The sequence below is a fragment of the Peromyscus maniculatus genome, chromosome 3 (genome assembly GCF_049852395.1).
Source record: "Peromyscus maniculatus bairdii isolate BWxNUB_F1_BW_parent chromosome 3, HU_Pman_BW_mat_3.1, whole genome shotgun sequence".
Taxonomy (NCBI): Eukaryota; Metazoa; Chordata; class Mammalia; order Rodentia; family Cricetidae; genus Peromyscus; species Peromyscus maniculatus.
In genome coordinates, this window is record NC_134854.1 from 136,660,899 (window position 1) to 136,763,989 (window position 103,091).

Genomic DNA, 103,091 nt, shown 5'->3' on the forward strand with positions numbered 1-103,091 from the left:
TCAGGACCCACCAAGACCAAGTTCTTAGCACAAAGGAGATTTATTTGCCCCAGAGGGACAGAGGCAAGGATAAGAGACAAAAACAGGAGATAGAGGATGAGGGAGAAGGGGAAGGGAACAAGGCAGAGGGGAAGGGGTATTTGTCCTGGGGTTAGGGGTGGGGGAGGGAGACAAAGGACTGCCTCTGGATAGAGAGGAGACAGATTGGGCTCATAGGCACATGGCAGTTTATAACGTTTATAAAGGTATAAGGGAAAATCCTGTGTTAGGATGAGGTGTCTAATTTTAATTGGTTAAATATGTTAATAGCTGAGCCAAATCAGGCTTTTGATTGCTGGACTTCAATACTTTGATAGCTGGACCTTGGTAGTCAGCCTCTGGGGAGGAAGTGCCCAAATAAGGGAGCAGACCTTGGTGGCTAGCTTTAGGAATGTAATATAAAGGTTTTTAGCAAGGCAGAGGGAATGGGAGAGAAGGGCAAGGCCTGCCAGCGCCATGTTCACCATGCCCAGGCCAGCCAGAGTCCCAGTCATAGGAATCTGACAATGACTACAAAAGCCTCAAGCCAGGGCCTCTGCAGGGGGAGACTGCGATCCTCCAAACCCAGCAGCCTACACTTGTGAACTGGGGATTGCAAATCCTTCTAAGAGGTTAGCTGAGAAGCTACATGGGAAGCTCTGGCTAAGTGCCCACGATGAAGTTGAGGATGCCTGATACCCGGGATGCTCATTGAATCATCGCAGTACACAGTGACTCACAGCAGCCATGGTGATATCTGACCTCTCATAGTTTGGGGAGTTGGTATTTCAGAAGCAGCCGTGCTGGGTGCTTCTAGAAGTGCCTCATGCTTTTGCCTTCTGGCCTTTGAAGGGTTAAGTTGACTGGAGAGACCTGGTGCAATGGCTCACTCACCGGCCCTCAGGTTGGTGCTAAATGTTGGCCAAAGGCCTTGGTTCATTTCGTTTCAATGAAGCTACTAAGAGTCTTCGGTTATGATTTAGAATGCAGACATCACATGCTGTCACTCTGAAGTGTTCTTTTACCACACAGGTCATCCCCATTCACCATGGGCTCCACAAACACTTAAGAAGTGGGAGGGAGGCAGAGGACACTGCACCGTCTTAGAGATGAGCTGTCTCAGGCAAGGCTGGTTTCTTTCATTGCCTGAGACCTGGTGGAGAGGCACTGACCACTGGCATGGCAGGATTTGAAGTCAGGTTGCTTGGCCCAGACCCTGAACTCAAAACCATTACCTATGTGGTACCCACCATCTTCATGGAAGCCATTGCACATTCATTGGCTGAGCACCAACGGGAGGGAGCTGGCAGCTACAAGGCATATGGTGGCAGAGCCCCAGCCAGCTCCCAGCTCCTCTGGCTGCCAGTGCTTTGCTCTTTCTACCCTGCAGAGAAAAACTACCGTCAAAGAGCCTGGCAAATCCTTCCACAGAAAAATGTGGGAAGAACTATAGAAAACTAATGGGCTTTAGAACTAGGACCGAACTTCTAGCATTGACTTCAGGATGCCCTTGGTAAGTCCCTTCCCTTTTCCAGGTCTAACTTCCCAGGTGTCTCTAAAGAGCTTGTATGTGCAAACTGTTCCTTCCATTGCCATTTGCTAGGCACCTGCTGTGGATAAAGACAGAGCGCCTGCCTAAGAGTCACCACACTCAGATGGAGTAAAATACTCAGCTGTACTCTAGCCAGCCAGGAGACCCTGGAAGGCACAAAGACAGACACAGAGGACTCTATAAACCCACCAAGTGCCAGGCAAGGGAGGATTAATGTTGACAAGGTGTTTGTGGGCATGGCTGAGGTCTGAGATTCCCAGAATAGACGAGGTTGAGACAAGGGCAGAGTGGGCACACGAGCAGATAACATGGGACCCCATGGTCCTTGGGAGTGTGTGGACTTACCTCTGGGGTTTGCAGCAGTGCTGTTGGCTGCAAGGTCCTTGTTCTGCTGTGTGGGGAGTGGGTTACAGAGGGCAAGGTCATGGTGCTGATAGCTTATTTTTGGTCCAGACTGCCAGATGTCCCAGTGTGGGGAGGCTGTATGACTTAGGAAAGGGGAGGAAGAGACATCATGAAGCTGCATCCTGGAACCATCTGCCAGTCTCTGAGCTCACATCCATCCAGCTCTGTAGGAACCTCAGATGACTCTGCCACCGAAAGGCACATCGCTAGCACTCTGCTCTCCCTTCTACACTCCTCTCCCATTCCTCCTGCCTGGTAAGGTCAGCCTGGCCCCTCAACATTCCTGCAGTGGCCCCCTTCCTTTCCTGCCTACAAGGCTTCCCTCCACCTGAAATCCAGCTTTTCCATGCCCAACCAGGTTTTTTGGTCTGGTGTCTTTCAAAAGTCATCTCAGAATAATGTCTCTACAAAGCCATTTCATGGGCCCTTGAGCTTGTTTCTCTTACGTTCATCATAAAAGCTTTTAAAGAATGTATTTCGAATTGTGGGAAAGTAAGAACTCAGCATTTTAACCATTTAAGCATATGCTTTACAGCATAAACAAAACCCCGGTGTGGCACAGCCATCACCTGCTGCCCACTTCCAGAACGTTCATATTCTCTCATGCAAAGGCTCGGTGACCACATAAAAGCTTTTTAATGGGGTCTGTATTCATTAGCACACTCTCAGTTAAGAGAGAACCCCCGGTCTAAACAGGACTGCTCTAAGATGATAATGTGTCAGTTCCTGAAAAGTCTTTGTTGGTTCTAGGCACCAAACAGGAATACCCACATGTGCTCATCCATCCTTTGATTTCTGCTTGTTCAAGTGCTGGCCCGCCCTGCCTTGATGCCCATTGGCAGCTCAGGTTTTCCCCCTGCTGTTCAGCAAACCCTCAGAGAAGACAAAGACTTCACTGCCGAGAGCACTGGCGCTTCCCAGGACTGATTCCCTTTGGCTCAGTATTGGTTGCATGCTAGTCCCCCCACCCCCGAACCTGGCCTTGGGACCAGAGAGCTGGAACACACTGATGGGGCCAGAACAGAGTCCTGTGTCCTACAGCCCAATGGCTACATGGCCTGGGCAAAGGACAGAGTGGATCTCTGTAGCACACGGGGTTCTTCCCCAAGGATAAGGGGAGCAGCAGTGAGAATTGGCGGATACAACAGACTGCTCACCACTCAGACACTTGCAAACATCCCTCCCCCTAGTCTTTTCTTAGTAAATGGCTTCATGTTGGCAGGAATCTCTTCAACTGTCCCCTCCCCTGCTGCTGAACAGAGCCAGCTCCCAAAGCCTTTCTGACTCTCCTCATACCAGTCCCCAACTGTTCCTTGCCTGGCTCCACAGGACCCACCCCCATCTCCTGGGCTATTAAAGGCCCCCGTGACCATCTCCTTACCACCTCCATGGTCATCTTTTCCAAGTTCCAAACCAATCAGCACTCTTGAGAGCCTCCCCAGGCGTGGGAGGCTTCCATCTGCAGCCTCCCTTGCTGTCCGGGCCCTCACGCATGACCTGAGTTTGGAGAGAGACTCCAGCATCTTAGACAAGTCTCAAGAAATCAGAATGTAGAGAACAGGACCCCTCTCCTCAGGCAGAGTAGCATGTGGCTACACAGAGGAGCCTCCTGTTTCTAAGAGTCCTCTGTGCTCCAGCTTCCCCGGGGGACCTTGAGATGTGTCCTGGAGAAAGAACAAGGGACAACTTAGCAGTGACCTGTGTGGATGGGAACAAAGATGTCTCCATAGATACCAATGTGGTTACATACAGCCCTGGGTACTTTTCCCTTAGAATTAGCTGCCTGAGATCAGTCTCTCAGCGAGTGATGGGGTCTCTGCAAGCCTGGGACTGCTCCCCCTAAACTAAGCTGCAAGTTTTGCTCACCCAAGGCTTTGGACTGTGGGTCAGATGTAAGTAGAGTCGTCTCCCTGGAGTCAGCAGCTTCTGCCCCAGGGCCCAACAGAGGAGGGATTGGGGAAACTTTATTCGATACCAACTGTAAGGGCCTTGAAGGAAGCAGAGAAAGGCAAGAGAGACATGGGAGCACCCACATGTGTGAAGTCCTGCTGCATGGTGCACAATGACCACCCTAGGACAATGAACATGCGAATGTGTCCCGCCATCTAGGCAAGCGCACAACAGCCTGGGTTCACGGAGCCCTCACCTTGTGCAAAGCCATTCTGTCCTGTGGAAGTGACTTCACATAACCATTTCTACTTGCAGTGAGCCCGGGGCCATCGTCTTCATCTGGGGATGGAGAGGCTTATGTGCAGAGTGGCCCTGTGCTTTCCCAGGGTCCTGCTGGGATTTGGATTTGGGTGCAGGTAGCTCAACACCACTATCTATGTTTTTCCCCCAGCCCTGGGCCCTGCTCCTGGTGACCTCCGCGGCATGAAACCCTCTCCCTTACCTGCCGTCACAGAGTTCACACCAAAACTGTGCACTTAGGACAGAAGAGAGGGGAGAGACCTAGTCATCCCAATGTGGTACCTGCCATTCATGTCCAAGGACCTGGGTTTATCCCAGCACCCTCAGATCTCTCTCTCTCTCTCTCTCTCTCTCTCTCTCTCTCTCTCTCTCTCTCTCTCCCCCTATATATGAGAGAGACAGACAGACAGACAGACTTACTTCATACTGTGTATCTAGCTAACTTTGAAGTAGAAGAATCAGACTTTCAGCATTAGTTAGCTTTCCATCACTGTGACTGAACACCTGAGAAAATCAGCCTTTGTGATGAGAAGAAGGTTGTTCTAACTCACAGCTTCTGAGGTTTGCTCCATTATTTGGGGCCTAATTTGGGGCAGGAGCTCACGGCAACAGAAGTTCATGGGGGAGGCAGAGGCTACTTCTAGCATGGTGACTAGAAAGCCAAGCGAGAGGGAGAGATAAAGAAGGAACAGAGGCTAAAATACAACTATCTGATCATGTTCCCAGTGGCCTGCTTCCTCCCACTAGCCACCCCCTGACTCCTCCCCCAAGAATGTCACCAGCTGGGGACCAAGGCTTGAACACATCAGCCCTTGAGGACTGTCCAGATCCAAACTATGACACCATCCGAGACCAGGAACTTGGATCTGGCTGAGAGCCGACTGAAGGGCTGACTTTGGTGACTAAAGGGCAGCCTGGCCCCCTCCACTCTGGTCCCAGGGCATGCATTTCCTCTCTCAGCCCAAGCAGGGAAGAACTCAGCCAAGAGCCATCTTGTCTTTGGTGGCTTTGGGGGGCAGTTTCATAAAAACAACCTTGGGGATCTCTCAGCACCCAGAGTGCGCTGTCCTTGAGGAACTGGCTGACTTCAGCTGCAATGGGTGGGGAGCTGAATGGGCATTCTGCCCAGACCTACGCATTGTCTATGGCTTGTAGCATGACTTGACAGCCCAGCGTAAGTGGCACTCACTTCCTTTGGGTTGGGGAGGCTTCGTGCGTGAGTTTCCAGTCTCGTCTACGCAGCAGGCAGACATCTCCCTCCTCATCAGTAGATACCAGCTGATTCCAGCTGACTCCACTGGGATTTGTTGCCCAGTCAGACATGGTTTGGTGGCTGACAAACTGTAGCACCTTGGACAAGTCCCTTCTCGGCAGTGGGTCTTCCTCAGTTTCCCTATGTGAACAGGAAGAAGTTGGCTTGGCTTTGGTGAGCCCACAGTTCCTGCTTTCCAGAAGAGGAAGGAAGGGAGGAGACTCAGTTACTGAGCACCCACCAGAGCCAAGTGCTGCTCTGGCCTACACACACACACACACACACACACACACACACACACACACATTGACCCGATCCCAGCAATGGTTTTGGAGGGAGGGGACACCCGCAACTTCCAGATTCCTCTCCTCACACCTGAGTCTGGGGACTCAGCCCTTGCCCTCTTCTCAAGCCTAGTGGCTGAAGAGTGACTGATCCCACACTAGACCAGCCATCAGCATGTGACTCGGGCTTGGCCAATCAGAACAACTGTTGTGATTTCAGCGCTGGGTATGTGGCTCAGGACTAACTCCCGCTGGGGAGTTAGTCCTGGGATTTTTGCTGGAGCAGTGAGATGATTTCCTTGTCAGATGGTCATCCCTGCCTCCCTATGGGAAGACTCAGCTTGTTAATAAAGCGGACACAGAACAGTACAGACTGGGGGCAGGCTCATGGTGACTGACATCTTTGCGCATCTGGAATGGGCTGTGCCAAATCCAGACTCTTCCGGTAAGCTTTGAGGTTCAAGCACCCTTTCTGGCCAAACCTGGCTATCATTAATGGTTACTGTTGCCTGCAGCAAAAAGAATTGTCACCCAAATTCTGTCTGCGACCTGGGCATTGTTCTCATTTTACCTACAGGTAGGGAAACTGAGGCCCTAGGATACAAAGTAATTGCAGAGGTGGCCAGTGGCACAGCAGGGATGCTTAGTGGACTCTCCCTTCCCTCCCTTCAACTGCTACTCTGGGACTCAGTTTCCCTTCTCTCACTTTCTTCCACAAAGTACAGAAGCCAGAGCCACCTAGGTTCCAGATCTGGCTTAGGACTTCCTCTCTGATCTTGGAAGGACTTAATAGCCAACTGCACTTTTAAAAACCAAGATCTCAAGCCGGGCGGTGGTGGCGCACGCCTTTAATCCCAGCACTCGGGAGGCAGAGGCAGGCGGATCTCTGTGAGTTCGAGGCCAGCCTGGGCTACCAAGTGAGCGCCAGGAAAGGCGCAAAGCTACACAGAGAAACCCTGTCTCGAAAAACCAAAAAAAAAAAAAAAAAAAAACCAAGATCTCACGGGGCAGTGATGGCGCACTCCTTTAATCCCAGCTCTCGAGAGGCAGAGACAGGGATCTCTGTGAGTTTGAGCCCAGCCTGGTCTAAGAGCCAGTACAAAGAAACCATGTCTTGAAAAACCAACCAACCAACGAAACAAAAAAACCAACCAACCAACCAACCAACCAATGAAACAAAAAACCAAGCTCCACTGTGTGGTCTAGGTTGCCTTAAACGCAAACCCCTGCCCCCTCTACCTCCCCAGTGTGTGACTGCAGGTGTGTGCATCATCCTGAGCCCCTCTCATCTCAGATGAAGACAGAGCTGCCTCCTAGAACTGCTGTGAGACATAGGCCTATTAACCAAGTAAAGCTCTTGGGCCAAAGTCTCCACAGGACAGAGGACAGGAGGGCTAGCCTTAGTTGTTCACCTGCTACCTGCCTCTTGCTAGGTGGTTGACCCCAGATAGACACAGCCCAGGTTACAATATGATCTGTCAGTCACAAATGCCACAGCAAAGATTAAAAAAAAAATCACCAGAGGCTTCAAATAATGTCTTAACACATTGTTTCTAAAATGCTGATTTTCCTAAAATTTCCCCTGTGTAGAGCAGGCCTAAGTCGGCCTTAGGAAGTGAAACCTCCTTGAGAGAATTCCAAGTTATCAGGTCTTTGCTGACTTTCAGGAAGCAGCGAGACGACAGGAACCTCACCATTTCCGAGGCTCCCCCGACTTCTGCGCTCCCTACAGCTGTGGGGAGGAAATACTTGCCTTACAGTTTATAACAGGTGCGACCGTAGGCGCTCACTCGGTTCCAAAGGGTGCGTTAGTCCCACAAATCGTAAATACCCAGTTCCCGAGAGCAGCAACCGGAAGTGGGAGGAACTTGCCGTGGATTCCTGCGCTCCTGGGTCTCCCGAGGTACAGGTCAGGGAGGGGAACCCTTTTCTCTGAATCACACCAGTCAGGCAGCGTTGGTACCCAGGCGCGACGGCTGTCCTGAATTCAGTCACATGTCTCTGGCATTCCTAATGGCATTTCTAACGAATCTGGAGCCCCCACCTTGCAGACAGGCACAGACAGGCTCCGGGGCTAGGGCTACAGTGAGGCTTGTACCAAGTAAGCCTTGCGTGTAGATGACATCACCGACCTTGCCAGTAGCCCCACTGGGATGAAGATTGGCTTGGCTTTGGCCCTTGGGCTCAGGCTGGGTGGGATAGAAGTGCAGTTCTCTCTGGGACCCCGTAGAAGCTACAGAACCACTCCAGGCCTCCGTTTCCTCCTCTGTAAATAGGGAGGATGACTGTTCCTTCCCTCTCATGTGATGTGAGGTTTAAACAGGGGCACACCTGTAGTTCTGGGAACAGAGATGGGCCCACCGAAGAGAGGCGGGACCAAGACTAGCGTGCAGGTCTGTGAAAATGAGCCCCCTGGGGAACGCTGAGCCTGCATTCCCACGAGCACTCACTACCACAGGAGGATGAGCCCCTTCTAGGAGGCAGGCTGTCATTGCCAGGAGGAGTCTCTCCCCTCCCTCGGCTGCCCTCCGGTCGCTGAGCGTTCCCATCTGAAGTCATTACCGTACATTAAACAGGCTTTCCTGACACGGACGAAGAAAGGAAAAATGCCCTCTCCCAGCTCAGACAATGAAAACAGTTCAAGTTCCACACTGGAGACCTGTGGAGACACACACACACACACACACACACACACACACACACACACACACACACACACGTCCATCCCCTCTTCCTAAGTGAAATGGTACAGTGAAAGTTGAACTCTCTTGAATAGCTCAGAGCAAGGCTCTGGATTCCAGCTCTGCACTTGCAGGTTGAGGAGAGAGGGGGAGGAGAAGGAGGGGAGCGGAGAGACCTCATTCTTCAGGACCTAGAGAGAAACAGAAGGGTGTGCGGTTTTAAACCTCGGGAGTCTCTTTGTCACACTTGTTTTTTTCGTGACAGGGTTTATCGGTGCAGCCTTGGCTGTACTTGAACTCACAGAGATCTGCCTGCCTCTGCCTCCTGAGTGCTGGGATTAAAGGCGTGCGCCACCACCTCCCGGCTACACTTTTTTTAAAAAACTGATCCCTCTAGTGTCTTCCTTCCTCCACTTGTGGTTGAATTTGTGGAGCATCCTGTCTGCTCCTCCGCATCTGAGTCTGGTCTGTGGCTCTGTGTGCCCCGGGGTGCGCGTGCCAGTAGCAGTGGCGGAGGGCCATCGCCAGGCTCGTCCCTGGTCTCTTGCCTGGCGCAGCGCTCCGCCATGGACCCGGGGCGCGGCGGTGGAAGCCGGGCGAGGGAGGGGTGCCCTGGGGCTGGTGGTGGGCGGGCCCCTCGGCGGCTCCTCCCCCGCGCCCGCCTCCGCGTGCTCCCGCCACCCCCGAGGCCTCCGCCACCGCACCGAGCAGCCTGGCAGCCGCGGCCAAACTTTCCCCGGAGCCGGCGCGGGTGAGTCGGAGCGCGGCGCGGGCAGGGGCGGGAACCCGGCGGCGGGCGAGGATGCGCTCAGACCGGGCTCTGAGCTCCTCGCCCCCGCAGGGCGGCGGGGACACCCTGCAGGTGGCCGCACGAGGTGGGCGCGCCGGGTGCCTTGGCGACGCGGGCGGCCTGGGTAGGATGGCGGAGCTGTGGCTACTGCGCCCGGACGCACAAACACCTGTGGCTTCCTCCGGTTTGGGCCAGGCGCGCCGATCCTCGTGAGCCTCTCCACTCCTGGGCCAGAGGGCCGCCTGTGGGGCTCCCCGAGCTTCCTCGGGGTCTGACTTTGATGCAAACGGTGAACCCAGCCCCTGGGTGGAGGTGCGATCTCCGTGCCAAGCTCCGGGCATCCACTATCTTTCAAATCCTCCTGAATTCCCAGGACCCAGGTACTAATATACCCACTTTACGGAGGAGGAAACTGAGGCTTGGGGAGGGAAAGTTGTGCCTCCGAGAAGCGCCTTCAGCCTAAATTGGATGAATCCAGGCTACTTAGGTAGGTGGAACCCAAACCAGGTGTCTGGGTATGAAGGGCATCTGAACCAGCGCTCGCTTCTTTCCCAGCTGGCTGTACCATCTTCTTCTGGCTGCTGTACTAGAGGGGATCCTTTGCGGGGGAAGGGTGGATGCTGTGACCGGGATAAGGATTCTGGTGGCAGAGGTCCGTGGGGGCTGCCTTTTGGGGACGAGCATTGGGAGATAATAAATTCTGGAATTTAGGCTGGGTTGCTCTGGAAGCAGAGCACAGAGGCTCTCTACAGAAGCCACCTTGGAGGCGCAGGGATGCTCTAGGCAGGGTTGCTGTCCTCCGGCAGGGGGCTCCCACCTCAGACCAACTGGAGCTGTATCCTGGTAGTATCCCGCTAGAAGATCCCCAGGCTGGGGCGCTTGGCGAGTACATTCCGATGTTGGGGGGCGGGGAGAGAGAGGGCAGGAACCTGAGCGCAAGTGAAGTGTGTCACTGGAACATGAAGGAGAGGGGAGGTGGGGATCTGACAGGGAGGGCTTGAATGCCCCACCCTTGGCTTTATTCCTGGGGGTCACCAGCAACCCTTGGAGACAGCGAGAGCCCACGGGAGATGATTGTGGATTAACATAGTTTATACAGCAGCCGCGCAAGGCACCATTATTGAGCAATAGGTGGAGACTCGGAGAGGTTAACTAGATTGCCTAGAGTTGGCCAGGTGGTCCGTGGTGGAGTGGGGATGGAGTACCAATCTTGCCTGTATCTTGGACTACCAGTGAAGCTCAGGTGGCAGATGGAACCTCAGGTCCTTCTGCGCTGTGGCTGGCAGCCGTGGAGATAAACAATAGAAGGATGCTAGGCAACAGGGGTCACAGCACCCCTGATTCTGCCTCCAACAGGCTTCTTTGGGTGGGTCGCTGCCACTGAGTAACTTCTTACAGGAATCCCTGCTCACCCCATGTTGATATCCTGCTGTGACTTGGGACTTGCTGGACCTTCAGTCCATGGCCACCTAGCTGCCCCCAGAACATTGCCCCTGGTGGAGTACAGGGTTTGCCTGATGCTGTTTTCAAATATGGCAAAGACCCGAAGAGCCAGCAGGTAGCTGGGTACCACCCATCTATAACTTCAGAGCCGTGCAGAGGCCAGAGCTGCCTGCCAGGGTCCCTAGCACCCTCCACCCCCAGAACAGTCCTGGGCAGTCCTGGCTTGGAAGGGGTCCCCAGCCCTGATTTGAGTGTGGTGAGGAGGTATTTTGTATGTGAATTTCTTGCCTGCACACTTTCTACAGTCCAGGAGTGCCTGGCAGAAACACAGTGGTTTTCCCTCAGTACCAAGGCATGGCAGAGAGGTCATAGGTGCATTACTGGGTCCGGTCACCATGCTGTCTCTCATGCGCTGTCGCAAGCTGCTACACCTCTTTCCATTTCCCATGTTTTGAATGGAGGTGTTCATGGTTCCTTCCTCCCTGGGCTGGTGAGAGAATTAACTGTGTTCACGGTGACAAGGCACTGTGACAGTGCCTTGTAATTTGCCAGAGTGCCGTGTAAGTGCGGCTGTTGTCATTGTGACACTCTGGCAGCCTCAGCGCAGCAAGCCTGTGAGCTCCTGGCCACTGGGACGCTTTGATTTTATTAGCATTAACAAGAGCCTGGTTCATGCTAGGCAAACACTCGACCACTGAGCTACATCTCTAGATGCCCCCCGACCCCCGCTTTCTCACCTGCAAAACGGGGCCGATCTAGTTAGAGGCTGCCTACCTCAAAAGTCCTCCTCAACCTCTAATTTTAACAGGCAGAAGACTCCTCGCCCAGCCAGCCCTGCGCCAGGTCCTGGGGAAGCCCCAGGTATTGCCGCCCTTGTGACTACAACCTCGGGTCTGTCCCTTTCACCTTGCAGCTTGAACTTTATGCTCTTGCGTGGTTTGGATCCAGGGCAGTTTTCAAGCAGATGTTTTCTAAAAGGAAGTGGCCAGGCTAGGAGGGACTTGGGGAGTCTCCAGTTGGAGGGCCGAAGAAGGTGTTTCCTGTCTCTCAGCCTGGATTTGAACCCTGTGGTCATTGCTTGGGTTCCCCATGGAGAGGCAAGAGTCTCTTGACAATTACAGGGTTAAAGGGCATGTATGAGGTCTGTTTCACAGGATCTGCCCACAGCTGTTCCAACAGAGGACACCAGCCATTGCCTCTGAGGGTGTGCAGCTGGCTGTGGTGATGCTGCTGCATGCCTTCTGATCAAGGAGAGTGCCTTCAGAGGTCCGCAGGCCCTCTCCCAGGCAAGGACACACATAGTCGAAACCTATTTCTGTTCCTTAGAACCACATGACCATGGACTCCAGTATCCTCATCTGTGAAATGGCCATGAAATCTTCCTTACTACCAGTAATCCCGTTTCTCAGGATTAACTCAGAGGTAGACAAGAAAAGAAAAAGAAAAACCAGCTGAGTGTATAAATGGCAAAGAATTACATGCAATTGTAAATAATTCTCATTAGCATTCAGACTGGGCATTAGCTGTAATTGCTCCTGATCCAAGATGCTTTGTCTGAAAGCCGTACCTGGCAGAGGATCCTTCAAGACCCAGTCACCCGCTGCCCTCTCTTTCACAGTGACTCGGAGCACTGCTGAATCTCAGGAGGTAATTATAACAAAGCTGTGTCTTATAAGTGACTCACTTCTGCCATTAACGGTGGCAGAAGACTCAATGGCGCGCTCTCAGGAAACAATGCTGCTGATACTGTCCAGGGTGGGGGCGGGAGGATGCCTCACCTCTTTTATGCACTCATCAACCCCGTGGTAATTCTCTGATGATCCTGCAGGAGGGTCACACGGACTGAAGCAGACAGCTCTCGCTTGGTCCCGGTGGCTTGCTTGCATGGTGAAGGGCTCTTGCACCTTGCTGCTGCTAGAAGAATGTGTGTTAGCAACCACTGTACCGTTAACGAGGAGGAGTGGAAGCGGGTGTAGCCGCTGGTGTCCAGTGGAGCTGAGTTTGGATGTGGGCTCTTCTTCCAGTTTGTTAGTGGGGTTTGGATGGGTTCCCAACTAGAGGATGACTCTTGTAGAGCAGGGACTGTGTCCGTCTTGGTAAGTACCCCCATTCCACAAAAGGCACCTACGGATGCCTGGTGGAGAATTGAACCTTGACTTTCCCATCTGTAGAACAGAGCCAGATAGAACAACACCTCCCCTAGGGATTGCTATGAGAATTGATTGAAGAAATGTTATGACCAGAGTAAGGACTCTGTGATGCCTTTGATGACAGATAGATGGACAGAAGGGAGGACACTATTGTCCAGGCTAGGAAACAGAACATTCGTCTCTGACCCCCAGACTACAAAGAAGCAATAGTACTAGCCAGAAGAAGGTCCTGTATTGAGCCAGCACTACAAGAGTGTTTTCACGTCTGTTTCCTTCTGACGCTGAGGAAGGAATCCCTGTCCTTGCTTTACAGGTGAGGAAACCGAGGTTGATGCAACAGTGTAAATGCTCTTAGTGATTTCTACAAACACGATTAATACACACCAAAGCCAGAGTCTAAAAGCAATGTGAGATGGAACCTCGGGTCCTTCTGCGCTGTGGCTGGCAGCAGTGGCGATAAACGGGAGAGGGATGCTAGGCAACAGGCCACAGCACCCCTGCTTCTGCCTCCAATAGGTCTCCTTGGGTGGGTCGCTGCCACTGAGTAACTTCTTACAGGAATCCCATGTTGATATCCTGCTGTGACTCAGGGCTGGCTGGACCTTCCATCCAAAGCTCCCCAGCTCCCCCCAGAGCATTGCCCCTGGTGGAAGAGGTTACTCCAATTTCCAAGTCCCAATTGTTACTGCCAAGCTCTCTGTTGCCCTCTAGAGGGCAGAAGGTGTAGTGTTTAGTCTTCCATGAACATTGTACCTCTTTTCAATGGAGGATTTCGGTAACCATTTTTAACAGCTCATAGTGTGAGTTCTTAATTTTCTCCTGATGACTCAATACATCTTTTGTTAGCTATATTCCCAGGTACTTGATAGTTTGAGGCTGTTGTAATTGTTGGACATTTATATATTTTAAATTAAAGTTCTGCTAGTTTCTTGTTAGGGAACTACATTTGCATTTTGCAAATTAATTTTGCGTCCAGAAATATTTGCCAAACCTCTTACTAATTAAAAACTGCCCTAGTAGATTCTTTAGAAAGCATGGCATATACAATGGTAGAAGATACAATGAGCAATTTCATCTCTTTCTTTCTAATTTTCTTGTTCCTCCTAAGACTTCAGTGTGGTGAATTGAAGTGTCTATGGGCATTGTGCCTCTTGCTGGGGCAGTGCAGGAGCTGTTCTAATTTGAAGGTTAAATATAGTTTGACTCTAGGTTTGTGGTAAATCACTCTGTCAAGTTGAAGAAGTCCCTCTCATTCCCAGTGTCTAGTTTTCTGTTCTTCTTAGTAAATGGAAGTAGACATTTTAAGGATACTTTTCCTACATCAGCCTGGATGATCATATAATTGTTTCCCCACGCTTTTGGCCTGATAAACCTTGATTTTTGCTTCTTTGGCATAAACGCACCTTGTGTCATCCTGCAGCATCTCTGCAGACGATCTTTTAGCATAGGATTGTAATGTGAGTGCACAAGTGAAATTCCTGGTGATTGACATATTGAAGTGTGTTTATCAGACTTCGGCTGGTTTAACTTTCTTCTGTGCTGTAAGCAGTTGCTGAAGCAAGGTGTTGTTCTTCCTGGGGTGTTTGCTAGAGGTCACCAGTGAGGTCACAGTTGGAGGGTGGGAAAGAAAGCCAAGCTGGAGGTCATCAGTGAGACACAAGTGGAGGGTGGGGAAGCCAGCCACTCAGCCAAGTTCGAGAGGAACTTTCCAGCACTGAGAGGCTCCAACTGCCTAGGGCAGACATGCCCAGAGGCTGCCTGAGTGGCATGGGGAGAGCCCGGCCGTGCACATTGAATGAGGGGGTCTGCCAACCCAGGGCCCCAGAGGGAGGAGACTCAGCCCCAGGTGAAACCCGATGCTTGTGGGCTGCGGTTGAGTCTCCTCCTGAGCCTGCTGCTGCTGCTGCGGCAGGCTGTGTGCTGGTGATTCATCATTCTCCCGTGGCCAGAGACTGAGGAACTTGACTTCCTCCCGCATCCATCCTCTTCCAGCTGGTGGCAGGGACTCTCTTCCTGGCGTGTTAGTGTTTGCAGGACCCACCGCACCTAATGACCCACTACTGTGTCTGCTCCTGACTTCACTTCCACACCCCCTCCCACTCCTCTGGGTAGCTAGATGGGGCCAAGTTTCCCAGCTGGAATCTTCTCTTGGTCTTCTTAGCTAGACGTGCCAGGCCCTGTACTAATTGGGATCATCTTTCTTAGTCACTGTGACAACACTGTGGGGGGGGGGGGTTACTACCTCCTTCTCCCAGATGAGGAAAAGCAAGGGTTCTAGTTGATTATCTTCAGTGGTTTCGTGTTTCACAGTGAGATGATTTGCTTCTTACCTATTTAAAGCAGGTTTCCTTTAGGCTCCCCGTTCTGTTTACGGAATCTTCCTTCCTCTCTTTCTTGCTTCCTTTTCTTCCCTCTCTTGCTTCATGTGTCAGAACCGGATCACTCTGGGGAGGCAGAGCTACAGACGGATTGCTACGCCGCTCCAGAGAATACCGCCGGCATGAGCCACACCGGACACTGGCTGCAGGCTTCTGTCTGGGCTGGGGTGTTGTATGTTGTCCCACTGGCTTGGAAAGTCAGCAGAGGCGGGAAACGGGGTGGCTGCAAAGAGCCTGACCAAAGGGAGCTTGACCAAGGGACTGTGGCCTCAATGCATCAGGGAGAGGCGAGCAGGGTTTTTGTTCGTTTGTTTTTGTCCTACCCTTAAGCATGGGCGAGAGAAGGGTGTTGTTTTTCGAGGAACAAGCACAGAACCTGAACATGCAGCCATCCTCAGCCACCTGCAGCCACCCTCAGCCACCCTTAGGGGCAAGGTGGGGAAGGAGTTAGGCAAGGAACACCCATTATATTTTCTCCTGCAAGTGGCCACTGCTGGCTGGGAACAGGCAGACTGGTGGATGAGCAGACGGCAGGTTAGCCTTCCGAGGTCCGTGCAGGCACAGAGGAGGTACGGAGGAGCGGGGACTGAGCCGCACATTTGAGGGCTATTTGTATAGTGTGTATTTTATAGCTACCAAATGTATTTTATAGCTACCAAATGCCTACCCAGATGTATTTTATAGCTACCGAATGTATTTTTAAGCTAGCAGCTGCCCGCCTTTCTAGGCAATTTCCATGTGGTTTCTTCATTCAGCTGGGCGTCTTTCATTTGCTCACTGGCGTTTCTCTGTTCTTGAAGAGGCTCGCTGATCCTCATTAAGTAAATGCACACTGCTGTCCCTTGACCTGGGCTCATGTGAAGCACAGAGCCATGGCTGGGCCACACTCATGGCCCTAAGGCTTTGAATGGGACCTCTCCCCAGGGGTCTCACTCTGGGTAACTTGGCTCCAGCCTCCCTGGAGGGCTGCAGGCGGCCCTGCTCTTTCTAGTGTTTCCCAAGGCTCCCTGTATGAATCTGGGGGAAGGATGATCCTGCATTTAAATCAGGCCATTCCCATCTCTCCCTGAGAACAAGAACATTTGAGGCAGAAAAGGCCAGAGAGACTGTTGCATACACAGATTCAGCTGTACAGTGCCATTTGCCAATCCAACCAAGGGTCAGGGCTGGGGACATAGAGCTCTGTGTTGGTCCCATGACCCTCCAGACGGTGTCCTGGTCAAATGCCTCTGCTTGTCTGTATCTTGATTCCCTCCCTGTATAATGGGCTGTGTGACAGTAGTCTCGTGCCATATGATATTTTGGGCAAAGATGAACTGAAGACAAAGATGGTCGGCCGGCATCTCATAGATGACAGTGAGGCAGAGTAGACATTGTCATCACAGGAGGTGACAGCTGTAGGTGTGTCCCTGCCGTCAGACTTTCCAGTGGGACAGACAGATATGATGAGAAAATGCAAGGCCTCAGCTAACCAATGTGTTTATGCCTTAAGTTCTAGCAAAGTGTTTAAAAAGTAAAATAATAACAACAACAATAATAATGATAATCAAGAGGCCCATGCCTGTGGCACCAGCACTAGCAGCTGGAGGTAGGAGAATCAGGAATTCATGGTCATCACTGGCTAGTGATGTAATAAGTATGAAGCTAGCCTGGGAGACACGAGACCCTGCCTCAAAAGTGAACAAACAAAAAAACCCAACAACCTCCACCACCAATTAAACACACACACACACACACACACACACACACACACACACACAGCTAGAGAAATGGCTCAGTGGTTAAGAGTATTGGCTGCTCTTGCAGAAGACCTGGCTTCAGTCCCCAGCACTCACGTGGTGGCTCCCCACAACCTGTAACTCCAGTTCCAGAGGGATCTGATGCCCTCTTCTGGCCTCCATGGTCACTAGGCAAGTACATGGTGCACATCCATACACATAAAATAAATACCTTTTAAACATGATAACCGGTTTTACAGAGGCTGCATGTACAATATTCCTGATGTCTGTGGAAGTGAATAGATCTTTCCGTAGGCTTTATAGTCGATGACACAGAGTAGCCTCTGCCCTGTAGGATCCATCCACTGTAAGAGCAGGAGCAGGTGACCCATGTTTTTATCCTGTTTCTCATATTTTGCCTGCACCTTTTTGTATCTGGAGTTTTCCAATTATTTATTTATGATTAATTTTTTTCTTAAAAAAAGTGTTTATGTGTTTTGAAATTTTACCTGTATGTATGTTCATGTGTGCAGTACCAGAGGAGGCCAGAAGAGGGCATCAGATCCCCTGGGACTGGAGTTGCTGAAGGTTGTGAGCTGCCATGTGGGTGTTGGGAACTGAACCCAGGCTCCCTGCAAGAGCAGCCAGTGCTCTTGACTGCTGATCCAGCTTTCCAGCTCCTATTTATGATCTTTTTTATAAAAGGCAGAGTCTCACTCTGTAGCCCAGGATGGTCTGGAACTTGCAGTGTTGCCCCGCCTCAGCGTCCCAAGTGCTAGGATTCCGGGTGTGCAACCACCAACCACGTTAGCTTAGACACGTCCAGATGCCTGAATACTTACAGCTGTATCACGGTCACCTGTGGTATTTGGAACACTCCAGGCTGTGCTGACTTGTAGCCAGGGGCAACGGTTCATTCTCTCATGTGTGTGCTGCTGCCTCCGACACTCTGGTGTGTTCATGCAGCAGTGGAACAGCCTTACAACGTGTGTCTGATAATGAATGCTGCCACATCCCTGTCACTCAGTGACACCCAGCGATTTACTGCCAGGATCGTTTATGAGTATTAAATGAGTCATGCAGCTTGAGAGAGTATGTGAAAAGCATCTACAACAGGGGCGTACGTATATTAAATAAGCTGATTAATGAACAGCTGCATGGAACACCCCCACCCCCGCCCCCGCCCCCGCCAGGAAGTCAGCCATCATTTTGTTGGGTTTTTCATTTGGAGTGGTATGGCCCTGTTCCCGAATGTCAGGGAAATGGCATCAGAGACCGTGAGCTGCTGGGAATCTCAGTAACACTGGCTGTGTTACTGAGATTCCCTAGGGGAAGGCTCTAGTAAGGCATGCTAGAACCTAGGGCTGGGTGGGTTTGGTGCTCATCACTGAGGTTTCCGAGTCTTATCCTGGACATACTTTGACTACATACATGTATGTGTGTGCTGGTGCTCACAGAGACCAGACGGAGAGCATCAAATCCCCTGGAAGTGGATGGTTGCGAGCTTACATATAGGTGCTGGGAATCCTTTGGTTGAGTGCTCTTAACCACTGAGCCATCTCTCCAGCTCCTGGACTCCAGTCTTTAGCTTGCAAGGAAGCACTTTAATCTCCCTGGCCCCAGTTCCCTCGTCTGGAAAAGGGATATAACAGTGATACTCATCTGACAGCATTATTGAGAGCCCCGTGTCCCAGATCCTATAAAGGCTTGCACCTTTCCATCTCTAAGTCCCCAGCTGTCTTCTCCTCAGGGAGGCCTGCTCTGCTTCACCTCCCGCCCCCATGATCTGATCATTCTCTCTTTGATTGTCTGCACAACTCATAGACTGGGAACATATCTGCTGGCATCCCTTCCATCTGCAGTGACTTTATTAGCAGCTGGCACCTAGTAGGTGCACAATAAAAACCTACCCAGTGCAAGCTAAAAGAAAAGGTGACAGGTGGCTGCACAGCCCACCACAGTGTCTCTGTTTAATGCAGGGCTGGCCCTGAGCCACTCGGACTGAGGAGCTGAATGGCCGGGAGTAGGAAACCCTGGACAGAGACAAGCTGTTTTCACTATTGCTTCGGGAGCTCAATAAATATTTGTTGGTAATTTATCGATTGATTCTCACAGCACCTGGCACCGGGCTTGACTGAGGCCCTCCATTAGCAAGTTAGGAACACGAGACAGAGATAGATGGTGTTTCCTCCCGTGGTCCCTCCTACAGGGGGGCTGGGTGAATAGTCGGCTCTGCCCAGCCCCGGCTCTGTCCAGCTGAATGAAGATAAAAGGCAAGGCAGCTGGAGAACAAAATGTCACTGTGATTGTCAGTCAGCCTGGCTCGAGAGCGAGTGTGGCTGGGAGGCAGAGCTGGCCGGGTTCCTGCCCAGGTGCGGTGCTGGACGCTGGCCAGCGGCCCCTCCTTTCTTGGGGAGAGTCTGGCAGCTTGTAGGCTGTCTACCTAGCTAGCTCTGATTGGGTCTGTTTGCACAATTCCTTTTAGATCTGTGTGAACGTGTGTGTGTGCACATGTGTGTGTGTGTGTGTGTGTGTGTGTGTGTGTGTGTGTCCAGTTGTGTGGAAAGAGCTAGAAAAGATAGTCAGGTAAGCTAGGGCAGGGAGGCGTGGCAGTCCAGGGTGTCGGGTACTGGCTTATTACCTGTGTAAGCAGAGGATGGAAGAAGCAGGTCACTGGCTTTTTTGGGGCTTCCATCCTACTGACAGACAAGGAGCTGAGCTCTGGGCAACGCACAGTAGGGCCTCTCCTTCTTGAGGTCGTCCTGTTGCTCAGCCACCCAGGGAGGTGAGCATTGAGGCTGAAGGTTCTGGCTGACACACCACAGAGACTGAGGGACTTTGGAAAGCTGTTGTGGAGGTCCGAGCAAGAGGAGACTGCTGTGGAGAGAAGGAAGCGGGGTGGCTCTTAGGAGCCCGTGAATGGGCACTGGGCAGGTGGCATGGGCCTGCAGCCATGGTTGGAGGTAGGGTTGAAGCTGTGTTCTCGGATAGCTCGCTGTGCTGATCTTGGTCTTCGTTGTGGGGACTCCGTTGTGGGGTTTTGATTCTGCACCTAGGGTAGAATAGATGTTCTCCTCATGGGTGGAGCCTCTGCAGGGAATTCAGAGTTCTGCAGGCACAGTGCCATTTGCCCACTTGGGGGAGCTAGGATTAGCACTCTCTCCCTCTGCTGGAGCATATGCTGGAGTGTGCTTAGGGAGCGGAGTCTGGAGGGCTGCCGTGGGCTGGGCAAACGGGCTTGGGCCCCTAAGAGGTGTGGGAGACATCCCGAGACATCCTTTCTGCACTTCAGTCCCCGTAGGTGACAGGTGGCAGCATCCCACTGATTGCCAAGCCCATTCCCGACACACTTCCTGTTCCCACTTTAGCATAGACCTCATCTTCCCTTTACGGGACCCCTGATACCTGTCCCACCACCTCCCAAAGCCCATTGTTATCACCCGAGGTCATTCTCTGGTAGAATCTGACCATGTCACCTCCTGTTCCAAACCCAGGGATGACATCTAGGGCTATTATAAGGAATGAGCACTAGGCTGAACCAAGAAAGACGTCTCTGATCAATGCTCTGGCAGGAGAGCAAATGTCAGGATCACACAGATTCACGCACAGTGTCCCTGTTAGTTCGGTCAGTTTGACACAGGCCAGGGTCATCCGGGAAGAGGGACTGTCAATTGAGAAAATGCCTACATCAGTTTTCCTGTGAACAAGTCTGTGGGGGCATTTTCTTAATTGATTGATATGGGAGAGCCCAGCCCAACGTGGGTGGTGCCACCCTGGCCAGGTGGTCCTGCGTGTTTGAGAAAGCAGGCTGAGCAAGCCATGGGAAGCAAGCCAGTAAACAGTGATCCTTCACAGCTTCTGTTTCAGTTCCTACCTCTAGGTTCCCACCTTGAGCTCTTGCCCTGGTTCCCTCAGTGATGGATTACAAGCTATAAGCTGAAATAGTCTTTCCTCCCTGGGAACAGTGTTATGGTAACAGTGCTTTATCACGGCAATAGAAACTTACCTAGGACCGAAATCATAGACAGCAGAGTGCCCTGGGCACAGCACAGCTTGGGCCCACCTCTGACCAGGCCGCTTGATAACTGTGCACAGGAGAAAGTACTTAACCCGTCTCTACTCAGCACCCTCACCTGTGGAGCAAGAAGGAGTCTACACCTCTTGGAGCTGGATGAGTGACAGACGTTCTGTGGTCTACACTGCCAGCTCATGCTGGGGACACCCAGCACCCATGTTTAGCTCTTATCCAGCCACACAACACATACATACACACTTTCTCCCACTTTCCAGCTCTAGGACTCAGGGTACATGTGTCTTCTTCCAGGAAGCCCACCCTGATCACGCACAGCCTGGGTTAGGGTCTTCTCTGGCCTCACGGCACTCCTGAACCTACGTCTACCACACACGTTATTTCTTATTGTCACCGTCTGTCTCCCTAGGGTCTGAGCTGTCTGAGGATACAGGGCTGTGACTGTCCCCTTGTTCTATGTCTGTCACCCACCACAGTGCAGGAGACAGAGTAAAAGTTAGGAGGCTGTTTAATGAATGGATGAGTGAACGAGTGACGAGTGAAGGTGAGCAGGGCTTTGGAACATACGACGTCCGTGGGTAGAGCTGAGGAGATGGGGCATTCTAGGCAGAGAGGGCAATTGGAAGGGTGTACTCCAGCAAGGGTGTATGACCAGGTGCCCCTCAGAGGGTGACCCGGGAACTTAGCAGGAAGTAACGCAAAGGGAACAAGATGGGACAGGCTGGGATGCTTTGTGTAGTGAAAGAAGTGTGGCTGTGATGGGGTGGGCTTAATGGGGGGTGGGAGGGGCTGAGGAGGGGTCCTGCACTTCTGCCTGACCCCGGGGGTCTCGCTGAAGGCCTCTGTCACACCATGAATTGTTTCTGAGGTGAGGGAGCAGGCGTCTTGACTCCTTCCCGGGCCAGACTGTAGTGTTCCAGAGGTGGAAACTGGAGGTACTGTTGAGTGGCTGTTTTTCTCCCGAAGTCTTCGCATGCACCGAAATGTGCTGCTCACTGCTCTTCCCCTTGCACTTCCTCACCACAGAGGGCTGCAGGCAGGCACAGGGTGTGCTGTGCATGTTGATGAGGAGGCCCTGCAGCTGGCACTCGGTCCCTGCAGGAGTAAAAATTATATGGCTTCCCCTCAGATGGACTCTTTCCCCCAACTTGCTTCCTCTGTGGAGACCTCAGATGAAGTAGCTAGATACCAACACAGGCCTTTTGATGGGCGCGTGCACAGGAGACTTCCCTGTGAAGTTCTTGGGACCAAACAGAATCCTGATTGTCTAAAAGCAGCAGGAAAGACAGTGCCTGGGCCAGCAGCCGAGGCTCACGGAGGTTGAATAGGAGTTGGAGGTTGTTGATGGGTCTCATGAAATTCTGTGCACTGAGAACACTGTGCAGCCGTGGCCTGCTATCCTGACAGGTACAAGGTGGACAAGTTACAAGGACATAGGGAGGGGACAGTGTAAAGGGAGACTCAGAGAGATTGAGTGACTCATTCTGCAGCATACAGCTAATGTGGAGCCAGGCTGGAGTTTGAGCTGGGGTCTTCTGGCCCCCTTCCACTGTGCCACAGAGCCACTTGGAGTGTGATGCCACACGCCTGGGACAGTGTGGGAATGGCCACTTTTAGCCAATCCTTACAGGTCTTCATGTGGGAGGTCAGACTGCTTTCATCCACCTAACTTTCTCCCAACAATGAAGAGTGGATGTTTGCAGGAGTTATGTGTGTGTCCCCTGTCTCCTGAGCTCCAGGCTGGATACATGATTCTGGGGGAGCCTGATGTTGATCATTCCCTGAGACTTTTGTTAGAAGCAGGTCGGGGGGAAAAGCACAGACCAAGTAAAACCAAATACTGAGCACTGGGTGGAAGTGCCACCTTGGGGTGAGTGACAGACACAGACGACAGGCTCTGGACTGACACTTGGCTGGCTTGTTCTATTGATGTCAAGAGCTAAGGGTGACCTCAGTGGCCAGTCCCATGCTTCTCTGTGATTGGTTTGGGGAGAAAGCCCCGCAGAAGTGAGCGTTTCTGCTGAATGTGCCCTGTCGTTTTTTATCTCAGATGCAGAGCTGTGTGTCGGGCTCTGAATGCCATTCTGAGAACACTTGTTTTCAAGTTGAGCATCTCCACATCCGTGCTTCCTGGGGAAATTGCCCTCATCAGTCTCGCCAGCATCACCTGACCCAAGGCGGGTTGGTAATGGTGTGTGCTGAGCATCTGCTGGGAGTCGGGCATGATGCTGAGCATTTGAGTGTCGCCTTGGTCCATCCTCTGAGCACCTCTGTGAGGCTGGGGTTGCTGTTATCTGCATCTTTGAGATGAGCTGGGAGCTGAAAGAGTTGCATCATCAGTACGTGCCACCTCAAAGGTTTGTGTGTTAAGACTTGGCCCCAGCCTGTGGTGCTGTTGGGAGCCATGGAACCTTTGGGAGTTGGTGCCTGGTAAGAGGAAGTTAGGCTGTCAGGGGACATGCTCTTGAAGAGGAGTAGGACCCCAAGCCTCTTCCTCTCCCTCTCCACCTCTGCTTCCTGGCTGCTATGAGGTGAGAATAGACAGTGACTCTGAAGTGACGGTATGTATGTCGTGATGTACAGTGTCATGATGTACTGTGTCAACACAGGTCTAAAGCTCAGGGCCAAATGACCACGGACTAACACCTCTGTGAGCCAAAATATCCCTTGTTCACTCTAAGCTGGTTGTCTCTGCTCTTTTATCACAGCGATGGGAAGCTAACTACCACAGAGAGTAAGTTCTCCGGGGCGTGTCATGTCATCTCTTGGTGGCGGTGCTAACTCTGGGGCCCCCGTCTCCTGACCTCCAAGGCCACTCTTGTGCTCTTTCTCCCAGGTGTGCCGAGTACAGTTTGGAGTTCCGAACACAGGCTCTGTGAAGGCTGGCCCGGGTACCATTGCTTGCTTGCCTGGACAGCCAGCTCTCCCCTGCTATGCCTGGATTCCATCCTTAGCTCCGTGTCCCTGTTGCCAGCGTGGCTTCCCACCTTCTCTGCCCACTCACATCTCATGTTCCCGTATCACTGCATACTTCAGTGATTTTAAACGTATTTTTATTGTGGTGAAATTTATATAAAGTGGGCGAATGTTGTCAAATGGTCCACAGCTGCCCTTGCAATGCCCTGGAGGCTGAGACAGGAGGATCATGAGTTTGAGGCTAGCCTATGGTAGAGTAATAAGATAACCATCCCCTGCTAAAAAATGGTAAATGTTGTGGGGATATGATTTATATCTCATCAAAACTACTTAAAAGCCCAGGTGAAGACTCTGGCCAGGTATCCCCTGCCATGGCCCTGCAAGGCAGGCGGATTCTACTTGCCGGGATTGGGAATAGCCACAAGCATGCCTTAGGCTTGGGTAAGTGCTGGTTGTCCAGATGGGGGGACATGCGTAAGACCGAACACAGTGTTATCATACATGGCAGACCCTGTGGGGAACTAAGGGTGTATTTGCAGCCAGGCAGCCCCCCAAGACCTGTTGTCCTGACGCCCCTCTGCAGTGAGGCATAGCTTCCCTCTCCAGTGCCAGGGGAGGGACAACTATAAGAGCATTGGCTGCCCAGCCCTCTGCTCCTGTCATACCTTTCCATCACTCCACACCCATGTGCTGAGTTCCCGCCCTGCCTGACCGCTCCTGTCCTGGCTCCTGGGCTCCCTGCAAGAGACGGAAAGGCTCTCCCCAAAGCAGATTCTAACCGGCTGTCATTGCTGCTCTGTGGCTTTTCTTGTCCCATGGTTCCTGTTGTCCCCTGGCTTCTACAGGCCTGCAGCATCTTTAGTCCTTTCCCTTCTTCGCCCTTGATATCTTTGTCCTCTCTCCTACTGGCCCAGGAGATGTTTCCTCGTGGACATCTGCTGGCTGTGATGTCTCTCAGTCATGGTCCATGGCCCTGTGGCTCTGCAGCCCCATAGCTCTGTATCTCTGCTCTAGTTTTCCCTCCTGCTTGGTTTTGTTAGCCAGGGATCACTTGGACACACAGTTTACCCCAGCCACACCATGTAGAACCAGTGGATGACTGTGACTAGTACTGTCCCCAATAAGGAGGGTGACAGAGTCGTGTGCTCCGCTGTCCTCCAGAGGAGCCTTGTGACCAAGAGGCCTCATTTATTCATTCAACAGATTTCAGCAGTGGAGACTATTTCAACCCCCTTGGTGTTGGAGACCATTCTGGGTGATGAGATACAAGAGCGGATTAGACAAGTGGTCCTGCCTGCCTAGGGCTTTGTTCCTGAATGCGTGCGTGCGTGCGTGCGTGCGTGCGTGCATGCGTGCGTGCGTGCATGCGTGCGTGCATGAATGTGCATGCAGGGCTGGGGGGTGAGAAGGAGGCCCTCAGGTAGCATTCAGTATAACACTCAGGGGTGTGGGCAGCAGGCGTGAGGACCGGAGGGTCCCTGCACCAGAATAGATGAGTGGACTGTACTGTGAAGCACAGAACACCAAGGTCTTGGGTCCCTGTCCTTAGAAAGGAGCATCTCACAGAGTACTCAAGGAGCCTCTTCCAGCTCCTGCATTGGTCTCCCAACAGCATTTCTCTGGAGACCATTGCATAAGACACAGGGATGAGTGTCCTCTAGGGAGTCATTAGGAAAGATAAGTTCCTATGTCCACTTAATCTTGCAAGAGGTGAGCAAGTGTCACCAAGGACCCTGGGAGATAATGAAGGGTCAGAGGTCTTCTAAACACAGTCAGAGCAGGCTTGGGAAGTCCCCTCTTCATCCTCCAAGTCCAGCACCATCTGCTTATCCAGGGTCCTGTGCTGCTTGAAGAGCAGAGAGTCATTTCCAATGGGGCCAGAAATATGAAGCTTGTTGTCAAAAGGCAGATGTGAGGACAGGAGGGTCCCTTTACCCAGAGAGTGAGAAATGGGCATTTGGATAGAATGAAGCCTGGAGGTACACTCCCGAAGAAGAATATTCTGGAAAGAGGAATAGAAAGACCTTGGGATGGCAGTAGTTTGGAACGTTCTAGAGAGAGTAAGAAGATCCGAGTGAATGAGCATAGTGAGTATCGGCGACTGGAGAGAGCAGGCCTGGTGTGGAGGACATTCCTGGCCATCGTGATGCCTTCACTTTTGTTCAGATGACCCTGAGAGCCACTGGCGGACTCTGGGCTACCAGCAACGGGACCAAAGGTGGTGTGACAAGCGTCACTCTGGCTCCATTCGCCTGGAACAATGAAGAAGGGAAGCAAAGAGTGGCCGAGTGACTCTGTGGGACACTTGTGCTGCTCCCCCCAGCCAGGCCGTCAGGGCAAAGACCAGCGTGGGACCAGAGGCAGTGAGAAGGGATGGGCTTCTGACATGTTCTGTAGGCAGAACGGAGGGTGTGGATGCCTCTCCGAGACACCTGTCCTCTTCTGGCTGGAGAAGGAGTTGGGATGGTGACTGTAAAGTCTCAGGGGGCACCCGCACAGTGGGTGTCCAGCAGGTTAGACTGCCCTCCACTCCTGTGAGCCATCCCTGCCAGCGTTCTGAAGTGGATATCTCGTTGCCAGATGCTGTCATGGAAACGAAGAGATGGGGAAACAGGAGAGGCCCGGAGGAGGGATGGGGGTGGGAGTGGCGTCATTCCCTTGCTCACCCCGTGGCCCGCTCTCACTAGCTCATTATACCAGGTGACAGCTCTGAGGAACCAAGTTGGGGCAGGCAGATGGAGTGATGGAGAAGACAAAGGATGCTGAATGAACTGGGGCGTATAGGGGCCCAGGCAACCCCCCATCAGGTCAGGCAGAGCTTTGTCGTAGGCTTCCCGGGACTCAGGCAGACTGGTGCCAGGATGTGACTCATCTGGTGACCCTTGACCATCTGCCTATGCGGTCACTTCCCTAGGACACCTTCAACATGTCATTGAGTCAAAGTTTCGAATCCTCCAGTCCCTTGCCCACGGTGTGCAGACAAGAGCTGTTCTGTGCTGTCGCCTGGTCCCCTCAGCCAAGCATCCTTCCGTACCTCGTTTTCTGGTACCTCATTCTAGCAAAAAGTGTTTCCCCTTCTCTACACCAACCCATCACATGGCTTTGCTGCATCCTCCCTGTGTGTGCCCATTGTGTGTTTAAGAAGCCAGATTCAAGCTTTGTAGCCCCTGGGACCCAGCAGTAGGACACCTGGGCTTTGAGTCCCCCAAGGCCATGTCGGAACCTTGAGCTGTGGGACAGAATGGCTTCTCTGAGCTTCAGTTTTCTGACCTGTTCAAGGGATTGTGGGTTCTTGGACCGTCCTGGTAGGATTCAGTGGGTTCACTCAGATGCAGCCCCGTGTTACTGTTACTCGCTCTATGTTGTTATTCTCCCATTAATGAGACAAAAGTTCCTGACAAAAGTCATTTAAGGAAGGCAGGTTTATTTTGGCTGCCATCATGGTGGGAAGGCGTGGCAGCAGGCCACATCCTGTTCTCAGCCAGTGTGGCGGTAATTTCAGCTGTCTGCCTCACAGGATCTGGGACATATGAGAGGAAGTCTTAGGAAGGGGTGGTCTAGGTTAAGTTGGCCTATGGGTATGTTTGAGGGATTTCCTTTTTTAAGACTTTAAAAAACATATCTCTGTGTTTATTAGTGTGCGTATGTTTGTGTGTCTGTCTGTCTTAGTTAGCTTTGTCAACCTCACACATCCTAGAGTCATCTGAGAGGAAAACCTCGATTAAGGAGTTGCCTAGATCAGATTGGGCTGTGGCTGGGTCTGTGGGGGAATGTCTTGGTTATGCAGGAGGACGGCCCACTTGGGTGGAAACACCCCTAGGCAGGTAGTCCTGTGTATGGAAAGCTAACTCCGCATGAGCCTGGGTGAGCCAGCAAGCATTCTCTTCCATGGCTTCTGCTTCCAGCTCCTGCCTTGGGCTTCTGCCCTGACTTCCTTCCCTGATCAGCTGTGACCTGGAAGTGCAAGCCAAGTAAACCCTTTCCTGCTCTAAAGTGCTTGGGTCAGAGTCTAATCACATCAACAGAAAGGCGACTACCTGTCTGTCCATGTCGTCAACACCCCACCCCCACCCCCCACCCCTGTGCCCTGTACTGGTTAATTGACTCACCTGAGAGGTGAGTGGCTCACTTACGAGTCCAGGGCTAGGTCCTGGACCGAATGAAGAGGTGAGAGGGGCCTGAGCACCAGCATTTGGTGCTCTCTGCTTCTGGCCGTGATCTGATGTGGTCCTGCTGTGCTGCCTGACTCCCCGGCATGGTGGTCTGCACCAGGGACTGGGCACTGAAATAAACCCTCTTCTTCCTGAAGTTGCTTTTGTCAGAGTGTTTTATCACAGCAACAGGGGGGGAAAAAAGTCCAAGACAATCAGGAAGCAGAGAGACAAGGGCGAGTCACCCCTAGAGAAGTTTCACTGCTCCTCCCCCTTTCCCTTTTTATTCAGACCTGATCTTAGTTCCTGGGACGGTGCCACGCACATTACACCTCAGCCAGACCTCTCTGGACACATCCATAGACACTCGCAGGGGAATGTCTCCTAGGCAACTCTAAATTCATCCAGTTTGACACTCAAGATCACCATCTCACTCACCTTTCAAAACCCCACAACAGGGATGGAGGCGGGGGACGGGGCTCCTCCACAGGCTTTGTTTGTGAATCAATCATTTCTCAGTGAGGTGGAATGAATCTTCCAAATCGAATCTCCCCTTCCTTTGGGGAGACGGTGCCAGCCTTACACCAGGTTCTTTTTCGGCACTGGGGGGACAAAGGGAACACGTGCGACTCATGCTTTGGGGTTTGCTGCTTGATGGGACAGGCAAATCTGATGTGCACCATCTCCATGGTCTCCTCAGGACGAGCTTTGTGATATGGCCCAGAGGAAGGCCAGGCTGCAGGTGCAGAGTCTGGGGCTTGTAGCTCAGCTGAGGGAACCTGAGCACACTTCTTGGAGGACGTGGGGTGTCCCAGGAGGTAAGAGAGGCACAGTGGCTGGCAGTAGTGAGGTGTGTCCAAGACAGCAGAAGAAATGAGGTTGTGCTGGGGTCAAGGATGAGGGCAGAGGGTGCAGGAGGGCAAGCCTAGAGGGACGACCCGGGACCTGCTGCTGCCGGACTCGGAGTCAAGGCTGCGCCGTCCCCTCCCCTCGTCTAACCTACAATCTCTCCATTGCCGCGAGTTTGGGAGCTACCCAGTGCTCATGTGCTGGGTAAGGATCCCTCCTAAGGCCTGTGTCTTGAAGGCTTGTCTGTAAACTATAATGCCGTTGGGAAAACTGTGATGCCCTTGGGGAAACTATGATGTCCTTTAAGAGGTGGAGCCCGGTGGGAGATCTGTAGGCCGTTCGGAAGCTGTGCCTGGAAGGGGATCGAGGGACCACGGCAACTTTCCCTTCTTTCTGTTTTGCTTCCTGGGCAAGGGTGAATGTGTTTATGCTGCAACTTTCTCCAGCCTTCAGCACCACCTCAGACCCCAAACGACAGCACCACCTGGTTCTGACTGGACTTTCAGAGCTGTGAGCCCAAATCCACCTTCCTCTGTGTTGGTGGGTGATTGATTACAGGCACAGGTAGGGGAGAGGAAAGAAAAGCAGGGTCCTGAGGTGCCTTCTGTGGCTTTTAGAGAGCCTTCTAGAAGTGACCTGGAGCAGGGTTTCCCACAGATGCACTGGGGAGCATGAGCGGGAAGGGGTTCCCTGCTGAATAAATAGCCTGGAAATACTTCTCGCAGGGTCCCCTCACCTGTGAGTGGGACCTGGTTGGACAGAACTTGGTTTTGAATCTCAACTCTACCATGTATCATTGGATTGACACATGGTAGTGAAACTTTCCTTGGGCTGACTCGCTCTTCTTGTCTGTAAAATGGGAACAATGACAGTACTATTGACATGAAATTATGAGAATTTATGAGACCATACACAACAGGAAATGCTCAGGGACAGCTGTCAAGTCACTATATGTTAAATACTTGCTATGACACTTTATTTAAAAATGCACTTAGAATATATAAATTACGTTTTATTTCATCTAAAGGCTCTGCAAAGTGCTGTCATAAAACTGCTTTGATTTACTTGACCACGCATTTCTGAAATCTACTTTGATTTGGGATTGTTTTCTGTTGTATAACCTCCAGGGGGGGCTGGGAAATTCACACTCTGTGATGCTCATTTGGGGAGACGATAAAGCTTTGGAAACAGTCCGGGGAAGCCATTTTGTCTTTGGGTCCAGAGTCAGTCCAAGTGGGAGTCATGTTTCATCCTCGATCCTTCCTCTTTCCTCTTTTCTAGAGACTGCCACTCAGGATGAAAGGCATGGGGTCACTGTTACCGGAATTATTAGCTGAGGGGTTGAAGGGGAGAACCCAGGTTCTAGCCCAGTCAATACCTAACCCCAGCATTAACTCTTACTTACCGTTGCACATCTTGCCTAGGCAGAATTGGTTGGCCTCTGGGTCAAGGCCTCTGGCACAGTCTCAACACACACTACACTGAACCAGTCACGTGACATTACCCTGGCTGGACCGTGAACTCCTCAGGGCAGAAGCATGGTGTTATCCTAAGGATCTCAGCCAGCTCTTGATGGAAAACAGATTTTGTCACCATTCAGGGACTGCTCATGTCTTAGCTGGAGGTCAGAGGATAAGGGGGAAGTTCAGGGTACCCTGAGCCTTGAGTAGCCATCCTCTGCTCCTGTGGCCCCAAGGAAAGGAGCATGACCTTGGAGTATGTCACCCATGGCAGGAGGTAAATCCCACTGGGTCTGCTTTCAGCCTGGGCTTGTTTAGGAAGGAGAACAGCTGTGTGACAATGGGCAGAGACCCCAGATGTGAAGACAAGCCATTCCCGTCTGCTCCGAAGTCCATGTGCCATGAGCTCCAAGTCTGGAGGTTTGTCTGAGCCAGATGGAGGTCCATGGAGGTTCAGTCCCAGGGATGGCGTGGCCTCCTGTGTTGAGGGTCAGACTGGGTCTTGTGGGCAGGAACCTGGCCATCCAAAGGGCTCCCAGATCAGTGCAGAATCCTGAGAGGCAACCCCACAAGCTGCAGCCCAAGGATTAGCCCTGGGCTTTCTAAGGCCTGATAGTTGTGGGTGACTCAGGAAATGATATGGAGTCTGGGGAGCTCCTGGGTGGTAGATGCCCTCTGCCTACACCCTCCATCCCAGCATGCAGCCAGGAGCTGTGCCTGGTTCTGCTGGAGCCAAGAAGCCCCCAGTACAGATGTTTCAGTTCCCTGGCCCATCTGGGCCAACCTCTTCCCCCTTAGACACCCAGTGAGCAAGAACCAAGGGGATACTATGGCCTGGTCAGGTCATGGTAGGATTACTGGAAAAACAAAGACATTGAAACTTAATCTTAGTTCCTATAGCAACATGGAGTCAACTCATCTACAAGCCTCCAAGGGCCCATGATAGCCCATACTGTACATGAGACAACTCAGGGTCATCGTGGTCAGCCAAAGTCCCCAGAGTGTTTAGCTAGTAAGCCCCAGGCTGGGTCTTCCCAGCTTGCAGTCATGGCTCCTGACCTTGAGGCTGTAGGCAGAGGTATCTGTCCTGCCAGCAACTCCCAAATACCCAGCAGCCACTTACCAAATAATTGGCTCGGAAGCTTAATATTAATTACAAAGTCTGTAGCTCAGGCTTATTACTAACTAGCACTTAGACTTAAATTAGCCCACAATTCTTATCTATGTTTAGCCACATGGCTTGGTACCTTTTCTCAGTGTAGCATTCTCATCTTGCTTCCTCTGTGTCTGGCTGGCGACTCCTGACTCCGCCCTTCCTCTTCCCAGCAATCTCAGTTTGGCTTTCCTGCCTAACTTCCTGCCCAGCTACCGGCCAATCATTGCTTTATTAAACCAATTCGAATGACAAATCTTTACAGCATACAAGAGCATCATCCCACAGCATGAGGCTCCGTGTTTGTCACCACGGGAAGGAGGTAGACTCCCAACACAGACAGTACTAGCTCTTCTGCTTCAGACCATGCCCCTTGCCATGATATGATTGGTACCATCCTCCCAAGATGCAGCCAGTGTCTCTCCCAGCTACCTGCAGACCACACCCTGCAGAAGTGGCAGTGATATGGTGCCCACTGGTTAAGAAGGGCAGAAGGAAACCATTCACCATGAAGTAACCTGTTTCACTGTATGAATGGTGGCGTGCCCATACCTCATACTCTACAGCCATTTGAGGCCTATAGCCTCACAGAGCCAGGGATCCCTACTTACAGGTGTGGCATGAGAAGCCAGTAACAGCCCAACCCACACTCAGGCTTTCCACCAATCAACAAGAGCTATCTCACATGTTCTCTGTAGCATGTCTGTGGCTACATATAAATAGAATTGGGGTTCTGAACTCAGAAAACTACAGGTTTGTAGTTCTACCTATATATGGCCCGGTAACACTGGTGGACATACAGTTCTTTGTTATGTGGAAATTCACTAGGGGCCATCTGTAACCCCCAATCATTTGTGGCAATTCAAAATAGCAGCTCTGGCCATTTACAGACCCACAGAGAAGGCATGGAGCCCCACACCCTTGAGACCCATTCTGTGAGGCTGTCAGGGAAGAGCAAGCAGTGTTGGCCAGCCTGTGACTGCTTTCTTCCCTGAGCTGAAGGCACTGGCATCTCAGGTCCTCTTGGGACTGGGAAAGATGAAGAGGCCTGAGTATTTGCCCTCCCCTGGACCCAAAGTTATATGGCCTCAAATGATGCCTCAATTCCTACCGGGCTAGCTGGCTTGAAAGGGACTTAGCTGGATTTGGTGGGTCATGTTCAAGACCCTAATACTTTAAGAGACTCAAGTAGAAGGATTGCTATGAGTTAGAGGCCAGCCAATGAGATGGAAGCGTGGAGATAGTGTTGCCCATTGCCCTGAGCATGACCTGGAATGACACTTTTCTTACTCGTTTGCTAGTGAACTCCTCTGCATCCCTCAGCACCCAACTTAAATGTCATATCACTTATGAATGGTCCCCAGCTTCTCTAGGCTCCTGCCATGTGTCCTCTCTCAGGGGGTCACTTGGTCAGGCATCAGCCTGGGGAATTGTGAGTCTCAACTTCATTGTAAATGTACCCACTGTCCTTAGATAAGTCTCTACTCCGTAGAGCTCTTTCTACTCAGCAGTTGTTTTAAGGTGTAGATCACATACCCAACTGCTCTTCTATTTAAAGTGTGTGATGTGGTTTTCAGTTTGTTCGCGGTGATATGTGACCTCAAACACAGTCTAATTTAGAACATTTCATCACCCCCAAAAGCGCTCCCATCCACTACAGCTACCCTTAACTCCTGTACCACCCCACCCTGCCTGTGGCGGCTGCTGATCTATGCCAGTCATTGAAACAGATCTGCCTGCTCTGAATGGTTCACATGAGGAGAGTCACACAGCACGAGGTGCTTCGTGGCCCAGGGCTTCAGTCACTTGGCTCAGCATTCTGTTTTATTACTTACTTTTAACTTGTGTCCATTTATTTGATCATTTCCCCCATTACCCTCATTTACTCCCCCCTCTTGCCAAAACTCTTCTTCCACCTGAGACCCCCTTACTCCACGTCTGTTTTTTGTTTCCAATGCATTTAGTTAGAGTTGTCTGCCTAAGCTTTGACGGGGGGGGGGGGGGGGGATCATTAACTTAAGCAAGGGCAACCTACCTGTGGCTATACCACCAGGAATATAACCCCCTCCCAAAGCAACCATTAGCTACTGGTCAGTTCTGAGGCATTATGAGGCCTTATGAACCCAAACCCAACCATGATGAACTGTTGATGGATTTAGTTTTATACAGGTCTTAGCACCATTTTCTTGAGGCCCATCCATTATAGCATTCACCAGAACTACATTCCTTTATGTGATGGAATAATAGTCCATCACATGGCTAGTCCCCTTTGGACCATTCATCCATCCACTGATGGACATTTGGATCATCCCCACTTGGTCATCATGGACACTGCTACTATGAACGAGTTTTAGTACAAGCCTGTGCTTTTCTCTGGAATTTCTGGGCCACTTATGCTTAGTGTAGTTCCTGTTTTTGTGGACTGGCAAGTGTTCCAAAGTGGCGGTGCCGTTTTGCAGTTCTATTTGCACTCTCTAAAGGTTCCATATCTCCACATGCTCCCCACTTGCTGATGTTGGTCAGTCTATGTGTGCTGTGCTGATTTGCAATGGTGGCTAGTGATACAGGGTATCGTTTCATGGGATTAGGGCCATGTACCCATCTTTGCTGGAGACATCTCCATTTGAATCTTCTGCTCAGTTCTTATCTGAGGGTCTTTTTTTTTTTTTTTTTTTTTCTGGAGCTGAGGACCGAACCCAGGGCCTTGTGCTTGCTAGGCAAGCGCTCTACCACTGAGCTAAATCCCCAACCCCAATAGTGTGCCTTTTAATGGGTGACATGTAAGTGTGCCTTCCAGTTTCTATGTTGTGACACCTCGGTTCCCTTGCCTATACCTTTCTGTCACTTAGAGTGGAGACAGAGTATGTGAGGGTCCTGACTCAGTAGGCAGCTGTCATCACGGATAGAACGTTCTTTAATTCTCAGAACTCCCAGGTTGGATCAGCTGTCACATGTCACCCAGTTTGGCCCTCTGCTACCTTCCCATTTCATAAATGAAGCGGTTTAGGCTAGGGAGGGAAAGTTAGTGATTCCCGGTGTTCAGAAATGGTTTGAAGAGAGCTGGAATAAACTGGCTGTTTAGAAGGCTCGCTCTTTGTACCTCATCTGTATGATGTCACATTGGGAGTTCATCACATGACTAACTGATGGGATCACTCTGCAGCAGGTTAGGTGGAAGTTCCACTTTCCACATCCTGTTCAGCCCTCCCCACCCTCAGCTAGGTGCTCCTGCCTGCCCTTTGCTCAGGTATGGACACTGGCATGCAAGCTGAAGTTCCTTCCCAAGCCCGTGTCTTAGATTCCAGCCCCACTGCCTGCCATCTGTCTCCTCGGCTGCCACACCCTGTGTCTCGGGACACTCCCTGTGTCCCAGGTCACACCCGATCTCCGGGACATCCCAGCAAAGTCCTTTCCCCTCTCACTGCCTTCCAGTGTTCATCATGGCTCTTCAGTTCGGAATTCTAGTAACTGCAGAGGAACCCCGGGGAAGATGGAAGGTCTGTCCCCACCCTGGGTCCCTGATGTTCCCATCCTGAGACACTGTGTCTACCCATCAGAAAACTCTGGTGCCATCACACTCAGCTCAGCCCACCTTTGCAAAGTGACAGGGGCAGGGAGGCTGAGTGAGCTGAGCCTTGGGTCTGAGGGTCCCTTGGGTCTGTGGTAGAAGTTATGGAGGTCAGTGTGTCTGCACTCTCATGATGGGGCTGAGGAGGGCTGGCCTGATCCAAAGCAATCTTCAGGCAGAAGGAGGATATTGGGTAGTGTCTGGAGGTAGTGTGATCGGGGGCTGCCCCAGCTTGCAGGAGAGGGTGATACTGACCCTTAGTGAACTCAGGCTGACAGCTTCTGATTAAAATCCAATAGTCCTGGCCATAGTCAGCCTCCCACCAGAATCCACTGTAGCTCACATGCTAATATAACAGCAGCAGTACCACTGAGCATGCTTTCTGACCAGCACTGCTGAAAGTACTATATTGCATGTGTGAATCCCATAATTTTCATACAACCTACAAGACAGATACTGTTATTGTCCCCATTGTACAGATGAAGAAATTGAGGCACCAATACAATGAATAACTTTTCCAAGTCATGCAGCTCAGAAGTAGCACAGAGTTCACCCTGAAGACAAGCTGATTTATTCTGCCGAATGTCACCCCCTTTTCTTAAACAGGCAGGTGAAGTGCTTCTTGCCTTGCCTGTATCTGAGGCCAGCTTTCTGTGGATGGGCATACATGGATCCTAGAACAACAACCCTTCTCCATGAAGTCATTCATGAGCAGTAAGAGGGGGGATCTTTCCCAGTGAGCTCAAGTCAGTTTCCAGCTGGACTCAATGGGACAAACCAACCAGCACGGGACTTCTCCTGGGTCTTCGGGCATTGCTTTTCTGTTGCACTGAGTTTTTACCCAAGAAAACAGTGCTCACTAACGAATCAAACAAGACAACACTTGCTCCAGCTGGCCATTGGCCGCTAAGCCCTGAATATCCACCTCTGATAGATATCCTGGAGGTCACGAAAACAGTCTAGTGCCTGGGCTCACAGCTGTCCTGGACGTCCCATAGTCTCAGCAGAGAAGTGCAGGAGCCTGGACACAGGGCTGGGATGTGGTGTGCACTTGGGAGTCTCTATGCATCATTAGCCCTGACAGTACCATTCAGGTTCATTCTTCAAAGGAGCTAATGGCTTCTTCGACTACCACCACACTGGGCACTGCAGACAGTTTGTGTATTGGGACCTTTGGAACAATAACTGTCTCATCTGCTTCTCTGTCCCTAGCACCTGCCATGAGCCTGCTGGATGTGAAGCTGTACCCTAGGAGTGTAGCTAGAGTTTTCCTGCCTGGCCCACAGTCAGGACAAATCTCTGTCACCCACCAGTCCCACAGCCGCTCAGACCCAACCAAGTAAACACAGAGACTTATATTGCTTACAAACTGTATGGCCATGGCAGGCTTCTTGCTAACTGTTCTTATAGCTTAAATTAATCTATTTCCATAAATCTATACCTTGCCACGTGGCTTGTGGCTTACTGGCATCTTCACATGCTGCTTGTCATAGTGGCGGCTGGCAGTGACTCCTTCCACCTTCCTGTTCCCTTAATTCTCCTCTCTGTTTGTCCCGCCTATACTTCCTGCCTGGCCACTGGACAATCAGTGTTTTATTTATTGACCAATCAGAGCAACAGATTTGACATACAGACCATCCCACAGCACAGGAGTGTTCACTGAACACTAGGACAAACAGATGGGCACTTAGCTCTCTGCACCCCCCACCCCACGAAGTGTGCCTGCTCGTCTAGGGTCTGATGTGTTCAGTACCTTGTAGCAGGTTGGACCTCTGCCCACATCCTGCCACCCTTGGGGGTTTCCTTCTCTACCCAGCTTCCCTGCAGCTTCCAGGATCACAGAGCCTGGGTTCCAGCCCCTCCCAAGCAAGACCTAGCCCTATTTTAAGGCCTTTTCTACCCTAGGGATCTGAGGTCTAGCAGGGGTTGGGAGAGTCCCACCCTTTCCTTCTCCTGCCACAGGAGATATATGTGCTTGGGGTGTAGCCACTAGAACTTTAGATTGATTAGGGCTGTCAAGGAGCTGAGTGGTTTATTTCCTGCCAAGTGTAGCTGAAGGGATAGACATTATGTGCCTCAGCATGAGGGAGGCTGGCGGGGCCACTGTCACTTCTCATTATTCCTGCCCAGCATCTGGTGACTAAATGTTTAGATGTGGCAATACTGCTACAATTACTATTTCGTTGTTGGAGAAACTGAGGCACAGAGAGGCGAGCTGAGTTAGCTAAGCGCAAAACTTTTCAGTCCGGAGAAGGCTGGGTCCAGTTCAGAGTGGGCTGGACCATTCCCTGACTCAGAGAAGGAAGGACCTGGGTTTTACTGCTTGCAAGTGGTGGTTCTTCTTGGTCTGAGGGAGCAGGAAGACGCTGCTCCATCTCTTGCCCAGAATTAGGAGCCCATGGCTACATTTACAATGGAAGTGTTCTGGTCTCTCCTGTGTCACAGGCTTGTCGCAGGTTAATATGGTCATCGTGAAGGTGCCTGGCTCTAGCTAGAGAGGCAGGCAGGTAGACAGGTGGATCACAGATAGTCATGTAGGAGAGATGCTCAGCAAGTGGACGGACGGGAGCTACTTCTGGTGAACAGAGAAAATAAATAGGAGAAATCTAGGCCCTGGAGAAGAACAGGAAGAACAAGAGAAGTAGGAGAGAGAAAGAGAGAGACATGCCCGGGGCCAGAAGCCAGCCAGACATAGAGACAACAGCAAAGTAAGATATGCAGAAAGAAAGAAGGTAAAAAGTAACCGGGCCATGGTGGCACACGCTTTTAATCCCAGCACTTGGGGGCAGAGACAGGTGGATCTCTGTGAGTTTGAGGCCAGCCTGGGCTACAGAGTGAGTTCCAGGACACACCGCAAAGCTACAGAAAAACCCTGTCTTGAAAAAAACAAAGCAAACCAAAACAAAACAAAGCTCTGAGACAAAATGTAGATAAAGAGAGACAGATTAAGTTAAAAGCTAGCCAGGCCAGGCCAAGCATTCATAACTAATAATAAGTTCCTGTGTCATGATTTGGGAGCTGATTGGTCACCCAAAAGAAAAGCCTGGCTCATCTAGGCACGTTGCTTGGAGAGGGGTGTGTAAGCACAGTACCTGGAGGGATAAGCTTCCAAATGCGCTATTGCAAGGGAAGAGCAGGTGCCGAATCTGGAGCTAAACCATCTCCTGTGCTTGCGTGCCTCAAGTATGACATACAATCCAAAACCCAAACATTTTTATAAGCTTCAAAACTTAACATGTGTCTTCATCACATACTATCAGCAAAGTCAAAAGACAGATGAGTCACTTGGAGAAAATAATCATAAATGCAGATGAGACATGAGTTAAATTTCTTAATGTGTAAGAAGAGTCCCTGCCAATCAACAAAGAAGGATCCTCCCCATTCCCATAGAGAAAATGACCAAAGAACTGGGACAGGAAAGAAAGTGAAGGATGTCTCTCATGGATGCCCCACCTCTTTTGTGATAAGGAGCAGAACCTAGAGGACAGTGAGAGCCGATTCTAATCTCCAGGGATTGCGAAAGATTGAAAAGTTAAATGAGACATTCTGATTCTGAGGTTGCGCAGCAGTAAACACTGTTGCAAATGCCAGCGCTACAAAAATAGTACAGCCTTGGTCACAGAGGGCACCGGGACTGGCACAGCCTTAAAAATACAGCATCTGTGACCCAGAAGCTCCCTGCTCCTGAAGGTCTGTCCTGCAGATAGCCCTGTGAGTGTGTGAAGCGGTGTCTGTCGGTGTGCGGGAGACACTAAGTATGCACTGCAGGTTCTTCTTAAGCAAAGGCTCATTTATCCTGTGCAGCTGTGGAAGAGAATGAAGCCAATGAGTATGAACAGATGCATAAGGAAAGTGCCTTCCTTAGAAGGAGAAAGAGAGAAGGGGGAAGGGGACAAAATCACAGAACAGTAGTAAAGAAAGAGGAAACAAGGTGGAGGGAAGGGGTTAGAACCCATGTGTTCATGTACATGGGTGTGGGTAGTAATTTAGAAGCAAGAGCTTATGAGTGTTCACGTGCTTGGGTGTGGATAGTAATGCCCTGAGGAGACACTGGTCTGTGGTCACAGTGCATCCAGGAATCAGACCCCTCACCCCCACCTCAGCTGGGCAATCTTTTTCTCCAACCCTGTGCCTCGATTGAGTGGATAAAAGAACAAGGCAGACGCATAGGATGTGCTTATTGTATCTACTCCCCCCCCCCCTTTGCTAGCTTTAGTTTCTCCTTTTGCATGCTGAATCTTGAGCCTGCTTCCCTTTCCAGGTCACAGTGAGGATCAAAGGCAATCGTCGTGTGCCAACAGGGTCTGATATCTCCTGGTGGCAAGGATCTCTCACCCCCAATGTTGAGAGAAGTGTTTCAGATTTTAGAATTCTCTAGCCTCGGCAATATTTGCTTATCCAGTCTGAGACAGCTCCATAATGCCAGAAGAACCAGCTTCTTACCCTAATGACAAGATTTCTCCCTGTCTGGGCCTCAGTTTGCTACCTGTAAAGTAAGACGTCTGGATCTAGTGTTGGGTGGTTCCTGACTGCTTGTTCTCTCAGGGGCTTCCCAACCCTCCCCAGTCTTCTGGGAGCCCCTCAAGACTACAATTTTGTCAGGTTGGTCCAGCTCCAGGCCTGCTTGCTTCTCAAAATTTGGGATTAGGCAGAGGGCATCCCAAGGCCCGAAATAATCCAATCTTGGGTCTCCACTCCCCACTTACAACCTAGACATTTTTTCCTCTGCTGGACAGAATTGCTTGAAAAAAAAAAAAAAAAAACAGTCTTTCATTTTCCTGGATGTTTTTGTAAAGGACGAGGGGGCTCCTGAGAAACTGGGATGGCTCACTTGGAAAATCAATGGAAAAGCATGCCCTTTGAGTATCTTTTAGCAACAAAGGCTGTAGAATAGAATTGGAAAACATTGCAGGGGTGGAGGGGGAAAGGGGGAAACAGAAAAGGCATCTCCCATATTTACAGCCTTCACCCACCGCTGCTGCTTTTGATGGCAGAAACATAGGGGGCATTCAGTTTCCTGGCTGCTGTTTCCCCAGCACCTGTCCTGAGTGTGTTCCCAGCACTGGGGAGGCTGAAGTGGGAAGCCCTTGAGTTCCAGGCTAATGTGGGCTACAAGGAGACCCTGTTTTGATGATGATGATGATGATGGATGCCTTTAAATGCTCAATAGTGAGGTGATGTTTATATAAATTATGGTAAACCTACACGATGACATTTTGATATAACTATGAAAATAGATTTTGTAGAAAAAGCCCTGTGGTGGGGAGAAGCTCACAGTGCCTTTGAATGGAAAGCAGAGGATATAAAACCGAGACCTCGAAAGCCCTGCTGACAGGTGTGGTTTAGATAGCTACACACAGATACCGCTATTTCTATAGGGAACATAGAGGAAATACACCGAAGTGTATTCATTCAAACGTTTGCCTCTGAAAATAGAGTTACAGGAATTCAAAGCTATTTTAATTTTCTGATTTATGCCATTTTCCCCCTCTTTTCTATAGCCATACTTATATTTGAGTAAAACAATACACGTTTTTAAAAGCCTGGTCACATTTTTTTTCAAACCAGATTTTCAGACCAAATATATTATTGTATAATTTTATCATCTGGTGATGCCTTAACCATGAACTCTCACCAGGACCTGCAGATGGGCACTCCATGGCCTAAAGGAATTGGATAGATGAACTTGGCTTGGCTGCTCCAGTTTCACGGGAGATTTTGTTTCTCATGCTCTTGAAGACGCACACACACAGCAGTGATGGCCAGCGGCGGGTGTGCATCCCTTTGGCACACTTGGCAGTGCTGGGCTCAGCTGTCCCACCCGTTGCCATGGTCTTGCAGTTGACCGTTCCTACTGTCCCCATTGTCTGCATGCAGCCAGCTGGCCTGAGAGTGCAGAGCAAGAATTTGAAGATGCCAGGCCCCCAAGTCCAGAACATCATGATCCTCATGATGCCACCGGTGCAGAGCTCCATGCCTGACCTCGTATCACGGGTCCCAGTCCCATCGCATATGCACCAGGGATGAGGCACAGATGGATTACCTTTGGCCTGCGTGTAAACACTGCCTAGGAATCATAACTGAGCTTTGTGTTTAGACTTGGGTTCCATTCACGAGGATGCTTCTCGATATACAAAATTCCCTAATCTAGAGAACTTGGAAACTGAAACACCTCTGCGGATTTCAAATCCCTCAAGCTGGGTCTGTGATCCCTGCCCTACCCTATGCCTCAAAACCAAGCTCAGGGCTGTTCCCCTGCACAGTTTAGCCCAACACTAGATGCTTGTTGAGCAACTGAAGGGTGAGTGAAGTCCACAGGAGGTGGTGAAATGTGACACAGTGGCAAAAGCCAGGGCAGAACACATCTGTAAGCTCTTGGGAGCGCGTGGCCACGGGCGATGCCTCTTCCTGAATCCTTGCTTTCTGCACCCAGGGCTGGAAGGATCATCGAGAGTTCTCTGGGGCGGATGCACCGGATATGTGATGCCACCCAGGGAATTTTCTTTAAATGGGCGAAGAGGAAAGAGTGTGGGTGGAATGCCAGGATCTGGGCAGGAGGAAGTGTACAAAGAGTGCTGATCTGCTCTTGACTGGTTTGGGGTCCTCAAGCTTCCACACTGATCTCCTCCATTCATATCCACAGCCGCGGGCCACCCACCTACCCCCAAGAACCATGGCTCATGGGGGAGGAGTGGAAACAAAGTGTCCAAAGATGCAAACTTCTTGTCATCTTGTGCTCACAGACCCTTCTGTTGCTCTATGTCCCTTTCCCAAGTGTGGCCTAGACATGGCCTGGGATGACCCGGGGCGTGGCCTGGGCATACATGCTTCATTGACACAAAGATGGACTTGTGAAGTTTTGAAACACTTACCGTGGTTATAAATTTCAGGATGAGACAGCCAACAGCAATTGGCTGGAACATCTGAACATCACCAGAGGAGCCTTCTTCATGTCTTCATCTCTCTAACACACATGAGATGGTACTATAGAGAATGCATGTGGGCTCCACAGCAGCTAAAATGTGGGCCAGCGTTACACGAAGAGCAGTGTTCTCGAACAGTCTCCATGCTCCACCCCAGGCCTAGTAGCTAATGAGGACAGTGGAGTTCAAACTCCATAGAACTTCAGAAAGTTGGTGAATGTGGTATATGCATGTCTATGTGCTCATGTGTGCACGTGTATGGGAAAGGGGGCACATACACATGTGTATGTGCATATATACCAAAAATCAATGTTAGGTATTGTCATAGTTTGTTTTCTATGGCTGAGATAAAAACACCATGGCCAAGGCCACTTGGAGCGGAAAATGGTTTATTTGGCTTACCCTTGCACATCACTGTCCACCGCTGAGGGAAGTCAGCACAGAAACTCAGGGCAGGAACCTGGAGGCAGAACTGAAGCAGAGACCCTGGAGGAGCTCGGCTTGCTGGCTTGCGCCCATGACTCACTCAGCCTGCTTTCTTGGACAACCCAGGGCCACCTGCCCAGGGGTAGCACCACCCACAGTGGGTTGGGCCCTCCCTCACACATCAATCCTTAATCAAGAAAGTGGCCCACAGACTCTCCTACAGGCCAATCTGATGGAGGCACTTCCTTAGTTGGGGTTCCTTTTTCCCAGATGACTCCAGCTGTGACAATGAACTAGACCAGCGGTTCTTAACCTGTTGGTCGAGACCCCCTTGGGAGGGGTCAAATGACCCTTACACAGGGGTTGTCTAAGGTCATTGGAAAACAGATATTTAAGACTGATAGGAGTAGCAAAATTACAGTTATAAAGTAGCAACGAAATATTTTTATCAGGGGGGAGGGGGTCACCACAACATGAGGAACTGGTTTTGTTTTGGTTTGGTTTTTCGAGACAGGGTTTCTCTGTGTAGCTTTGCGCCTTTCCTGGATCTTACTCTGTAGACCAGGCTGGCCTCGAACTCACAAAGATCCGCCTGGCTCTGCCTCCCGAGTGCTGGGATTAAAGGCGTGCGCCACCACTGCTCGGCAGAGAAACTGTATTAAAGGGTTGTGCAGCATTAGGGAGGTTGAGAACACTGAGCTAGATGAATATAAGTGTCTTCTTTTACTCTTACCTTATTTTTATTTTTTTTGAGACAAAGTTTCTTCTTGCTTTCTTCTCGCCCCAGGATCCACCCATCTCTGCTCCCCAACATGATACTCACCGATTGGGCTAGAGTAGAGGGATCCTCATGTATCCACCCAACTCTGCCCTGACCTAAGGGCACACATTACCGTTCCTAGCTTTTAAGAGTGTGGGCGGGTCCTAACTCAGTTTCTCCAGCTTGAGTGGCAGGCACTTTAGCCCCTGAGCTGTCTCGTGCTTCTGATGCCTTGTGTGGCTTAGAGGATGTGTAGGGAATAGAAATGTGGGCAGGTTTGGATTACACTCCCTAAAGTTATTCTCTTTAATTCAGTGCGAAGGACCTATGGTCCAAGTCCATGGAAGACCAGGGAGCAGGGGAAGCTGGGAGCAGGTCCCTTGGTCATCACATGCCAAAGAGGAGCCATATGAGTCTCTAACACAGTATGGCCTCTGACAGCTCCCCGTTTCTGCCCCTTCCCAAACTACTCACTACGAAACAGATCATGGCTGTGGGTTGGAGCGCAAGTCTGGAAAGGGACTGGTGTGGGAAACTCGCCTCAGAGGAGCCCCAGAGGCCTGGGTATTGGTGGTGTCACCACTGGCTACGACAGCAGTGCTAGGCCAGAGCCACAAATGATCCCCAAGTGCCCCCCACAGGGTGGGCAGTGAGTGCTGTTAACCTCTTCCTGCAGAGGAAAGAGGCCAGCTTGTCAATCAGGGAACAAAGATGGAGTGTTTGGACCTTCCTGTTCCCTCAAATGCCATCTCAACTATCACCACCCAAAATTCTCTGTTGGATGTAGTGAGGCCCCAGTGCATGGGGCCTCTAATCATAACTGTGACACCCTTTAATGACCCATGACACACATAAAGGCATCCATTTGCAGTCAAGGGCGCACTGCTAGATGAATTTTAACCAGTTATGCAGTGTGTAGCTAGTGAGCATCCAGAAGGAGGAGGCGAACACTGACCCCCTCTGTCGGGGGTTGGGGGGATGGCCTCTCCAGGGCGGCCATGGCCACTGTATAACCTCGTGGATTTGTCCAGCTTGTTGTTGTAGGGTTGCCTCTTCCAGCCCCCTCTGTCCTTGTGCCGTTCGCCTGTGGAACTGTTGGTGCTGTCTCTAATGGCGTGTACTGAACTGTGCGTCTCCGGTTCTAAGGTGGGAAGTGTAGCCACCGGAACACTCTGGGTCTTTGGGTGAAGGTACATACACTTCTCTGTTGGGTGGTAGACACTTGGTTTTGTGTAGTTTTTGGAGAGAAATCACAGTGGTCCAGCCAGGTCTCCAAACTGAGCAGTGAGATGGTCTCTCAGGAGATGACCTGCTCTGCAGGGAGCACACCCTTCTGGTCCTCTGTGCCCCTCCTGCATCCCATCCGGGCCTTGCTGGCTGTGTTCTTCTCTCCAAGGGCTGTCAGAGGTAGGAGCTAGTTTTCATTGGCTTGGTTCGCTCCTAAACCCGCCAGAGAAGCCATGGCCCTGTTACTATTGACTGCAGCGTTGGCAAGGGTGTTTCATAAGTCCACCATAAAGAGGAAGTAGAGCAAGCCTGTTTTCCCTAACTTAGATATTAAAGGCTGAGAAGATCAACATATAAATATTAATGTTTGCCGGGTGGTGGTGGCACACGCCTTTAATCCCAGCACTCGGGAGGCAGAGCCAGGCGGATCTTTGTGAGTTCGAGGCCAGCCTGGTCTACAGAGCGAGATCCAGGAAAGGTGCAAAGCTACACAGAGAAACCCTGTCTTGAAAAACCAAAAAAAAAAAAATTAATGTTTGTATGACCCACAACCTACTCTTCCTGAGGGCAAGCTAATCATAGTAAAATCATTTTAGACACATCCTGTATATTAGCTGATGAGTTCTTTTCCTCTTTCTTAAGTGAAAATGGTTGCAAAGTATTTTGTTCTATTCCTTCATTTATTTATTAGACAGGGTTTTCCTATGGATCCCTGGCTGACCTGGAGCTTGCTATATAGACCAGGCTTCCCTGAACTAACAGAGATCTGTCCGCTTCCGACTCCAGAGTGCTGGGGTCAAAGGCGTGTGCCACTATGCCTAGCATGTAAAGAGAATTTTAAACTCTCTAATTTGCAGGCTACTGATATTCTACTCCAAGATTCCTGTGTTATGTACTTTTTAAGTAGGTTTCTTAACCTGTTCAAGCTGCTATAACAGAACACTGTAAGCTCGAAGGCTTTTAAAAGTGAGAGATTTCTTTGCCACACTTCTAGAGGCCGAGGAGTCTGAGTTCAAGGTGATGGCATGTTTGGTGTCCACAGAGGACTCTTTCTCCCTGTGTCCCCACATGACAGAAAGGGTAAGATGGCTTCCCTTGGACCTCTTCACAAGGTACTTTATTAGTTACTCTTCTATTGCTTGCTGAAGCACCAAGGCCAAGATGACTTACTGAAGGAAGCGTTTACTTGAGCTTATGGTTTCAGAAGGGTAAGAGTCCGTCACCCTGTGAGGGGAAGTGTGGCAGCAAGCTAAAGCGGCAAGCTCTGAGCTCACATTGAACCCTAAGTGTGGAGTAGAAGGGGGGGGGAGAGGGAGGGAGAGGAAGGAATACAAGAGAGTACCACAGTGTGCTCACACACAGGGAATGGCCCTGTGAAACCTCAAAGCCCACCCTCAGTGACATACTTCCTCCAACAAAGTGAGCCCTCCCCAAATAGTACCACCAACTGGGGACCAAAGTTCAAAGAGTCTGTGGAGGACGTTCTCATCCAAACCACTGCAGCCACTAATCCTATTCTGAGGGTTTCATCCTTTTTCTCCAAAGGTCCCACCTCCAAATGTTATTGCAGGGGGGTTTCAACCAGGAATGTAGGAGATGCAAATATTCAGGCCATAGCAGCAGGGTGGGAGCAAGGAGGAGAGGCTCAGGGAAGTCTCTTCAGGTATCACCTCGGATGGCTACAGTGGCGAGTTTTCTGCTTAGCAGAGACATGGTCTCTTCTCAGGACTTTGTGAGGAAGTGCGAACCCTTCTGGTCTGGAGCTTTCTCAGTTTCGGTGATTGGCTGTCCCTGGACCATGCAAACACATGTGCACTCACACAGTACACATACAGGGATAAAATGGCCGTGCCCAAACTGGGGAAAGAGGAGGTGTCCTTGTGAGGTGTCCAGGTGAAGGACATTTTTTCTAGGAGAGGAGGGATGGTGTAGTGCAGCATGGTGCAGTTGGAGACTGGGAAGGCCAAAGGGAACTGGGTTCAAATTCTAATTTAACCCTGCTGATTCCGTGCACTTGGGCAAGTTGTTTCCCCTCCCCCTCATCTCCCCTCTCCACCCCCACGTGCATTTAGTATGTGCGTCTGTGTAGACACGTGTGTACGGCTGTGTGTCTTCCTCCGTCAGTCTCAGCCTCACTGCTTTGAGGCAGGGTCTCTCACTGACACTCGCTGTTTTGACTAGGCTGGCTCACTGGCTGGCTCGCCCCAGGATCCACCCATCTCCGTTCCCCAACATTCTGGTTACAGGCACACACTGCCATGCCTGGCTCATGTGGGCACTGAGGATTCTAACACAGGGCATCGTGCTTACCCAGAAGTCCTCTTACCCAGAGCCATCTCCCCAGCTCCATGCCTGTTTTTTTGTTTGTTTTGTTTTAACTTTAATACAGCAAAGGTATCTCCTTCCCAGCTTATTGGAATACTTAAAGATAATGAGGCATGTATGAAATGATGGCTACCGCATTGGGCTCCGACTGTCCCATGCTGTGCCAGACGCCTACCATATGAGTCAGCTTCCCATCATGTACTGAACACCTGTGCTAACCACCTCACAAGAGGAAAAGGATTATTTGGGCTCTCAGCTTAGGAGTTTTCTGTTCATGGCCCATCAGTTTGTTGCTTTATAGCTGTGGTGCGGCAGAGCACCATGGTGGGAGCGTCCGAGAGCAAAGCTGCTCACCTTGTGGCAATGAGGCAGTGAATGGGGAAAAAGACCAGGGTCCCATACCCCCTTCAATGCTCATGGCCTGAAGGCCTCCCATGAGGCCTGCAGACCTCCTCACAACCTGCAGACCTCCTCACGGCCTGCAGACCTCCTCACAACCTGCAGACCTCCTCACGGCCTGCAGACCTCCTCACAGCCTGCAGACCTCCTCACAGCCTGCAGACCTCCTCATGGCCTGCAGACCTCACAGCCTGCAGACCTCCTCATGGCCTGCAGACCTCCTCACAGCCTGCAGACCTCCTCATGGCCTGCAGACCTCCTCATGGCCTGAAGACCTCCTCACAGCCTGCAGACCTCCTCACGGCCTGCAGACCTCCTCACGGCCTGCAGACCTCCTCACGGCCTGCAGACCTACTCATGGCCTGAAGACCTCCTCACGGCCTGCAGACCTCCTCACGGCCTGCAGACCTCCTCACAGCCTGCAGACCTCCTCACAGCCTGAAGACCTCCTCACAGCCTGAAGACCTCCTCACGGCCTGAAGACCTCCTCACAGCCTGCAGACCTCCTCACGGCCTGAAGGCCTCCCATGAGGCTCCACCTCCTAAAGATTCCGCTGTACTCCCCACCCCCTGACAGTGCCAAGCAGGGGACTCAGAACCTAGCACAGGAGGCGTTACAGGACACCCCAGGTCCAAACTGTAGGACTTAATCACAAGTTTCGCAGTGTTTTGTTTAACTCTCGCCACACCGTGACTTATTTAACAGCCTTCTGAGCCAGCTCTCCTCTATTTAGGTGTCTCGTGCTGAGCACTCAGAGCTGCTGAATTACTAGTTAGACACGGGTTCACAGTGATATGTATTCTCTCTCTCTAATAACTCTTGAGTTACTGTATTACTCCTAAAATAACCACTTCTGAGTTAGAGAAACTGCTGTGATTTGTGGTGTCACCTCCACACTCGCCCCTGTGCAGGGGGGGGCCCTGCCCTCCCCACCACCAAAGCATCGGCAGTGGGTTTTCCTGCCAACACTGCGCATCTAGCTGGAACCTCAGTGAGGTCGCTCTGACATTCTCCAAGACAATTTCCTTTGAAGAGAAGTCTTTTGTTTCCTGAATCCTCATCGTCAGGCCTATAGCCAAAAAAAATGAGGGAAACATCTTCACAAGTGCTTCCCCGGAACAAGAGGCTTCTGAGGGGGGCTGCTTTCTGCTTCTTTTTGAAATGATGTTTTATGTGTTTAGTGCGTGTTTGAATGTGTGCCAGAGCATGGGTGTGGAGGTCAGAGGCCAGCTTTTGGCAGCCAATTCTCTCCTTCCCCCGTACGGTTGGGCTTGAAGGCATGTGACTTCCCCTCCGGTGCCATCTTTCTGGTCTGGGTTTTCTTTCTGGAAAGAGTCTCATTTGCCTGAGCTGCCCATAGATCAAATCCAAGCCCCGCCCTCGCATGAGACTTGTGTGTTGACAGCCGTGTGAAGGGAGGGTTAGATAACCAAAGCGGACTATGGATGGGCCTGCCCAGCATGTGCTCTCCCCACCACCCACGCCCCCTCCTCTACCCTGCTTCGGCCAGCATTTCTACCCCATCCCACCTAAGGTGAGAACAGCCACCTCACAGGCTCCTGTGGAGGCTGAGCGGAGCCAAGTGACCACTGTGGGGATGGAGCCCATCTCGGGGCGTCTGGAGCTTCTGACCCCTGTTCTTGCAACCTGTCTTTCTAGAACGTTCACATTGTGATTTCGGCAGTTCGGGGTACGGCGGAGTTCCCCAGGGCTCTCTGAGCTGTAAGACACTGCCTCATCCAAAGAGCTCTTCATGGATGGAGATGCATCACGAGGAAATCAATGTAGCAGTGAAAAGCCTCACACGGAGCTGAAACCAGAGGCAGCTCTCGGATGCCAATCAACCCGGGACCTGGTGTGTGCGCTAGGCAAGCCCTCTGGGCTATAACTAGCTGCAGTCCCAGCCCCCCCCCCCCCGGGGGGATTTACTGAGTGTCTTATTTCCTCTCTGCTCTCAGACCTTATGCCCCGGTCTCCAGTGACTTGGTGTCACAAAGCGGTCAATGGCTTTCAAGTCTTCCGCCCCCAGGAGACTAAAATGCTCTTTAGCAAGCTCACACCCCCAAGTCTGGGAGAGGAGCCGCACACCCTAGTCTTCCCTCTCCTTCTTGGCCTTGCAGCCTGGCCATCTCTGCGCGGTACAAAGTTATGGGGGGGGGGGGCGGCGTCCTCCCCCGCGCTCTGCAGTGCGCAGGCTCTCTCTGAATGAACGCAGGTCTCCCCACGCCCTACCTGACCTGCATGCTGCCTGGCTTTGCAGCCTGAGTTGCCAGTGGCCTTGCCTAGGACCAGTGTGGCCTCCTTCCTCGGCCACACTTGGGCCCGCCATGGCCTCTTCCCGGAGTCTTCCTTTCCTCACACGCTGCCATTCACAGTCACACACAGCAATTCGTCACAGATGTGCTTTGCCAGTGTCCCGAGGAGTCTGTGGATTTTACTCTCCACTCCCTTCAGCTGTTCCCTCCACAGGGACTGTGGCATGTCTGCTTAGTGACCTGGCACATAGTAGGTACTCCTCAGTTGGTGGTAGAGCTAATGCTGGGCTGTCTGGGACCTCCTGGGTCATCTCTGCTATAAAATGGCAGGCCACTGCCCTTGTTAAAACCACATTGTCCTCTCCACCCCCCACCAACCCCCTCCCCCTGTGAACTGGACCCTAAGCAATAAGATACTGTTTAGCCATGTGTGGTGGCATTTGCCTTTAATCCCAGCACTCAGGAAGCAGGAGCAGATGACCTCTGTGACTTCGAGGCCAGCCTGGTCTACATAGAGAGTTCTGTAGTTCACCCCGACCTGATCTGCCAGTCCCTGGCTCACTGCGCGCTATGGCTGCCTCCCAGCTAAGTGGCTCACACCTGCATCCTTGCTCAAGACTGACTTTGGCAGAGCCCAGGCCAGGTCCTTGTATCCCCCTAAGCTGCACCACCTCTTTCCAGGAACAAAGAGCTGATCTTTCGGGGCACTGTCTTCTCCATCTCACCTGTGTTTCTAGATCTTTCTGCCACCGTTTCTAGTTCAAATTGCCATCATCTCTTAGCCGCGCAGTGAACCCAGTATCTATGTCCCTGCTTTGGTCACGCAGCGACTTTCTCCTCAGCCCATGTCTGCCAGTGTTCATCACCTCCTGACAGCTCTCCACAGGGTGACCTTTAGCTTGGCCTCCTCCTGGCGACCTGTGCCAGCGATGGGTCCCCCTTAGCCACATACCTCTGACACAGGGATAGTTCAAGTATTCTCCGTAGCCACCACCCTACCCTTTGTCTTGGGAACTTCTCCCACATCCACCCTGTGATGGCTATATTCTTGGTTGTCAGCTTGACTATATCTGGAATGAACTACAATTCGGAAATGGAGGACACACTTGTGAGACATTCTCTGCGTTGTTTGAAGTGGGTGAATCCACTTCTAGTCCAGACCTTTGAGGCAGGAAGACACACCTTTGATCTGGATCATGAGGTGGGAAGACGTGCCTTTAATCTGGGCCACACCTTCCGCTGGAAGCCTCCATAAGGACATGGAAGAAGGAAGATTCTGTTCTCTGCCTGCTTGCCCTGGCCTTGCTGGCACATCCATCCCTTCACTGGCATTGGAGCCTACTTCTTCAGGATGCCAGCATATACAGAAGAGACTCTTGGACCTTCCCTTTCACGGCTAGCCATTGTTGGACCGCAGCCTGAAGTCATTCCAATCAGTTCCCTTTTTATAAGTGTATAGAGAGATTCATTCCGTAAGTTCTGTGACTCTAGAGAACCCTGACTAATACACGTCCTGACTTCCTGTTCTCATTTCTCTGCTTTAGTTATGGCCTTAGTGTACCCATGGGAACCCTAGGATTTCTTCCCACCGCATCTGCCTCACCTGTCTCTGGTCTCAGGCCACCGATGCTTTATGTTTTGTTGAAGGGATTTGCCCAGGACGCCAGTCCGATCATCCAGCCCGCTCCCTAGACCCTTCACCAGCTGCTGTATTCACAGCTTCAGACCCCAAACCCACAACTCAAGCCACACTCCGTTTGTGCTCTGTCTTGCCTTGGACCCCCTGTGGTGGTAATCTAATTGTATTGAAATATTATTTTGATCTGTACTGAAATATTAATTTGATTGTATGTTAATAAATAAAGTTGTCTGGGGGTCAGAGCTATTAGAGCCATAGCAAGAGTGTGGCGGTGGTGGCACACGCCTTTAATCCCATAGATATCTGTGTGTTCAGGGTCAGAGCTATTAGAGCCATAGCAAGAGTGTGGCGGTGGTGGCACACGCCTTTAATCCCATAAGATCTCTGTGTGTTCAGGGATACAGCCAGCATTGGAGACATATGCCTTTAAGACCTAGGGGGCTGTACATTCAGACAGTGACGAGGCAGTCATGTGTTTGGGTTTACAACCAATGAGAAGGCAGAACAACATACTTTAAAAATACGAACCGAGAGGAAGTAGGTCTTTTTTCGCGAAGCTGGGACAGCAGGAGGAAGGGTGAGATTTTAGCTCTGAGCTCTGACCTCTCGGCTTTCTCTTTTACATTGTTTCTGTGTTTCTTATTTAATAAGACGGTTGGTTACATCTACAACCCCCAGATGTTAGAGTGGGTTCAGGGCTGGGGCGTCTCCTGCATAAACCTGCTCACTCTTTACTTTTATACAGTGCTAGAGATGGAACCCAGGGCCTCATGCATGCTAGGCAGGTACTCCTTCACTGAACCACAGCTCCTGTCCCTAGGTCGGCAATTTGTGCCTTAAAGCCCTCAGTGTCCTATTCTGCCTCAGAGAACAGCCCCGCCACCCATATCCAAGTCCAATCCAAGCCCCAAACAGTGGCTCATAAATAGCAGTCATTATTTGAACAATGAGAGATGGGTCTCTTGGCCATTCCTATGCCCCTTTCCTTTTGTTCCTTCAGTAAAGAAAATCCTGGCAGCGGGGCCTTGGGGAGGTGGCAGTTGGAGAGAGAAAGGGAAAAAAAAATGTGTGGAGCATGGGTCAGCGGGCTGGGACTGGAAGCTGGTGGGGCTGTGGGTGGGGGAGGGAAAACACACGAGAGCAGTGGGCAAGCCTGTGGGCCTGAGTGGATGGTGTGGAGTATGGAGGCTGAGAGTGGGTTGGCTGTAGATGTCTGTCACTGTCTTGAGGCTCTGCAGAAGCCCTGGCTGAGGATTCTAGGTCTCTATACTACAAGGGTTAAAAAGGGGAGGGGTGTTGGGAATGGCTGAAGGTACAGGGGCCAGGCAGGGCCACAGGTCACTGGACACCTCAGTTAGGTGGTGGGATAAGTGATATCCGGGGGCCAGCAGAGTCAGAGGGCTGAGTCCTCATTGCCAGGTGAGAAATGAGCTGAGAGGCACAGGGCAAATGGTGAACTGGTACAAGACTCAGGCTGTCCCACAGCCTCCACTGTGGGAGGTTGTCCCAACCGTTCCTGCCTTTGCCCAAAGGTTTGGCCCAATACCATGAATGAACGAGGGACTTCTCAGTCACAGAGCTGCGCCCCCCCCCCATGGCTTCCCAGCAAGCTCTGAGGTGACTGCTGTGGTGACAGGAAGGCATACAGGCAGGGGAGCCTGTGATGAGCTGCCTCCCTTCTTTGTAAGTGGATTCTGTGGTGTGTTTCGTAACCCCCAGTCCAAGCATGTACAATAATGCTCTCGCAGGTGGTCTTCAGACCATGTTTGCAGTGACCTCCAGCCAAGAGCTGTTAAGTCACATTTCCAGACATGCTCCTAAATTGGACCGCATCTGTTTACTTATTTTTATTGTGCCAGTTATACGACCACAGTAGATATCCAGATCAGCACTGAGGCCATTACCAAATGTCTGTGTTTATTTCTTCTGGAGCTCAGGATTGAGCCAAGGCCTCACACATGCTGGACAAACACTCTGCTAAATGTCCCTGACCCCAGCTTTTAACATTTAATTCAACTAATTAATGGATGTGTTCATGGTAGCTTAGCTCATGCCCATTTGAAACTTGGGTTTCTGTGGGTGCAGAGTCCCGGGCATGGCTTCCAGGGAAGACGCTGTTCCTTAGCTATTCAAAGAGCTGGCTGGAGTCAAGGTGGTGTCTAGGGCCAGGTTCCTCTGAGCAAGGAAGGGCTTGCTTCTAAGGGCACGGCTGGTAAGGTTGTCAGCAGGATGTTGTTTCTGGTGGATTATGAAACGAGCCCTCGGTTCTTCTGTGGAGATTAGCAGGGATGGCCCTGAGGTCCTTCCTGGCCATGTGGTGCTCTCTGCCACATCCACTATCGTCAAAGCCAGCGAGGGAGGAGATGCGCATGTGATAGAAGAGTACACGTGACACCCTGCCACCTTGTCATGTCTTGATTGTCAGAAGACTGCCATGTGTCTGGCTCACACTAACAGAAGGGAGTTCCATGGGGCGGGTGGGGCTTCCAGGAGGCAGGGACCATGCAGGCCGTGTGACAGTGCCACACAGAAATCAGCCTCCAATCTACTGGTCTCGGCTTCACCCTCTTACATCACCCATGATCTCCCACCCTCCCTGAGGACTTCTAAAAAGGCCTCTAGAGGATCCCCCCACCCCCATGTCTTCAGCCTTTTTCCAACTTCCGGCAAGCTGCAGAACTAGGCTCTTTCATGCTGTCCATGTGGCCAATGTCACTTTCAGTAATGTAACTTGCTGTTTTGTGGGCTTTATGTATTATTGAAGACAGGGTTGACCCTTTCCCTGGGGATAATTTTAGAGAAACATAAATCTTTGCCTTTATATGACAGGTGTTGGAGTTTGGGGGTTGGGGAACACATCCTAGCCCTCAGCCTTCTGGAAGCTTGCAGCCTTGAAGAAAGGAGAGGCACCCCACACTAAAGAGACAGGCGCAAATGGAAGGAAGCAGAGGGGGTGGTATAGAAGCTTCCGGAAGGTGGTCCTTGTCTGCAGCTTGGCAAAGGCTGATGTCTACACACCTCTTGGGCAGAGTCCAGAAGAGGTGGATGGTGGTCAGATCTTAGGTCCTCCATTCCTAACAAGCCAAGGTGATGCTGGTCTGTGTATCATGCTCAGACCGTGTGTGTGTGTGTGTGTGTGTGTGTGTGTGTGTGTGTGTGTGTGTGTGTGTGTACACTAGCCATTGTTTCCAGGAAGCTGGATGCAGAGTATATATGGAGCCAGTGTACATCACCACTAAGGACAGCAGTCCTGATATCTTACATGATTTGGAAAGGCTCTGAGAGGCCACTCCACCTGAGGCTCGAGCTGGCTCCTCCACCACTGAAGGACACCTACACTGTATCAGATGTTTTAACAGCTGTGTCGCTATCCCCATGGAGGGGGCGACTGAAGGGAGTGGATAGTAAAACCCAAAGACTTCTGCTCCTGCCAGGGCACCACAGAGCTCTGGGAAAGAGGGACCCTCTGTACCTTTGCACTGCGTAGAAATGACCAGGCTGCAGGGCAAAGAAGGGCAAGGATTTCAGCCTCTTCCCTGGGCTTATGGGTGTGCGTTTACTAGAGAGCATTTGAGTCTCTTGTAGAACTGAGGGCTTGAAAACTGTTGACCGCTTTGACTCAAGGTCACTGGAAACTAGGGCATACGGTCTGAGAGCAGAGGGAATTATACACTCAGGAAGTTACTGGGTCCCCAGGGGGGGCTGATGTCATTGGCTGAGTAGCTGAGCCATGGTATGCTGCTGACCACTGAGGAAAGCATGGGCTGTGCCTGAAAAGTGACCCGCCAAAGCTGAGTGAATGTTCTTTTTCAGGCGTTAATTTCCCTAAGCTCTAGGCCGATGGCCCACGCAGGTCTCCAGATAGACGAGGGCCTGTAATGTGCTATCATCTCCCTACAGGCCAGGGTGGCTGCTTCAGGCCAGTGGCCGTCACTATAGGGAGAGTGGCATCTTGGATTGGTGGAGGCCCAGGCGCTGAGACCTCCATCTCAGATGTCCTAAGTGGATGGATGATGGCTGCTTCTCTGTGAAAGAGCACTTAGCTCTGTGCTCTGCAGGGGAGGGGGGGGCATGTCTTCATGTTCATTTCTCTTCACCTGGTCTCATGACCTATTCTCCCACTGAGCTGGCTGCTGGGCCATTTCTGCAAGACCGTGGTCACATCCACAGCCCATCATCAAACGTGTCCGCACTCTCTCTTCCCTCACTTCTGTTAATGGTGCTACTTGATTTGAGTGCCGTGGAGTGGGGCTCACTGAGCAGAGAGAAGCCTGGGGCTAGCAGCAAGAGGGTCCATCTGAGGACAAGCTGCTGACCGGAAGCAAGGCAGTCAAGGGTCAGGCAGCCCCAGGCCTGAATGGGGAGGGGGATGGGCTGAAGCCTGGCAGGTACTCAGTTCCTCGGGGTAGCCTCTGCATTGCTGTGCCTTATGGTGATCAAATACCTGACCCAGAACAACCGGAGAGGGAAAGATCTTTTCTTCCCCACGGTCTGGGGACATTGTGGTCTGTCATAGTCAGAAAGAGTGGTGGAGTTGGTGCCATTGTGGGTGGGGCAGGCAGGAGGCAGAGTTCATGGCGGCAGAAGCATGTGGCTGTTTCCTCACATCATGGCAGGCCAGGAAGCACAGAGGTCTGAGGAGCCAGGGGCTCAGCTGTAACCTTCAAAGATCCAGCCCCACTGGCCCATTTCTTCCATCTAAGCTCCTCCCCCTCAGGCTCCCCCAATAGTAGCACTCCCAAAATAATGGGGAGAAAGCATTCCAGACCTGAGCCTATGGTGACGTTTCGGATTCAGACTGTCACATTCCACTCTGGCCAGCATATCCTGCAGAATGCATTCCGTTTAGCTTTGAGTCCCCCCAACCTGTTCAAAATTTCCAACTTCAGGAGCCTGGAGAGGTTGCCCATTGGTGTCCTTGATTCTCTTGCAGAGGACCCAGGTTTGATTCCCAGCACCCACATGGCAGCTCACATGTCTGTAACTCCAGTTCCAGGGGATCCAGTGACTTCTTTTGGTCTCTGTGGGTGTGAATTCACATGGTTCCCATACATCCCTGTAGGCAGAACACCTATGTACACAAAATAAAAGTAAATAAATCTTTAAAAAAAATTCAAAATCTGTTCTGAAACATGAGGTCAGCTCTTAGCTGTGAGACCCATATATATATTAAAATGGCATAAAGCAACCATTCTACTCCAAAAGACTGGACTGGAGTATGGCAAGGAAAGATTGGACCCACACAGAACTGAAGTCCAGCAAACATGGACTTGTGGGGTGCATGGCATTGTGACAGGTAGTCCACCCCTCCAGCTCTGCCCCTTGCAGTACACACACCCTGTAGTCCAGTTCCCAGTAGAGTCCTCATTCCCATCTGGAACCTTTTGAGCATACTTTCTACCATCCAGCTTTTCCGTCTGCACTCTGAAACCCCACAAATCTCACCCCAGAGCTGACAGCATTCTGGGGCCTCTCTAGTCCACACCAAACTCCTCTACATTTCTCCTGCAAGCCAGTTAATTCCGGAGCCCTAAGAACTACACAATGAAGTCTAGTTGTAGCGACAACCCCACTCCCGATAGCAGTTTTCTGTACCGGTCATTTTTGTGTTGTTACAACAAAAACACCTTACAGAAACCACTTAAGGGAGGCAGGATTTGCTTTGACTCTCAGTTGGAGCAGATTTTAGTCTACAATAGGCAGAAATTCCTGGAAGAGCGACTCCACGGGCAGAAGCTCTGACCTTCTTCAATGCCATGTTCTGGGGATTTCCCTCCTCACAGAAGACTTAGGGTCAGTGTGTATGAATTCACACAGCAGCTTGCTATGATTCCAACTGGGGTTTTGTTACAACTATAGATGTGTTGGGAACAACTGATATTCTAAGAAGCTGTGACTTCTCCTTTGTGAATGTGGAGCTACATTGGTTAGGATCAGAGTCACCTTTCAAAGTGGCTATACTCCCGTGTACAGCTCTCCTTATGCAAAAAGAAAGGAAGAGTGGGGAGATTGTCTATCAAGAGTCTGCTGTGTGCCCCAAATTGAGCGATCCTTCTGTACTACCCGGGGGCAGGTGTTCGCAGGATCCGGAGGTGAATTTCCCCTCTGCTAAGCCCAAAGCCAGGAGCTAGAGCTACAGCAGTGACATAGCACTGTTCCTCACGCTCTTGGAGCTTACTCTGTAGGAGGCAGAGAGCCACTAAGGACATTGCCCACAGGTGGAGGATGTGGGGTGTTTGGGCGGGGCCTGGGAATCTGCCCGTAGGTGGCACTGTTGAGCTGAGATGGGTTGATGTGGACCAGGTGGAGAAGGGCCAGGGGCTCTAGGCAGATCCCTTGGGACCGGGAGGAGCTCAGAGCTTTCCGGAGATTCAGGGGTGTATGTGGCCAGAGCATGGGTGGGAGGATGAACAGGATAAGGTCATTGCATCCCTGAGGGAGGATGTGGGCTTGGCTCTGCATGGCCTTGTGGGATCGAAGACCTAAGGGAGGGCATGGAGAAAGAACAAAGCGCATGCTAGATGCTGGAGCACATGATTTCAGCAGTCCCCATTGCCACCAATCTGCCATCCCAGTCGCCATCCAACACACAAGAAGATGGAGGCTCAGAGGCGCTGGTGGCAGCAGAGCCAGACTTCCCTCCTGCACCGGTCAAAGCCCCAGCTCAGGACCCCACAGCACCAGCTGCAGCCCCTACTGCCGCCCTCCCCCCTCCCTCCCCAAGCGTGAGGTGGCCTGCAGGGCCAGCCCCGCCCACTCCTCCCAGGCCATTCCTTTGGCCTCTGGCCCGACTTGGTGGCATCCTTGCTTAGGACCCCAGAGGGAAGTATGGGGCCTGGTAATTGGATTCATTAAGCCTAATTAAGATGCAGGTTTTTACAGTGAATGAAGGAAGCAATTTGGAGGCAATTTGGCCAGGCCAGGTCTCTCATCAGCTTCTCTTCTCTGTGGGGAGGTTGGGAGATGAATGCACCGCCACCACAGACCACATCTGGCCTGTCTCTAGGGAGGAATTCTTCCCATCAGAGGAGGACACTGTGCAGAAACAGCCTGTTCACATCATGCCTGGGGTGAGGCTCACCCAGCTCTGGCCTCTTCATACCTGCAGGGTCTGCCTGCTCCAGACCCCAGTGTGGGGTGAGATGATAGGCAGCTCTGGACTCAGACGTCCTGGACTCGAGTCCCAGCCCTACCACATTCTATCTGTGCTTCCTCGGACAAGTTTGTGAACCTTTCTGGGCCTCGATTTCCTCTGTGAAATGGGATATTTAGTAGCACATCCCTAGAAGACAGCTGTGGAGATGAAATGTGATTATGCGTGTAAAACACTTAGAGCAATCTGGTGTGTGCTTAGGGATCATTGTCATTAGAGATCATTGTGCTTAGGGATCATTGTCATTAGAGATCATTGTGCTTAGGGATCATTGCCTGCCCCCCTGCATTCCCTGAGGCTGGTACTGTCTTCCAGCCCCAGGCTCACCGGTGTCCCCTGAGGTCTGTCATTTGGAGTTCGTCCTGGTAGCCCTGTCCCTGCGGTGTGCCTGGCTATGGCGCTAAGCTTGTCCAGGAGCTGACTTCTGTATTGCCACCTTTGGACAATGGTCTCTCACATTTTTGACTGCCAAAGCTGACCCCCTGGCCAGAACCACTTCCAGAGCCTGACTTATCTCTTTTCCTGCCACAGCAGCCATTTTTGTTTCTAAGTAAATCACTGAATTGGCATTGTTATCCTAGCCAGTATGTGTGACATATTCATTGCGTCCAGTACTTTCCCTATGATGGCGCTTCATCCTCATGGTTTGGAGTCACTAAGGCTCAGAGGGGTAGAGTGACTTGCCCAGAGTCACACCGCTGGGGAGATGCCAAATTGAAACTTACACCGAGCTTTTTTGGTTCCCAGACACATTTTCAAGCCTCCTAGTCAGCATGGTTTCTGGTTCCCAGGAGCCTATTGCTCAGTGGCAGCTTTCCAGAGACCCCATCTCTGGAACCTGTCTCTGGAGGTCCTGTGCCTAGGAGCGCGGCAAAGGAGAAGCCTGCAGACATGTGGGAGGGGACAGAAGGGGATGAAGAGGTGCAGAGGAGAGCCTGGGGGCGGAGGGTCTGTGGGACCGCTGAGAGACCTTTGTCCTCCCGCGGAAGAGCCAAAAGAGGAAAGGGCCAACAGAACTACCCTTGGCCTTAGTGTTGCGGGAAGGAGAGACTGTGGAAGGTTTGCAAAGGGAAGAATGTTCCTGGGGCAGGCAGGGCTGAGATGTTCAGTTGTGTAGCAGTTTAGTGACGGGGGGCTCAGGATAGTTGGGGGTGACAGTGAAGGGACATAGGCGAAGTGGACCGGGGGCCAGGGCTGGGCAGAAGGCAGCCTCAGGCAGAACTTGTTGGAGGGCTAGGGTGGTGGGTTCTAGAATCACAGAGGCCTGGATCCAACTCTGCTCCTCCACTTCCTTGCTACATGACCTTGGACAAAACCCTTTATCTCCCTGAACCTTGTTTCTTCATCCACAGGCTATCTGGGGCTCATTGAGAGGCCCTCTCTCCTGGGATGGTTGGGAAGATGTGTGGGGAAACATTAGCCAATCTCTGTAAAAAGAGATTGTACAGTTGGGCAGTGGTAGCGCATGCCTTTAATCCCAGCACTCAGGAGGCAGAGCCAGGCGGATCTCTATGAGTGCGAGGCCAGCCTGGGCTACAGAGTCAGCTCCAGAAAAGGTGCCAAAGCTACACAGAGAAACCCTTTCTTGGAAAAACAAACAAACAAAAAAAAAACGAGAAGTTGTACAGAGTCACATAATTTGTCCCTCCTCTAACTTTGAAGACATAAAAAGCAACCGCAAGATACACAGAAGAGGCATTCTGCACTAAAACAGAAAAACAGCTTTCAAATCTATAGAGAGCCATCCAAAACAGAACAAAACCAAACAGACAAAAGACTATTAATGAAACAACACTCAGATAAAACAGGCTGAATAACTGCCTCTCTAATTTAGAAGATATTACAAAGCAATAGCAATCAAAACAGCATGGCAAGCTGGGTGGTGGTAGCGCATGGCTTAAATTCCAGCACTCTCAAGGCAGAGGAAAGCAGATCTCTGTGAATTTGAGGCCAACCTGGTCTGCATAATGAGTTACGAGACAACCAGGGCTACAAAGAGAAACCCTGTCTCAACAACAACAACAAAAAATAAATAAACAAACCAAAGCAAAAGAAAACAAACAAAAACAGCATGGCATATATATAAGAACAGAAATGTAGATCAATGGAATGGACTAGAGAGATGAAGTCTACTCACACATACATGTTCAACTGATTTTTGACTATGTCATTATGAAGAGTGGGTAGTCTTGTCCATAAGAAGCTCTGAGAGACTTGATTTCCACATGCAAGTGAATGGATTTGGCCCTTAGCTCCCTCACACAGGAAACCACCCCAACTCCCCAAAGAGAGAGTAGGGGAAGTCCCTTAATGTGGGTCTTGGCCATGGCTCAGGCTATAGTAGCCTATAGTAAGTCAATCAGACAGTTCCCGGGATCACATCCAACTAAAGCTATGTGTAGCATGGGAACTGTTAGGGTCTGCAGATTGCTCCACAAAGACCACCACTCACACGTACAATCTGCAAGAGGCTTTATTTCTCAAGAGCAAGTTCTAGTATACAGGGGTCAGCCACACAACAGAATGGCAGCGACCCCAAGAGAAGCTGGCAGGCTCATTTTAAGCACGGCTAGGGGAATTCCAGGGACGGATTGTCTCCAGCAAACATGATTGGCTAAGTAAGCCAACGGTTACACTAGTTTAAATTTAATTGGCTGTAGCATCTTTGGACATGTCAGGACAAGCCCAGACATGTATCGGAAAGGGGGAGGGCGGTTTGTAGCATCTGCCCTTCCCTGATTGGCTGGCTCTAGCCTGCCAGGACTGGGCAGGCTGCTGGGCTTGGGAGCTGGCGGGGAGAACGGCAAAGCAGCAAACCAGAGCTGGGGTCTGTGCCAGAGACCGGGGCCAAGGCAAGTGGGACTGGCGGCTGGGGTCAGGCTCCCAGCTCCGCATGCCCACGGTCACCTAGGGTACCCTGCTTCACCTGGGTGCCAAGCTGTGGCTGGGTCAGTTGGTGCTGCTTCCTCGTTGCTGTGCCTGCTGGGCGAGCAGGCCACCTCAGGTGTCCCTAGCAACCATTCTCAGCCACTTGACCCATGCATGCTCTGCTGACCCCACTGGCCATCTTAGGAAGCAGTTGGCAAGGTGAAAGGTCAGCATGGGAGATGCAGCACAGTGACAGCAACTCACATCCGATGAAGGTTAACACCCAAGTTGTAGGAAGTCAGGAAGCAGCAATTGCACAAATGTTGGGAACAATGGGGGGGGGGGGGGGGGGTTCAAGAAGTAAACAGGCACAGCCATTATGGGAAAACACGTGCAACTTAAAATAACGCCAGGCAGGGTGGCACTCATCTGACGTCCCAGCTGCTGGAGGCATCGGGGCAGGAGGCTCACTTGAGCCCATGAGTTCAAGGCCATCCTGGGCAACAGAGGGATACCCCACCTCTTATTAAAAAAATATGATAAAGCCAGGCAGGGTGGTGCACACCTTTAGTCCCAGCAGTGGGGAGGCAGAGGCTGGTGGATCTCTGTGAGTTCAAAGCCAGTTTGGTCTACAATAAGTGACCTCTAAGACAGCCAGGACATAGAGACCCTGTCTTAAAACAAGCCAAAATATAATACATTAGAGCTACCCTGTGCCTTTGGTGATCCTTCTTAAGACTGAGAACCACAGGGGGCAAGGTGGCCACCTTAGAAAGATGTGTATACTCCATACTCACTGCGCTGTCATGGCAACCAAGTCATGAGAACACCCTAGGACAGATGAACAAATATGAAATGAGAACTCTTTGTTGGCAGCCATTCGGAGATGTCCATGCCTTTCTCACTCTCCTAAGAGGAAGGTATCCCATCATTATGCCAAGTGAAATGAGCCAGGCACAGACAGACAGACAGACACTTGTACATGACATAAGAAACTGCATCAGAGAGAAAGAGAGATGATGCACAGAGGTAACAAAGGACACTTTAGTTATCACAGGCAGTGTGTGGGAGAGCAGAGGATGTGAACAGCAGGTGCGTGGATGAGTGAGCGGTGCCGGACCCTTCTCTCTAGCATGACATAAAGGTGCGCTGGATTAGGACTTTTGTTCTGTAAGTAGACTTCAGTTGCTCTTGTCAGAAAAAGATGTAACTATGAAATGATGAATGTATTAATCTCTGTCACTATAGTAACTGCATTACTGTCTACACACATCCTGTAAGGTTATGCTGGAAATCCAAATGTACACAAGAAAATCCATTTAAGAGTTAAAGGGACCCAAAGCAGGAGGATCAGGGGTTTGAAGCCATCTTGGACTACATGGTGAGTTTGAGGCTGCCTGAGCTTATCTCAGAAATAAAAGGGGTAGCTAGAGTGTTGGCTCGGCAATTAAGAGTGCATCCTGCCTTTGCAGAGGATGCTAGTTTGGTTCCCAGAACCCATGTTGGGCAGCTCACAACCATTTGTAATCCGAGCTGTAGGACATCTAATACCTTCTTCGGACATCTGCAGACACTGCAGACACTCTGGTGCATGGCTGCATGTGTATACACACACGCACACGCACACACTTAAGAACTAAAATCTTTTTTGAAAAGATACAAAGAAGGAAACACGGTCCTCCCCATGGTCCCTCTGGTTCAGGTCCTGATAGCTATTGGGAAAGGTGGTTGTCAGCCATCCAGAGCTTTCTCACAGAGATGGTGTGTGCCCACGATGTGGGATATTTGCCAGAGCAGGATGAAGAGTTGAAAGCTGTGTCTGACGAGCTCGTCTTGGCTCTAGCACAGCTTTTCCTGTCTGTTCTGTTGCTTCCCTAACCTTTTCCTTTAAAGCGATTTTCAGTTGACTTGCTTCATTTTCTTGCTTCGCTTCCTCCCCTAACATACTATAGAGAGTTTTGGAAGAAAGCACTTGAAATAGCTCCGCTGAAACAAAGCCACTGTTAATATTTTAAGGGACATTCCGTAGGCTTTCTGTCAGTGGGCACTCCCGTGCAAGTGCACGGAAATATGTGTGTTGTCTTCCTGCTATGACAGAACGCCTGGCGAGCCATGTAAGAGCGGCTCGTTTGGCGTCTAGTTCCAGCTGTTCGTCACGGGGACGCGATGGCAGCAGAAGCCTGCTTGGTCACGTTACCTTCATGGCTAGGAAGCGGAAAGAGATGAAGGCTGGCGCTCGGCTCACTTTCACTATTTTTTTTTTTTTTTTTTTTTTTTTTTTTTTTTTTGATTTTCGAGACAGGGTTTCTCTGTGTAGCTTTGCGCCTTTCCTGGAGCTCACTTGGTAGCCCAGGCTGGCCTCGAACTCACAGAGATCCGCCTGGCTCTGCCTCCCGAGTGCTGGGATTAAAGGCGTGCGCCACCACCGCCCGGCCACTTTCACTATTTTATTCAGACTGGGACCTTGGTCCCTAGGCTGGTGCCACCCACATTCGGGGTGAGTCAACCTACTCTAAATAATTGCTCACAGGCTTGTCTGCTAGGTGACTCCTGTCAAGTTGACAGTCACACTGTCATGAACACCTTCCTGAGTCACTGGAGAAGCCACAGATACTTACAGTAGCGTGCTGTCCCCCTTCTGCTCTCGCCCAGCCCCGTGATGGCTGCTGTCGGTATTATTTCCAGTGGTCTGTAAGTCTGAAGTACCCCCAAACACAAGCTTCTCTCAAAAGCCAGGTCCCTGTTCTCAGGTTGCGGTAACAATGTTGGTCCTTTTGAATACTGAATAAAAACTATCTTCTGCCCACAGGCATAGTGTATGGGAGACATATGGCAGTCTGTGCATACAGGCATAGTGTATGGGAGACACATGTTAATCTCAGATTTAGACCTGGGTCCCATCCCTAAGATATCTCATTATGCAAATAGTCCAGATCCAAAAATGTCTAAAATCCAGAGTGCTCCTGGTCCCAGAACTTCAGGTCAGATCCTGACACTCTGGTGACTATGTTTTGGTGCCGTGTGGCCTGAGGGGCCACAGGCCAGGCACGTTCTACATTTTGAAATAAAAGTCGCTGACTGCCAGCCTGCAGGGAGTCGTGGAAGCCTGTTCCCCTCCCCCTCCCTGCCTTGTGTTGCTCATCCAGATGCTAACATTCAAAACACCCAGTTCAGAAACACTTATTAAGAGAGGGGTTTGGGGGTAATTGGTTATGATGGTATCTTTAATTGCCTAGAGAATCTTCCCTCTTTTCTTGGTGTGCTTGACAACGAAACCGCTTTGTAGGATAGAATTGACTGTGTCTGCACTTCCTGGCGGCTGCCCCACAGCTCTCAGACATTCTTCCTCCTTGGTCTTTGGTTCACTGTAACAAGGTGTCATCATGGCAGTGGCTTAGCAGACACACTTCTGGAGGCTGGAAGTTCATGATCAGGCGCCATCGCAGATCTGGAAAGGACCTCTTACAGTGGTCTCCTTCCTCCTGTGTCCTTACAGGGCCGTGGAAGAAACTCATGAATGCTTCCTTTTCTTACAAGGACCCTAATGTTGAGAAGGGACCACCTAATGATCTTCTCTAAGCCTGATGACTCCCTTAAGATCTCACCGACTGCTGTCCCATGGAGGATCAGGGCACAACACGTGTGTTTGGCAAGGAGGGGGTCATGGCATCCAGTCCACAGGGCGGGCCTGAGAGCTAGTGGGCCGGCTCACCGCTTTGATGGACATCTTGGCTCTCTAGTGGTAGCCAGTGAGCCCGGTTATTTATTGGGCATTTACTGTGTGTCGGGTTCTGTGGTAGGTAAACAGGCTTCAGTGTGGGTCCACCCAGGCTTACAGGCCCGCTTCTCACCATGTGCAAGCCTTGTTAGCTCCGTTTTACAGAAGAGAACATGGGCTCAGCTGGAGGGGAAGGAGCACAGCCTTAGAGGTTCACTCTTGTTCCTCGCTCAGCTCTCCTGTCCAGGAAGACGGAATTTCTAACTGGAACCTTGGCTTGATCTCCCGAATCCCACGCCAGTGTCTTCATGAGGTGTCACACCAAACCTGTCGTCCGATAGTGACCTTCGCATGAGGGAGCTAGCTCGAATCCTAGCTCTGCCTCTTTCTGGCTGTCTTCATCTTTGCCCCCCCCCCCTCATTCTCTCGCTCTCTGATTTATCTTTATTATTTTTAATTCTGTGGGTGTAGGTGTGTGTTTGCAGGAAGACATAGGCATGTGAATGATGGTGCCTGTGGGAGCCAGACTTTTGATCCCCTGGAGCTGGACTTCCAGATGAGTGTGAGCCTCCTGACATGGGCTGTGGGAACCAAACCCAGGTCCCTCTGGAAGAGCATCAAGTGTTCTTAGCTGCTGAGGCATCTCGCCAGCACCCGTCTCCTTGCCTCTTAAATGGGGCCAACCTCTACCTTGTCAAGCTGCCTTCAGGACTGAGATAACATTGCTTGTATATATTAAGCAATAAATTAAAGCACCTGCCATTATCTTGTCCCATCCATTTAGAGGGCGAAGACGACCCCTAGATCCAGTGAGCGGGGTACCATGGAGACAGGTGTGGCTCTGTGCTCTCAGAGCACGTGGCTTCCTCTCTCAGTCAGTCAGTAAACATTAGCTAAGTGCCTGTGCGGTGCGACACATCTGACCAATCCATCAGAAGCTAGGAAACGTACACCAAAGACACGTGGAACACGGACTGCGCCTACCCTCCCGCTCCTAGGGCTGTTGGGATTTGGGGAGTGTCTCTCAGACGGCCTGAGGCTGCTTATGTAACAAGCACCACTGAGCTGGGTTTGCTCAGTTGGTAGGAGGAGCTTGTGAGCCCAGGGTTCCATCCTCAACACTGAAAAATAAAATAATGTAAAAAGCAGCGGGCTGTGGGGATAGCCTGATGGTAGAGCGTTTGCTGTGCAAGCCTGAGGACCTGCGTTCCATCCCCAGCACCATGTCAAAGCTGAGTGTGAGCCCAGCACTGGCGAGGTGGAGACCGGAGGAGCTCAGGCTTGCTGGCCAGCCAGTCTACTCCTCAGGCTGGCAACATCCAGGTTTTGTGAGAGACCCTCTCTGAAAAAGTGAGGTGGAGAGGGATTGAGATGACCCCTCTGGTGTGCCCACCCACACGGCTTCTGAGCTTTTGCAGGCCTCCCCAGTGGGTTCTCATGCCCTACAAATTTTTGAAAAGGGCTGGGTCAAGTGGACAGCCAATCAGAATAGTAGAATTTGCCCCGGGGAGCGCCAGGGCGTGTGCCTGCGTCTTGCTGTCAAATGGCACTTCATTGTGAGCCTGGTGGCAGCCACAGGGCCACAGTTAGATTTTTTGCCTCGGAGAGATTTGCAACAGGAATCTCAGAAGCCAGTTTCCGCCTGCTGTGAGGCGATTGTCTGCAGGGCTCTGCCTTCCTTCAAATGGGGAGGGAAAAAGAAAAAGGCTTTCTGTCTGTTCTGAGGCAAATGTGTCACTTTCAAATGGACTCTTTCCCAGCTTGGACACACTTCTCATCCCTTTCTGGTGAGTCACCGCAGATGTTAGCACAGGGCAGATTTCACAGAACACGTCCCAGGGACAGTCCTGAGAAATCGATTCTCTGCTACCACAGAACCCCACCTAGCCCTGCAAGGAAGGCCGCGGAGACTCCTGCAGCTGAGGGGGGGTCCTTGCTTGCTCAGATCTGGCTTCTCTGGAGTTGTTTTTGGACTGTTAGGACGCCAGCCTGCTGGTTTTGATGAGAAGAGGCCCCAGGCTCCTTCTGATCTTCATGCTTACAGTCAGTCAGTAGCAGAATATAGCACTCAAGAGCATGGGTCCAGGGAATCGTCTTCCGGGGCTTCTTACCTCACTCAGGACAAGAACAAAGTTCTTACTATGTCTCCAGTCCACTCACTCTCAGCTCTAGCCACACCTAATTCCATGTTGTTCCTCTTACATGCCAGGGCATGTCCACCTCAGGACCTTTGCACCTACTGTGTCTTCTTTCCGGGATGTTTTCCCCAAAGTTGTTGGCATCGTTAACTTCCTCATTTCTTGGGTCCCTGTTTGAATGGCACCATTTCACCTTGAGCACTTAAATCTATCAGTGATACCCCATAGCATTTCTCACTACCCGACATCAATTTACTTGAGTTTTTCTCCTTGGCCTGTGTCTCCCCACTAGAATGAGAACACTTATAGGTAGGGCCTCTCCTGTTTTCCCATATGTCTAATGCACTGTAGGACCATAATCAGGGGTGCTCAGCTGACTGACTGACTGAATGCTTGGCTCTGCTCTTGACTAGCTGTGTGACCTTGGGCTCATCAGCATCTCTGATCCTCAGCCTGTACAATCATAAAATGGGCATGGTTAGAGAGGTTCCAGACAAGATAATGCATCTATCTTTTTGTATAGCTGTCCCCAAATGCCTGAGGCTGGGTCACTTATAAGAACAGAAATTTATTGCTCACAGTGTAGAGCTGGTAAGGCCAGGATTAAGGTGTTGGCAAGTTCCTATCCGGACCCCTTCCTCAGAGGTGACCCTGGCTGCCCTCAGGTGGCACAGGGGTGAAGGGGTCACGTAGCTTTCTGGAGCCTTGTTTATAAAGTTGCTGCTCCTGTTCTCGAGGGAGGAGCTGGCATGGCCTCATTGCTTCTGAAAGGTGCCATGTCGTCTTCCGTTGTCAAGGTTATTGTCATTGGTGCTGGGTCTCAAACCCCGGGCCTCAAACACACCAAGCATGTGCTCTGCCACTGAGTCACACCCCAGCCTGGATCCACTTCGTGATGCCATTGGGTCTAAGTTCCTGCTGGGCTGCCTGGAGGGACGCACACGTTCAAAGGATGGCCGCACACACTTCCTACCAGTATGTTCAGTCCCAGAAAATGCTGTCATTAGATCATCACTAAGACCAGTGAGACAGGATGGAACACGCTAAGGAAAATGAAGGAGGCTCTCGGGGGACTGTGGTGTTGAGAGATGGCAGAGGTCTGGTCATGTGCTCAAGTGGAAAGCTCCTCTGGGCAGATGTGGCGGTTGAGCTGACCCCTCCCCCCAGCGTGTGGGATGGTGCTACAGGAGATGTAGAAGCGGGGTGGGGTGGGGTGGGGTGGGGGTGCTGTGGGGCTGGGCAGAAATACTTCCAGAACCTGAGGAGCAGGGAGGCATGCTTTTCTCTGTGGGAGAAAAGAGGGCCCTGGTGCCTTCTGGGAAGCAGGGTCAACAGAACTCAAAGAGGCAGAGTGGCTCTGAGTCTCAGAGCAGAGGGCTCCGCAGCAGGGGAGCCGGGGCTGGAGCACGGCATTGCTCACTGTCACAGCCGGTCTGGAGGGGAGCAGAACCCACCACAGGCTTGCTGTTCTGGTGCCGGGGTCACCTGCAAGTAGCCCTGGATGAGGTCTCACATCCAGAAGAAACCAGCTGCTGCTGCTGCTGGTGCTGGTGTTTCTGGGCACCTGGCATGCCGCAGCTCTATAGCCTGGGAGGCCAGTCCGCGAGGGGATCGAGAGGAACGAAGAGGTTCTCTGCGTTTGCCATCCATTCACTTATCTACTCAGCCAACACGGAGCATCTTACTGTGTCCAGAACAGTGCGTTCAGGTGGGCGCATCCCAGGCTCAGCACTCTTGCCCCAGGGTCTATGTTTCATTTTCTACTTGGAGGGAAAAAGTCTCTAACTGAAGAGACCCGCAAGAGGCCCTTTCTGGTAGGTTCCAGTTTTGTGTCCATTCCGGTTGGTTTGCCACCCAGAGGAGGTTTCTGAGCCCCCAGTGCAGACCCGGAAGGAAGGAATCTGGTGGTGGGGTTGTCATTAGGAAGCAGGACAGGGAGACGGTGGCTCACCCCCAACCACCCCCCACCCCCCGCAGCAGTGAGCTGGCCTCTGCCTGCACTAGGCTGCCCCCCTGCCGGGGAACATAGAAGAGCAGAATTTCCTAGCTCTGCACAATTGGCATGTGTGATGAGGCTAATAACTCGCTGTAGAGAGCTGTGAAAATTCGGAACAATGAAAGTGATGAGAACTCCGTGAGCTAGGTCCCTTCAAAGAAGTGCCGTCCCCAGGCTTTTACAGGTGGCTCCCTGCCCCCCTCCACTGGTTTACTGCCTGTCCCCAACATTCAGCCTGTCTCTCAAGACCTCCAGACGGACTCACATGTCAGTTTCTCTTCGTTTGTTTATAGTTATTGGTTTTGTTGTTGTGGGGGGCTCTTTTTGAATCAGGGTCTTTGCTAGGCAGCCCAGGTTGGCCTTGACCTATAGAGTTTCTGCTTCAGCCTCCCGAGGCTTCTTGTATTGGATGTAGTAAAAATCTCTCTCCTTAGTCTCTAAGTGGCAGGAAACCCTGCCACAGCTGCAAAGTGGGTAGACTGTAAAATCAGCCTGTCACTGCCAGGGAGACGGATCAGCAGGTAAAGGCGCTGGCTGCCAAGGCTCCCAACCCCGGTTCAGTCCCTGGGACTCACGTGGTGGAAGGAGAGAACTGACCTATGTCCTACATCCCCTGATCTCTCGTATATACTATAGCATGGGGTACCACACACACAAATAAATACATGTAAAAAATAATAAAAACCAGTGAGTCAAAAGAGGACAAGGACTGTGTGACTCCACATGAGGTAGTCAGGGTCACAGAGATGGAAAGCAGAATAGTGTTGCCAGGAGCTGGGGGCTGGGGGTGGGGAGTTGTTTAATAAATATGGAATGTAGCCGGGCAGCGGTGGCACAGGCCTTTAATCCCAGCACTCGGGAGGCAGAGCCAGACGGATCTCTGTGAGTTCGAGGCCAGCCTGGTCTACAGAGTGAGTTCCAGGACAGGCGCAAAGCTACACAGAGAAACCCTGTCTTGAAAAACAAACAAACAAACAAATAAATAAATAAATATGGAATGTCAGTTCTTCAGGGTGGAAGGTTCTGGAAACTGGCTGTACAATGTGAATACATAATATTGATGAACCGAGCAAGTGCAGGGTGAAGAGGGCACATTTGATGCCGAGCATTTTATAATTTTTAAAAAAGTTTTTGAAAAAAAAAGACAACTCTGTGAAGTGCCAGCCGCTTCTAAGATCATAGGAATATAATATAATCTGCCATCCCATGTCTCCTAGAGAGGGCAAGCTCCTATCCAAGGTGTCCGACCTGAGTCTGAGCCGACCTGGAGAACACACAGGGGATAGGGCAGCATGTGACGAGCCAGGTGCACAGCCTGCATGCCCGACCCCATCATCTCCGTCTGTCAAACCCCATCATTTCCCATCCAGAAAGAATAAGGAAATAAAATGTAGGGAAGAGAACCCCACAAGTTAAAACAGACAAAAAGGGGGATAGAGAGAAAGCACCATGGGTAAGGACACTTGCTGCTCTTCCAGAGAACCCAAGTTCCCAGCAACCATATGGCAACTCAGGTCCAGGGTTATGATGCCCTCTTCTGGTCTCCAGGGGTACTGCACACACACACACACACACACACACACACACACACACACACACACACACACATACACATACTATTAAGTTTTTTTTTTTTTTTAAGTCTGACTTAAAAGTTAGAAGCTGAAATGTAGTTCAGCAGCAGAGGACTTGCCTCTCCAGTATGAGCACTGCCCTGGGTTCTATCTTGGCACCTCAAACATTAAAAAGCCATATTAAGCCTTTTAAACAGGCAAGAGTATAGTCTTGGGGTCTCCTACCTCCCACCCTCTCCCTCCTGTGTGTGGGGGGTGCCTGGTCATGTGTGTGCATAGGCATGTGTGGAGGCCAGAGGTTGAGGTTGGGTTTTCCTCTATCACGGTCCACCTTTACTTTTCAAGGCAGGGTCTCTTGTTGAACCCGGAGCTCACCAGTCACTAACCAGACAGTCCCAGACATCCACCTGCCTCCACCCTCTCAGCACCGGCATCACAGGCGCACACCGCCACAGCTGGCTTTTCTGGGAGGCTGGCATCCCTGAGTTTACACAATGAACTCTTCACACACTGAGCCATCTCTGCAGTCCCGTGGGGTGCATTTTTGCAGCCATTAGGGGTCCTTAAAGTCTGAATAACTGCCTCTCGTAGGAGCCATAGGTGGAAGGGAATGGATGCCAAATATTTCTTCCCTGGTCTTCATCTTACAATAATCTACCAACTCATGTCACACTTGTGCAGTATTCCTGTATTTTTTTTTTTTTAAAGAAAACAAAAGAGCAACCTTTGGAGGAAGGAAGTGTTGGACACAGTCACCACAAGGACTTGGATCCCAATCCATGTTTGACCCTCTTGTCAGCTCCGTGACCTTCAGCAAGCCGCTTCACCTCTCCTCACCTTGTTTCCTGTCTGGAAGAGTAATTTGTGGCAGTAATTAACTCTTGGCATTGTGTCGGGAACTTAATAAGAATGCAGAGAAACCTTAGGCTCCGCGCCTGACCCCCGAGCAAGCACCGCTAATGAGGTGGCAGGAAGAGGACTTGGCTATGAGGTCACCAACACCAACCACTTCAGCTCCAGTCTTGACCTGTGACATGCTGTGCGCTCCTGGTAGAGCGGCCTCTGTCTGAAGTCACGTGCCTCTGCATTGATGACCCCGGTCCCCGGCGTGAACAGAGATACAGAGTTCAAGTGACCTGCTCGCTGCAACAGGAGCACGTAGGAATAAACCGTGGCCCGCTGATCTCCCGGGGAAGCTCGCGGCGACAAGCAAGGTGCTGTGTGACGCAGCCTCCCGGGGACACCTGCAGGTGAAAATATGTGCTCGACACACAGCGGAGACAGTAAATTGGTTTCTGTCACCCTGTGTGTCAAAGTCAAGCTGGTTTCTCCCTCCGAATCTTAAACTGCAAACCCTGTTTCCACCCTCCCACAGCCCAAGCCAAACTCCAAGGAATAGATGAGTTCAAGGTCACTATAGTGAGCTAAGGACGGACGGTTCAAGGTTACTATAGCAACTTGGGAATGGCTGCCTGCTGCTCCCATCCCATTTCACCGGTTTCCATTTTCTGACTGTATGCATCATTTGCTGTCTGTCCTCTTCGGGCATGGGATCTGGGACCTCATGTGTGCGAGGCAAGTCCTTTGCCGTGGAGCCGTACCCCAGCCCTGAGAGCCATATTTTTCAATAGGGCTCCACGTCAGTTGTTAAACAAAATAGAGCAAAAACATTCACATTTTACACTGGCATTTCATTCAGAATGCTCCTTCTCCCAAGGAGACTGTTTTCCAGGCTTTGGGCCCTAAGTGCAGAGGAGAGATGGGGTGTGTGTGGGAGGGTTGGAGTGGGTACAGTGTCTGGCATACAGGGAGAGTGACTTCATGCATCGTGAGTGCCTCCAGGGTATATTCATGCATAGTGAGCGCCTCCGGGGTGTACTGGATCCACTTAGTTCCTGGCAATCTGCTTCCCCGGATTCTAGGAATTTTCCTCACCTTGATGATGTCATCGGTGTGAGGAGCCAAGCCCCATTCCAATGCTGCCAGGCCTCTCTTGACTCTGCAGTTATGGTTCAACATGAGCAACACAACACGTGCGGTCCTAAGGACTTCAGCAGTGTGGTTCAGTGACATGCGGTGTGTTCACATGCCGCTGCCTGCCCAGGTCATCTCTAGATGCTTTTGCCTTCTCCCATTTGAGCTCTGTCCCCTTCGACACTAGGTCCCCATTCTCCACATCCCCTTTCTAATGGGGACATTAAAACTGATGCCTTCTGCATCTGTCCTTCTTTCTCTCCGAGAATTCATTAGTCCACGAAAGTGGATTCTTGGGGTCTGGGGAGATGGCTCAGTGGTCAAGAGCACTTGCTGCTCTTACAGAGAAACCTGAGTTCTGTTCCCAGCACCCACAGAATGGCTCATAGCCATCTGTAACTCCAGTTTCAGGGCGATCTGGCACCCTCTGGCCTCTGCAGGTACCTGCACACAGGTGGTATACTTTCACACAGACACACACAGACAATTTAAATAAAAGAAAATTTAAGGTGGACTCATCCAGTCCTTGTCCTTTTTTTTTTTTCCTTTGTGTCCGTGCAAGGGCTAAAACTCGGGGCCTTGCATGCGCTGAGCCTTGCATGTGTTAAGCAGGTGCTCTGTGCAGTTGGCCCTGCATGGGATGATCAAAGGCCTCCGTGCTGCTGCATTGTAGCAGACCAGCTTTTCTTTTGTAACACCGTGGAGGAGTGGCTTTTCCTGTGACCCACCACCCAAGACAAAATCAGCTCAAGGAACGGGGGCTTTGTTTTTGACTCGCTTTGGGACTGCTGTGTGTCCTGACAGTGAGAGGCAGGGGCAGGGGCATGAAGCAGCGGGTTACGCTGCATCTGCAGTTGGAAAGTGGAGAGAGATGGATGTCGATGTTCAGCTGGCTTTCTCCTTTTTATTCAGTCTGGGGCTCCAGCCCACAGGATGGTGACACATGCGGTTAGGATGGGCCTTCCTGTATCTATTAACCTCATCTAGAAACTCCCTGACAGATGTGCCCAGATGTGTGCTTCCTGGGTGTTTCTGAGTCCTGTGAGGTGGCAGTCCAAGTTGGCCATCACATCCTGTATGTTGGAACCACACTGGGACCGATCTTGTCTGTCGTGGACTTGTGGGTTGTTTCTCCGTCTGGCTGCTGTGAGTGGCACTGCCGTGTACATGGTTTTTCTCAGACGAGTTCAAAGCTGTGGCTGTGACGTAGAGTCCTTCCCTGTCTGCAAAGCCCTGGGTTCCATGCACATCCCAGAAAACCATCCTGTCATCCTTATGTAACCTGATAGTCCAGGGAAGTGTCTCAAGTAGGTGCCGCAGTCAGCTGGCAGCTTCCCTAAGCCCTGCCCATGGTTTAGAGACTAGAAGGTTCCCAGATAGCTGGAGGCGGGGCCTGTGTGAGGGCAGCTGGGCTGGGCTGGGACGAGGGGTTTTAACAGGCTAGATATTTGAAGTAGTAACCTCTTTGCACTGGGAGATTCTCCCGGGAGCCGTTTGTGAAAAGGATGATTACTTTTTCCTTCCCAGCATCTGCAGCCGCTTCCCTAAGAGGCAGAACGGTCACTGTGTGGTTGGACAGCATACTGTCTTGTTAGGTTTTAAAATATCCAAATATGGCCTGTTTGCCTATCGCAAATCTGTCCACTTATGGACCTCTCCCAGGGAGTTCACTGTGTGGTTTAAACTGTTTTTTACCCCCACTGGAGGTTTGCATTAGTCTGGGAAAGCAGCAGAAAAATGGAGAAAAGTTGGGTTGCCTGTTTCAAAAGCCGCAGGCAGGAAGGTGTAGTGGCCCACGCTGCTGGCGGCAATGTGCTCTGTAGCCAAATGCCACTCAAGGAGAAGACAGGAGGAGAGGTCCCCTGCCCAGCAGGATCTGAAGGCACTGGGAAAATCCTCCCTCCTTCCTGAGCCAGCCCAGCCTGTTCTCTCTCAGCAAGCTGCCTTGCCTGCCTCCCTTCAAGCACTTCAAGGCTTGGTCTGGAAGAACAGCCACTTCTAGGGCTGTCCTCTGACTGACGTGCAGGCATCCCGGGGGAGCCGCCCTCTGTGCTGAGGACGCTTAAAGCCCCTCTCCGTGTTCCTAAGCTGCTCCCTCCGAGGGGTCTCTGGGGAGCAGAGGACAAGGAAGGAGGGGACGAGCCTGAACACGGGGCTCCGAACCCTGCCCTCTGAGCATGGCGGTCCTTGTTCATCTGTTTCAGGTAAACACTGACATGAAACACCAGTAGCACTACCAAGACAAAGCGGGGGGGGGGGGGGGGGGGGGGGGGGGGTGTCCCTCGCCATGTTCAACAAAGAGGTTGGAAGAAGGGGATAAAATTATGAGCTGGTGCCTGTGCAGCCACGGGGGGCAATGAAGCTCTGTGAGCAAAGACGGAGAAGCCCTGCCCCCATTCGTCCTCGCCCTAAGAGTAAGCAGAAACAGAAGAAAGTAACCCTGCCCCTCTGCCATCTCTCTCTTTTTTTTTTTTTTTCCAGAGCTGAGGACCGAACCCAGGGCCTTGTGCTTGCTAGGCAAGCGCTCTACCACTGAGCTGAATCCCCAACCCCAGCCCCTCTGCCATCTCGATTCCTCTCTGAGACCCCGCCGTGTGTGAGGCTGTTTAGTACTTACTGCACTCTTCTAGCTGAGCGAGGCCAGTGCAGTCCTGTACGTGAACTGGTATGAACTGGTACTGCGCCTGGCCAGGGGCCTGATCACTGTCCTGCAGCTTAGGTCAGGGAGAGAGGAGGTAGCTCTCCCAGGTAGGAGTCTAGGCTCAGCACCTCTCCGGTACAGTTTTCAGGTTAAGGATGTGTCAGAGGCATAGAGGCCTGCAGCTCCGCATCAGTTCACAGAAGTGGAGGGCTGAGGGTTAATTAAGGAAGAGATAGTGCAGGGGCTGGGGATGAAGCTGAGCAGGGGGTGTGGCTCGGAGGCAGGACGCTCACCTATCAGACAGGAGGTCCTGTGTTCCGTCCTCAGCACCAAAGGGGACCTCAGCAAGAGGGGACAGCGGTCTGGCCCTTTGCCCTCTTAGAGGTGACTCTTCACTCTAGACCTTGGAGATAAGGGGAGGATGGAGTGGAAGAGCCCCATGCCTGCTGGTGCCCAGCTGTATGGAGGATGCAGCACTTGAAAATGTTAATGAACCATACCAGAGTTGGAGCAGTGCCTCCGAGGCCTTTGGGGGCCAACCCCAAACCAGAACCCCAGAGCTCACCTGGTTAGGGCCAGCAAGGGTTCTCCTGGGAGTCATGGACAGGATCAGGCATGGTGAGAGGATGGCCTGACTTCCACTTTTCTAACCTGGAAACTACCTCTTCTCCCTGGGGTGGCTGACTGCTGAGACCCACTTGAGAAGCAGGCCTGTGGGCACCAGGGTCAGGACAGGCCTCTCCAGAGAGCGAGCAGGAAAGAGAAGACAGGGACATTCTTGCAGGGTACAGGCTGCCTGTGCAGCCATCACCAGGGAGCGCAGGAGTCCCCAGGGAGAGCCTCCTGGGATCCTGGCATCGAGGACCCAGACATGACTCAGTCCTCCAGTCAACACCCACACTCTATGAGCAAGTCTGCTTAGCAATTAAGCAATTACAGCCCAGCTTGACAAGGCTTAGAACCGAAAGCATACAGAACCGAGAAAACCCCAGAGAAGGAAGTAGGTGAACCTAGCCTGGGAGGTCAAGGCATACCCAACAGGAAATGATGTCAGAGCTGGGGGTTAGGAACTCAGGAAGACCTTGATGTTCCTGGCAGAGAGGACAGCACAGACCCAGGTAGGTGGCGAGGTCCACTTGATGGGACGGGAAGTGGAAGCCTAGGTGACCTAAAGTGTTTGTGGGGGAGCAGCCCCTCTCTGTGCCCTTGACCCCTCCTCAGAGTGGAGTCCATATGCTTGTCTTTGGGGCTTGAAGTCGCGGGTAGGAGTAGAGAACGGAAAAAGAGACTGCTCTTGGGGAAAGCCAAGTTGATTCATTTTACACATGACTTGGTGCCCTTCCAAGGATCAGAATGACTGAAGTGGGGAGGAGAAGAGAAAGACAAAGGGACACACCGAGGCAGGCTGAAGGTTTGAAGAGAACGGAGGCAGGTTTGAGGGCGAGCAGATGGCAGAGTGAGTGGAGGGGGACCCACTATGGGGAGGTCCCCTATAGGACATCAGGGTCCCACCTCTTTAAGAGTCCCCAGCAGGGTTTTTAAAATAGGTTTTAGAATTATGTCTTTATTTTGATTGTATGACATGCGTGAGTCTGGGGGCGGGTATGTGCAGGTGTGATTGGAGGTGCTTGCCAAGGGCAGAAGGTGGCATTGGATCCCCTGGAGCTAGAGTTACAAGCAATGATGAGACTTAGGTGCTGAGAACTGAACTTGGGTCATCTGCAGGAGCAGTAAATCAACCGTCGAGCATCTCTCCAGCCCCTCCAGTAGAGATTTCAGTGACTTCAAGTATATGTGCATATATCTGTATATATAAGTACAAATATGCGTCTGTCTCTCTGTGTAGTTATAACTTGATGTTGGACTTCGGTTCTCTTGATACCCGGGGTAGGAAGCGGCCGCAGCCTGGACAACCTTTCCTCATGTGCTCACCTTCGTTTACATGTAGCCGGGTTTCCATTATAACCTGACAGTGAAAAGCCAGAAGACTCAGGGGACGGAGGTGAATAGAGCCACGGCTGTAAGGACACGGTTTCTGTGTGGAGGATGGATGGGGTGAGCAGTCCAGGGAGGAAGCAGCTGAGGATTTGAGGGAAGGCCTTGCTTCACCCTCTGCTGGCAGGGAGGGCCAGGTGCCTGCCTCTCTGTCCTCCAGGCACCCAGACTTGCTGCGTATGGTTTGGTTTGGTTTGTTGAGGCAAGACTTCCCTATGGAGCCCAGAATGCTTTGGAACTTGAAATGCTCCTGGCTCTGGGATCATGGTGCACTCAACTTAATGTGTGGAGTTTTCAAGTAAGACAGTTGCTGCCAGGAATGTCCTTCAACCTGTGGGATAATTAAGATCTGGATCTTTTGCTGGTACCTTTACATTTCTTTATGTAAACCCACTTCCAGAGAGAAGTATTTGTTGGCTGCACAGGGCTGTCGCGTGGCACCTGACTCACCTGTCTTCCTGTAGCCTGTGGGTCAGTCTGCTCTATATTTGGTCCAGCATCCAGGAACTCCTGTCTCCTGAAGTGAATATGGTCTGTCCTCACATAACCTTTGCTAGAGCTAACAGTCCAAAGTGAGTGAGGTTGGCTGCCTGCAGCCAGGGAAGTGATGGCTGGTGAGCCTGGCCAATTAACCAGCGGGACAGAAAGTTCTTGGGAGAGCTGGGTGGCACAAGGCCCCCATGCTCCCTAAGGCTCAAGGGAGCAGGGAGAGAAGTGGGCGTCGTGTTTATGGCCCCATCTCCAGCAGCTCAGCCAAGCATAGCACCTGCTACCATGTTACTGCTTAATTAATAGTTCCTGAATATATTAATGAATTAACATGACATGAAACCCTGTAATGGATGTCACTGGATGAGTGCTGGATGAGTCAAATGCGGGAATCACTGTTGGGCTTCTCTGCCTGCTGCATGGTGGGTTAGGTTGGCAGATCACAGTCTTGGGCTACCTTGGAGTCATCTAGAGGGTTTTTAAGAACCCCAAGTCCTAGACTATACCCTGGGCCAATTAAGTTAGAATTGTGTCCCAAGCAGGACTCATGCCACGGTCCCTCTTAAAGCTCACCCATGTGTCTTAGTTTGAGTTTTATTGCTGCGAAGAGACACCATGACCATTAAACAGGAAAACATTTCATTGGGGCTGGCTTATCGTGCAGAGGTTTAGTCCATTATCATCGTAGCGGGAAGCATGGCAGGATGCAGGCAGACATGGTGCTGGAGAAGGAGCTGAGGGTCCTACATCTTGATTGGCAGGTAGCAGAAGCCAGTGTCACACTAGACCTGGCTTGAAAGTATTTAGACCTCAAATCCTACCCCCTAGTGACACACTTCTTCCAACAAAGCCACATCTACTCCTTCAAGGCCACATCTCCTAATAGTGCCACTCCCTGTGAGCCCATGGGGGCCATTTTTATTCAAACCGTCACACTGTAAAACATCAATAGTGGACAAGGCTGAGAGCCACTGGGCCAGGTGCTGGAGATGCAGGTAAATGTCTCATTTGCCCTGCTCATGTGAGGACAAAAGTCCATGAGACTCCATTCATTCATTCATTCATTCATTCATTCATTCATTCATTCAGCAGAGCAGCGTGTAGAAGTCTGAGTAGAGAATTGGAATTCCATTGCAGAATGGCTAGCACTCAGGACTCTGACTTGAGTATGAAAATAGCACCATGAGAACCCCCAGAAAGGAATGCTTCTCTTCCATAGCTTACTTCTCTCATCTTCTGAGTCTACTTCAGAGCCTGCTGAAGGACCCAGGGAAGCTTTGAAGAGAAAGGAACTTTGAAGATGGGCTCTGTGGGTGTGCCGTCAAAGTGTCTCAGCAGGCGAAGGCATTTGGTGCCAGGCCTGACGACTTGAGTTCAATCCCTGGGAGCCCATGGACAAGTTGTCCTCTGCCCACACATGTGCTGTGTAACATTCACACACACACACACACACACACACACACACACACACGGTCATCAAATAAATGAATGGAGGAAATTTTTAAGATGGGCTTTGTCGGATAAATAGAAGCCCACCGATATCTTCTTCCCTGTTTCTCTCTCTCTTCCTTCATCTTTTCCCTGCAGCATTGGAGAATAGGGTTTTGCACATGTTTGGCAGGCATTCTCATATCGAGCTATTCTTGAGCCTTTTATTAGTAGTAATATTTTTATTGTTATTGCACTCGAGTGATGTATGAGTCTGTGCACCTGTGTGTACGTGCACGTGTGTGTGTGTGTGTGTGTGTGTGTGTGTGTGTGTGTGTGTGTATGTAGAGTTCACACATGTGCACCTGTGCTGAGGCCTAAAGAGAGTGCCAGGTGTCTTGCTCATAACTCTCCACCTGGTCCCCTTGAGATAACCTCTCACTGAACTTGGAGCCCTGCTGGGCTAGCTGGCCTGTAAGCTCCAGCAATCCCTCTGTCCCAGCTTGCCCGCACTCTCAGTCTGGGGTTGCACAGCCACACCTGGCTTTTCCACCTGGGTGTTTGGGATCCGAACTCAGGTCCTTGTGCTTCAGCAGCAAACACTCACCCACCAAGCATCTCTCCAGCCTGGTAAAGGGTTGCCATGTCTTAATTTTATTTTCCTCTCCTCTCCTCCCTTCCCCTCCCCTCTCCTCCCTTCCCTTCCTTTCTCCTCTCCCCTTCCCTGTTATCGCCTTCCTTCCTCCTTCCCCCTCCCTCCCTCTCCCTCTCTCTTTCATTCATTAATTTTCTTTCAGTACTGGGGTTCAAACCTAGGGCTTTGTGCATGCTGGCAAAGTGCTCTTTTTAAAATTTGTTATTTTGAAAGCTGGAGAGATGGTTCAGTGGTTAAGAGCATAGTCTGCTCTTTCAGAGGACCCAGGTTCAATTCCCAGTACCCACATGGCTGCTCACCATCAACTAGAACTCTGATTAGAAGGGTTCTGACACCCTCTTCTGGCTTCTGTGGGTATTGCATGCACACAGTGCCCAAACATCCATGCAGGCACAACACTCATAGGCGTAAAATAAAATAAATGAATCTTTAAAAACAATGAGATTTTGCCTTACCACATTGTCTAGGTGGTGCCTCAGACTTAAGGAGACATTTTAAGTTGAGCCTCAGAAAATGTTTGTGTGTACATGAAGCACTTGCTTAAGCCAGGCTGCTAGTGCACACCTGTCTTTCCAGCACTTAGGAGGTGGAGACAGGAGGATCAGAATTCAAAAGTCATCCTCAGAAAGAATTGGAGGCCAGCCTGGCCAACATGAGACCCAGTACCCATTAAATAAATAAATTCATGAATACAGAGCAAAGAAAGCATGCGGAATGATCTCACGTCTCTTTCCTCAGTTTCCTTCCGTGGGAGCTGCCTGCAAAGCTCTTGCCCAGCATCACAGCCAGCATCCTGATGTCACTGCATCTTAGTGCATCATGCCAGGATCCTGCAGCCGCTCTTCTGCTTTTCAACACCCTTCATCCATCCCTTGCCTCTGGAGGCCACTCGTCTGTTGTCTGCATCTTCATTACTTTCAAAGGTGCTGCATAAACAGAACTATGCAGTAAGCAGCCTTTTGAGATTGGCTTCTCTCATCAGGATGCTCTGGGGCATCATTCACGTTGCGTGTCTATCGGCAGCCTGTCTTCTTTTGCTGAGGGGGTGGAACCCAGGGCATCAGGGCTAAGAATACAACCCAGCAGTGGGCTACCCCCAAAGCCCCGAGCTCCTGTCTTGTTGCTGAGTGGTATTCTGTGCTGTGCTACATTTTGGGGCCTATTAGCAACACAGCCACTGGATGATTGGCGAGTGGGTTTTTATGGGAACGCCCCTTTCTTTTATCTGGGACAGATGCTCAGGGATGCGTTACTGAGCTGTAGGGAGCCACATGTTTAGGACTCTTAGGTCACAGCTGTCCTCTCTTCTGTGTGCCTGCACCGTTTCCTGTTCCCACTGGGAGATGAGATGAGCATGGTACCGTCTCTGCACGGTGGCAGCATTTGTTCCACTGTTCTCTATTTCATCCATTTGATAAGTGTGCAGTGGGGTCTCCTTGTGGCTTCCCCATTTGCATTTCCCTCCTGGCCAGTGGTGTTGAATGTGTTTTCACAAGTGTGTGCAGGTTGTGTGTGTGTGTGTGTGTGTGTGTGTGTGTGTGTGTGTGTGTGTGTGATAGGTGCTCTGTTTATCTCTTGGTTAAACATCTTCTCACAGTGTTTCCCTGTCTCCTGATCAGATTTCTTTACTGTGGAGTTGTGAGAGTCTGCTTGGCTTGGGGTTTGATTTGGTTTGGTTTGTGAGGCAGGATCTCATGTAACCGAGACTGATCTCAAACTCTCAGTGCCCCTGAACTTGATCCTCCTGTCTTTACTCCCCCAGTGCTGAGCCACCAGGCATGAGCCACCGTGCCTTGGAAGAGCCCTGTACGTATACTAAGCGTAGTCCTTGGCAGCTCTGCGGCTGGCACATTATGTTCTTGGCTTTTCATCCTCTTAGCGTGGTCTTTTCCAAAGTTTAGCATCTTGATAAGATCCACTTTGTCATTTTTTTTTTCTCCTCCTGTGCCCTGCTTTTGGCATCAAGTCTGAGATGCCCTAGCCTAGCCTAAAATTTTTATAGTTTTGTATTTTACAGTTTAGTATCTAAACCAACGTGAGGCTTAGGTCAAGGTTCATGCTCTCTTGCCAGAGGGCTCAGGAATGCTTCGGTACCGTTAGCTAAAAGCCCCTCTGCTCTTCCTTCAGTGCCTGGGCTCCCCTGCCATGTCTGGGATCTGCTTGCTGGTCTCTGATCTGCTCTGTTGTTCATGGTTCCCTCACCTGTGTCAGAGTTACAAGTGTTCTGCCCTGTGACATCTCAAAACTGGGAGAGCAGGTTTCTCTTGTTTTGTTTTTATTTTTTTCAGAATGTTTCATTCAAGCCAGGTGTGGTAGCACATATTCCTGTAATCCCAGGACTTGGCAGGTAGTGAGTGAAGAATTCAAGGTCAACCTCGGCTACCTAGTGAGTTCAAGGCCAGCTTGAGCTACATGAGGCCCTGGCCAGTGAGATGGCTCAGTGGGCAAAGACAAGTGATGTGAAACCTGACCATCTGAATTCACATACATGCTGTGGCATGCCCATACCCCTCATACACAATCAATCAATCGATACATAGTGTAATATTTTAGATGTTTTCATTATTATAGTTCTTTTGCATTTCCACATACATGTTAGAATAATCCTTTTATTTGATTTTTATTTGTAATTATGTGTACTTGTGTGTGTCCACACATGCAGTTATGCTTGCATGAGTGCAGTGCCTGCTGAGGCCAGAAGAGGGCGTCAGATCCCCTGGACTTGGAATCACAGATGGTTGTGAACAGCCTGATCTAGGTGCTGGGAACCAAATTCCCATCCTGGAAGAGCAGAGTGCACTCTTAGCCACCAAGCCCTTTCTCCAGCCCTACAGCAATCTTATCCATATGAGTAAGGTTTCTTCCTGTGAACTGAGGGTAACAATATTAAACCTACACCTCATTGGGGGAACTGTTCACTGTGCCGAGCCTCCTCATCTGTGGGCTCTGGGTGTCTCCATTCCTTTACAGCTTTATTTATTTGTTTGTTTGTTTGTTTGTTTTCATTTTGATATGGCTGTTCCAGCATGAAAGTCTTGTTTAAGTTCTCTATCTGAGGACATGTTGGTTTCCTTCACTCTCTAAGATTCCGGGCTCCCGGCTTCCACATGTCACGCTCTGAGCATCACTACCCACCACTCTCTTCTCTGGTGTTTTCTGATGAGAAGTAATGCTCTCATTATGATGAGACTATTTCCCTGGGCTCCGTCCAGATTTTCCCTCTGTGCTTAGCTGTCAGTGATTTCGCTGTCCTGTGTCCTGCTGAGGCTTTGTCGGGGCTGTGTCCTGACTAAAATTCGTTCGGGTCTGGATTCGCGGGGTCTACCTGTGATGATGTGAATTTGAAGTGTCCCTCACAGGCTCATGTAGTAAACATGTCCTCTCTGAACTCATGGGGTGAGTGCTTGTCTCCTCCCTCCCCCATTGCAGCACTGGAAGCCTTAGGAAATGGAGCCTGCCTGGTGGAAAGAGGCCACCAGTCCATCACGGTGTGGATGAACTTGTATGGTCCCCCTCCAGGGAGCTGTCCCATCATGTCCCCCTCCCCTGCTCTGACAGACTGAAATCCCTCCAAAACTGTGGAGCAAGAATAAACCTTGTTCCCATCAGTTGTTTCTGTCGGGTTTAAGGAACGCATTCTGCATCATCTGTCAATTTAGGAAAATCTAGCAGGTCCCCCCCACCTACCCCCCGGTACAATTTATCGTTACTGTCTTATATCCTTTCAATGTTATTACATAAGTATGAAATCTATTGTATTAGTTCCATAGCTCCTTGGAGCTTGCTTTATTATTTTGAATGTAGTCGATTCCCCTCAGGTGTTGAAATGGAGTGGTTTCTATTGATTAATCTCCCAGTTGACTCATTTTGTTTTGGTTTGGTTTTGGTTCCCTGTGGTAGATTGTACTGGCCTTGAGCTTGTGGTAGTCCTCCTGCCTCTGCTTCTGAAGTGCTCGGTTTATAGACATGGCTACCCGGCCAGTTCCCTGTCTTTACTCTGTCCCCTCCACTGTGCTGATGAGCTCATCTGTGGAGTTTGCATTTCAAATATTTTTATCATCCAGCTCTTCCTTATACTTTCTATTTTTCCTGAGAATTTTTTTTATTTATGTCAAGTATGTTCACATTTGAACTCTGAAACACTTTATAACAATTCTTAAAAAAAATTTTTTTCAGACTATCAGGAGACTTTTGTATCTTTCAATTGTTGCTTGTTTGTTGTCCCTTTAAATATATATATATATATATATATATATATATATATATATATATATGTATTGTGTGTGTGTGTGTGTGTGTGTGTGTGTGTGTGTGTGTGTGTGTGTGTGTAGGTACCCACAGAAGCCAACAGAAGGCATCAGATCCCCTGGAATTGGAATTACAGCCATTTGTAATATGTCCAGTGTGGGTACTGGAAACCAATCTCAGGTCCTCTGCAAGATCAGCAAGTGCTCTTAACAATCTGAGCCATCTCTCCAGGCCCAGCTCTTATCTTTTTTTTTTTTTTTTTTTTTTTTGGTTTTTTGAGACAGGCTTTGCACCTTCCCTGGAGCTCACTCTAGTCCAGGCTGGCCTCGAACTCACAGAGATCCTCCTGCCTCTGCCTCCCGAGTGCTGGAATTAAAGGCATGCACCACCACCACTGCCCAGTTTTTATCTTTTAAACTTTTACTTGCAGTTGCCCCACAAGTGATTGCTGATGGAAATGTGGGCACTGTTCCAGACTATGTTAGAGGGCCCTGGTCTCATTTCAGACTTCTGTTGAATCTGGTCTCATATGACCCTGCTAGGGCAGAAGGGGCCATTTCAGGGAGATGTGTTGCATTAGCTCCAGGTGGAAGTGAACTCACCCCACTCAGTTTCTGCTGACACTAGAAGAGACTGAGGGCTCCTGCTCCCAAGTGCCACCACTGTGGGAGTACAGGGTTGTCACCCCCTGATGGAGATGAGAGACCTGCTCTCTAGTGGTGTCTGTAGGTGTTGTAGTTGGTGTTCTGTTGCTGTGAAGAGACACCATGACCATGACAACTCTTATAAAGGAAAGCATTCAATTGGGGCTTGCCTACGGTTTCAGAGGTTTAGTCTGTTGTCATCATGATGGGGAGCATGGTGGTGTGCAAACAGACATGCTCACTGAGAGTTCTATATCCAGATCCACAGGCAGCAGGAAGAAAGAGACTCTGGGCCTGGCTTGGACTTTTGAAACCTCAAAACCCACTGCCAACAAAACACTTCCTCCAACAAGGCCATGCCTCCCAACCCCTCCCAAGTAGTGCCACACCTTGATGACTAAACCTTCAAATATAGGAGCCAATGGGGGCCATTCTTATTCAAACCCACCACAGCAGAGAGCCATGTGGAAGGGCTAAGTTGTGTTGGTGTCTCTTTACTGGCAAGAGTGAGCATATGTTTCAGGGTCTTCTGCAGGGCTTGGCTGGAGTAGAGTCAATTATGACTGGAAGGTTTCCATTTTGCCAGGCTGTCCCTTTCTAGGGCCTTGGACTAGACACATTGGGCTTTGCTTGGAAGTTCTCATGCTGTTTGCACCCCTGGTTCCTGACTGTACCTCACACTTTTATTTGTGTAGCCAAGCAAGAGTCCGGGGAACTCATCCTCAGGTCATCCTTGGGCTTCCAAGTTTCATGGTTAGTTGGCCTCTGCATCTCCGAGACCTGTCAGCCTTATGCTTATCTTGAGAAGAAGTCTGGACTGGGTGTACTATTGTACACCTTTAATCTTTGCACTCTGGAAGCAAAGGCAGGAAGATTTTTGTGAGTCCAAGGTCAGTCTGACCTATGTAGCAACTTTTAGGACAGCCAGGGCAAAATAGTGAGACCCTGTCTAAAAAAACAAAAAACAAAACAAAACAAACCAACAAACAAAAAATACACACACACACACACACACACACACACACACACACACAAACACACATCAGTGTCTTGGAGCTGGAGAAGTGGCTCAGTGACTAAGAATGAGTACTGTTCTTGCAAAGGACCCAAGTTCAGTTCCTAGCACCTGTATCAGGCAACTCACAACCACATGTAACTCCAGCTCCAGGGAATCTAGTGCCCCCTTCAGGCCTCCTTGAGTAATTGCACTTAGGTGCACATACCCCACATATTCATACATATAATTAAGACTAAAAATATAGAGTGATTTCTGGGGATTGGTTTATTTGCTCATTTGCTTTTGAAATGGAGTCTCATGATATTACCCAAATGGGTCTCACACTGCTGGGCTCAAGTGATGCCCCTGCCTCATCCCTCCAGGTAGCTGGAACTACAGGAGCATTGCAAACGTGTCCAGAGGGTTCCAGTTGTGCTTAGTAAAGAATGGGGGCAAACATGTCCACCCCATCACCAGGAAGTATAAGGTTCAGAACAGTGAGGTGCAGTCTGGGAAGGCAGGGGTGAGAGCTACTGGTAATAGCTTCCCACTGCAGGACAGCAAGAGCTGGGTCTGCGTTCCAGATGTCCTTCCATTTATTCATGAGGAAAATTTCCTTCAATAAAGGTTTTGTGAATGAATGGGTGAAGGCAGAATGAATGGACAGATGGATGAACACAAAAGTGGGTGAATGAACATCAGCTGGCATCCACAGCCACACTGGTTCCCACTGCTGCATGTTCTTAGTTCTGAGCCAAACCTGGCGATGCTGAGGACCCCCAAGTGTGGGAGCAGGGTGACAGCCTGTTGGGCCCCAGGTTACTTGGCTGAGGGAGAGAGACACTAGAGAGGGCCTAATTCCAGGCACGTTCCTAAGCATCACCCCACCTCTTTTCTCTTACTACAGTTTTGTAAGTCTTTTTTGTTTTGTTTTATTGTTTTCCTTCTGAAGCAGAGAACATTCTGGGTGACTTTGGTTTTCGGAAGTGTCTTTCTCAAAGCTGAATCTTCAGGGATTTGAGAAAAAAGGAAACCTCATTCCTTGCATCCTGAAATGACAGTCACATGCTGGGTTGCATGTTGCATTCACTGGTTCTGCCAAACCTTAGCACAGATGTTCATATTTTCCATCCCCTGACTTTTTTATTTAAAGCATTTACTTCCTTCTCTCTCTTCCAAGGAAAAGGAAGTCTGGGAGTGAGGGGAGCAAAGGTTGCCAAAAGGTCTGAGAAGATGGGCGTGCTGTGGTGTGGCCCTTTGAGTGAAACTTACTCTCATGGCTGCTGGACTTTTGTATTTCTGAAGCTGGAGGCTGGAACCCAGGGCCCCAGATACTCGGCAAGCACCCTGTCACTGAGTCACACCCAAGTTCATTGTCTCCCCACCTTGGGTCTCCTCGTGTTGGCATCAAGCTCTATCAGCCTCAGTTTCCACATCTTTGATTTAGGGGAGACCACTAGCAGAATGAGGGTTGAGAGAACGAGACCTTTCCCAGCCTGGCGGGTCCATCTGCCTTCCCATCACTAATGTCCAAACACAGGGGAAGAAATAGCTGAATTGAGCATTCAGCTGTGACCGTGGGGGTGGGCCAGACAGCCAAACAATTGCCAACTCCTAAATCCTTCTATCACCGTGACATGGGAAGACTGGAGAAATTCTGATGAGTAACTCAAAAGTTAGCTGTGACATCTCACCGTGTCCTCTTTACCAGGAAGCTATGAGGTTAATGAGGGGTGTGTGTGTGTGTGATTGTGTGTGTGTGTGTGTGTGTGTGTACAGGTGCTTTATTTGTTTGATTTAACCCAGAGCCTCACATGTGGCAGGCATGTGCTCATGTGCTCTACCCACTACCCATGAAGCGGTTAAGTCTTGGTACTGGCTAAAGCTGTCGTCCTGCTAACCAATGAGCTGGCTGTCATTTAAATGGTACCGAGGGGCTGGAGAGATGGGTCAGCAGGCAAGAGCACTGTCTGCTCTTCCAGAGGATCCAGGTCTTTACTCCCTCGTGTCTGTCTCCCTCAGCCGAGTAACCTGGGGCCCAACAGGCTGTCACCCTGCTCCCACACTTGGGGGTCCTCAGCATCACCAGGTTTGGCTCAGAACCAAGAGCATGCAGCAGTGGGAACCAGTGTGGCTGTGGATGCCAGCTGATGTTCATTCACCCAGTTTTGTGTTCATCCATCTGTCCATCCATTCTGCCTTCGCCCATTCACCCTTTACTCAGAGAATCCAGCCACTCATATGGGGGCTCACAGCTATCTGTAGCTCCAGGGGATCCAGCATCTTCTTCTGATCTTCCCAGGCCAGGCACACACAGTGTACATACTCGCAGGCACTCACACACATAAAATGCAAATTTAAAATTTTAAGTAGATGAATAAATTAATGGCCCTAAGAATATTAGAATCCACCGTTTTCCACACTGATAATAGAAAGAGGATGATTTTAACAGATGCATAGGTCTAGAGCCCCAGGCAGCCTCTGCCTCCTGAGGGCTGGGGTAACAAGTGCATGCCTCTGCACCTGGCCCTGCCGCCTCTTTCTTAAGCACTGACTTGTTAAGATATTTCTCTGGGTTTGGTTTTGATTTTGAGGTAGGGTCTTACTACATAGCCCAAGCTGTCTTTGAAGTTGCAATCCTTCTGCTTCCAAGGAATTTTAAAATTTTTTTCTTCAACAACGTTATTGAGTTATAATTTATATTCTAATAAAATCCACTCAATCATAAAGTGAGGCATACAGTTCAAATACTAGGCGAGATCGCTCAGCAGTTAAGAGTGCTGACTGATCTTGTAGAGGACCCACGTTCACTTCCCAGCCCTGACATGGTAGCTCAGAACCATCTTTAAATCCATTTACAGGGGAGCTGGTGTGCTCTTCCGACCTTCCCAGGCACCAGGCACATACACACTACACATATATTCATGTGTATATATACTCATGCACATAAAATTAACATTAATCTAAAAAATAAAAATTCAGTTACCAACTTTGCAGTTTCTCATTAGCAGAGTCAGTGGCAGCATGCTCCATGATTCTCCAGAGTTCCCTCCTGTTCCTGGACCACTCGGAGTGGTTACAAACTTCCTGTCTCTCTCTGTTTCTGTTTGTTGTCTGTCTGTCTGTCTCTGATTTGTTGGTTCTCGATAATCACTGCCTTTGTGTTTCACTGCGGGTTTTTTGTTGTTCTTTTGTGGTTTTTTTCTTTGGTTGGTTGGTTGGTTGGTTGGTTGGTTAGTTTTTGAGACAAGGTTTCTGGAACTTTGCTGTGTAGATCAGGCTGTCCTCAAACTCACAAACAGATCCGCCTGCTTCTGCCATCCAAGTGTTGGCATTAAAGGTGTGTGCCACCATGCTCAGCCTATCCGTTTTGTTCCCTCTCCCTGATTGGCATGCCGTGACCCTTTCAGTGACAGACTGTGTGGTCAGGATGTATTCACGAGCTGCTGGCCTTGGGTTTCTCTGGGCCACTGAGTACTGCTGTGAGCGCTTGCGTGCTTGTTTCCTGCGGACACGGTCTTGGTTTCTCTGGGCTGTGTATAACATCTAGCTGCCTCCCACAGCACCTGCGCCACTTCACGTTTTCCCTGCAGCCTTCGACGCTAAGTTGTCCACGTGCGGAACTTGCTGCTGTTCTTAATTATTAATCAGCAGAGTAGACACAACATGGTGTGTCACTCTGGTTCTGCTTTGCATTTTCGTAGCGACTCGCTGTTGCAGACATTTTCATGTGTTAAGGCACATGAGTCCTTTCTCTTTGGTGAAGTGTCTGCTCAGATCCTTTCCTGGTTTTTAAATGGGATCATTTCTCACCTTCCCATGGTTGTGTGGGAAGGGTTCTTCTTGTCATCATGTGCTCCTTCCTGATGTTGATGTCTGAGAAAGGATTTGTCAGGCTGTTTCATTCATGTGAGCATAGTATGTTTGTCCAAAGTGGTCAGTTCCACCACATGTCTACACATTCCTGTGTGACCACAGTCACAGGTGCGGTGAATTGTGGGCATATCAGGATATATTACATACAGATCAAATATAAAGTATCCTCTCCCATTCTGCAACCTTACACTTTCTTTTGAAATACAAAGTTTCCTATGATGGTTTGAGACAGGATCTCCTTATTTTTCCAGGGCTGGCTTGGCACTTACTATGTAGCTCGGGCTGGCCTTGAACCCATAGTGATCCTCCTGCCTCAGCCTTGTGAGTGCTAGATTACACCCCACACCATGCTGGGCTCTCTGTTGGACTCTTAAGTCCAGCATACCAATTTCTCCTTTCAGGCTTGAGCCTTTAGTACAATATCTAAGAAATGGTATGTTTCCTTTAAAGATTTATTTATTTTAATTTTATATGTATGGCTGTTTAGCCTTCATGTGTGAAAATATGCACCATGTGTGTGCCTGGTGTTGTCAGAGGCAGAAGAGGGTGTTGGATCCTCTGGAACTGGATGGTTTGAGCTTCCATGTGGGTGCTGGAAACTGAACTAAGGTCCTCTTTGAGAACCTTAACCACTGAGCCATTTCTCCAAGCCCCAGACACCAGCATATAGACCTGCACCCTCAGCAGATCCCTGAGGGCCTCTGGCCGAGCTCAAGGACACCTGCCAACTGCTTCTTCGGCTGAGGCTGAGTCCTGCGGCAGAGCTCAAATGGTACCCGCCACTGGCATCTGCTCTGTGGACGCATTGCCATGCTTGGGGCTTCGTGGAAATGATGCCCTCCCAGACTTGACAAGGCTCTGCTGTCTTTGGCATACCCTCGCCCACGATGCGTTTTACTGGGAATGGGAGCCAAGAAATTAATGTTTTGGCTTACTCAACCAGAAGTGGCATTTATGCAAATGAAGAGAGCAGGCTGGAATGGGGAGCTGTTCGGAGTGTGCCAAAATGGAATCCTGAAGTCTCACTTCTTATAAAGAAAATAAACCTGTGAAAACATTGCTTTAGTATTTTTTAATGAAATTTATTTTATTGTGTTTTTAAAAACAAATGTGGTTGACAGGTTTTTATTTTTTCTGTTACTAAGTTAAGGCAGATCTCATCCATGACTCCTACAGTTAAAGGTATTAATAGAGATAATATTCTCCACAGCCCAGAGAAAGTTGTGCGTGCACCCTCTCCCAGAGCCTTCTCGTTAGTAGAACTGGCACCAGCCTGTGCAGATAATATCTTGGAGATTTAATTTTGTGCTAAGATTTTCCCATATTGTCATGAGTGCTCTTAGACTGGGTATCAGTGACTACGTGATGTTCTCTTCTGTAGTGACCCCCACTCTCTGTTACTCTAACAAAATGTCCAGGGCAGGTTAACTACAAAGGGAAAAAATGATGCAGCTCAGAATTCAGGTGACCAAAAGGCCAAGGTTCAGCAGTCCCAGCATGGTGGCTGATGGTGGGGATGGGTTTGGAGCCCACGTAGAAGGTAAAAGCCACACCATGTGAACTAGGAAGCCAGAGAAAGCCAGGGTCAGGTTCAAGTTTCAGTACCAACCTGTTCTTCCAAGATTTGAAGGCCCAGGAGAGTTACCTGGATCCCCAGGATAAGCAGTTTCCCCCACCCCCAAGGGGGTGGAGACCCTACTAGGCTCCTCCCCATGTTGGCAATTAGGAGCCCTTGTAGGATGCCCTGCTTCCGTATCCAAACCACACAACCACAAGTCAGTCTTCCCTGGGACTAACACAGTGGCGATCGCTCAGAGGCTTCACTGTTGTTATTTATTTGTTTTGGTTTGGATTTTTTTTTTTTTAGGTCACGTAATAGCCAAAGATAACCTTCAACTCTTGTCCCATCTCATCCTTGAAGGTGGTGAGATTACCCACCTTGGGCCTACATATTTGTTCATGTGGATGATTACTGCGAAACATATTTCTAACTCTGAGGCTTCCAGGGAAGGCTAGACAAATTGTCTAAAAGGCATGGAACAGCATTCATCAATAAGATAAATCATATCTAATGTTCAAATTGGTGCTGGCACATGCCCAACACTTGGGAGACAGAGGCAGGCAGATCTCTGTGAGTCTGAGGCCAGCCTGGTCTACATAGTAAGACTCTGCCTATAAAAATAAATAAATAAATAAATAAATAAATAAATAAATAAATAAATAAATAAATAAATAAATGCCGCAGCAATAACAAGAAGAGAAGGTGGTCCCATCAGCTAGATTGGGGCAGCTTGGCTGCTGGAAAATATAGAGGCTACAATAATTGAGCACCTTCTATATACCTGGCATAGTGCTGGGTGCCTTGAAGGTTACACCTGAAACCACCATCTGCAGGTTTTAGTTAGATCCTTGACCTTGAGAAAGATGGATGGTTTTTAATTTAGAGCAGATGGGAGCTACTGCTTGTCATGTGCTTCCCATGAAGAGGGAGCTTAGATCGCTCAAGGTAACTCTTTGCTCTGCTAGATAAGATCTGACTTGAGAAAGACTAACCTTGGGGCTGGGTATGGGGCTCTGTTGGCAGCAGTCAGGAAGCCCTGGGTTCTGTCCAGCACTGCATAAAGCTGGGCATGGTGGCACATCCCAGCACATAGGTGATGAGATAAGAGAATCGGAAGTTCAGAGTCATCCTCGGCTATATAGGGAGTTTTAGTTGGATTACATGAGCTAGCCTGGGTTACATGAGCCCCTATCTTAAAAAACAAAACAAGGACTGGAGATGTGTGGCTCAGTGGTAAAGAGTACAAACTGCTCTTGAACTTGGTTGGATCTTAGTGTTTGTGATGACTAAAGATCCCAGCACCCAAGTCCAGCAGTTCACAACTACCCATAATGCCAGCTCCATGGGATCCAATGTTCTTCTAGCCTCTGAGAGTACATGCACCTGTGTGGCATGCACACACACACACACACACACACACACACACACACACACACACCCTTTTTAAACCCACAACACAAGCAAGTCTCCCTTACTGTGAGATGCATGTTGTGTCCTAGGTTAGACAAATGTGCCATAGCTCTCTGGTCAAGTTTCTTCTGTCCCCCATGGAACATCTGCCATCAGGCATGTGGTTGTCACACTGGGAGGTGTCTGCTACTGGTGTCCCATGCACAGAAGCTGGAGATGTTTGTGCAGACCAGGCACAGGGAAGCCCCCACCACAGAGCGGCCCCTCCCCCAAGTGCTAGTGGTACTCAGGCGAGAAACCCAAAGGGAGCAGACCTAGACTACAGTCTTCAGGAAGTGCTGCTCTCTAGCTGTGTGGCTTTAAGTGAGTTACTTGACCTCTCTGAGCTTGGGCTGCTCAGGTTAATATAACTGATGTGTGAGAGATGCCCGGAGCTTGGCTTCTTCCTCTCTGTGGTCTGGAGTGTGGAAGGAACTTTGACCCTGGGCTTGTCTCAGGTACAGTACTTGAACTTGGTTGGATCGTAGTGTTTGTGATGACTAAAGAGCCTGCACCTGCTGATGGCTTTGGTCTGTATCCACCACTGTAACTCAGAAGAATGTCACCCTGTCCGCTGTGCCCACTGCTTCCTTTCCCTGGATCCTCATTGCACAGGCCATGACCAGCTGACCAGCTCTGTGCCTCCCCCACCTAACAGTAAAGGAAGGGGAGAGGGGAGAGGGAGGGCATTTTTTCCTGCTTTTAATATAAGGATGCCTTCCCAGAGCTCTGTGCTGCTCAGTCTCCTGGGCACTGGGGAAGGAGGGTGTATAAGGTGTATAAGGGTGTGAAGGATCCACGTCCCCTCCCCCACCCTCTCTGCAGTCCCCTGTAAGCCCTGAGGCCCGATGGGTCCTGGGCCCCTGTCTCTGCATGTCCCCACTTTCTCCTCAGTCCCCTGTGGTCTGTAAGGTCAGATGGGAGCCCCTGCCCCCCCCCACATTCTCTTCAGTCCCCTGTGGGATATGAGGCAAGATGGGGGTCTCTGCTCTGTGTGCCCCCCACCCTCTTGGCAGTCTCTCTGGAGATGGAAGACTGGATAGGGTCGTGCCTTCCACCTTCTCTGAAGTCTTTGTGGGCTGTGAGGCTGGATGAGGTCTGTGTTGGCCTGTCTCACCCTCTTGTCACAAGCATCTGGCCCTCTTATAGAAACTGCTTATGGATCTGCTCTTCAAACTGCTGGTCCAAAAGGGGGGAGAAGCACACTGATGTGTTATTTCCAAGCTGGATCCTGTCTAAGGGCTGGATATAGCACAGATACTACCCAGCCACTGTGACCCTGTGACCCTGTGACCCTGTGACCCTGCAGCTGCCCAGCACCTGCACTCAGAATGGTCCCCAGATGCCTGGATGTTCTGCAGTCATTTGAACATTTTGATTTAGGGCTGTGAGGCGTGGTGCTAGGGCATTTGCCCGGGGAGGGTGAGGCTGTATGTTTGATCCCCAGTATTAAAAAACATTTTTTCTTTCATTTTTATTAGGACTGCCAGTAAAGTAGCTGGTCCTGAGTGGGACGTGGAGCAGAGGGAATCTCTCTTGGGGGCCCTCTGCAGCACTCCCTGGGTGACCATAGGCCCCAGGTCTAGAATCCATGGGCCCATGAGGCAGGCCTTTTTCCTGAGAAGTCCCCAGCATCCCTCAAGCCTGTCCCTAAGGCTCCCCCTCCTTTCTTGGAATTGCCTCAGCCTGGGCAAGGCCAGTGCTGTTTGCTCTGCTCCTTGTGTGGCCATTTTTTCCTGGGCTCCCAGCCGGCTCCCAGAGTTCCCCAAGGCTTTCCCACTTCCATGGAACTCCAGGCATTCCTCAGGCCTCACTGTGTGAGCTGAGCACGGGGGTTTCTCTGCAAATGCACATGCAAATGCTCCCCAACAGCTCCCCCCAACAGCGGCTCCCCTCAACAGCTCCCCACTTCCAACAGCAACTCCACCTCAACAGCAGCTCCCCCCAACAACAGCCCCCCAACAACAGCTCCCCAACAACAGCCCCCCAACAACAGCTCCCCAACAACAGCCCCCCAACAACAGCTCCCCCAACAACAGCCCCCCAACAACAGCCCCCCAACAACAGCTCCCCCAACAACAGCCCCCCAACAACAGCCCCCCAACAACAGCCCCCCAACAACAGCTCCCCCAACAACAACAGCCCCCCAACAACAGCTCCCCCCAACAACAACAGCTCCCCACAACAGCTCCCCCAACAACAGCCCCCCACTTCCAACAGCTTCCCCACCAAACACTCAGCTCCCAACAGCTTCTATTCCCAGGCCTGCAGCTTTGCAGGGCCAAGCAGCCTTCTTGCTGGTGGGCTAGGTCAGCAGGGTGTAAAGGAGCCCGGACAGCAGTGTGGGCTGAATGAATAAGCTCGCCGAGCTAAAATGATTCACAGCGTGCTGCCTCTTACACCTTTGTTTTCTTTGTTGATTTGTAAGGATTTTATTTTTTAATTATATATGGAGGGTAGTGTATCCACATGAGTGCAGTGTCCTCAGAGGCCGGAAGAGGACATTGGTTCCCTTGGAGCTAGAATTATTGCGACCCACCCAATGTAGTTGTTGGGAATAGAACTCTGGTCCTCTGGAAGAGCAGCACACACTCATAACCACGGAGCTGCCTCTGTAGCCCTAATTATTTATTTTTGATGGTGTAGAGAATGCCAGGCAAGTGTACTGCCACTGAGCCAGATCCTGCCACCGTTCATTCATTCATTCATTCATTCATTCATTCATTCATTCATTCATCTAACATACAGTTATTTGTCTTTTTAGTTTCTGTTTCTGTGATACAAATACCCCAACAAAAGCAATTTAAGACAGAAAGGGTTTATTTTGGCTCAACAGTTCTTGCTTTCAGCTTTTGGGGGCAGGGCAGGGGGGTCACAGCAGCAGGAGTTTGAAGCAGCTGAACACATTGTATCTACAGCCAAGAAACCAAGAGCAATGAATGAAATGTGTGTTCAGATGGCTTTCTGCATTCTACACAGCCCAGGGTCCCCTACCCAGGCATGGTGCTCCCCCTGTGCAGCTAGGCTTTCCTACATTCATTAATCTAATGAAGATAATCCTTCACAGGCATGCTCAGAGGCCTGTGTTTCCAGAGGAGCAGTTCTCAACCTTCCTAATGCTGGGACCCTTTAATACAGTTCCTCACGTTGTAGTGACCCCCGACCATAAAGTTATTTTCATTGCTACTTTGTAACTGTAATTTTGCTACTGTTATGAATTGTAATATAAATATCTGATATGCAGGATGTCTGATAGTTGGCTCCCAAAGGGGTTGCGACCCACAGGTTGAGGACCACTGGTCTAGAGTCTGTCAGGTTGGCAGTTGATACTATCACATTCATTTATTGGTTTGTGGGTTTTGTTTTGTTTTGTTTTTTGGCTAAGGATGGAGGTGAGGCTTCCCTGCAGGCTAAACAGCTTTTGTTCTTATCTTTGCATAAAAGACATTCCACAAATATGAAGGAGGAATAGGGATGGGGAACAGAGCATGCATCAGCCGGGCGTGGTACACCCTTTAATCTCAGCACTCAAGGGATAGAGGCAGAAGGGTCAGAAGTTCAAGGTCATCTTCATCTACCTGGTGACTTGAGGCCAGCCTAGATGATTTAAGCCCCTTTTAAAAAATTGTATTGAGCCGGGCGGTGGTGGCGCACGCCTTTAATCCCAGCACTCGGGAGGCAGAGCCAGGCGGATCTCTGTGAGTTCGAGGCCAGCCTGGGCTACCAAGTGAGTTCCAGGAAAGGTGCAAAGCTATACAGAGAAACCCTGTCTCGAAAAACCAAAAAAAAAAAAATTGTATTGAACTGTATGTAGTAAGCAAATTAAAATTTACATTAATTTGCTTATTACAATACATAAAGTAATAAGCACATTGACTTTTTATTAATTAATTAATTAATTAATTAATTTTAAAGATTTATTTATTTATTATGTATACAGCATGTATGACTGCAGGCCAGAAGAGGGCACCAGATCTCATTACAGATGGTTGTGAGCCACCATGTGGTTGCTGGGAATTGAACTCAGGACCTCTGGAAGAGCAGTCAGTGCTCTTAACCTCTGAGCCATCTCTCCAACCCCACATTGACATTTTGAAGCCAAATATTGTAGTGGGTAGCCGCTTCAGCTTTGACCTGGAAATACCACCCCTTTTGAGGCTTCGGTAACTGTCATGCCTACAAGGTGGAGCCGAGAGAGGACCCCTGAAGACCCGAGATCCTGATGGGGGAAGCTCTCTTGGTTCCTGGGCCCTGAATGCTGGAGGTAGACCGAGCAGAGTTCTCCAGAGAACACCGCCGGACTGTGCTTCACCTTTCCCAGGCCCTGTAGCCTATCCCTTCACTTGTAAGTTACCCCACAAAATAAACCTCCCTTTTAACTACGTGGAGTTGCCTTAATATTTTAACCAATAAGATATGGTGGCTCACACCTGCAGTTCAGCACTGGAGAGACAGAAGTAGGGGGATTGCTGCAAGTTCAAGGCCAGCTTGGTCTACACAGAGTTCCATGCCGTTCATGCCTACACCAAGATCTTGTCTCCAAAACACAGACAGACAAAAGTAAATAAATAGGTAAATAAACAAACATCTTGTTTGTGGTGCTGGGCTGGAAGCCAAGGCCCTGATGATGCTAGCCACACCTCTATCCCTGAGCTATATTCACAGTGCAAGGACCTTCCTTCTTGGGGCTAGGCTAGATTCAGCCCACGTCTCTGTACCTCTTCCATCCCCCCGCAGGATCTCATCCAATCAGGGATGCTCATAGCTACAGGTCAGTTCTCCCTGGACAGTCACCTGAACAAAGAAAGAATTTAGCTGCTATACTTTAGTGTTCACCAAGATTCTGGGGTCACTTCAGCAGCTGAGTAACAACTGAACCCTAAATTGGAGCCTCTGAGGTTCTCTTAACATTTCCCTGAGCACCTCCAAACTACTGTCATACTCAAAACACCCCGCCCTCACTTCCTTCCGGGAAGAGAGTAGAGGGGAAAGCGTGGTTTTCATAGCTTGGCATCTGTCACAGAGAGAGAATGCTTTGTGAGCCCCACTGCCTCTTTCTCAGGACCGGCAACCAGCAAAGAGGACATAGATGACAAGACGAAGCTCAGGTCAATCAGGATGTGTTTGAAATAAGACTTGCATAAGGTACTGATTGCCCTGGTCTGGTTAAACTCTGGCAGGCAAACTCCACGAAAATCTCTGATATCCAGAATAATGCCAGGAATCCAACAACTACTCACTGATGGAATGTGAGGACATAGGAATGCATGAGTGAATACATGTGTCCTGAGGGCGGAGTGGGTATCCACTGCCCCCAGTAGCTCCCAGCCTGATCTTAGGTGATCGCTGACTTTGATCTCATGTCTTTTCTCCTAGGGCGGAAGCCATCGTTAGAGGCTGCCCTTGCGCCAATGAGCCTTCCCAACATCTCCTCAGCCTTCGAAGACAAGATGTGTGAGGGGAACAGGACCGCCATGGCCAGCCCTCAGCTGCTGCCCCTGGTGGTGGTTCTAAGTAGCATCTCCCTGGTCACAGTAGGTCTCAACCTGCTGGTGCTGTATGCCGTACACAGTGAGCGTAAGCTGCACACCGTGGGCAACCTGTACATTGTCAGCCTGTCGGTAGCAGACCTGATCGTAGGTGCAGTCGTCATGCCCATGAACATCCTTTATCTCATCATGGCCAAGTGGTACCTGGGCCGCCCCCTCTGCCTCTTTTGGCTCTCCATGGATTATGTGGCCAGCACAGCATCCATCTTCAGTGTCTTCATCCTGTGCATTGATCGATACCGCTCTGTCCAGCAACCCCTCCGATACCTGAGGTATCGAACCAAGACCCGCGCGTCGGCCACCATCCTGGGGGCCTGGTTTCTCTCCTTCCTGTGGGTTATACCCATTCTTGGCTGGCATCACTTCATGTCCCCGGCCTTAGAGCCTCGGGAAGACAAGTGTGAGACAGATTTCTACAATGTCACGTGGTTCAAGATCATGACCGCCATCATCAACTTCTACCTCCCCACCGTGCTCATGCTGTGGTTCTATGTGAAGATCTACAAGGCTGTGCGGAGACACTGTCAGCACCGCCAGCTCACCAATGGCTCCCTCCCTTCCTTCTTAGAAATCAAGCTGAAGTCAGAGGATGTCAAAGAGGGTACCAAGAAACCTGGGAAAGAGTCACCCTGGGGGGTCCTGAAAAGGCCATCAAGAGACCCTAGTGGAGGACTGGATCAGAAGTCAATCTCCGAAGACCCCAAGAAGATAAACTCACCCACTGTCTTCAGCCAAGAGGAAGACAGGGAAACAGTCACACACCACTGTTTCCATCGAGACACCATGCAGACACAGACCATGGCCGAGGGAGGTGGCAGAGGCTCAGAGGCCATTGACCAGGCCCTGAGCCAGCCCAAAAGGGATGAGCAGAACCTGAACACCTGCCGGCGGATCAGTGAGACATCAGAGGACCAGACCTTGGTGGATCGACAGTCCTTCTCCCGGACAACAGACTCCGACACCAGCATAGAGCCAGGGCTGGGCAGAGACAAACTGAGAAGCGGGTCAAACAGTGGCCTCGATTACATCAAGATCACCTGGAAGAGGTTCCGCTCACATTCCAGACAGTATGTGTCTGGGCTGCACTTGAACCGAGAGCGGAAGGCGGCCAAACAGTTGGGCTTTATCATGGCGGCCTTCATCCTCTGCTGGATTCCCTATTTCATCTTCTTCATGGTCATTGCCTTCTGCAACAGCTGCTGCAGCGAACCCGTGCACATGTTCACCATCTGGCTGGGCTACATCAACTCCACGCTGAACCCCCTCATCTACCCCCTGTGCAACGAGAACTTCAAGAAGACATTCAAGAAAATTCTGCACATCCGCTCCTAAGGGCACAGCAAGAGGATGCCACATAGTGGGTGGACAGCGTCTGATGTCCAAGAGGGAACCAGAGGAAGAAAGCATGGGCATCGCTAGGGCCCTGGGCGTTGGGGAATAGAATCTAAGATCCTGGGCTGAGCAGTAAGTATGGAGGCATTCCCAGGGACCGTCAGAAGAGGAGCAGGTGGCGGTGGTTGGCAGGAAGATTGCACTTCGGGTAGAAAGCAGAATATTTGAAAGAAGCGACCTGGCAGAGTACGCCTGGCCCTCAGGAACTGTGGGAGTCTCAGGTGCTCATGGGAAGTCTGGCTCTCTGACGTGAGTTCCTTTAGTAACCAAGGCGGAGTGTGTATGGCAGAGTTCTTCTGGAGGGTAAGCCTGGACTCGGAGACTTCCCAAGCAAGAGCTATGTGACTGCAGAGACATACACACAGATGCTGTCCCCTCCCAGGGGTCACCTGGAGAGGCGTGGCAGCTATTCCACTGCAACCCCCACTTCTCAGAATGCAGCCCTTCTGAGCCTCTCCTACAGCTTTCTCCAGGGCCGTCTGCCCCACCCTGGAACCTGCCTTACCTGTGTCTCCGAGTTGCTAGGAAATTAGGCAGCTTGCAAGTCCATCCTTCTCAACTCCTAATTCCTTCTGGCTCTTATAATTGTAACAACAACAGCAGCAGCAGCAGCAGCAGTAACAACAACACACAGTGACAAGAACTGACTTCAAAAGTCAGGAGGAGGAAGTGGTTTTTGAACGGTTGAGTCTTAAAAGCAAAGCAAAAGGAAGGCGAGAGATTTGTTTCTCGGAAGCTCCACCAGGGGGCTCTCATGAGCAGGTCCGGTTTGTGCCGTGAGAAACTGAGAAGCCGGCAGGGGAGATGAACTTCCTGACATCGCCTGACATTCATGTGAGAAGCTGGGGATGAGAATGTCGTGTGGTCCCAGCTCCTTGTCACCAGTTTTCTCCAAAAAGGAAAAGATAATAATAATGCATCCTGTCAAGTACTCATGGTGTTCACCAAGAGAGGTGACAGTTTCTCAAGCAGCTGGCATGGAGCACATCTGTGTCCGCAGAGGGTGACCCTCCGAAGGGACAATGTGGTTTCTATCTGTGAGACCGTGTGATTTCTAGTCACACATGCTAAGTGAATCCTTTGGAAGGCACAAGAGCATCCAGTTTTACTTACACCACAGTTTGGTTGTGATTTATATTTTAAAATGTAATGTTAAGCCTCAATGCGTGTTCCAAGCATAGGAACCCCTGTAAAAGCTGGTCTTTTGTGTCTGCGTTCCTGTGTGCATGCTCCGTCCAAATGAGACGCTATTGCTTACCTTAAACAGGACATTTGGAAGGGTACTGTTCCATGACTGCTTTGTGCCTCCTTTTCTGAGTCTCACAGGGTGAGGGAACAGGTGGAAATGAAAGCCTGACAGAAGACTTCTGCCTGGTGTCTGATCAAATATATAAATGTCCTTTCAAATGACTTCTGTTTTCTAGAATGTTCCCCCTCTCACTTCTGCCATGCATCCTGAGACACTCTCCATGCTCAGGCTCGGGGGATCTTGGGGATTTTACTGCTGGGTTTACAGGCTGCCACTGGCCCATTTCTAGAATCTCAGAGAAGGCTGTGAGCTCCTCCCCAAGGTGCCTCAGGATGGAAGGGTACTTGGAAGGATGACTCCACAGTGGCTAAGTGCCATCACACATGGAGTGAACAGTGCAGACAGCAGGTACAGGGAAATGGCCATGCAGAGAAAAGAGCTTTGACTTGGAGTCTGACAGGGACAAGATGGATCAATAAATAAAAGTTGTCACCTAAAGAAAAAGGTGCCTGTAATGGTGCTCAGGGTTTCCTGATGTCTCCTACACAGGAAGCCTTCACTTAAAACTTAGAAACATGAAACATTGGGGCTGGAATGATGGCTCAGTGGTTAAGAGCACTGGCTAATACAGAAGACCCAGGTTCAGTTCCCACCTCCTACACAGTGACTCATGAGAACCTATAACTCTAGTTCCAGGGGATCCAATCGCTTCTAGTCTCCTCAGGCCAAAGCACACGTGTGGTACACATGTATACATGAAGGCGCGTGTGCGCGCGCACACACACACACACACATACACACACACACACACAATAAATCTATAAGGTAAAGTTGGGGCTGGAGAGATAGCTCAGTAGTTAAGAACCTGGCTGCTCTTGAAGAGGATCCAGATGTGGCTTCCAGCACCCACATGACAGCTCACACCAGTTCCTGGGGATTAGGTGCCCTTTTCTGGTATCTGTGGGCACCAGATGCACACAAAGTGCACATATAAATATGCAGATAAAACACTCATACACGTATAAAAAGAAAAAAATCTTTAAAAAAAAAAAAAAAAGACCAGATGTGGAAACATGTATCTGTAATCCCAGTGCTGGGGGGACAGAGACTGGGGGTCTTTGGCATTCAGTAGCCGGCTCATTTAGCTGAATCGGCAAAGTTCAGCAAGTCATCCTGTCTCAAAAACCAAGGAAGGGGTAGATAAAGGAAGACACCAACAATGACTGGGCTACACACACCACCACCACCACCACCACCACCACCACCACCACCACCACCACCGTCTCCACTGCCGCCACAAGCATATGCCAACAGCCAGGCTTTGTGCCTTACCACCACTAACTAGGAGCATACTGGGATCTCCTTGTTTCCATAACCAGGCAAGCAGAAGCACAGAAACATGAGGTCCACTGTGTGGCTCTGGGATACACTTCCTCTCTGCTCTATCAGCTGCTTCTGCTCCTGTCTAGATTATTGGATTCATCTTGGAAATACAAAAAGCCCTGGACTGTGGTGCAGAGATGACCCAGCCTCAGCCCATTTGGGAAGAATCGGGGGTAGGTGGCCTGCATAGTTTCCAGGGGAGACCAGACTTTCATATATATATATATATCCCCTCTATGGAGAGTCAGATACTGATAAGAGCCTGCAGATAAGAGCCCAATGAGGATTCTCCCAATGTGCTGATTAACTTCAGGCAAGTCCTTTGGATGACCAACTTGCTAAACGTACCAGTTGACTAAACACTGACTCCTGCAAAACTATATGTGCCAGGGTTATGAATTAGCTGGGTTTGCTACTATGACAAAGTACATGAGGCAGGCTCCTTTTTAAAGAACAGAGGTTTATGTTGGCTTATAGTTCTGGAAGTTCAGGATGAAACAGCATGGTGAAGGCTCTGGTGAGGACTCTCCTAGGCTGCATTACTTCGGGATGTGTGTCTGTCTGTCTGGTCTTTCCTTAGTCTGATATAAACCTTCAGGCTTCAGCCACTAAGCCCCATCAGGGAACTTATCTCCTACCTTAACCACTTCCCAAAGGCCTGCCCCTCTAACCTCCGTGTGATTCATTTTTTTTAAACCTCTTAATTCCTTTAACATAAAACTTTAGGTGTTAAACTCCTGCATGAGCTCAGGGAAAGACCATATTTGAACCCCATATTTAAACCATAGCAATTTATAATAATTCATACAAGGTGAAGATTCCCTTTTCATGAGACTTTATGTAGCCCTGACTGGCCTGAAAAACACAATGTAGTCCAGATTGGCCTCAAACACACAGATCCACCTTTCTCTGCCTCTCCAGGGCTGGGATTATAGTATGCCCCACCATGCCCAAATATAATTTTCTAAATAATGACTTCCTAGAATTGTGATGTTATCATAACTGATATTTTAAAAATTGTGTGGTGGGTATTTGCCTGCATGTATTTCTTTGCACCGTGTTTGAGCGGTGCCCATGGAGTACAGAAGAGAGTTTCGGATCCCACAGGGCTGGAGTTACAGAAGTTATAAGTCACCTGATGTAGGTGCTGGGAACTGAACTAGACCTCTGG

At 50.5% G+C, this 103,091-nt stretch overlaps 1 protein-coding gene across 4 annotated transcripts; it reads left to right on the plus strand.

Annotated features, from left to right (window-relative positions):
• The first annotated feature begins 9,069 nt into the window (after window positions 1-9,069).
• Window positions 9,070-100,569, plus strand: Hrh1 (histamine receptor H1). 4 transcript variants are annotated; one of them, XM_015988569.3, is made up of 2 exons: window positions 9,070-9,133; window positions 97,724-100,569. In XM_015988569.3, the coding sequence occupies exon 2, from the start codon at window positions 97,759-97,761 to the stop codon at window positions 99,226-99,228; it is 1,470 nt and encodes a 489-aa protein (XP_015844055.2). In that variant the 5' UTR covers window positions 9,070-9,133; window positions 97,724-97,758; the 3' UTR covers window positions 99,229-100,569. The 4 variants fall into 4 exon arrangements, with proteins under 4 accessions (XP_015844055.2, XP_042129784.1, XP_042129785.1 ...); XM_042273850.2 differs by lacking the exon at window positions 9,070-9,133 and adding an exon at window positions 9,272-9,552; XM_042273851.2 differs by lacking the exon at window positions 9,070-9,133 and adding an exon at window positions 9,541-9,659.
• Window positions 100,570-103,091: the final 2,522 nt, after the last annotated feature.

Bases quoted from the DNA above. Each gene is read 5' to 3' on its own strand.
- Hrh1 (XM_042273850.2), top strand. From the start codon at position 9,453: ATGCAAACGGTGAACCCAGCCCCTGGGTGGAGGTGCGATCTCCGTGCC. The intron at 9,553-97,723 runs GTACTAATATAC...CTTTTCTCCTAG, and splicing joins CCTGAATTCCCAGGACCCAG to GGCGGAAGCCATCGTTAGAG.